Below are 143,042 nucleotides of genomic sequence, written 5' to 3'. Positions count from 1 at the left end.
ACTAAATTTCGCGATAAAAAAGAAGTTATGATCAGAATTTAGCGATTAAATTGCATCGAATCTGAAGCAAAGTCCTTCACTGCAGGAAAATCTTTCCCGTTGCAGCGCCCCAAAATTCTGCTCACCATAGGATAGCAAATCCGGAAAGCAATATATTATAATTCAAAGACGTCGAGTTGTGCTTCCTTGATTCTTTTTCGTAAGACAAAGATCATCATCATCAGCCTGATTACGCCCACTGCAGGGCAAAGGCCTCTCCCATACTTCTCCAACTACCCCGGTCATGTACCAAAAAAAAATACTGAAAGAAAAATAGTTGACAAGAAATCAAAATTTCGGGCTGAATTCATCTAGGATGACTGTCCAATCATGCGAATAGTGGAAACTCGTCACGCATGAGGCGTGCACTGAAGCTGGGCTCCCTTCTCCCGCTTCCGTCTATAGACACGCTGCGCCTTCTGGCGGCGCCGCTTGGAAGTCCGCGCATGCCCAGTTGCACGTACCCAATGGCGCACATACCCGAGTTGGCGTCGAAGAGGTTCATTGAATAGTGGCGCATACACGGTGACGCATACCTAGTGGCACACACACGCGCAAACAGCCCACATTCTACTGTCCTACCTGCGTGGCCGGCCCATAATTTCGGTGGGATAGCTGGATCGCCAGATAGCCGGAAATAAAGCTGGATAGAATAAAGAATGACATTCGCAGTCTAAGAAAAAATTCTTTATGGTCACATCACAACTATGTCTTTGCAATACGCGTAACCCCGTTTCGTCCGTTGCAGTATATCCTTTGTGGTGGCCTCCGAAATACATGCGCAGACGCCCCCACTCTTCACTCTTACAACTTGCGTGGCTTCCAAGCGCGAAATCCGCGCGATCAGCTCTCTTTATATATATACACACACTTATAAAGCCAACGCATTAGTCAGCGAAACACTGTCACCTAATAAGCAGACAGACGAACACATGCATCCAACAAACGCTTTGCGAAATGTATTGTTATACATACTATAAAACAGTTTATCCTCCGCAATACCTTTTGCAGCAAAATCATTACGTGCGTGCCCGTCGAATCAGCAAGAAGCCCAAAAACCCCCACCACGCGACTCACGTGATCCACGCGAACGCGGGTGGCACTGTCTCCGGGATCGGCCCACTTTTCCTCCACTTACCTCCGGGATCAGCCCACTATATCACTGCACTATCTCCAGGACCGACCCTCCTTGCTCGGCAAGAAGCCGACCAAGCTAATGAGCCAAACCGCGAGCGGAAGCAGGCATATACACCTTCGCTCGAAAATTACGAGGACACCTAAGCACTTACGTGTTGTGACTGAGAAACCGTTAATGTCCAATTGAACGCCGCTGAGCGGTCCTTCGAGTTGTGGGCTCCTCGCGGGCAAGCGAGCATGTTTTGATTTAGTTTTACTGAGGCGTTGTTACAACGCAGGCGAGAGCTTGCGCAATGAAATGAAAGCGCGGATAACACAGGCCTGCGACAGCGAGAGTGACGTGGCGTCGCGGCAATACCCTCTCCCCTCACGCAACACATTGTGCGCTACTGCAGCAGCAGGTGTGCTCTTTCCCCCGTCCTGTTCCGTCGAGGCGCGCTCGTCACGGTGGCGTCGCAGCCAGTGGGAATTTGCCTGCCGTTTCGCTGCTGCAGAGCACAGACACCGGCTTTTTTACTCAATGGGCCATTTGACGCTCACTCGCGAATAAAAAATCTTTCACTCCCGAAGGCGTATATTTGCTGCACTGAGGATGTTTATACTTTATGTCAGAAGTCATTTGCAGCACTACGTACGCTGCAGTACTATTTAGTCAGTAGGAAATCCGTATGCCCCTCGCGATGTGTTCATCCGCGCCGCGTCGTCTGCCCACCGCGACCAGTGATTCGCGGTACACGACGTGCTTGCGCAAACATCATAACATGTCACATACCGCTGTAACGTACCATGTACTAAGCAAAAAAAGTAGCTCGCTAGTCCCACCACTTATCAGACATTTATACCCGGAACTATATCCCCGCTGCGCAAGGATATCACCTGCGTACGCCTGCGGTAGCACTGCAAACGACTTGCGAGATGGAGTATAGTTACCGGATGTTGTTTCACTGCGGTATTTCCGTATAGATAAGAGCGCCGGCCACCGCCACATCTGTAGGTGTAGCACTGATGAGGTTACGTATAGGCCGAATCATTATGAGTGCTCTCCCGTGCATGAGCCATCCGTTAACGCAGCAGCAGCAGAAGGCAAGCCACGGTCGGCGAATTCCATCTGGGTTAGCCTGGCAAGCTTCGCTTTTTTTTTTTTTTAAGACAGTTGCAATGGTTGGAGCGGTTGGCTCCCTTCTGCACGTTGCATGCTGATCATTCATGTTCAGTCCCCAGTGGCTGTTGGCAGAGTTTCATTTTTTTTTTCTTCGCCAGATTGCGAGGGGAAAGTTGCGCGCGAGGAGGTGCGGCCTGACAAAGAGAATCACGTATCGACTAGGACAGACGGACACGGTGAACCATGCTTGCAACTGCTGCCTCAATAACACCCTCCGAATAGAAGCAATGATACGAAATATATACAGTAAAAAATTTTCTTGCCTTTGGGTAGAGTACAAGTTAAGGAGTGGCGTTAGGAAGAAAATTACCTTCGTATTATATGGGAAGCGATAAACAATAGCCATAACTATTATTCAGCATCTATTTCAATGCGGCTATACAAACTGCGGAAGGGTTTAATTACCCCGTGCTTTGTAAGATGTTTTGTTTGTCTGTAGTTCCATCGCTCCCTCGTTTTGTGTCTATAGAAGCAGTTATTTGCTTGAAGCGCGCGCGGTATAACTATTCTTTCCTGAAATTGGCGTACATTTCACTGGAATCGTCCTTCCTGTTACTGTATACTTAGAGCGAGTCCTTTAAGTATACGTGGCGAGATATAGTGTCCCTAACCTGAACGCACTTAACCGTGGAAACTGCTGGAATTCTCGTTGAAGGAATATCTGTGCATATGGAGGGCTTAATCATCGGCATTCGTTATTTCTTTTTTCTTTCTTTAAGGGCCCCTGTCAGGACGTATACACGCAAGGGGTAGCAATTATTATACAGGATAAAACTGAAGAAAAAGAACTTATACTGTTTCCTAACACAGGCAAAATATCTGAGAAGCAAAGAAGATGAAGCAAGGTATTATATGGCTATTACGATGTTAATCACGCTTCTTACCTTTATTTAGGGGCTGGTAAGAAAAGCGTTTTTTGCGACAGCTGAAACGCAGGAGCCGGTATCAAAGTATCAGGAGTAGTTTTGCCGTAAAAAGAGGCTAATATGAACTGATTTTCTTTTTTTAAGGAAAATACCACTTCCGCGAAAGAACGTTTATTTTCGCTAAACGCCATAGGAAACCAGCTAAACTTGTCGGAATAACCGCTAAGCTTGCATCACTGTCTAAGTTCATCTATGGAAGTTCAGGGCTGGATCGGTATTTGCAAAAACTTACGTCGCCTGTGCTCGCAGTTCCGCATGCAGCTGGATATTTCGCGAACATTCAAGGTTACCACACCCGCATAACGAGGGAACCGAATTACATATAAGCACGCAGGCCGGTTTCGCGCGGTTACTGCAACGACGGCGAATTATGAACTCTGTTGTCCCTGAGCCATCGCTCATATATATAGTCTTCGGCTTGGTCAGTACTCAACTTCGTATCGCCGATCGTATTTTCGCGGGCCGTCCTTGTCCAAGGGCCCGTTCAAAGTTAGACGGCGGGCATTAGTTGCACACGCAGGGGGTGTAGAACTCGGGGCACTGGACAATGTATTCACGAGGTTGACCCCAGGTACAAGTGATGGCTGCTGTACGGGACACCCCACAACCGAAATCTGTGGAGAGAGAGAGAGAGACTTTTTCCTTCCGAGAAAGAATGGGAGGAAAATGAGCACGCACGCGGGTGTATGAGCGCAGGCGTGTCAAGCTGGAGAGAGAGAGAGAAGAGAGGGAGGTTAACGAGACACATGTCCGGTTTGCTACCCTGCAATGGGGAAGGGGTATATGTGTGAAAAGAGAGAGAGAGAGGAAATAGGGAGAGCAGTGTAGATTTTCGGACGATGGGGGCGATTTTCTCCCTTTCCTTCTTTCTTCCTTTCTTTCTTTCTTTGAAAGCGTCTTTATTACACTATTTTGCGGATATTTGCGCTCTCCGCCCAAAGTCTACGAGCCATGCAGTTCCCGAACGAAGCTGGAGGCTTTTAGCTATCACTTTGATGTGCCGAGGGGAAAACCCCTCGAACTCTTCCAACAGAAAGGAACACGTTTTCTTTATGTCTTATATGGCAATATATATATATATATATATATATATATATATATATATATATATATATATATATATATATATATTTCATGGAAAAATTCTGTAGGTCCGGTGCATAGGTAGTTGAATAAACGAAGGAGCACACTTACGAAAATTCCATTTTTAATGTTGTAACGTTTCGGCCGTGGCACGGCCTTTGTCAGAATACACCTTATATATATATATATATATATATATATATATATATATATATATATATATATATATATATATATATATATATATATATATATATATATATATGTTGTTATTACTCGTAAAATTCATGGGGAAAGCTTCTTTTTTTTGTTTCGCAAGCCCTGCGTTGCACCTACCTCCCAACACATATTACATTCGGCTTCGTATTATATGCGCAGTCTTACGGAACCCGCAAGCTATACGCGGATGGAAAAAAAGAATTAATAGAGGACGTGTCCGCGTGTGAATTCGACCGTATGCTGCAACTGGCCAAGTTTGCGTCTTCTTCTTTTTTTTTTTTTCCTCGGCATCGCGCAAGGACTTTACACAGAGTGGGGGCACCCTACAAGAACAGCGTCTAGTATAGACTAAGAAAACAGTTCTAAAGCGGCCTTTTATAATAAGTTTTTTTTTAACCTTAAAGCGGCGCCCTGTGAGTTAACATAATACGCGCTATTTCTGGAGGTGAACAAGCGGTATCCATGCATATTTAATTAATACATGCCACCACACGTGTGGGCCCTGGGGGCAAACTTTGGTCCAACACGAGGGAGCAATTGTGAGACGGCCTTCAGCAATGTTCTTGTGTAGCTCCTTCCCAGACGACAGATTTTTTTATGTAAGTTATGAACATAGTAGTGCACCGTGAAACTAGTTGAAGTTTCGCTTTTGCTTATGTTTGCGGCTTGTTCCATACCATCTAAATCTGGCGCGTTGAAAATTAATGTTTAGTAAATGTAACACTGTTAAATAAGTTATAAAAAAAACAAGTGCAACTTCATTGTTTTATCCAGCATAGAGGACTGATTGCTGAGTAGACCGTAAATATGATCGCTTTGGCGCGAACAAGGAAGGACGGAAGGGAACAAAGGGAGCGCCAATGTACTTCTGGACAGAGGACTGAGCAGCGTGAACTTTATTACAGTGTTAATTATGTTGTACTACACATTACATACATTATGTTACATTATATACGTTTGTATACAGCATGGTGTTTCAAAAATGCTATGCCGATCCCACCCACTGTGCGGAATCGGTAGGTGCAATGCTTTTCGACGGCTTCCACCACCCTCCCAATGCCGACATACTGTTGGCGTTGCGATACACATAACATCGCACGTACGTCTGTATGTGCTGAGAGAAGTAGGTAAATCTAATGCTTGACGTTCAATGCGTCTTCACCTCTTGCAAAGACAGCGTTGAATGCTCCTTCCACTTGATACACATCCATAAAGGTCCTTTATGTTTCGCGTTGACCTATACAGACACCATCTGTGACTTACGTAAACCAAGCGCCACTACGCAAGTGCTTCCTCTCCGAACTCCTTGGGGCTGACTTCAGAGCTGTCCTTCGTGCTTTCCCTCTTGGCGTCGGAGCTTTGCGAGAGAGCCTCCGCTACGTCCGCTCGGTGAGAAACCGACACCAAACCCGGAAATAAACGTAAGGAAGGTATTTCCGAACGCCATGCAATTTGGGCGAACTTTACTGCGATAGCATTATCGTATTCGGCTAATCCACGTCTCTGATGGCGCTGGGTCTAGTGTCGCCTCGAGTTGTTTAATCGCGTTGAAACCCTTTCGGGGAGACACATCGTATATGATATCACTATGGGCGTACAAAGTCGCCACCTTTGTCCATACAGTCTTCAGGATCGGCCCAGTTTTCGTTACACATGTTATCTCTCAACCGACGCCATGGAGTTGGCTTGGTCCAAAGAAAAAAGTGGACTAAAGAACAAAAATTAAGCTGTTTCAGTAAGTTAATCCTTCCACGATACCGAAAAAGCCATTGTTACCGCGATAAGATGTTTGATTACCAAGGAAAGATGCGAGAACGAAAGACAGGTTGCGGCGCCGCCTCTAAATTCCCGCACCAGATAGCCGTGACGTCACAGATTTCGACTGCGTCTGCCTCCTCGGGCTTAGTCAAATTTTTATCGGTATAAATTCTTTCCATGCCTTTCTAAATGAACAAAAGACTAAGCTTAGAAAGTAGCAGGAAGTTTTACGGAATCACAACCAGCCGAAAGGCGAAAAAGTTACCTCGTCGTCCGTGACGTCACACTGACGTACTGACCCTGGGGATTCGGCGCGAAACTTGAAAAATGAAACTATGACCACCGTGTTTTCTTCCAATAATCAGCCTATTACCGCGAAATCAATGAAACTAGAGTTCTTCGAGAATACTTTATCAATTTATATCTGATTGATGGTTTATATTGAGTGTCCATTTAACAAAGGTTATCTGAAGCAAAAGCTGCAAGGCATACGGTAACTCGCTCAAACCTCCAGCACACTACGCATTGCTGCAGAGTGCGATAGCACTCGACCGCGCTCCTGGTTGACTGACGCTAGCCATGGCTTTCACTACAGCGCGACGTTATATTGAAATGGGTCGTAGGGGTGGCACATCTATATGGTGACAAGTCCAGCCTGATAACGTGTTCTGCTTGCAGGCAACCACAGCCGTGTTTCGTTATGGCTCTCGTTATTGCCAACCGCTCGAATGGGCAGCACCTTTTTGGGTGATCAACGTTTCATCGTTGTACTTGCAGCTTGTTGATATGGAAGGCCACTTGTCGTATACAACAGACAGATCGAAAATTAGCAAAGTCCTTGTTCACACATTTTCGTGTAGTGCTCGTGTATATTAGCCAGACAAGGAGGGCTCAGAGGAAGATCGACATGTGAAGTGATCGACGGTGGCTAAACAAGAAAATCATCAGCGTTGAGCTAACATTTCCACACGGTGACTTATCTACGATAGGGAAAGCACGGGGAAGGCGGGAGATGTAAATTCAAGACGGCGAGCAAAACGAGTACAAGGTAAACGCGGGAGCCAACGTTTCGACAAGAACGGTTTACCGTTTCAAGAACCGAACAATAACGAGCACTTACCGGGACACTGGCATTCATAGCGCATATAACCACTGCGCGGCCATCGATGCGACAGACGGTCTCAGTTGTAGAAATCGAATGTCAACGCCCGAAGCGGTGCGCTTCGTCTAACGACCACACAGGCATCGATAGCTGCACGATCCGTTTAGCGTACTTAGTACATTAAAACATCGAAACGTCACTTTCAGCCATCAGACTTCAATAGACAGCGTTGGCTTCACTGTCAGGCATTGCCGTGTTCGCTTTCCGTTGCGTTTTGCGGGAGCCTGTGTGAGCCGAGATAAGGGTTGGGAAAATACGCCGGAAACGCATGAGCGCCTACTTTCTTTCTCTTTAAAGTCTTGTGAATACCTCAATGGGTGCCCGGCCTCTGTACTCCTCATAATGTCGCACTTCGGGAGAAAAGTGATATTTAATACAAATCGTGTGTGTGTGGGGGGGCGGGGGGGGGGTTAAATTGATTTAGATTACGGAAAGAGGTCCGCTTAAACTTCGATCACGTAGCGTTCCTTGTAACGTTCTCGCATTGAGCAACTCGGAGTAATACCGTGGCCGAACACTCGAGCCCGCGACCTGGTGTTCAACACCAGACGACTTAACAGCCGCCGAACCACCACGGCGAGTGGGGTAGTTTCCCCACGAAAAAAAAAAAAAATCCTTCAGTGGCACACAAGCTGCGTGATTATGCTTTTCCCTTTCTTCTTCAGCCATTCCTTAAAACTGGCCCTACTAGTGCACCTGGCGGTCCACAGTGCACGAGCTCCTCTTGCTCGCACACTGTGGTTCCTTCCGCTGTTCCTCGACAACGATGACATCATCCGCAAGCGACCGACGATGGCAGGCCGGGTCGCTGGCTTCGTACTTTGCTTTAGTACTTCGTACTAATGCGAAGTCATATCGAAAGGAAGTTGCTCACGAGCACGAAGTGAACTAAGTTGCTAATAACGCCACAATATCCAGGGAAAAAAAGAAAAAAAAAATCAGAACTCTTCTCAGCTATAATTACAGGGTATATACGTTTATCGTATATCGTCGCAGCGGTTTGCTGAGCACGCAACGGCAGGCTACGTAAACCTGAAATGAGAATACCAATATAACGCGAGTCTCGTATACACGTCTTATAAGCAGTGCCTCGTGAACGCGTGGGCGTTAAAGAGCCCCGTGTCGGAGAACATCCAGTGTCGGTGTCGGCGGCGTTGTCCGTGAGCGAAAATGTCAGTATATATATTTAGACATTTGTATATGCCGCGCCTTGCTGTATGACGTGCGGTATATGCGGGTTATATTGCCACACCGTTCTGTCACTACAGTTGCTCGTACCTTAATTGTCTTACGTTCTTGACAAAGTTATTCCTCGGAAAATTGAGAATCACAGCCCACGAACAAATGTCATGGAACAAAGCACCAACAGCGCATGCCTTTTATGTTAAATCTTCTCGGAGTTGGATATTAAAACTGCGAAACAATAGGAGAAGCCTGAAAATTATGTAATTTTCCTGGCGCGGCTGCGCACGACCTCCGGGATCGGCACAGCCGGCACGCAAGAGGCCGCGTTTCTACCAGAAAGCTCGCCTTCGTGCATAGCGTTCGCCGCCAGCGTTTCGGTAAAGATTACGGTTACATAAGCCGCAGTTACCGGGAAGCTTGACAAGCAGTCAAGGATCTTCGAATGTTATTGCGTCCCACCTTTAAAGGCGAAGCTTAAGCGTTCTTTTTTCTTATGTTAGCGTTCGTTGATTTAATGTTCCGAACATGCCGTGTCACCGCCGGGAATTCAAGCACTTTTTTTTTTCACATGCAGAATCGTACTTCTGGAACAGGGCACGCAGTATCGAAGCGCGAAACAGATTTGAAGTATTGCACTTTTCTTTTTGTTATACAGTATTACCGCGAAAAAAAATGGGTGTGTTAAGATTCACGTTAACACGTCTCGTGCTGTTTACTGCGCATATAAATCATCACCGCCAAAATTCATGTTCGTGCTGCATCTCGAAGGGGCGGAATGGCACATACAGAAAACAAAGCAAAAAAGATAGTGATGTGTGCTGGGTGGATACGTGAATGCTTTAAAATGGTGTCCTTCATAGCTTGACTGTAGGACATGTGATTGGGATGTGAAACCCCGTCAGTCATCGTGACAGTTTTATAGCCCAGAAAGGCTCGTGAATTACAAAATTTAGGTATTACATATCAACATAATTATTAGTAAAGAGGAAAAAGCATGTGATCAAGAAAACTGGGACTGCCAAGCGAAGTGCGAACGCCGCAGACAAACGTAACTGCGTACATATTTCGTTCGCAGCCTTAATTGCTAACCCAGAATACAATTCCGATTTATGTTCTTTTCGCTGTTCACATATTCTGTAAACCTTTCTGCGGCGAAGTTACGCGCAGTGATCAGTGCTCTGCGAGATCGAGTTCTTGCTCGCTGTAATTTCTCAACAACGTTGTAATTGTGCTTGAGTACGCGCGCACTTGTAGCACGTTGAGTGTCGATCCGTACGCCGGAAACGAAATACGGAAGTATCGGCTCACCTCGAGACAGGAAGGGTAAAGTAGCCCTCAGGTGACGTCACTCACTGTCCTCTCTGGACACAGTTCGCGGGCACAGTCCAACCTGAGGACGTTTAGAGCGCTGCCACCGATTCCATCGACGACACACGACAAAGTCTGGCGCGCTTTTGCCGCTAGCAGACGATTTCCACCACGGCGACACAATCGCGACGCCCTCCCCCACAGCCCAACTTCAAGCTCCGAGCATGTGTCGCCATCTGCCGTCCAGGCGCTCGTCAGATCTACCCCCCCAAACACGGGCTCTGAGATTTTAGCGGTAGCAATCTCAGAGGCAGTGCTTTGTTGCATTAGCGTGAATGTTTTGGGGGTTCGTCACGGCAGTTTTCTTCTCGCTGACAGAGGATTTACATACATACGAGGCGCAAGGGGGGGAAGTTTTAGGACCTGTAGATTTGCTGCCGGAAAAGTCAGGTGTCCAGGTTCGTAATATTGAAGATAGCGCAGTTACAGTACTGGGTTCCGATTGATTGATTGATTGATTGATTGACTGATTGATTGATTGATTGGTTGATTGATTGATTGATTGATTGATTGATTGATATGTGTAGAGTCCAAGAGCATAGATTCAAGGAGAAAGCAAATGCAAGCGCAGTTGTGCTGAATGAAGCACAGCTCTTCGACGTCAGTTAGAGCCAACAAACTTGACCGTCGTCCGTGAAACGTACGTTATACCGGAGCATTTGCTATAAGGGTGCAGTGCAAAAGTGCAAAGAATGCGACATGAAAACTGATGCCGAAAAAGAAAAGCAACTAGTCGGCAACAAACAACTACCCATATTTAACACGTACGCGTATCCGCGAGCTTCGTATCAGATTTGCATTCTCTTCGCTGCCGTCATTTTACGGTTTTCAGTGGCGTCACTGGGAGGGAAGGGGGACCACCACGGATGCAGCGCTAAGGGAAGGTGCAGCTGGACAGTGAAAAGAGGTGGGGTGGGGAGGGGTGGTGCAACGGCAAATAATTATTCGTCAAGAAAGCGAAAAGGCGTCCGGCCATGGCACTGTGCGCTGACTACAGAAAACAAAAAAAAGAATAGAAATGACTAGGAGGGTGCCCTCAGCAAAGCTTATTGACTTAGGATACTTCAGAACGTGGAGTTGAAATATACATTAGAGACGTCGCCCCTGAGAGGTACATAAAATATTGTTTCGCACATACACATGCGTGACGCTAGTTGTAAGTGCTGTAGAAATACTTCCCCACCGGGACCGACTGCGCTAGTGGATAGTGCGAGATTAGCCTAAATTTGGGCTTCGATTTTTCTTACGAAAGCTCGTTTAAAATACCACTCGTTCTACTGAGACTGTATTCTCTTCGCCGAGCCGCCGAGCATTTCTGGCTCGTCTCCATGCACCTCTCCTTTCAAGTTTCCGCCTTCCGAAGCGCTTCTTACAATTGCCTTAACTTTAAAATGCGCATAATCTATTCTTGCATAAAGCTACGCGGCTACGCATGCAATGTACACCCCGCGTAGCTATGCATACACATATCGCTACAGGTCTTTCTACGTGCTCAAATATTGCGTTTCTTGTGCTTTATGGGCACGTTTATGTTTATATTAATCTTGACATTCACCTGACAAAAATTATATGCTTTGTTCATTCTTTTAGAGTTTTTTTTTCAAGTAAGAAAATGCACACTCCTGTTTTTTCTGCCTGTTAATACAAAATAAACACGTAAATACGCACTTTTGATCTAATGTCGTGCTGAATAGGGAGTTGTGTGGTCACTCGTTACGTTCGACATTTCAAAAAGAAATCAAGGTGGTCAGTCGTTAGCTACAGGACCGACTCCACGCTGAAGCAAGTCATGAGGACAACATTGTGTTTCGTCGCTTGAAACAAGAAAGCGGGAAGGTGGGAGGGGGGAGAGGGTGAGCGTGCGGCTAGCCCCGGCAGTCACTGCCCCGGCTGCCACTGACCCTATGACGCAAGCGCCACTGACGGTTCATGTCCGATTTCGTTTCGAATTATTCGCATGGACCTTACACTTCAAAGTAGACAAGGTTTCCCTTCGATTCGGCGCCGCCTCTATTCGATTCTGTGCCGCTAGCGTTTTTGAATTATCCGTAAACCATACAGTTCAGCGTTTAGGCAAGTGGTCATCCGTCCGCGCGCCTTTGTCCAGGCCAAAATTAATTGAGGTAATCTGCGAGAAGTCTGCGCCTGTCGGGCATTCTTTGGAATTGTTCGTGTAGAGCACGGTACGTATGCAATCATACAATAGCACAGCAGCCTGCGATACTTTCTAATGAAGAACGACTGTCGCCGATCCCTTCTATCTGTGTGCGCTTAATTATGCACAAAGGTAATCAGTCGGACTTGCGCTTCTTGACGCCTGGCACACGTTTCTCTGTGAACGCATGTACGTTTTTATTCTTACCATATTGGTGGGGAAGGCGTAAAGCTAAGGGTTACTTCATATAGCTCTAGTAATTAAAGGTTTGTGCAGAGGGGCGCTGAAATGGAAAGCCTTAGCAGTAGTGGCTGGCCCGACAAACGATAGCTGACCGTTGTATAATAATAATCAATCAATCAATCAATCAATCAATCAATCAATCAATCAATCAAATGTCTATTTAGTGCCCAGGAATAGCTACGGAGTCTTCGTACTAGTGCACTTTCATTTCATTGAACTCGCAAAGTTCTCACAACGTATTTTTATTTTTTATTTTTTTAAAGCTGTCGAATTAGTCGAAGATTCAGCTTCTTATATAAAACAAGCCCCTTGAATTTTCTGTAAAGACAGCAATTGATCACTAAAGCACATGAACGTGTCCGTGTTTATAGATCGAGACATGGAGATTTACAACCGAATAAAATTCCTTTGGTGCTGCGTTTTCATGTGACCGCGTAACATGAATTGCCTGTCTGCGCACTCCTCACATATTTTAGGTATCGGCCTGTACACAGCTTTTTATGAAACCTTTTCAAATTCTGCTCTTCCGATCCTGCTCCTTTGTTTGTTTGTTTGTTTGTTTGTTTGTTTGTTTGTTTGTTTGTTTGTTTGTTTGTTTGTTTGTTTGTTTGTTTTGCAGGTACCGTGTTTCCCACCTCATGGCGCATTGCCGGAGTGAAAGGAAAGAAATGGTTCTCTGCGGTTATTCCTGGAATGATATATACGAATCGAGGCTAAAAAGGAGTAAGGTTATGCCGTTATCTGATTCCACGGAATGGAATGGGAACCAGCCCCGACTCCGCGACACTAACGCAGAGGGCAGAGCAAGCGTCGGGCAACTGAAAGAAACACTGGCTCAACAGGAAGAACTAAAATAAGAACGACTGCGCGGTGAAGCTGAAACCAAGTGACTGCTACTCCAAAACGAGACTCCATAGAAAAAAGAATGTCTATAGGACCGTTGAATGATTCCACAATCGCCAACTAGAACGCTGAAGGCTTCGATAAGTGTCTTTAACGATAACGTAAATGTATGCGCTTTTTGACGTCACCCATTTTTCATTTTTCTTATTTCTGTTTTCTATATTAGTGTCTGCATCTGCTTGTTCATTTGTTGACGACCGGCCGCGATATCCCAGTGGCTATGGCGCTGCTCTGCTGAGCTTGAGGTTGCGGGTTCGATCCCGGACGCGTCGGCTCCATTCCGATGGGGCCGGAACAAAAAAAAATGGAGAAAGAAGAAAACGAACGTGTACCGGGTATTGGGTGCACATGTGAACCCCCAATTGGTCAAAGTTAGGGTGCCTCGACGTCCTCCTCGCCCGCCGCTGCGTACAGAACGGGAACAACCGCCGCGTCTACTACTGCGTTGGGCGCGCGAATGGCGGACGCCGTTGGGACGCGCTGCCAGCGCTCGTGTGCATCCGCCATTCGTGTGCCCAACGTGATAGTAGACGCCGCGGTTGTCTACACTCTGTACGAAGCGGCGGCCGAGGAGGACATCGAGGCACTCTAGTGAAAATTATTCCGGTGTCCCCCACCATATACGGCATGTCTCGTAATCAGATCGCGGTTTTGTTGCGTAAAAACCCAGAGTTAGTTTGTTCGTATGTTGTATTCCCAGTACGCATTTTTTTTGTAAAATTTATGAGTTCTCATGTGTTGGTAGTTTCTGTGCTCGTCGTGTAAGTGCCACACTCAACGCTGAATGTGCGTGCGTCTACGTGCTTGTTTCTTTATTTTGTTATTTCCTTATGTCGTTAAATTTATATACTTCATGGTCAGTGAAATGACGTTGCCAACATTTCCATTATCATCAAGTAAACCAATGGAACATTAATGCTGTAACTCTTCTGTATACCGTGGCGGAACAAAATGAACTTTCCTTCCTCTATACGCTGCTTTCCTTGGCTATATGCTGGACGCGGTCAAATTCTTCCATGGTTATTAAATTCACCATCTTTGTCGGTTCTGATTGGCTGGCAGGGTGACTGCACGTCTGCTCGGATCGGCCCGAATCGCCAACATGGCATCCAGGATAGTGCCAGGGAGGCTTTAAAAAAATTATTTTTTTTTAAACCTCATTGGATGCACCGACAAGTGTGCGATTACAAGACGAAACAGAAGAACATCGAGTTCACGACAACTAGAAATACTAGTAACTGGTGTATAGCGCACACAGAGAGGACACAACAAGGCACATGAAACACACGGACACGGTGCAGCGTGTCTTATTTCTGACCTCGTCTGTACGCGCTGCATTAGTAATCTAAGATGCCATACCAACAAGCCCGCATTGCAGCACGGTCGTACGACAAGTTGCCGTGAAACGCTGTCGACTGCGAAGTGCAACCGTTGGCGTACGTCGGCTGTCGCCATCGCATCTCGTTTCACGCCGCGCGCGCGCTATGAGGAGTTGCGTATTTTTCTCTTGTTTTATTGATTTATTTATTCTGTCCTCTGCAGCGTTGAAGGCGCACCAAATGTGAGTATTACGTTGTGTCAGTAGGTCACGCTTCCGAGATAGCAAAATGAGTGGAAGAAACACAAAAACGTAGACTAAGTGGAGGGGGGAGGAGCAGCCAACGCTGTAGTTCCCCCTCCATCTCGCAGTGACGTCATAAATTTCTGCCAGCGTCCGCTGGGGCCTTGTTAATTGCTTACCGGTAAAGAATAAGGATCACATTCCATTATAAAAGAACGAGAGAGTCAACCTATAAATACAGTACGTTTCGAGAACTTATTCTGCTCCAGAAACTCCTCGAATTCCTCGAATTCCTCGAAATCGGTGACTTCATCCTGACGCACAGGCTCGGCGGTTACAGCGCGAAATTCGAAAGTTGAACGTTGGTCCTTTTTCACTGCGATAGTAATATCAGCCCTTTCCCGCCGAATAATAGAGTCTCAAAGCAAGGCTTCAGTAATCCAAGCTATAACTTAGGGGTATAACAACGACTATATGTAGTTTGCAACTGCAATGATTTTCTTTCCGCCAGCTTCGAAATAAGCATAATCTCCACCATGACATTACAATTGCAACATAGTTTTTTTTTTTTCGGTGAAACTCCCTCACAGTTAAGTTTGATCGATATATTAATTGTAGTATAATGTGTTATCGCTTCAGATAATCTTCGAGAAACCGCCAGGCGCGCCGTTTGAATGACGCTAAATGTTTTCAAACAAGAAAATAGTGGAGAACAGGGGAGTACGCGGGGCGAGGAGAGACGGGACATCGTGAATTACATCTGCTGAGGACCACGCCAGTGCATTAAAATAAGAGTTGTTGCACACAAAAACCTTTAGATCTGCGTGTTTCTAGTTTTAAGCCCGCTGCACTGCGACCTTGATTTTCTAATAAAATTCGCTGCGTCGGTTGACGCAATAATGATCAATTGTCTCATTATGAAACTGGTTCTTAATTTAATTTTTACATGTCAGTAAAGTAATTATTTCCAACACTTAGTGTCCATGACATGTTTTCGGCTCTAGCAATCGCCAACGCCACATGCAGCAATCAAAAGCATGGCCTTTGAGATTTGTATTTATTAGCCAGAGGGGGCCGTCGCTGGGACGTGTATTTTGACATGCAAGGCCATCGAATTAGGACTTGAGGCCATCAAGCGCAACACAATTGTACTTGTGGGACATGTTCTTGGCTCCCGCAATCGCTTCTGTGTCATGCAACAAACAAAAGCATAGCCTTTGAGATCTACATTTATTATCCAGAGGACGCCACCACCGAGGAGTAGATTTGCACATTTCGACGCAACCTATTATCATCATCATTGAACTAAGAACGACGTCTACCGTTTAAATAAAATTACAGTTATTTGCACGTCTGAATGGCATTGCGTTGCTATTTTCTTTGTTTTCGCTGGTTTTCGCTCACTGCGTGAGCTGGGAAGGCAGGTAGTAGGCAAGCGAGGTTGCACCCGTTGCACTTGATCCATTTAGGAGTCAGTTGCGCGGAACTGTTTCGCTGGAACTAAATTGGCTGTTGGGGGCCTGGACATTGACATGAGTGGTTTTGTGGAAAGTGGAAACGGTGCGCAAACGCTAAGGATGTTCAAGGAGCGGCGCAATTTCAGTGAGTATGGCAGCCTTTCCATCAGATGAGCGCTTGACAACAAAGCTGGCACACCACAGTCCATGCGGAGCTGAGCTCGCGTTGCTGAGCAGCCGTTTTTCAGACGCTTTGCAGCATGGCTTCGCCGCTGTTCTCGGCCTGCTGACACATGCGTTTGGTGTAACTTATGGAACGCGCTGTCACCGCGGCAACGCACTGACTCATCGCGCACGAAACTGTGCTTTCCGATAAAGAGTTGTGATGGTTTCATTCTGGAACTACAACGCAGTTCGTCTGCCTCCATCGAGCATTTGTGTTGCAATCTTGACTTGTTTTTCGCCTTACTTTTTGGCCTGCTTCGCTGCACCTGACTTTGAGGTCGCTGTCATATTGTGAAGCACGTTCACCGCCTCGTTTACATGACCGTTGGTTTAGTTCTGCTAAATGAACAACTTTTTGGACGCAGTTCAACGCAAGAGGGATGTCGATGCAATACGCGGGGAGCACCCGTCCAAAGTTCCCGTAAGTTGTGCGAAACGCTGTTCATTTCCATTAAATCGCGACTCGGTGGCCTCGCGTACAGACTGCGTTGCGCAACCAATGCTTCTGTTGCTGTCTTTGCCCGCAGGTAATCATAGAGCGCTACCCGGGTGAAAAGCTGCTCCCCATTCTCGACAAAACAAAGTTTTTGGTGCCTGACCACATCACGATGGCCGAACTGGTGAAGATAATCAGGTAGGCGTTGTCACGGCTTGCGCCTGTTAATATCGTTGGCGGGAGTGACGGCTGCGGACAAAATGCGATAACACTGGTAAACAATGCCTATACGTTTGGCGCTCATGTCAGTAACTCGCCTGAAAACATGAGTTCAATGCTAGTTCCTGGAGGGTTGAAATGAGGTCATAGTATGATGTATAGATTTGTGAACCATCATGACTCCGTGTATATTTAGAGATAATTCATTTTAGAGTAAATGTATAAAGTGTATATAGTTGACTTGTGAATGTACTGCATGCCTTTGTGCCTCTTGTCATGTTTCATGCCCTTGTTTCTCAATTCCTTTGTGCATTGCACAGGTGAGGGTATGCGAAATAAACATCTGAATAATATATGTTCATGAAGGCGTGTTGGTGTGTTCTTTGGTATGAATTACTGGAGGCAATGCACATGGCCGCCGTCTTTTCAAGTGCACTTTTATTTATATAAATGTACAGTATATGTGTGCACACAGAGAAGACGAAAATTGAACGGCAACAGCATGCAGTCACACAATATTGCCAACCCTGTTTGCCTGTTTGCCAGAGTACCACAACCCTACCTTTATGACGTGACTGACTTTCATTCTGCGAGAGAGAAAAGGAGGAAAATATCTCGTTTCCTTTCTGATTTTTCTTGGTGTGATGTATGTGCATGTCTTTATGTAAGCAAAGGAACAGCTCAACTAGTGCTGCATAAATTAAGGTGTATGGCTATAGTGTGCTTTCATAAAACAATATGCAGACAGTCCTGGTATTTTGTCGGTGGTCAGTTTTGCATACATCAAGGACTACTGCATGCATAGACTATTTCATCGGTGCAATGTTTGCATTGAGAACAACATACTCTTAAGGGCACAGATCTGTATTATAAGGCACTCGGTGCTGCCTTGGAAGGTGCATTTAGTCTCCCAGACATCGCGAGGATGTTTTCATTGGCACTTCAATGTCCCACGAATGTCAGTTTTCGTCTGTGATATATTCTAAAGGTGCCCACTAGACCAGGCAGGAGACAGACATTTGGACATTTCTAAAAAAAAAAGAATGCTCATGAGCTGGTTGAAGAAGACTGATGCCAGTCAATTCAGCAATTCCTAGAACCATTTCAACTGTCTACAACATTGCCTCAGTCATATCTGCATGTGCTGAATTGCCAGATAGTTTTATGTACATTGTTTCCATTAACTCCAGCAGCGAGTATTACATTTGGTGCATAGTGTGCAGTGGGATGTTCTCGTTTTACAACATCCTCCACCTTGTGTAGATGGCATATTCAACTATCTTAATGGAGGTTTTCAATGTTGATGCTGTCTGAAACACAGGTAGAGTATGGGCACGGCACTTGAAGAATTAAAAGGGCCTTGCTAAACTTCTTTAATGCCATCATTTTTTTCCTCTAAACCTATCCTGAGCGTGTCATAGAAGTAAGAGCAAAAGTAATTATGATAATTAATACACATAGTACCTTGTTATTAGCCGCATACATTTCAAAAATACAAGTAAAATGAGAGCTCACTCAAATTTTTATGACTGGATGTCACGTTTTACTCTTGTAGCATTGAGCTGTGGCGCCCTATAGCGGCAGGGCAGGAGTGGGCATCCAAGATCGAGCAGTGGGCAGTCTTTTCTCAAAGGCCATGCCGTCACTTCTATGGCTACAACAGCTTCTGCAAGGTGCACATTGACGCGCCCTATGCTCAGCAGGTCGATCTTATCATTTTAGTTATTGCAATACCTTGCGCAAAGCTATACAATAATTAAAATGGCTCCGAAAAGTAGTGCTACAATTTTTATTGCATCGCCCGCAATACTGTGCGAACCTAAATTGCACATTTACATGGTTCCACAGATCAATGTCATGTCCATTTCACAAGGTGCACAAATTTGCTGCGTTCTCATGATGTTATTGGTGCTGCTCGACAGGATTTCTAAGGAGAGTTGCTTTGCCCTTCCAAGGACATAATGTGAAGAGAATTAGTCTTTTGCTACACTTGCCCCTTGATAGAGCCACTGCTGCATTGCAGGCGACGCATGGAGCTGCATCCAAGCCAAGCGTTCTTCCTGCTCGTCAACCAGAGCATCATGGCCCCAGTGTCGGCCACCCTTGGCGACCTCTATTCCCAAGAGCGAGACGAGGACGGCTTCCTTTACCTGACATATGCCTCGCAAGAAGTCTTCGGCTGACAGCGCACAGTTAACTACTCCCTTTCCCCCAGCCCCCACAGAGCTTTTAGTAAAGAGGTTTTTCGTTTGCTTGTGCAAATTTTACCAGCTGTGGTGTGTGTGCATCCTTGAGTGCCGCATAGTGCAGGGACCTAAAACAGCAGGCCACGTGCATTGTGCCAAGTCCTTGTGCATGACCCAGTTGATGGGACACTAAAGGCAAGTTAACGGAACAATTGTATTCGAGAAAATGGCATCGAATTCGGGCAGCAGTGGTGCTGCCACTCCAAGTGCCCCCTTGACATAGCACATCCCATTAAAGGGTGGTACATTGTGGTTAGCCACCACAAAAAAAAAAGTTTAATAAAGTGCAATAAAGCTTGCTACACGAGTTGGCTCAAAATGCTTAAGAAAAAGATACTACGCCAAAGGCAGACATGCATGAGAGTGTGTCAATACAGACAAGGACAAACATTCAGCTAAACTTTATTTACATCAGCTGTCAGTATAAGGGTATTGGCACACATGAACGATAAAGCAGCACTTTTTTTCAGCACTTGTTTACTTTTTGAAAGACTGAAATATCAACCAGCAAAATATGAGCATAATAGACAGTTTTAGTTTAGCGTACGCAACTTATAGCATATGCTATACGACGCATAGTGTAGGCATAGTGTAGCTATATGCTATAGCGTAGCGTACGCTAAGCAGCGCACACTTTCTGCAATTTTAGTTGGCCGGTGATATCTTTGGATCTTGGAGGCCATATGCCATCGTTGCGGCTATTTTGCGCCTGTAGCGATAGGTGGCGCTGACATCTCTGTTTCTTTCGTTAGGCTTTGACTCGTTTGAAACGGGAAGCAATCTCGAAAACACCATGAGGTTATCCATAATACTCTGTCGTCGAAGCGGCCTGAGACTAAGCAAAAGCTGTTTACAAGATCATTTGCTACGAACGGAGTGCATTTTACAAAAGCAACACCAAATTAAATTCGAAGCGGGCAGCTGGGACCGCTGCCATGTTTCACGCAAACTCCGCAAACCACGCTAACGCTAACTCGTTTGCATTGCGTACGCCCACTGTACCCGCTATTTCATTTAGCGTTCAGCGCATGCGCAGTGACGATCCGCTATTTTTTAGCGTACGCTATACTAAAACTGTCTAATAATTACGTAACCACTATTTGCTGCGCATGAAGCTTTCCTGGCTACTAAAAAAAATGAAGTTTTGCTTATGCACATGTTCCATTTGGAGGCAGTATAAAATGCCCCGGTCAGCTCTGTGGCAGAGTAATTGGGCAAACTGGTTGCTGCATTAATGATTGTGCAAAAGAGTGCAAGTTTTTGATAAGCTACAACGGTATTGCATATTTGCCTGCACATTGTCAAGTATGCATGTCTGCACCACGAGTTTGGGAGATCAGGATTACGCACAGGAGCAACGTTTCTACTGCCAGAGAGCTGATGGAAGTAGTAGTAGTAGTAGTAGTAGTAGTAGTAGTAGTAGTAGTAGTAGTAGTAGTAGTAAACAACCTTATTTAGGTCCTGAGGAGCTAGGCAGGGGGCCTGCTAGGTAGGTCCCTACCCAGCTGTCGGCTGGTCCCATGTCGGAATAGAGAGGCCATGCCTCTCCGCTCGTTCACGGGCCCTCTGGACAGCCAGGGGCAGCTCATGAAACTGTTCTTTTTCTTTTCTTACCTCCAAAGGGAAGACGTGTTTAAGTGAAATATCCATTTCTCTGTTTAGTAGCGATGAAAGGCTCTTGTGTGGCATGTTGAGGTGAAGTAATCATTATGCTCATTTCAACGTTGTTGACTTGTGTGTGTCTGTGTTCTTTTTCTTTTAAGTAAATGTATGTTGCTTCATTGTGAGTGTGTGGCAACATTCCTATATTGATGACTCTGACGGATATGAAATTTTGTTCAATGTTTGTGCTTATACATGTCAGTACCCTCTCATGCTTGTCTGTTTTTGGCACGTTAGCTTTTTCTTAAACAAAAAGTTATTTCATGTGTGGCAGAGTTACCCTAGTTATTTCATGTGCGTCGATTCATTCCATGATATAATGTACTATCTTTAAGATGCCAGTATCTGTAATTGATTAACTTTTGTAATTATGATTACTGGCCTAGTGCTACTTAAATATTTGTGCTACAGCTCCAAAAGTTTTTCCACATAGATGTCGAATTGAATATGTCAACCTGCTCTCAATAAGCACTCTGAAATGTCAAACTACCAAACTGAAGTCATTCGCACATTCGTTTGTTTTCTATTTGTTGATAGCACAGAGGGATCTTGCCATCAGTCTCAGAAAGATATATATGTGGATGTCATTTGAACACTCGGTCACAATTCATGTTTGATGAGATTAACTTCTTTTTCTGTGTTACTTTTCATGACACATTCTCTATTGCCAGAAGAAAAATTCTTAAAATTGCATTTGCAACTGCTTGTATGTGGAAGTGCCCAAGAATATTTCCTGGCTATTTGTTAGGGGCCTCAAGGTGTATTTTGTGGGTTTGCTATGGAAAAGAAACAATGAGACACCTGAAGTGCAAGGTGCTTTTACACCCTCAGCCTACCTCATTACCTACCAACTTTGAAAGCTTGTGTATTATAAGATTGTACAAAATTTGTATTGCAAATATGAGTAATACACTTCTCAGATATGCAAATTTACTGTCAATTTGAGTCAGTGCACTTCGCTGTTTGTGTCATTCGCAGTCTGTCAGGCTGAAATGTGTAGTGGCACTTGAAGGCAACTGCATTTTCCAAGCTCTCTTCACTGCGTCCGATTGAGTAGCATCAATACCAGCACTTCAAAAATAGGTAAAATAGTAAGGAATGTGGGGTTGGCACTAATTCTAAAGAACCTTCTTTTTCTTTCTTCCCCCTCCCCCCCTTATTCTCTCTGTCAATGGAAGCTTGTCTTTTTCTAAATGCGGACCCTTTCCCTTTCTCCGCACTGCAAGATATGCAGCAGACCACTTGGGTGTCGGATGCAATGCCTTCTTGTCCTCGCTCGCCGTGATTGATCATGTTATTTTTGAGACACTGCCTAAAGTAACAAACGTAAGATCTGCTGGCTGATTTACCGATGGACATTGCCACCGATTTCAAATGCCGTTCCCGTCGAGCAGCACGCTGTCCGAGTGACATGTGCTGTAATGAGTGTCGCTAAATCTACCTGTCCGACTGGGGTATGCATTACACTTTGTGCAACTGAGTGGGCAGATAATACGGGGATCCAAAGGGCTCAATTTTCTGTTAGTCACAATCATTACAAAGTAATGGACAATGAAGGCAGTGATGCAGTTAACTTTGCTCGAGGAGATGCTGTCAAAATTGATGTTGCAGTGGGCCGGCATGAATCCAAAGTCCAGAAGCTAGCTTGTAAAATTTATTGGTGGGAAAGCTACGAGACTCTCAGCTGTACTGTTTTATCATGTGTGGCCAAAGTATCAACACATACGCACGCCTAAAAAATTGCCGGTGCTGCCTGCATTTAAGGTGCCACGCCACGCACCTCAGAACGGGCATCTTCAAGATTACCAGTTGTATATATACGATGTTGATGTAGACAAAGCATTGCAACAGATGTTTCTTTTCCCTCTCTCAAAAGCATGAGCTATTTAATGTCTTTCCCTCCTCTTGTTCTTGTACAGCTCGTGTAGCACAGGTGTTGAAAATGACAACTTAATGCAACAGAACATTATAAATTGAACGTGTAAGTGTGCGATGTGCGTCATTGTGAACCTCGCGGGCATGTCCTTTTGCTGCATGCTGCAACGATTTCCTATCGGGAATACCAAGACATCTGGATGCACGTGGCATCTTTGATGGGAAAGCGTAAGGTGTTCAGAGTTAAAAAAGAGTACACCAAGAAGTCGAAATAATTTGCTGCATGCTCCGGTAGTTTCCTATCAGGAACTCCGAGAAACTTCTATAGGCATGGCATTCTCCTTGGGAAAAGTACCAAGCATGCAGTGTTGAAGGAAGCAAATGCATACAATTGATCATGATAGTTACTAAAAAGAACATGCACATTAAAAGGTATACAATTAGCAGAGCTGATTAGTAATCGTGATGTGAACATACCTACAGCCTAAAAAACCTTTTATAATTCGCGTCGCATACATTATCTTACTGCACATTTTATACTTACCCAACACAAATGCCGTCATGCTGATACGCACATGCTGTTTGCGACCCGAGAGTAGCGCAAGCATTGCGCTAAGGAAAAGAATTGCATGTAAGATAGATACAAGCCCCAAATAGTGCAAATTTTTTTTTAAGAGTGTGTTGACCAAGTTACTCCTGCTATTGGAGTCTCCTAGAATATTTTGGACCTTGGACTGGCTTTTGCAAAGTGCCAAGAAGCCACGAAGTCCTTTTTCTCCACATGTGCACATGACACGATAAAGTGAACACAGATAAGAGATGCAGGTGGCATCAACGAATGTATGCATTCCTTCAGGTACATGCGTGTAAAGCTTATAACGTCTAATAAAAGCACAGATGTGCACTTGTAGGAGGTGGTCACATTTGCTTGACTGTAGTGCATCCCACACCTACCAACACCTTCTAGATAACGAAAAGCTGCCATGATACGATATCATGTCAGAAGGCGAGAACTTGTACCTTTTTGCCACAGGCACAAGCAATGCTTAGCACAAACATCTTTTCTTTTTTTCCAATTCATGATTCAGCTGCTTCCGTGCCTTTTTATGACACATGAGCCTTTCATTATCTTGGAGGTGTTGCTTCCACATTCATACTGTAACAAGTATGAATCACAAATACATGCAGTGGCTACACTGGATGGATAGATGAGTGGATGGATGTCATGAGCAAGCTTGATTCTTTCACATTTATATTGCAAGGCACATAGCCCTTTATTGGCAGGGCAATCAAACACCACGTCTTCAAGGCAAGTGAGGATCTTGGCATTGAATAGTGCATCAGAATGCTTTTTGTTGGAAACTGTCATCGTTAGAAAGTTGGTTTTTGGCAATAACCAGGTGCATATGGGTTGTGCTGTAGCCAATAGTATATGTAACATTAAGTTGGCCAACACACCTCCACCTTTTCAGATGGCGCAACAGTAGCAACCATAGAAGTCGCAAGAACCAGAAGGTACAGTTCCATCACACATGGTAAAGTGGGCATTGCAAAATAATGGGCTGCAAATTAATGACAAAAGAATGCAGAAGGACCAAGAAACTGGTATGCTGCAGTCTGCTTGTGGCAGCAGGCTAGCCAGCTTTCCAACATGTCTGAATAAGCAGTGCAGCTTGTCAAAAGAGCCCAAGACTATTCCTCATGACCTTTTTGGAGATGACCCAATTAGTAGTTAAAAAAGCATTCAGGGTGAAATGTCAAAAACTGGCCACCACAATTCATTTCAACACCGTCTTGTGCGCAAAGTTCCCTTTCTCTTCTCTGACCTACGAGAATTGCATGCCTTTGAGTGCACCAGCCCAGACGACCTGCAAATGTGCATTTGCGACACAGCTCATGAAGTCAAGACTACACACCAAATCGGAGCTTTGTGGAACAAGCAAGCCCACAGAAGCATAATTAGCAACAGTGAAGTTTTGCAGGACACCGTCTGGGGACAATAAGCTAAAGGTAGTTTACATTCATCGCAATCCATCACCCTGGCAGCGAGAACTGTGTAGAGAAAAAGTGAGAAAAGTTTCTTCCAGTTTGAGTGCACTTTTCGATGCACTTCTTGGTAGTGCCGCCAACAGTGCAGTACCTGCGTGCTTCATGATCCATGATAGCCAAGGATAAAAGTGCAGGAACAAGCAAGCCTACAGCACTCGAAGACTTTTCTCAACCAATGCATGCATAAGAACACGTAGTTATTCACATTATAATGCTATAACTGAAATAATAGTGTTGCTACGTGGTGGCAACAAATGGTAATCATTGATGCAACTTCATTGAAAAACAAATCCCACGAGCGAGAGAACCATTTTAAAGTAATGATGGCAGAGAAATTGTGCAAACCGGCTCCTGTACGACATTGAATCGAAGATTGCAGTGAAAAGATCTGCGTCCACTGAACTAAAGTGGACCTCAAACTGCACAGACACAAAGAGACCTAAAATTGTGCAGGTTCTGGCCCAGCAGCACATTGCACAAATGTGCTCAGGCACACTGCCGTAGCTGGGAACGACTGTAGTACTTGAAGACAGGTTTGGTCAAGACTGGTACTATACGAGCTGAGGTTTCTCGGATATACTGTGGCAACCAGACATGGTTAAGCAACAAGCTGCTGCTACAGCTATTTCGCAAACGATTGAAATTAAACGTCTCTCTATGAATTTTTACCTTGAATATTCTCGCAGTTGTATGACCAGTCTTGAAGTTCCATCAGAACATCTAGTGGCTCTTTGCATGACCAATGACAATGTTCTTTGTTACCGAATCCAGTGATCAAATCATGTTCAGCCACACTGAATGCATGGCATTTTAGAGATGCATACTGGAAAACAAAGCTGCAAGAAATGCAAAGATGGCCAGCAGTACAGACCTGTGTTGTTGGCCTCTTCTACTTGCCTCTGAGCATTCTTTTACAGCATGTCTTTTACAGCATGTCTTACGAAAGCATCATTGTTGTTTGCTGCTTTTTTATATATAAAGGAGGTTGAAAATTTTTTTCAAACGCATACAAAGAAACGTGCTGTACCATTGAACAGACATGAAGATGCAGTGTACTTGACTATACGCATGACTTGACTGCGAGCACTTAAATAGTTCGACTGTATGTACAGTGGTGTACAGTATTAGAAATGAAAATGCTTTTGCATAAAATCAACAGGCTTTAAGGATCCTTTTTGTTGACATAGTAGTCGGACACCTTTCCGGGAGAAATTATTTACAAGAGGCAGGGTCAGACTTGAACTAATACACACTGACTGACAACTGACTACTAGAACAGCGCCTGGAGAGCAGCAGCTGTAGTCACATTGTTTCTTCAAGTGCACCACTTCAGGAGACACTGAAATAGCCCCTTTGTCTGCACAAGAATACTACGATGGGTGTGCACCAATCTAAAGTCACTCCATCGCGAAGTTCACGTGGTGCGAGGTCCAGCAACACCTCCAACTTGTGCTCCGAGCTTGACAACAAGATTGAATGCTGCCATAGTCGTGCAATGTCACTTTTTCATCCCGCTGACCGCAGTTGAGCCACTTGAAGCCTTCTTTTCACTGTCAGCAGTTGGCGGAATGAAAGACTCCAAGGCTTGTTTGCGGTTTCTCGCAACCAGCCTGTCACACAGGAGGTTAACGCATCCCTCCACCCAAGACTTGCTTCCGTATCCCGGAATATGCATCCAGTTAGAAGTGTTGTGTTGCCTGTAAATGTGGTCAGTGAGTGTCATGGCAAACATCTCCTTGCTGAGGTGGCACGCCTTAGCAGGAGTGATCTTGGTGCCCGAATGCTCCACTGTATCAATGACCCATTGGGCCATTGTTGTGGCAGTGTCGTCATCCACAGGTAGGACTTTGACATCAGGCTTAAACAAGGGCCGCCACATTCCTTTCTGAATCCTGTCTAAGCGCCACGGGTAAGGGCGTTCAACCTTCCTCTGCTGCTTCTTTGCAGCGTTTCCGGCACTGGAGTTCCTGGAGAGATTCAAACAGGGAACAAAACTGTGACCAACCGAACAGGGCAGAAAAAGAAAACGTATTCGTGGCACATATACTCTCATATGATGTTTCAAAATTAGTTAATACAGAATTTTTAATTATTACCTATAGTAGAAAGCACAATTCTAATCCTCAAGCTGGATTCCTCGAATAGACGGACATTTGTACAGCCGACCGCCTCTACAACAAGCACCACTACAATTACGTTCCCTGTGATGGATCCCATAATAATTGACTGGGTTGGTATTAGCCGGCTAATCAAGAATCTGCAGATTTCGTCTGCCAGTGGGCCTGATAGTATTAATTCAAAAATATTGAAATGCACTGAGGTGTTTTCATCTGTTATTCTTTCTAAAATTTTTGCTCAGTCGTTGCAGTATTCTTTGCTCCCGCGTGACTGGAAGAAAGGAAAGGTGGTTCCAGTCCCAAAGTCAGGCAATCGCATGCTCCCGAGAACTACCGCCCCATTTCATTGACAAGCATCCCATGCAAACTTTTGGAACACATCATTTACTCTCACCTTGTTGAATTTTTGGAAACCAATCCATTCTTTCATTGCTGTCAACACGGCTTCAGAAAAATGTACTCGTGCGAAACCCAACTAGCTTGCTTTACTAATGATCTTTTTGCTGCATCTGGCAATAACTTTGACGTTGACTATTTTCTTGGACTATGCTAAGGCCTTTGATACCGTAACGCACGATCTACTAAACCTTAAACTCTATCAGCTTAACACTGATTCTTTAGTATTAGCCTGGATTAAGGACTTCGTTTCCAAACGAACTCAGTACGTAACTGCCAATAACGCTTCCTCGGCTTTTTCATCGGTTACATCAGGGGTCCCACAGGGATCCGTCCTCGGGCCTCTGCTCTTTCTAATTTATATTAACAATCTCCCTGAGTGCGTGAAATCTTCTTCAATTAACCTATTTGCTGATGACTGCGTAATATATCATAAGGTTAGTGACCCCGCCGATTCCACTAAACTACAAGAAGACCTTAACAATTTATATATATGGTGCAATGCGTGGAACATGAAACTAAACGTAAATAAATGTAAATATATGTGCATATCACGCCGCTCTAACAATACTGACACACGCATGTATTTTCTGAATAGTGCTCCTCTCTGTCAAGTTAATTTTTCAAGTATCTCGGCCTTTACATCACTCACAATCTATCATGGCACAAGCATGTTGAATTTATAACTTCTAACGCTAATCGCACGCTAGGCTATCTATGCAGAAACTTTTACGCCGTTCCTGCATCTTTAAAACTGACGCTCTACAAAACACTTGTTCAATCAAAATTAGAATATGCCTCGGCCATCTGGGATCCCCCTCAAGTACCACTAACCCTCTCCCTCAAAGCCATACAGAACCGCACGTCCCGCTTTATTCTATCTAATTACTCTCGTCTTGCTAGCGTAACACTCGTGAAGCAAACCCTTAACATACCGGAACTTTCAGTACGTCGTGCATACAGGCGCCTTTGCCTTTTCCACAAGATTTACCACAACCCGGTATTAAAGGAAAAACTTCTTACTCCTCCTTCCTACTTTTCATCCCGCAGTGATCACCTTCATAAAGTTTTCGTGCTATCTTGTCGCACGAACGTGTACTATTACTCTTTTTTACCTCGCACCTGCAATGACGAACCACCTCCCTGCATCGGTCGCTACTATTATAGACTCATAGAGGTTCAAGACTGCTGTTTTCCATGCCATCTAACAAATATTTTATTCATTGATCTGCATTTTTTTTCTGTGTATATGTACCACTCCTTTCTGTAGCGCCTACGGGCCTTGAAATTATTTAAAATAAATAAATAAATAAATAAATAATGAAGAATTCCGTGTCCCGGCCAAATTTTTATCTTTCATGTGTATTGTGAACACCTCTACAACGAAGAAATTTAGGCATCCCCTACAGCTTCACAATGAATGCTCACGGAGATGATGCCACCACAGTACTCCACATTGTCTACGTGGCAGCCCGCAATCACTGAGGCAAGAAGCCCAACAGGCTGAATGGTCGAGTACATTGGCGAGGGTACCAGTGTGTGTCGAAATGGTATAATGAAAACAGTATAATAGTAATAATGTTTGCTGGCAAGAAACAATGTTAAAGCAACAAAAATCTTAGTGGTCCCACTTGTTTACAGTGCTAAGTTACCGAGCTGTAGGGGCTGGCTGTGGAAACCAACACCGGGGAAACGTGAAGAACAAGCGCAAGTACTACATCGATTATACCTGTCCCTGCAGAGAGACATGTGGACCAATTCTAATGGGAGTCGACGAAATGAGTAGACTTCGAGTGCCTTCCAGCGCTTCTCATTGGCTGGAGTCACGCATATGGTCAGCCAAAGTGTGCCAATAGATTGCTATCGACTACTTTAACCATCTAGATCAACTACCGCGTTTACTCGCATAGTGATCGCACCCCTGAATTGCCGTCAAAATTCGATTTCTTTTCTTTCCCGTGTAATAATCGCACCCCGAACTTGTCGCAGCGATATGTAGTGTGCCAAGTCTAGCTAATGATAATCGCGCTTACCATCTGTCGACTCTTGAAGACATACCAAGCGGTCTGCACGCACCAAACATTCTTAAGCCGATGCCCTATTTCATTCCTTTCGTCCACTTTCCGCACTTCCATGAAAAAAAAAAAAAAGCTACAACCAAACTTGCCTTGGCTGTATTACTTGTAGGCTTCATAATGGTTTTGGCCAACAACAACAGCAACATAAAGGGCGCCTTTCGATTCTTCTCGTCTGCACTCGTGGGCATGCAACAAATCGCGAGCAGCAACTATGGCGGCCACGTTTACACTGATACGTTAGAAATGTACCCTATTAATACGCCGACGCTTGTAACACAGCTAAGATATTCGCCCACCCTTAGCTGAAACGCGCCGTATTAGGATAGTAGTGAAGACAAATGCCGCAGTTTCCGCAGCATGCCAGCCATGGCAGCAACGCGCGCCAATCTCTTTCTGTGCCCTCAAGATGGGCATGGCTACGTTATTTGCGCAAACTTGACGATACTAATGATATCATTCATTACTTATACGGAAGAAACTGTTTCAATGCGTGTAATGTACTCACGAGAAGGACAAACATCGCTTTCGGCGCGTTCTGGCTTCGCCGGGCGCCATATTTGCTTTGGTGTCCCGCACTTTACAGCGGCAGCCGAATTATTGTATGAAACTCTATTAAAAAATTAAATTGTGGGGTTTTTACGTGCCAATACCACTTTCTGATTATGAGGCACGCCGTAGTGGAGGACTCCGGAAATTTCGACCACCTGGGGTTCTTTAACGTGCACCTAAACCTAAGTACACGGGTGTTTTCGCATTTCGCCCCCATCGAAATGCGGCCGCGGTGGCCGGGATTCGATCCCGCGACCTCGTGCTCAGCAGCCCAACACCATAGCCACTGAGCAACCACGGCGCGGGTATGAAACTCTATGCCGCCTGCTTGCTGACCTGTTATCATCCCACAGCAAACGCGGGAGAGAGAGAAGAAACTTTATTAGTGAATGGTCCGGCAGTATCGTTGTGGTGGCCTCAGGTGGCGGCTCGAAGTCCTTGGACTCGGGCGGCATCTTAGGCTTGCCGGACGGCCCAGAGCTGGTCTGCCAACTCTAACTTTTGAGAGCCGCCTCCCAGCGGCGGTGACGCCGATGGAGAAGGTCCCCGGCGGCCCCCGCAGCCGGGGCGGCGTCGGGAAGAAGCGAGCTCGAGGCTTCCCGTACTGTGGTAACGGCCGCGATTACGGACGCGCCGCGAATAAAAAAAAAGAAGTATTTTCGCGGGAAATTTAACCCGCGTAATGATCGCACCGCTGAATTTGCGTCAATTTTTTTTGACAAAAAAGTGCGATCATTATGCGAGTAAAAACGGTACTCACAGAGGAACCTTATCATGAGAAGTAAATTTACAGAATAGAATTGGTTGGAGCGCATACAGTGTAGACAGCGACAGTAGACAGTGTTCACGGCATAGTGCCGATGCAGTTTGTTAGTTTAACCAGAGTCCTTCCATGTGGAAGGACTCTGGTTTGGCCTCTGTTCCATTCAATTAGCTCCATGACTACAAACACGAGCTAGATGCTCCTAAACACCTAGAAAATGGAAGGACTCTGGTTTAACTCAGAAGTCACCTGCAACCAAGTTTTCAAGGAATTAGAGGAATGCATTTATTTTCAGAGAGTTTCAAGTATATCTTTTTCCAAATTCAACGGTCTTTAAGGATTTCAAGAAGGTGTACGAACCCACCCCAATTCAGGCAGTTGATCGTTTTCAACCTCTTAATATTACATCTATTACTTTTACATTCCATTGCTCAGTTCTCCTTAGCTTCTTTTCTTTCACCAATTACTTGTCCTATTCATCATACAACCCGGTCTGCCATTACCTATTGCATCACAAAAGAAAAGAGAATACACTTACCTAATGGCAATTTTCTTTCGAGAAGTGATGAAATCCCTCGAAGCCTTGCCAGCATCATACTGACAATACCGTGGGTCTGCACTGTTGCCGGCTGGATGCTTCGAGCGATGGCCCAGCCTTTCAAAGACACAGGAAAAAAGTAACTTATTCTTGTAAAGGGCGATAGTACTAGACTTAATTTCAACCACAGCGATTCTTATCAAAGTTAAGTGGTTTGTGTTGCCAGTAAGGCTCAACTGTGTCTCCACCACGTGAGCAACAACAGCACTCTGAAGAGTGCAGAACACAAAGACTCACATGTTTCTATGCACCTGCAACCAAATTATTTTCTATCAAGGGAAAATCCTTGATTGTTAGACACTGACAGCATGTGACAAAGAGAAACATGATACTTTTGCATTGTCACTGGTGGTCTTTTTCTACAGTCTCCAAGCAGAGTCCTTTGTCAAGATAAGAGGGGGTGCCAATGGTGCTACACCTTGAACACAGGTCACTCTAGTCATGGGACCCAAAGATTCCCACATCCCTCCCTTCTTAATTCTTCCCCTACGGCAGTGAAATTGCTGGGAGGATGGTGGCGATGAAATGTCCGCGCAGATGTGAAGGTAAACTCCGGCAGGTAATATTGGAATCCACATCGATAGGCAGCACAGTCCTGTATGGCGGCCATCCAGATACGGCAGCTGTCAAAGTGGTTGACAATGACGGGGACTGAAGACGTCTTGCCCTCAAGGTCCGCGCCGCGATGTCCACCCAGGAATAGCAGGTCCGTCCAGGGGAGACTACTTACATGTGTATTCTGACGAACTGTCTAGCTTTTTCTACTGCAGTGTTGCACAAGAATGTAAAAGAACCAGTGCATCATTGCTAAAAACACTGTAAATGCATATGCATTATTAACTGCATTATTACATTATAACTGTTGCACCAGTGCTGTACTAGGGAATTCGTCACTGTTCACAATAGCTGCCTCTATTAAAGCACCAGTCACTGTGCACACGTTTAGTCACTGTTATTAGTAATGAGACTGAAATTTCTTAATTTAGTGCACTTCTAGCAGTTACTAATTTAAAGGAATGTGCAGTTAGTAGTATTTACTTGAATTCACCACCTTTTTTGAATTCTCCTGCAATGCAGCAGTCGGAATGGTTACACAGCTCGCTGTAACATGCATACAAGTAAGCCTACCTCAGCTGAGAGCTGAGTTTCCTCTAAACAAGTAAGCGTCACGTAGTGACTACTTCGGTCAGCATACCAACGTATCCCATAAAAGTTCTGCAACCAGGAAGAAAGGTATTAAGGAACTCTGGAAAAAGTGATGCTGCGGACATTTTGAAATGCTAATCTGACACTCCAGCTCAAGGGTCACTAAGCAGACGCTAATGAGCAACACTAAATTAGTTTAATTACCTGGCTGACATGTCATTTTAGAACTGCTGTTTATATGGTAGGAAAATGTTGATTACTAGTATAGAAACTGATGGCCAAGCTTCCCCTTGTGAATATTGTGCGGAAACTTCCACACCAGCGTGTCAGTCTGACGTCACAAACTTTAATGCATTTTCTCGTATTTGGGCTGTGTTGGGGTTATTTTGGTTGAGTCCATGGTCTCTTTAGAATGCAGCATAGTTATTCTTTAGGATTAAACAACCAACCAGACTCAAACAGATGCTGCCGAAATCACAGTCATGATGGGGAGCTGGTGCAAGAACTCTGAGATGGCATCATCACCTGTCTTCCATGTTCGTGTCTGTTCTGCTCTCACTGTACACGTAGCCAGTTTGTTACTAGACAGATGTAATTTAGTGACACAGCTGAACTATTTGTTTAGTTTCACTTTGCTGTTCACTTCTGCTGTACCTCTGACATTAATAGAACTCTATTATTTCTGTAATTGACCATACAAGTTACCCTGAAGGCCACCACCAATCTGGACACTCATATGGTACCTAAGGTCATTGCAACTTGATTGCAATAATTTTACAACTTGGGGCAGTTAAACATCCTCTGGCTCAAGTGGCTTTTTGATTCTATTAGCTCGATGACTACAAATACGAGCTAGATGCTCCTAAACACCCAACACGCCCACATGATCTTGAGTTCCCCTCCACCAGTTTCTGGAAAACTTCTATGCCACCTGGGCTGCTATGGAAAAATCTGGAAAACATAATGAGGCTCCCCTGCAATCAAAAGAACCATGTAGCTAGCACACAGCAGGCGCACTTTGCCACTGCAGTTCATTTTGTGTACTTGCTTCACAAACACACAAATCTCACAGACAGCACACACAAGAACAATGTGCACCAACATCACAGGCAGTGTTTCCTGATCAACGCTGGTGCCTGAGATGAGCCCAACAGCAAACAAATTCGTGTTTGTGACCGTCCAATACAAGTATATATTGTCTGTTCACTTTTGCGAATCAGTTGTGGCATAGCGGATAAGACATTAGACTTGAAGCCACAAGATTGCTGGTTCAACCTCAAGCATACTTGCTCAAATTAATTTTTTTCTTTACGTCTTGCCACGCCTGAGCAAAGCGTGATGAACAAACAAGCATGATGAGCCCCCCATTCTTAGCTTATACTCGCAATTTGCAGCAAGAAAAATGCGCCCTGTATAGTTCTTTTTTTTTTTTTCACGACAGCTATGCGCACAACAGCAACACATTGGTCCTATCTGCATCATATTGTGTGCTGCTCACTGTGCATTCATTCTAATGTGCACAGTTCAGCATCGTTGTGCAATTTTATGCCTACTGCAGTGCAATATTGGATGTATAGCATACCTTCTATGGGCATCTTGCACGGGCATCTTCGTAATGAGCTTGCTTGCAGTCTGAACAGGCTTCTTTGCAACCAGCTTGGTTGTAGTCTTCTCAGATTTCTTTGCTATAAGCTTGCTTGCACTTCGGATAGGCTTCTTTGTAGCCACCTTGGTTGTAGTCTGCTCAGATTCCTTTGCAGCCACCTTGCTTGCTGCTGGTACAGGTTTCTTTGTAACTAGCTTGCTTGCTGTTGGAGAAGGTTTCTCTGCAACCGGCTTGGTTGCAGTCCGCACAGTTTTCTTTGCAACTGGCTTACTTGCACTTTGCACTGTTTTGTTTGCAACAACTCTGCTTGCAGTTTGAATAGTTTTCTTTTTAACAATCACCTTGGTCTGTTCTTCGGGGTTAGCTTCACTGGATGTAGCCCCTTCCACATGCCTTTGCTTAGGTACCATCTTGGCTTTGAGGTTTAGTTCATTCTGTTCCAGCTTCAAGTTGGACTTCTTTGTTGTTATTTTCTCCATCTGCTTTTGTAGAGACTCAATTGTGGTCTCAACTTTGGGTTCAGGCAGTTCTTGTTTTGGATTAGACATTTTGGGCGTTACTTTTTGCTTGTAGTTCTTGTCTTGCTTGGACGCATCTTTTGCTTTACTTCTCGGCTCATTCTTTTGTTGCCCCACGATAACCTTGTTGGACATCACTTCTTCCATCTGCTTTTGTTTAGACACCTTCTTGGTTTTAACCTCTGGGCCAGTTTGTTCTTGTTCTCGGGTAGACATTTTAGGTGTTACTCCTTCCTTCTGGTTTTTCAACTCCTTCTTAGTTTGAGCGTTCAGAGCAGCCTTTTCTTGCTTTGGACTGGCCTTGCCAGACGTCAACTTTTGCTTAGGCTTTTCGTTAGCCTCCGTCTTGATGTGAGCCTTCACTTTACTTTGTTCTTGTTCCGGATTGGGTTCTTTAGGTGTCAACCCTCCTGTTTGGTTTTGCTTAGCATTTTTCTTGGTCTCCTCTTCTGGCACTTCATTTTGCTCTGGTTCGTGTTTGAGTTTCTTGGTTACGATTCCTTCTTCCTGCTGTCGGTTAGACTCCTTTCTTGTTTTAGCTTTAACATCTGGCTGGGCACACTTTTGTTCCTCTTCGGCTGTGCAACTATCCTTTCTTTCCCTTTCCTCCTGCTTTCGCTTTGACTTCCTGGGTGCACAATCTTCCAGGAGCGCCTCGGCATTGGCAGCCAACGCAGTGGCCGTAGCAGTTCCTCTGTTCACGCGTTGCACTTTATCTTGTTGCCCTTTTTGCTCATCTACTTCATCAGTCGGATCATGATTCAGCTCCCTCTTCAACTTCCCAGACTGCTTCAACACTTTTTCGGATTGCCTGGTAGCCAAAGAGAAAGCTTCATCCAAACGTATATTTGCTGCTGTTGTACCCTCTACAGATTCTGTATGGATCTTTAGTCTGCTCTTTTCATTTGTTACTTCAGGTGCTTCCTGTTTAGGTTCTTTTGTAGCTTGCTTTGGCATCTCCTCCTCAAAGCAGGTCTGCAAAGGCAGCATTGGAACTTCTTTTTTTGCAGCTCTGTCTCCAGGGCTTGCGACTGCTGCTTTCTTGCTGCTACTTTCTCTATCGTCTTCTTCAACTGTATCATGGGCAGGCCGGTGCTTCGACTTCTTCTTCATCTGCTGCTGATGCTTTTCTGAGGAGAACTCTTTGGGCGACACCACTGAAGTCAACATTTGTGAACTGCCATTTGCAGTGTCATCCGTACTTAGGCATGGCTGGCATTTCAGCTTCTTTGTTCGCTTAGGCGCAGCCTCCTCTACGGTGTGCTTTGTGGATGGTGTAGGTGCCTCAACCAAGGCCTGACTTGATCGGTTCCCGTCACCCCGCTGCTCATTGTTAGTCTCAAACCTCATAGTGTCGTGATCTGGCTCGTGCTTTGACTTTTTCTTGACTCGTGACACACTGTCCTCTGTGCAAAACTCTATCTGTAATGATGTAGTTTTAGGCAATGCCTGCTCGCTGTTTTCAATGCTGTTCTCAACTGTTTGCTTCGATTTTTTCAGTCTCTTAGGGACGCCTTCTTTTAAGGAGCATTCTACAGGTGATATGATGGTCTCAGACCACTGACTTTCGGTGCCATCACAAGACTTATGCTTCGACTTTTTCTTGACTGGGACAGGTACACTGTCGTTTGAGTAAAACTCCATCTGTGACACGGTAGCTTCGTGTAAGGTCTGCTCACTGTCATCAGCGTGTTTCAGTTTTCTTTGTCTCTTAGGGACACCCTCTTCTAAGGAGCATTCCTCAGGTACTAACTCTCCACCAAGCCTGTCTTCTCTTTGCTCGGTGATAGACTCAGACCACTGGCTGTTGCTACCATCATTAGACTTGTGCTTCGACTTTTTCTTCTTCTTCTTGGCTTGAACGTTCGCATCGTACAATGAGTAGGTATCTTCAGTATCAGCTATGTTTAGCGCTAGTCCTGCTCCGACACCCTCTTCATCCACGTGTGAAGTCCATTCATCCTGTGCATGCTCGTTTTTCTCATACCTCTTGTGCTTCCTTCTTGATGTCATCTCGCTATCTTCATCTCTAGTTTCCTCCATCTGCTGATAAGATTGCAGGTCTCCATTTTCATTAAGTCCTAAGAAAGCAAAAAGAGTGGTGCATTTTGCTATGACTGGTCAGCATATGTAAATGGAAGCCCTACAGTTAAACTGCTTCAAATATGGCTAGCACACACACAAATGTTGACACACAATAACCCCAATTCAGTAATGTTAAACAAATCTTCAAATTTTGTAGAAACCTCTTTGTGTAGGCCAGTTGGTTCATCCTTAAGCTTTTCAACTGAAGCAGCACAAAAGATAGGAGCTCCTTTGGTTTATTTCTCTTCTGAGGCCAGACGCTAGAAAATTTGTGCAATATATAATCTGGGATGTTACCATGGCAACTTCTTTGAGCACAAAGAGCCATAGCTGCACTTCCATATAGTGTGCAATGCAGAAGTCGCACTAGCTTCCACTTCACCAGAAGCTCTCAACATAGCAGGACTTAGCGCAGGCATATTATGACGCTGGTCAGGAAAGTGAAATAACTTATGCATATTTCTTATGCATTTTAACAAACATTAAAGCCTTTTTAAGCCTTTGTTAGCATTCCAACAAACAAAAAGGACAAGAAGATGTAGCACTATGAAGCTGTACACAGGCAAAAGAGGTCATAAGGAGACCTTGCTTGCCTGTATGTAAAACATTTTAGGACCCTGGTAGCGACACACAAGATACGATGGGCAGTGAAATACACAACATGGTTACTTGCTCGCAATTAAATTTTATTGGGAAAGCATGAAGCATATACTATATACGGGAACATTGTAAACAAGAGCTAACCATGGTTGTCTAGCAAAATTGCGCTACTAACTAGGCTAACTAAATTAAACCATGTTAACAACTTCCAAGGAACAGACCCTGACTGTCATGTGAAATGATTGATTTCTTCTCGTTCTCGTGTTTCTGCTCGTGTCTGGATTGTTCTTACGAAAAGCCTGAGTGGCAAGTTGAACATACATAAATTCTCTTGCATTGCTTTTTCACACTGCTTGATGCGTGCGTGCGTGCGTGTGTGTGTGTTCTAAAATCCGACACTGGTTTTATCATGTTTCGGCATGCCCATTACACAAATTAAATGTCTTACAACAATTGCTAACACATATTGCACTCCAAGCCTCGATAGCTTATGTTGTACCAGGCTCATATTTAATTAACAATTCTTCTCATTTTGCAATCTTTTCACCCTTCATCATTGGCTGGGATAAGGTCAAGAGTTCTTCAGCACAAGTGATGGATGATTAAAGATGAATATAATCAAAGTAAAAGAACTGTTCCTTAAATGCAACTTCAACAGCCTTTTCAGTTGCCAAAGTCACATCACAGTGATTTCCTGAAGAGCAGTCCAACCTTTATGATGTCTTGATGCCTTCATGCGTTGAGCAAAGTACTCTTGGTAGCTCAAGCTACTAGTGTGTGTTTTCAGTCCCGACAGGTCTTCCTGGCTCGTCGTGTCTGCCTCTTGCACGCTTTCCTGCAACACAATGTGTGGCACAGTTACGACTAACGAAATTGCGCAAACGATTTGGTCAGATTTTATCAGTGTGCACATCATTAAGAATTTTTGACCAGCACAAGGCACACTAGCATATAGGATAGCCACATATTGGAATCAGTATTGCCGTATTAGGTCAAGCCCTATGCACGTGTTTAGGGCTGCCTCAGTGCACGTCAACAGCAACAACAATTGCCATCGCTGGGGACCATATGATCCAGACACACGTAGCTGTCGACTCTCTCAGAGCGCACATTCGCCATCTGTCAAGGATCCCCGACCATCATTTGGCCTCCCTACCAGCCGAGAGACCTCAAGCGACCTTTTCAAAAGTGATCAAGAGTGCATACCATCATATTTTACACCGGCGACAAAGCCTTCATCTCCCCTGTGGTGCCTACGACAGCCTCAAATGAATTTTGCTATTCCTGGAATTACAAAAAAGTCCAATCATCCATCGCCGGCTCTGAAGCAACTTACGCTCCTATTACTGCACCAGACGTATCATGACCGCATACATATATATACTGATGGTTCGACCTCACGTACCAGCTCAACTGCCACATTCGTCGTTCCAGCCAAGAAGTTTACAGTTAAATTCGAATTGTCGCACATGACTACATCTACATAGACAGAACTTGCTGCTCTCCATGCCGCTATGATGTACGTCACCGAAGAGCCAACAGAGAAATGGGTCATATTTTGTGATTCTAAGGCAGCCCTTCACAGTATGAAATCTACGTTACATCACAGAACTTACGAGCAGATGACATCTGACATCAGGGAAGTGCATCACCATGCTCTAGAAAGAGGGCACACAATCATATTTCAATGGATTCCTGCTACCTGTGGCATCGTCGGCAACAACCTAGCTGACAAGGCTGCCCGGTCTGCCCACGAAGATACCCAGACGCGTTCAATACCTTTGGCGAGGTCGGACGCTGCCAGGGAACTTCGCCTACATGCATGCAAAAAGTCGCAAGATCTCTGGAGTTCAAGTGCCTTCAATTGCCACTTATATAAACTGGACCCCACGCTACGGCTACAACTGCCATCTAGCCTTTCCCGCAGCGAAGCAACCTTACTGTACCGCTTGTGGCTGGGAGTAGCGTTCGCGAACTCATACTCCTATCATTTGGGGATGCCCGAGAGCCCAATGTGCGATTCCTGTGGGTGTGAGGAGACCATCGAGCATCTATTGTGTACCTGCCCCCGTTACGATGTACGACGCCCCTCTCTGCGGGAAACTTTACTCCGACTGGACTTAAGACCGTTCACCGAGTCATCGGACCATGGCCACACCCGTCACTGGCACGAAAGCGAATCGTGCATTAGTGCAATACTTGAAGTGCACCGGCTTAAGAGACCGTTTATACTGTACCTGTGCATAGTGTCCCGCCCACACGCACTCAGTGCTCACTCTCTCCCATTTTCCTCTTTCTATTCCCATTTCCCCCACGCCCAGTGTAGGGTAGCAAACCGGATGCTCTTCTGGTTGACCTCCCTGCCTTTCCTGTCCTTGCTTTCTCTCTCTCTCTTGTATCCAGATTTAGCTACCTTTCAGTCTCTTTAGAGGCAAAGTTTTCTATATAACAACCAGCTACTTTTTAAGCAATATGACAGGACAATTTCACAACTCTTTACCAGTCTTGAACTTGAGAAGTTGCTTCACAAATGGCTGCCTAGAGTGCACTTTAGTATTGAAGAGCTACAAGTAGGAGGCTGAGATTGATTGTATGCCATTATGGTACATGATTACAGTGCTAGGAGAAACGAAAACGAAACATGAGCTACACACAACAGGTGCTGGGCATCAACTGGCTTTATTCCACCAATTTTTACATGCTTGAAAGACGGTCACTTCAGAGACAGAAACTACATGGCATATATTTCAAGTAATCCAATTAGGTACTGTACGATACGTGGGCTTTGTGACCTCGATAAAGCAATGGTGTTCTCTATCAACGTGCAAATGCATACACATAAGGAGCGGCTGGGTTTGTTTGTGCAGTGTACATGCGAATTTGAACACACCGCTTCCTCTCACATGACTTTCAGACAAGCTTTCAGACAAGCCTCTGAACTTGACGTTACAGCAGAAACACCTACACTCTTAGGCAAAGTTACACCCTTTGGCTTGCCCCTTCTGCCACACAACAATAATCGTTATCTGCCTTGATGCGTTTCCTTTCTTTAACGCTGCGAGCCCGGTACTTTCCAGTAACGAACTGCACGCGCGTTATCAGCACAGAACAGTTTACACCCTTTGGAGTGCCCCCTCTGATAACGCACATGCCGTTCGTTACTGGAAAGTTCCAGGCTCGCAGCGTTAAAGAAAGGAAACGCATCAAGGCAGATAACGATTATTGTTGTGTGGCAGAAGGGGCAAGCCAAAGGGTGTAACTTTGCCTAAGAGTGTAAGATGAACCACAAAAAGAAAGACATGACACACACTGGTGCTGACTAACAACTTCGTTTTTTCCCTTCGTCGTCGATGCATATATATACCTAGGCCACACAGCCACGCAGGCGCAGAGAATACATTACTGACATCTGCCAACTTATCGCATACGCAAACGTAGGAATTGAAATTCTGATGGGTGCAGGGACTACGATGTGTCACTAATGCAATTATTGCCTTGTCTTTTTATGTGGTAGGTCTCTAAGGCAATGTTAACTGCAGCGCTGTAACGTGAAGTTCAGAATTATGTACCAACTAGGCCCAAATGGAAGTTTTACTGAAATTTCAGACAAGCTCTCCGAGAAAACAACCTGACACTGGGGGGTGCGTTGAATTCGAAAATGCCAGACAATGAAAATCCACAAAATGGACCAATTTTGCGAGAAGGAAAGAACTGTATATATCCTTAACATAGCACAAAGCTACAAAAAAAAAAGAAAGCCATATGGGCTTCCTAGAAAGAAAGCTTTGTACTTGAAGAAAAATTCTTACAGATCTATGATATGTGGGTGTTACTGAGTTTGATTCATAAAGCGCTATGCCTCTGTCCATTTCCACCTAAAGAACCTTTCAGCTAGTCATTAATGACTCACCACATCCTTCTTCCTCTTGACCACAATGGCATTGAGGTCTTCCTTCTTCTTCTGACTCAAGTCTTTTCCTCTGAGGAACTTTGAGTAGCTACAATGTAGAAAAAAAAAGGAAAAGGGAATAGACAGATTTAGTTCTAGATACCAAACTTCCGAAATGGGCCACAGAAGATAACGTTCCACCTCCTCCTAGCAAGAGCAGCAGTTCACACTGTCGCCTATAGACAATTTTATTTTCTGTTCGTGGGTGCCACCGTATTGGGCTCTTACACAAACAATACCTAAATTTTGTGCACAGTGGCATCAAATTAACACGATTGTGAAACATCAACTGCATCTGTACAACTATTTCCACATATTTGAGCTGACCACTTCTATTTGTACTGCTAGGAAATGGTAGCATTAACAGTCCGAGATAGCAACACTCTAACACTTACATAAAATATTCTACAGACCTCTCGAACAAAAGCTTAGTACTAGTTAATATGTGTTGCCATAATGCCCTCTGGGCTGTTGTAAGCTCATGAGAGACCTTCCCAAGAGCACCAAGATAGGGACACTGAAGCAAGTGCGCTATATACAGACTGGGATCCACAAGTTGGTGCACGGAGGGTGTTCTCATGCCCTGGTGTGAAGGCCCATAGAGACAACAAAGCAAGAAGTACCAAAAGACAGAGGAAGGTATGATGGTTTCAGCCAGGTTAAGACACGAGAAAGCAGAAGTAGGACACAAGACAAATGCTAAGCTTAAAACGAATTTTTAATTCGGAAAAACATCCAACCAATCACTGCATCGCATGCCCATAAAAAGCACAAGCAAAAGGAAAAGAAGAAAATTAAATGACAATGAAATCGATGGGATGTTTTTAACTCACCCAGCAAACCTCCCTACATAACTGAAGAGAGATACCACAACCAAAATTTGCGTACTACAAGGAAATGTAAAAAAGACAACTTATCCACATTCATGCCATTTTAACCTTTACTGACAAGTGTTGCTTACAGGCAACATACCAGATTTTTCAAAATTATTTCTTCCCGAGTTTCAATATTGAGTACGAAGCTCCTGGCTAAATGTCTTCGCCCAACACTGAATGATAGGCACTAAGCGTCATTTATTGGCTTAGAGCAGGAACACTGGACAAAGGAAGAAAACGTTTACATGTGACTCACTGTCTTTCGAAAGCAAGGTCAGAGGAGACTGGCCGGTGCAAGATATTCAGCTGCAGTGGTGTCAAACATGTGATGTAAAGCAAATTAAATGTACACCTATGGCTTAGATATGATGAGAGCTGTCTATACAAATTGAAAACGAAGCCTAAGGTGGCTTGGGGTGAAGCCCACTACCACTTTCCTGGCTAGGGTTCTCCTCCTATAGCTGAAGAAATTTCTGCAAAATATTTTTTGCTTTTTGTTGATTATGCTTATTCTTGACGTGTCCTGCACATTTTGATAGAATATTTTTTTCTTGGTATTTATATGTCTTATCCTTAAAAGTTTAACAGTCATCAAATCAGCAATAATTAATGTCAATAGTTTGAAACTTGCATTAATTCATCATAGGGACCAGGGATGTTTGCTTTAGTTATTGGAATGGCAAATTAACCTAATAATATTAATTCGAATATGGCCCTAAGCTGAATTACGGCTCATTACACAAACATACATACACAGCCGGTGCTTGGACAATAATGCAAGCAGATATGTGTACTACTTTGTTATGTGCAAGGTAAGAATGATTGGCAGCTGCATCACCTTGTAGAGTCACACCCATCAACAAAAACAGTCTTGGCAAGATACTTCTTCCCTACACAGCCACAAAGGTTTGCATATCTGCTTTCCTTGAATGAAACGGCTCCAAAATGCAGGGAAGACATAGAAGACTAATAAAGTCTTGAGACTTCCTTGAAATAACCAGACCTATTTATTCGACGTTGAATTATCATAAATTTAGACTGCTTCATAAGAAAACACGAACAGTGACATAAGCGTGTCACATATTAGAACCAAGACAGTATAAAAACATGTTTAGAGCCAACACAACATCAACTTCAGTTGTTACAGCTGTAATATATGATGTTATCGATATCTTTTTTTATTTATTTATCAATACTGTAGGTCTTCTGCAAACCCATACAGGGAGCGGGCTTACATCATCATAGGCATGTAATCAGATACAACAAGTTTCCAAAAAGACAACAGGAAAACATGAGGTAGGTCGGAACACTTTTCAACAAGTGCATCAATATTATATTACCTACATGGTTACACTTCGCATACACGAGAAGAGAAAGTCTTGCATTATAGATCATATGCTATACATGAGAAAAGACATGCACACGCAAAAACAATACAACACTACAAGATACTTCCTGCAGTTTTACAGCAGGAAAATTTGTTATACAGAGTCCATTAGCTGCTCCACTAGTGAACAAAACTGATCTAAATTTGGATTATTTACAGCTTGCTGCTTTAATGATGATTAAATTACATTGCATAACTAAACTGGTTCACTATAAAGTGAGTGGACTATAGCAGATGTAAATTACTGTGCGCTACTACCACAGCTTCAGTTGGATTACCTGCACAGTATAAAATGGAGTACATAATGCTGATGTTGTGACCATATAGTTTCTCACTATATTTCCTAGAGGTAAATCTGGCACTGCTGCTCTGTAATATACAGTGCAACGCCGGTATATTGTGACTTAGAGTTGGCGTCGTTCTCAGAGAGCCAGAATGCCTTGAAGACGTGCCAGAAAGCACCGTTCCGGAACGTCTGGCATAACAATAATTCATTTTCTACTAAAACAGCATGTAAAAAAGCTATTTTAGCTTTATAACTACACAAAAAGCATGTTTTTTTCACTGGGACTTGTTATTACATGTACAATTATATGAAACGCAAAAAATATCAGCGGGCTGCTAAAGTTGGAGGACAGACTACAATATTCACACTCATTTGGAACTGTTTGTCGACTGTTCTTGCTTTTCTTCGCTTGGTTATGCATTGTAGCTGAGTAAACTTCATTGGAAGATGTAATATGAGGCAATGCAAACCTTTTATCAAGATTTTACTTGGAGGATGCTTTATTTGTGTAGCCATATCTACATTTGAGATGAAACCTCTTAAAACACCAGCGAACACAAGCCTTGCAGACGCATATACTGTCTTTCCGATGACAGCACAGCACCCCATAAGAAACTCCCATAGACGGTGGCACCAGATTTCCCTCTAGGTGTTATAGTGAGAAACTCTATGGTTGTGACAACCAGCCAGCTTCTGAAAGAGTTATCTTGGATCTGCAACCAAAACGCACTACTCGTCGGACAAAGAAAGCCATTGTGGATTATCCAAGAAAGAGCAAACTCAAATGCGTCACTGTATGGACAGCTTCCAGATTTTGTATTCCGTGCAAACTTCTTTGTCATAACTGTTGTGATTTTCATTTTCTTCCTGTCCTTTTGCCCCATCGCCCCTTATATCAATGCTGAGTCGCTAGCTAAAAAACAGTGGTTCGGGCCAACCACCCTGATTTCTCTCTACCTTCCTCCCAGCAACCAACTACAGCGTACCTTTTCGGTCCATTCTGCTTCTATTCAGCTACTGCGCAAAAGAAACTTACTGAACACGACCCCCGAGCTTGAATGCCCGCTCTTCAACCCCAATCAACTTGTCTTCTTTAGCTGCTGGGCTTCCATTATTGAGGTTGCTTAGGAGGCTGTCAAAGGCCTCTTGGTGCTCGATCCAGCGATCGTCCACACCGTTGAAGCCTATGCCTAAAAAAAACAAAGCACAAGTATGAGTTGCTGAAGGTATTTAGAGGTCACAGTTGCATTTCCAAATGTAATAAAATGAGAATTCATTGCACTTTCTAAACCTGAAACATGCATAATTGGCCAGGTAATTCCACCAGCACTGCAGTTCACATTGCTCAATGAACACATACAATGCACAACAAATGCAAATAAGTGATTTTTACTTCATGTTGGGTCTTCGTAAACTATAAAGTGTGTCAAAATAAAATACAGGTGGCAACGTGCAGAAGCACTTCACAGGTCTCCACTCCATGACATAGCAGGTTTTGGTGGCCTTTGCTTGATGATAGGTAATTCTTTGTTCACAGATGAGCATTGCACTGCATTTGATAAGCAAAGTCTCAATGTGGTAAGTTCTTTCCATGTAACTGATGTGCTCTGACACAACTTGAGAAATGTTCAAATAAACATCTTCAATAAGAGCTCGAGCTGGCGAAGTTCGTGGACTTTCTCTCTCTTTGCCGTTTTTTTTTTTAAGTACAAAAGTGAGCCAGCTTATACATTGTGACAAAAGATCGATAAAAGCTCTGTTGTTTAGGTGTGATATTCTGAATGGTGCATTTGGCCTCTGTGTTCTCTGCCAATGGTCAACCTGTCTTTCATCGAATATATCCCAAAAGTGATTTGAAAGTGTTATGTACCAACCTCAAAACAATTTAGTGGTTCTTCTTAAGCATCTGTTTACAATTCTGCCAAGGAAAAAGCCCTTCAAACTCTCGTGCAGAGAACAGCCATACATCTTAAATGCAGTTCTTGATCTTGGTTAAAGATAACTTCACAAGATGCTATCGTCAAGCAATGCAGCTACTGGCTATGTCTCAGTGTGAAAGTAGTGTAGACATAGCAACATGCACTCATCTGGGCATTTCAGATAGGCAACTTGGTACCAGCAACCTTGCTACGCTCCAAGTAAGGTACTACACTACTTTCAGGCTACGTTCAGAAGTACGCCAATTGGCCTTACATAAAACTTCCTTTGCCTAAGCAAGTTATTTTGGAATTGATTTGCATCTTACCTTTGGTATTCACCTTTTTCTTCGGTTTAATGAAATCAGGCATGCCGTCCTCATTTTTTCCCAATCCTTTCCCTTCGGTCCAGCCCATCTGTTTCATCAGCTTCTCGCTGTAGGCATAACCTGCAAGGAGCAAAAAGTGACCCCATGGCCAGAGTGACAAAAAACTAAAGGATAGCCGGGTGGCAACAAAGAGAGAAGAATCTATTTGATGAAAAACAGGAGGTCAGCCTGTGCTAATATGCCTCTATCCCACTGACCTGCTCAGAGGGAAGGTGATAAAAATAGGGGCATGAGATGTGATGATGCAGGTAGCAGGGTGTGAGCATATTCAAATTAGCATACGGAGGGCCTTTTTACAGCCACAAAGGCAAGCTCTTGTGGCTAAAAAATTCACTCACTTCACTCATATAAAAGTACAACCAAGGGGAACTTACTGATCAGAGTAAAAAAAAGTGGATGCATGCAAGCAGGACACACTGAACTGTGTCGTCTGTGCTCATGTACTTTTTTTTTTCTTCTTTTTGCTATAATCAACATGAATCTTTTCAGCTCGCCCACCTGTCAACCCTGCTGCTGACAAAAAAAAGGGGGGGGGAAAGGACGGACGAGTGGAGCTGCCGCATAAAATTTTCGCACTAACGTCCTCGTGTTGAAGAAATAAAACGAAGGACACCGACCAACATAGAAGTGCTAAAAAATGAAAAATCTAAAAGACGTTTCGGCTTCGCTACGGAAGCCTTGTTCACAATGGGATGACGGAAGGTTCATGGAAGCTTATGTAAGCTTTAGAACGTGACGTAAGCAGCGCGTATATGACGGGGGGAGGGTTCTCTCATTTCGATTAAGCGTGTGACGTGTTTTTTGTATCTCCAGTGATTCCAGATACAGACGCGATTTTTGACCCGAAACGTCTTTTAGATTTTTCATTTTTTAGCACTTCTATGTTGGTCGGTGTCCTTCGTTTTATTTCTTCAATGCTTCATCCCGACCAGAGACGGGCTTCCGTCGAACCCTCGATTTCATTAACGTCCTCGTGACATCAATTTTTTTTTATTATGTAACTGTCTACCCATAAAAGAGGCAATTACACTGGATTTGAAAAACAAGGAATACCAATGCATAGCATCATTTGTCACTTTCTTATGCACAAAGATTAACTGAAATAAGCAAAAATAAATATGTAATCTGTGACGTCATGGCGGCTGGGGCATAAAATTCGAAGTGGGGTCTTGGACCCTCACTTCTCTAAGAGCAGTGTTGGTCTACATTCTACCCAGTAAAGATGAATCATTTTTTGCTACCCGATACAAAGATCTGTAACATGTTGATTTGGTCTGGTTAGTACAGATTCATAGTGTTCTAACTGGTCGAGACATGCAACATGTGCAGTCTGGTGTAATACCACTGTTTATTTTTTAAGTAATGTAGAATACTATAGGTCATAGAGGTAGATATATTCACAGTAAAGTGCGCTCGACTGGCACGGACAGCAATTTTTTGCTAACCAGCACGCGACACACCGAGGCGCCTGTGGACTCGTATATTTGTGCATCAACTTTTCTAGGAAGAGATGATATACAAGACAAAGCCCACTTTAATTCAGATCTACATTTACCATATGGGAGTCCCTAAAATCTGAAAGGATGGATGGATGGATAGATGGATGGATGGACAGACGGACGGACGGACAGATGGATAAGGCTGAACCCTTTAAATCGGGCAGTGGCACGAGCCACCTAGCCATGACTTAGTAATATATTTTATACTTAGTGGAGGGTGAAATCTCACTCTTGCCTTGATTTTAGCCACCAATCAGATAACTTCCGTTTGGTTATTTCTACCCGCTTAAAGTCTATTTTTCCTCTACTGTCTGTAAACCCCAATGATCTGAAAAAAGTCCGTCCCATTGCTTTGAACTGTTAGGCTAAGCCCCTCAGAAAAAAGTATCAGGTGTTCAGCCATTTTCTTTTCCTCTCCACACGCACCACATAACATGTCTGTGCCTTGGTAGTTGACTCGGTATGTCTTAGTCCACAATACTCCCATCCTGGCTTCAAACAACAAGGAGCTTGCCCTAGAATTATCGTAGATACATTCATTGGCAATTTCCTGCTTGAAATTTCTGTTTGTTCCCAGTGTTGATTTCGTCTGCATCCCTTGATTTTCCTCCCTGTTGTTGTCCCAATATTCGCTTGACAATTTTCTGGTCTGCTTTTTCCGTTTTCTCTGAACATTCCTCACGTACAAGTAACTGAACTTTCCCACCACTTTCCCTCCATTTCTCGTAATCGCTCCTCAAATTCTATCTTGCTGCTAACTTCCCTCCCCTTGAATGATGTCCATCCCTTGTCACCCTGTCCTCCTGATTTGATGTATTTTTGTCTGCTCCCAAAGCAAGCCTACCTACCCCTTGTTGCTTAATTTCCAACCTTGCTCAAACCTCTTATCTCCTGCACAGGACCGCATTGCCGAAAGTCAGACTAGGGACCATCACCCCATTCCAAATCCCTCTCACTACTTCGTACCTATTGTAAATTCACAATGCCCTATTTTTCATCACAGCTGAATTCCTGCTACCTTGGTTGTTACACATTTTTCATGTTCCAACAGGTACTCAGCCCCATTGTTTATCCACACGTCAAGATATTTGTACTTATCCACTACTTTCAGCGCAACCTCCTATATCCTATGGTCGCCGCCCTGATTATCATTAAATATCATGACTGCCAATTTTTCGTTACTAAACTTTAAACCTAACCTAACTCCCTCTTTACCGCTGATGTCCATAAATCCTTGCAAATCTTCCTTGTTGTCTGCCATATGTCATATGTCATCCGTGTACATCAGTCCTCGTAATGACTGTTCAATCCCTTCTCCTTGCTTGAAGAAATATAGGCTGAAACCAAGTCCACTCCTCTCTTATTTGGTCTATAATCCTTGTCGATACAACATGAACAAAGGTTACAGAAGAGGGCACACTTGCCTAAGCCCTCGCTGTATCTCTATTCTCCAATACCCTTTCTCCATTTTATAAGCACTTTGTTACTCTTAGAGATATCTTTTAAAATATTAGTTAAAAGAAAAGTTAGGAAATCGTGCACCGCCAACGCCTCCTTGGTACCACTCGAATTTACTATCGGCTGCAGTCGGCCCTGAAACCGCAAACGACGCATAACGAAACCAAGTGCGAACTTGGACCGTTCCAGCCTAGCCTAGGTTCCAGCACCGATTCAGCTACATCGCAGCCAACCGCAGATCGCAACACAGACGATTGTTCGTAGGCATGGTTCATACACATTTAATTCGCAATGCAAGGGGAAGCGATCGCCGATGTGACAGCGCTAACAAACGCTGGCAACAGCACGTGTTACAACAGTCAGTTTAGGGCGCAGTACCCGAAGCCGCACGGATGACGTGTTTGCACGATCGTGCTTTCTCATTTGACAGGACATTGATTGTTTCTAATATTGCGCGGATCTGTGCGTTCTGGAAGCACTGAATAATAAAGCTGTGGCTTACTCGGTCTTCCTTTCATCATCGTGCCGCAGTCTCACGCAAGCTCACGATTTAACAAGCACAACACGTCACACTGGCTTGACCCTATGGCACCAGTAAGCGCTGTTTGATGCACATAATTGATCCAATCAGTGGGCCAAAATCAGGCAAATGCTTCGGCGATGCGATGATTCAATCACTGTCGCTGCGCTGCTTGCAAGGTGCGTTCATACGGACCACAAATCATATGTAGAGCGCCATATTTGACTTGTAGCGACTTGTCTCGGCTTCTCAAGTATGACTGAACTTGCGTTCAGGTTTTTGTTGGCCGATACTGGTAGTCAATGTTACTGTTCAATATATGAAACGTTTATTTTATGTTATTGCAGAAAAGATACTTGGTTATCTGTAATTTATCAAATTTTGTTTACAGTACTGCAACTTTCGGACTTATAACCGTTAGCCAATCAGAAATGCCCTTTCTTTTTCTGTCGACGTGGTGGCGACCAATAACATGCTTGCTTTTGACACGTGATACAAAACAGTCCAACGTTCCAACATTCAAAAACCGGCGCTGGCAGAGGTGGTTGCCCAAAACGTTTTTGTAGGCTCGTGGCGGTGGTGGTCGGTTGAGGCAATTTGAATTGGTGCTCGCGGCAGCTCGCGGGGCTCGCGGTTTGAGGTGCGCTGCTGAGCCGGGCCGTTGAACAGTCAAACAGACTGCGCTGTTCTTTCACGATGGCCTCTGCCATCCCTACCAGGACGGTCCCAACCGTTACCAAGGACCTCCCGGAGATCGTGGTCGACAAGAAAGGCAAGAAGGAGTATGTCCGCGGCAAATTCCTTGGGAAGGTAGGCAGTTTACAAAGTGGTGCTGTACCTGTATGGCCTGCGCTGCCTTAGCGTCGCCATAATCGCCGACCGCGTCGATGAGCATTCCGGGGTTGACAGCAAACGCTCCGCAATGTGCGGAAATTGCCGCCACTCATTTTGCGTGCAGGCTCGGCTCCGACCCGTTTGCCATTGTTATCGCTCCGGCAGTTCCTGCGGAACACTTGACGTGCGCTGCCTATAACTAGCACTACTATTTTTTTATTTTTTAATACTGTAGCTTCTTGGAGCAGTGAAACGGAAAGCCGAGAAAAAATTTCAGCATGTCATCGTGGCATGCAGTTTCCTTGTTACCTGCTCCCAATTGTTCGCCCGGCGCATCAACTTTAATCCCAAGCGGCTACCCCAGGGTCTTTTGTCGCTCTTTGATTTGGCGTTAGCGTTGATCCCGTCTTTGTACCACGTAATCACACGTAGTACCGTCATGTGACCGTGTCTTCATTAGGTTCACCATTTTGTTCAGGCCTAGTCCGCCTTCTTCCACCGCCCCCGTTCCCAACGTTTGCCAAGCTATTTCAGCGACACCGTTTGCCTTTCATTCAGTTTTCACTGCTGTAAGGGAGGGTTGTGACTCGGCGTCGTGCCGAAAAATTGAAATGTCCAAACCGAGAGCATGCCATGACAAGTTTGACGCCGGACCATGCGCAGCGTGAATCCAACCAACCATTATCGTTTAGATTTGCGCCAGTGGTGCTCACCTGTAACATCGTCTTCCCAATGGACCACCATTAGCCAACGGACATCCGGGTTAAATCTGAACGTGCAAGTCCGGCGTGGAACGTTAACGGATATCTCTTAGATGTGCGATTAAGGTCCGAACATCCCAAGTTCAATATAGAAAGCTCTGTGGACCAACAAGGAACATTGCATTTTTATGAATATTAACCGAAGAATTTCATATCGTGGATATCTTACTGACGTCATTATTATATATAGCGCCACTTGTCCCTTCACAATGGCTAACTGTGCAGCAACTGTTGAGTATTCAGCTTGCAAGCCCCCAGGGGACGCAGTCCCATTGGTGTGCTACAGATATCCATGCATCCCACATCTAAATGAAGATGCCCGCACATCTCACAACCTAGACATCAAGGTCCTTAAAAAGTGTCATCACAGACGTGATCAGAATGTGAAATCGGCATACAAAATATATTCTCCAAAGCTGTATTAGACGGTCGTGTGTCTGCTTCTCAGACAGCGCTCCCTCCAAATTCACGTAAAATTTTAGGTTATGGTTCTATGAACATCCAAAGAAACCACACCGAGATGTTTTGCCCCTCGCATAGAAATAAGCCTCCAGAGGTTGTCTTCTCTTTCTCTACAAAGAAAAACACGTTTTCTGATAACTTCAAATTGTAACACAAAGCTTCAGCTCATAAATACGCTATGCTTGGTGTATATCCTGATAGCATTGACCATGAAACTTTTTATTAGTTGACTGTCTCACTTTTGCCACTTTTTGTCTGCACGCTTCACCTCTTTTTTGCATAATGAATCCTTGCCAACTAGCTCAGCTTTCGTTAGTTCTAAGCTCATGACGTATAACATATCTTCATATAACATATCTTCATATAAAGCACTTGGCAGGGTAAAACATTTCCTACTACTATGTGCCATGCAGCAGAGCTCATGTGTGACATTTTGAATATTGGAGGCGATAACTGCTCCAGCCAAACGTAAATTGTCCCGACTTTTTAAGAGCGTTTCAGTCCCTTCTTCAAGGGATGACTGAAGCGGACAAAAAAAACTGCATTCTTTGGACGGAGCAGATTTCTGCTGAATATCTCTGAAACATTTTGAATGTGCTGTTTGCTTTTGGAAGAGCAGCCTGGTAATTTATTGCAGTTCTTCTAACATGCCTTCAAGTTCTTGCGCCCTGAAACTTTTTTTAAGATGTCACTGTAGTTCCATATGGACACCTGCAATGTTGAGAAATAACTGGTCACAACTGACTTTTTTTGCAGGGTGGCTTTGCCAAATGCTACGAACTCACCGACAAGGCAACCAACACCATTTATGCAGGCAAAGTGGTCTCCAAGGCACTACTTGTCAAGTCCCACCAGAAAGAAAAGGTGACTGTCCAGGAGCATTGGCTGTTTTTCAGTCTTGGAAATTAATATTCGCCCTCGCACACTGAAATTATATTCGAAGGCAAAGTGGAGGCAATGATATCAATGTGACGTTGTAGCCATGTGAAGCCAGAAACAATGCATGGGAAATTTTTTCATTGAAACAAAGAAATCGAAAGAAATGTAAGTGAAAGTGGATAAAAAATTAACTAGCCGTAACTGGGAGCCAAACGTGAATCCACTGTGTTTTGTGAGCATCGTCCTGTCAACTTCTTTCTGTATTTAAGTATCTGTGCAAGATTAGCCACGAGTTTGTCAGCCAGCAGTACTCAAAAGAGTAAATGCAAGTTCTTTTTTTTTTTTTTTTTTCAACACTTCAGTCAATTTCCCCTATGATTTATCTGGCCTCATTGTCTGCTTTATAAGGTTGAAATTAACTAAGAATCAAGCTCCTCAATTCCCATTATTGATCTCCCATTTTTGGGCCATTGTGGTGCAGTAAGGTTCTCTAAACTTGCTAAGTATCTGGCTCTTTTAGAATACTATTTTGTCGATCTTTACCATAAAACATCCGTGCCCAAGCAGACACTTTCAAGATTCATGCCATCTCAGCAAGCTGGCGTCGTAATTTGGCACTTCAAGGCATCGTAATCATCACCTATTATGGCAACAGTGCCCTCGCCCCCCCTCTTTTTTTTAATTGTAGATTAATTTACTAATTTAACTCGGCTTGCTTTTCTAGTATCCCTTTAATTGTAGTCAAGCACATTGCTCAAGTGTTCTGGTTTCTTCAAACAGGTAAGAGGGTTAAAAACCTGACTGCAGCTAAGAAGCGTTGTTACCACTGTGTGGTTTTTTTTTTTTTTTTTTTTTTTTTTTTTCCCAAGGCATCTAATGCTAAGGAACACCATTTAGAATATTCTGTACTTTGCCATCACAACCCTGTTTCTTAATGTCCATGTTTGTCAGTCGTCCTGCAATAAGGTAGATTGGTATTAATCAGGTTCTACATTTATAAGCACTTTTTAAACAATGAACTTGTTAAAGTTCAATGACAACACCTATACATACATGAAAAAGCTATTTTCCATTTAAATTTGCATAACACATTGCGAATAAGCGAAGTCAACTAAAATATTTTGCGGAAACATTTTCAGCAACTGGGAGGAAACACCAGTCAGAAAACTGGAAGTGGCCTTCGTGGTGTGCATTCGCGGTGTGCAATCATCGGTGTGCATCTCATTTGCTCTAAATCACCTGTTTGACACCACCGCTGCTGGAGACCTTGCCTCTGACCATGCTTTCAAAAGGAAGCGAGTCACATGCTTTACTTCTTCCTTGTCCTGTGTTCCTGCTCTAAACTAACAAATGATGCTTGCTGCATGTCATCCAGTGATATGAAGGTTGTGGGATAGTTCCCCCACCTTCAGCAAGTTTTTTCATCCACTTTCATTTCCATTAATTCATCGTTTCCTTATTCCATTTATTAAGCACAAGTGATTTCCCCTATGTTGTCCTTGTCAGTGCTTGTTAGCTTATGATATAGTGTTGACCAAAAACATTTAGCCAGAAAATTTGTGCTCGGTGCATAAACTCCGCAAGATTTTTTTTTTTTCTTTTGTCTTAATGCAACACTCGCCAGTGAAGGGTTAAAGGGGTGCCTGCAAATATTATCAAATTATACCTTATATGGCATCTGCTATTCTTATAGCACAAATATGTGAAACAAAAACGGCTAAAGTAAAAGGAGGTACAGTTGTGGCGAAAATGTTATGCACAAGATAACTTTTGTTTCATACCAGCACCATTTTTCATATCAAACATTAGTTTGTACACAGCATAGGTACTATCACAAGTTGTTAATAGCTTATAGCATCAACTTCATGTATGTATGCAATGTTCAGCATAGTTTCGTTATTATCAAAGCGATTCCAAACATAGATATGCAAGATGCGTAAAGTGCATTTTTATACCCCACAATTGTGTGTTGTGGCAGTTCTTAAGCATTGCCATTTTCTCCCTCACATCTTTTGTATCTGCGGGATTTTTATAAGTTCTAGTTTCCTGGTATGGCACTCGATTCCATGCTGTCGTTCCCAACTTTTGTCTGTTATTTGCAGATGGCCCAGGAAATCCAAATCCACAGGAGCCTGAATCACAAACACATTGTGGGCTTTCATAGCTACTTTGAAGATGATAAGAATGTGTACATAGTCCTGGAACTTTGCAGCAGGCGGGTATGTCTCCCCTTTTGCAGCCATGTGTCTACATGCAGCACTAACTGCCATGTTCCAGGTTGTCCTTCCACATGATACAAAAGTGCACCCTGCATCTTAAGCAAAGCTGCTGCATTTCTTGAAAAAGAACAGAAAAAACGGAAGACAAAGAAAAATTCCCGAGTAATGACATGCTCTCAGTGTCTACTGGCATGCACTGTAATAAAGCTGTGCTTCCCAAGCAGCTCTTTGTCATAGGAATTCCCAAGGGTCATTTGTGACCTGCAGTGTTTTTGTCAGCCAGGGTTAACAAATGTGGGCAAACCTGCAATGCAAGCTATGTGTCTGTATAGAGATCTGCAAATCTGTTAATACTTCAAGGATGGGACCTAGGAATGCCCGAAGGAAATGCTCATCTTTAATTGAAATGTGAAATATCCACTGAGAATTAATCTAATAGTGAATTTAGCAAACAAGAATTTCATGTTTAGCCCTGTAACCCTGAAAATTCCAGAAAAACATAACTGAATTCCCCATATTTTTTCATAGCCATGAAGTTATCTGCAATTATGATTCTGGAAATATATTACTTGATTCTTAATATTTCATTACACGTTTTCCCCACACTTCTGCCGTGCTCTAGTGTTGAAAATTGAATCCAAATCCAATCGCTGACCTAACTAGTCTTTGGCGGTAATTGGCAGGCAACACCAGACAGAATATGAAGCAAGCTTTGCCCCAAGCTACCTATGAGTGTTTGTGTGGAACTTCTACAGGCAGTTCCCGTTAAGATGTGAAATAGAAGTTGAAACTGCATTTCCTCTCCACCACCTTTGACACCACTACAGCCGGGGGTCTTGCACCAGTATTTCTCCTTTGACTGTGCTTTCAAGTGAAGTGTAACGGTGTAATTCTCATGAGCAGAATTATTGGCAGACAAATGCCAACCTCAATTTCCTCTGAGCATCAACATGCAGCGGTGCTGCTCTGCCGGTGCTGCTCTGCCGCACCCATCATTGCATTGAGCTGTGGTATCAGTCTGTCGTTCCACTCCCTCTTGCATTATAGCACCCCTTCATCCATTGTGTTGCAGAAGTTTGAATGCCATTTGTTAGCCAGTGTGAATAATCAGGTCTTCATGCACTGCTCTGCCCTTGTGTGTTGTAGAAACTGTCGCTTCTATTTTTTCGTCTTGCAAGTTCTGCACTATCCGTTCTACTAGGATTACTGAGGGTCAACCTTGCACTAGTGTCTACATGTGGGCAGAAAGGTGTCAAACATGCAATTGGTGTAGTGTAATAGTCGTGCCATATCTTTCTGCCTAATCAATGAAAATAGTTTCGAATGCTTTGCATCTCTCTACTGATTTACTGTTGCTTGTTATTGTTCCGTTAAAAGGAAAAATATGCCGTAAATAACTTACTATAATGCTTGTTCATACAAACTCTCTCAGTTCTGCAATTGCTGAGGCTGTCCCATGCCAAGCTTATCGGCCGTCCTTGCTCTGCATCCTGGCATAACAATACTGTTTGCTGCTACGCTTACTAAGTGTCCTTCTTTTAGGTACTAGAAGCATGTCATGGCTTTTGCAATATTGACTGCCCAAATGCATTTCCATACCATAGGTGTGATTAAAGAATCTTTTTTTTCTCTCCTAGTCCCTCATGGAAATGCACAGGCGTCGCAAGATGTTGACCGAGGCAGAGGCACGCTACTTCCTTCACCAGATTCTCCTTGCCTGCCGCTACCTCGTACAGCAGAAAGTCATCCACAGAGACCTCAAGCTTGGAAACCTGTTGCTCAATGACTGCATGGAGCTAAAGGTCGGTGACTTTGGGCTTGCCACCCGTGTGGACTTTGATGGCGAGAGGAAGAAGACCCTCTGCGGCACACCAAACTACATAGCGCCGGAAATACTAGCAAAGAAAGGGCACAGCTTTGAAGTTGACATCTGGTCCATCGGATGTATCTTGTGAGTATCTTATGTGCATCTCCAATTACCCCTATCTTTCACTAGTTTACTACTGTGGTGCACCCCACTTCTGTACAGTAGAGCAAGGGCTAAGAATCTTCTTGGCAGTGCTTGCCCTTTTGCACTACGAATTCACTCGTGTACAAAGCTTGTTTGAGTGAAAAGTGAAGTCTCCATTGAGATCTCGTCTGGAGTTACAGTGGTGATGATGGACATGGAGAATACCCCATGTTGCAGTGACCAAGTAAGCAGCACCAGACAATGCAATAAGCTTGGTTGTGCACTGCTCTTTGTTAACGGCGTGCTTGCACTTTACTCACATTATGCCGTAGGAATGCTAACCTGGTGGGCCACTTACCGTAAAAACCCCCATATATACGAACCCGCTTATAGTACGAGGCGGTTTTTGGGACGCGAAGGGTGCAGGGTAGACGCGTAGGCTACAGCTAAGGTTAATCATTCGCGCCACAATTTGTGTGAAACGGCTCATATTAAGGGGCGACGCGGGTCTTGAAATCGCAAGAAAAATGCAAAAAGTGCCAATTTTCAAAAATCGCGACTTTGAAGTCTTCATTGTCCAAAGTATTGCCCCACAAAGTATTATTGCTCAATTCCTTCTCGAAGTATTAAAAGAACGGCAATTTGTAAGCGTCGGTGGGCTGGAATTGAAGGCCCAGCTCGAAAATTTGCCCTAATTTCGAACCGCCGAAGCTCCGGACGATGCAGGGCGATCGCCGCCATCTGGTCTCGTTTAAAAGCTGATTTCCCGTACTTCATTTTGGCGCCTTTCAACGCGACGAAGGCATTCTGTCTGCGACGGCATCGGCAACGTTTTCGAAGGGTGAAATTCGGAAAGAGCGACGCTGATTGGGCAAAGCGCGCACTTCTCTGAGGCGCAGCCCTCCGATTGGCCCTGGCGCGCCTCCTCTCCTCGAGCCGGCGCGGCCGCGTGTTGACGGCGTGTTGCCTTCGCGTCGTCTGCGTGCGCCCGAGGCTTCTTTGTTGTGCAGTGTTTCGCTCACCACAGCTTCTTTTCGCATAGTTCTTGTAAGTGTTTTCATCCTTAATTCGCTCCCTTTTAGCTCGCACTTTCCTTACTACGTTCAGTGGCCAGGCTGCCGTGCGTGCGTGTATTTGTGCCGTTATTCTGATGGGGCGGGACTCGCGTCTGAAATCAAGCACGCGGAAAGTGGTCGGCGAAAGGAGACGTGCTTGGAACAAGATAACTGCATCGTCGAAAACAATTACGGCAGCTTCGGTGTTATTGCAAGCCACAGTACTACCTATCGACGCCGCTGCGCGAGGCTCACCGGGAACGGCCGCTTCGGTGTTATCGCAGCACCGCGGTCCCCCGGGGCTACTGCGCCTAACTCATCCAGATCGTCAAGTTTGGTGTTACCGCAAGCTATCGTACCACGGATCGACGCCAGTGTTCCAAGCTCCTGGAGAACTTTCGGTGTTGCCGCAAGCCACGGCACTGCGGGTCGAGACCGTCAACTTCGGCACCGTCGGCGGGCGCAGCTGGACAAAGCCCGCGTGCGCATCGCATCGACACGTCGTTTTACACGGAGTGTCCGAAAAATCGGACGAGAGGTTGCAAGGTGTCCGTACTTTCGGCAGTTGTTATACATTGTGGTCTATGGGGAGGATGGCTGTGCCGCGAAGCAGACCGAATAATCACGCATGTCCGAATTTTTGGAGTCCGAGAAATCAGTCGGCGACTGTAGTTCTACAAATCTGAAGGTTGTTTCCCATCCTAGACAAGTTTTGAAAGCTTCCCAAGATGCTGCATGTTTGTTTTGTGGTCTATCTTTGTTTGTTTACAAACCTGCGTGATCCTCATGGTCATATAATAGTGCAGCAGATTCGCCATGATGTAGTCTTTGTGGTCCTTGCACGAGAAGGGTAATGCATGCTTTTCTAGCATAGCCTCTACCGTCAGCTCATACGCATTCCTGCGGGTTGCATATTGCTTAAACTCTTTTTCAGCCACCTGCCACAATGAAAAAATGCTTATCTTTGGGTGCAGTAGCCCACCTCTCGTTTTACAATCCACAAGTGTGCTCACAGGCTGAGCATGAACCTCTCTTCTACGAGGCTCTGCCGGCCCACTGAGTGCATTGAGTACTTGAGCAATTTTCTGCACATAAACCCAGCAAGATAATACACAATGCAATCAACTGCTTCTGGCTCTGTGCAGATCTCAACAACCGCCTCATCACACTCAATCTCAGCGGCAGCCAAACCATCCATTTTGGCTTTCAACTCCTGAAGACGAGTCTCTTGTTTTTCACCTGCCTGAAAGGCAAGCTTCAAATTGGCCAAAGTGAGCACATGTGCTTCTCGAGCTAGCTCTACCTCGCAATTTCCAAACTTTGGTGGCTTAATTAAACTGTACGCTGACAACATATTTTACAGCTGAAGAAAAGTAGGCAAGGAGGGATGGTTATTCTGACCTGCTTGGCGGATTGTCCCAAAAAAACGCTCCAGTACATCTTGGTTAAATTTTCCACTCAAGACGTACTTAAAGCCAGTCTTTGAGCAAATCTCTTGTCAGCTCCAAAGCCGACAAAACTGACTCGCAGACCTACTATAGTCTGCTATGTGAGAAAATGTGTGCAGGATATCCTTCCGGCCACCACTTCTCCCTCCCACTTGTTTAACCAGTACAAGAAAGAGGCAAGAACCCTCAAGTCCTTGCTCCCCGCTGTGATGCCTTCTTTAGGATTGTGGCGATTCAGTGCATCGAACAAAACGTTAAATTTCAATGTAAATTCCCTGTCCCTGTAAATTCACTGTCCCTTTAACATTCCAGTTGCTTTTCTCTGTAAGTAAAATTCCAACCCATTGGCAACACTTCGACTGAAGAGCTGGGTAGCGAGATTTACTCGCATTTTCTCAGTGTTCGTAGGATTCAGATGAGCATATGCGAGCTTGTGGCAAATGCGCAAGTGTCCAGGCTGCTTCTTGTCCTCAACAAACAGCCTATTATAGTGTGCCTACTGGACAAAACCACCGTCCGTGGAAGTTCAAAACTTTCTGGGCATGCAAACGGTTCCGTACACACTTCATAAGATGCGGAGCATCTGAAGAAACAAATATGCTGCACTTCTCATCAGCAGAGGTGCGTGAAGGAGCTCTTGGTGCAGTTTAGACTGCCACTTACACGACTCTTTCCACATATACCGGTTTGTGGCTGCTCCATCACACACCACTGCATCAACTAAAGCCCCAGCCTCCTGCAGCATAAAGACAGCTTTCAAAACAAGCTGTGCAAGCACTGTTCCTTTTGTTGGTCCTTTGCTGGCGAACACTGCAATGGGCTGAGAATACCGGTCTCCAAATGCACGGAAGGCAAACGTGAGTCCGTGGTCAGCAAGGTTATCACTTGTCCCTGCACCGTCACCAAGGTCACTGAACCCTACATATGTCACTTTTTGTGCGCAAACAGGGACGAAGAATAGGAGCAACACAAGAATAGGACAACACAAGCGCTCGTCCTTGTGTTGCTCTTATTCTTCGTCCCTGTTTGTTTGCGCACAAAAAGTTATAAGATGAATCTATTCCAACGAGGCCGACTCGCAGTTATCCTACATAAGTCATTGATTTCGAGTGCACACATATTTCCTTCCTGACACGCATTTCGTCGAAAACCAAGATACCGATACTGATCATGCTTAGGTATTTCCACACTGTCGTCACACATGAAAGAGGGAGCGCATTGTTCTCTCGTAAGAATGTGTATGCTGATGGGCTTCTTATATGCAACAAGAGGCACATAAGCAGCCATTCTTCAGTGTGGCGATGATTTTTCTTGTTGGTGAGCCTTGCTGCAGCTAAGCATTCCTTGATTGTAGTTAGCTGTACGTTTGGAATTTCAAGCTTGCAAAGTTTGGTCTCGCGCTCTCCCTCGGAAACCTTTTGCAAACATTCACGGGCTACCTTTAGCCCTGAAGAAAGATCCTTAAAACGATTAAAGAGGCAATTTTTTTCTCTTCAGGGCGTAATTTGCTCGCCGCTGAGCAGCAGGTCTTTAACTGCTTTGTTGGGAATTATTCATTTTTGGCAAACTGACACGTCCGCACTCGGGAAGAATTCACATTTCTTGTGGCGCCACTTGCTGATAATGTCGATGAAGGCACTCTTGGTTTCTGCTTGAGGGCATTCAGCAGTGCTTAGTCCACCAGCGCAAAGTTTGATATCGTGCGCGGGCTGTAGAAAAGACTTCACGTCCTCAACTTAACTGTTTGAATGTTGCAGCTCTTCTTTAGGAACAGACTTGCCCATCAACACTGTGCGGTCCTCCATTCTCTCATCGATCTCAACAAGCCGTGGAGCGGCGAACAAACTGCCGGCACCGATATGCCCGGGAGGGCATGCTTTCGCTGTGCTCAACGCTGCAACCGCGACGGCTGACTTGGAAGAGTGGTTCTTGTTCGCGTCAGCTCTAGGAGAACGATGCTCTTTGTGTCGCCCGTTTCAATGCGATGATATCCCCACGATTTGGAGGGCAGGCATACGAGCGACAGGTTGTGAAACAGCATATCAAAAGTTGAAGGTGCCACTGGCGCTACCACTGTCGCAGCAGGCCCGGCTTCCTCTTGAACTTCACTTGCGTCCACACATTCATCCCTACGCACTGGTGCTGACGGCATGCAAGAATCCTTGATCTCATCGGAACTGGAGCTGTCGCACGATGAGTTGTTTTTCTTTTTCGATGGGGCGAGAAGCTGTCTCGGCCGGCCACTTCCTGGTTTTCGTCGTTTTAGACAAATAAGCAGGACCATCGGGGAAACCTCGTGGGCACAGCGTCTTTTGCTAATAACACAATGCAACTAGTGCTTGCCAGGACGTGTATTTTGCTCTGCTGTCAGTCTTTGAAATCAGATGAGGCTCGAAATGCTGCTCGCACACGAAGTCCATATCGTGCAGAAGATGGTCCTTTTTTGGGATGGCGCATCGCCACACGTTTAGTCGCTCTTCATCCTTTGGTGCTGAGAAGAGTGAGAACTTCTCACGGCAGGACTTGTATCCCTTAAAGCAGCGGGGAACAAAACGGCTTTTGCCCATCACTACAGTTCATACGAGTGCACGACAAGAAATACTATTGGCAAAAGAAAAGGCCTGGCATACAACAAGCACAACGGCCAACTGCGGTCGCCCACGCCACCCGCACTCCTGTGCGCTGCCTGCTAACCTTCTAAACTGCCTGCGCCATTTCACGGCACTCCTTGAAGACACGAATCAGTAGTCATCAACGTCGCCCGCTGGAGAGGCGGCGCCATTCAGATGCCTAGTTTATTCTTCCACCGTGCATGTCGGCGTTAAAGAATGGCACTGTTATAACTGCAAAGAGCTGTCACTGGTGCCACCAAATCATTGGTGTCACTGGGCGGCACTCTCATATCGCGTGCCAAATATGAGAGTGCCGCCGAGGCATCGCTTTGGTGGCCCCAAAAGGAGCCTTTTAAAAATTGCAAGAAGGCTGCCACGGCAGCCGGTCAGCTTGAGAAATCCAGAAGAAACGCTGAGGAGATATCGCCACAAGCATCTTGCCACATACTTTTCATTGGCTTGCACGAGAAAAGCCTATGTTCATCAGCCTTGCATGCGTTATGTGAAGCTTGCCGACCTCCTTCTCCAAGGCATCCAATTGCTCCACGTAATGTAGCGGAATCTTCCTTGCGAAAACGAAGCTCCAGAGGGATTGAATCATCTGCCGGACCTCCTGCGAGGACAACATTGAGGTAGACTGCCCTATCGCGGCATGGCTGCTGTCTCTATATGATGCAGCCACGTTTGGGATGATCGTCTCATCAGTTAGCACTTAGTTACCAAATCTATAGCCACGCGCTTTCTTTTCACCGGCAACGCCGTACGTTGCCGATGACCAGCGAGCAGATCGGCCATCTTCGATTTCGGCCACGAGCCAAGCGAGGCCGTGAAACTGCGCGGTCAGGAATGACTTCGACACAGCCAAGAAAGACGAACCCATGCGAATACGCTGTTTGCAGAACGCTGAATGAGGAGCCAGTGAGCAACATGTGAGCAATCTGCTTGGGGCGCAATTGACGCGGTCCATTCGTGCTTTGGAGAGTGGGGCAGCGTAGAGCTATGGGAACAGCCCGTTTGTGTTCCGGGGGTTGAAGGGCAACTGGAGGGAGCCGCGCAGAGATGGTTGGAAAATGAGCACGCGGCGGCTGTTGAAGCAGCGGACTATCATGCAGTGGCTCGAATTTCTTTTGCAGGATTTCGCATTTCACGACCTTTCAGCTTGGACACCCAGCAGCCAGACATCGTTATAACCGATGATGCGGCATCAGGGAATTGTAGTAATTGGGGTTATTTCATCATGGAAAACCTACAAAAGTTCACAGTGCAGCAGCTTCCCATTGTTATAACAGATATATTGTTAAAACCAGTATCGTTATAAGTGGGTTCGACTGTATTGGCCCTCCTTAGCATAATTACTAGTTGATATTGGTACTCCTTTAAAAACGTTTCCACTGCTCCTATTGTATGCAGGTTTACCCTTATTGTGGGGCATCCACCATTTGAGACCCCTACACTCAAGGAGACATACATCCGCATCAAGAAAAATGAGTATCATGTGCCTTCAACTGTGAGCTCTCCCGCCCGTAACCTCATCCGGCGCATGCTGCAGCAAGAGCCAGAGAGAAGGCCCAACATCGAAGCCATCATGCAAGACGAGTTCATGACGTGTGGTGAGTTTCTCTGCACAACTATGGTACAATGCACAGAAACTTCCCAATGCTTTAGGCACTACTCAGTGAGCTCAAGTTCTGAGCATAGAAAATATTGAGGATCTTTGCTATACCTAGGGAAGGGTGTGCAGTGACAAATTGAAGGGGCATTAAATTGTAAAATGCAGTTTACTTGTCTGAAGTCACAAATACCTTATTTATGTGACTTCATGCAAATGTGTCTGACATTTTCATTGAGAACAGGGACCAGCAATTCTTTCTGAAAAATTTAGGCTCCATAACTTGCACAACCTGAAACTTCACTGGTAGTATGTTTCTTTGCCATGGACTGGGACACATCACTCTGTAGACGTGCAGTGACGCTGCTAGCTTTTTTTTTTTTTTTTTTTCTTGGGAATTCTTTAGGCTTTCCTTGTTGCCCGAAGTGCATGTTAAATCTAACTCCCTTAGCATGGCAGCGATCACTCGAAAGGTATGTAGGGGTTCACTAAGCATTCATCACTTGTTGCAGGGCCCCTGCCATCGCGCCTCCCAACATCTTGCCTAACCACGGAGCCTCGCTTTGACACGCTCAATGCCACCCTGAGCGTGAATGGCCGCAGACCTCTGCTGGAACGAAATGAAGGCCGTGGTAAGTTGGTTTGTCTTCTTAATTGATCCATTATCCAATTTATCAGAGGTGCGAGAGCAATGGGGCAGGATTAGGCCTAATTTAAATCTATCTTGCATACCCGTGAAGTGTCTGCTACAGTTGATCCCGTATATATCCAATTCGAAGGGTAATGCAAAATAGCTCAATATATTGATACTTCTGAATACTACAAAATGTGCATCTGAAGCTATGTACAAGTGCTGTGCATATAGGCTGTGTCGAGACTGTTGAGTGCACAAGTTGAATTTCTGCTCACAAATGTCACAACTTGCGTGCATTGCTGAATAGTGGTTGATTTACTGATTGCAACGCGAAGCCCAAAGTCCTACTTTATTGGGCTGCGAGATCACGGCATGCATCAAAGTACTACGTTCGCACCTCATAACGAAGTTGAAGATGGAGCCGCACTGACTTCGTTATATCCGTTGCTTAGTTATATCTATTATAGCCATTCAATCCAATATACGCCTAATGCAGTGCACAGTTGTAAACATGCAAATAAGACTGCTTTGTGGCCCACAGTATCGCTACACCGCCGCACATGCCATGAAATTTGAACACTACATTCATCAAAGGAATCTTCAGCATATGCAACACGCAACTTCGCACAGACAGCCTTTTGATAGCTGCCTTCTGTTTCATTGTGATCGTGTTTCTCGGCTGCTTTCTACTTGGGGGCCCGTTGCAGTCAAGCAGCATGTGGCGCGCAAGTTTAATTTCTGCTCAGAAATGTCACAACTTGCTTGCATTGCTGAATAGTGGTTGATTTACTGATTGCAACGTGAAGCCTAAAGTCCTACTTTACTGGGCTGCGAGATCACGGCGTGCGTCAAGGTACTACACTCGCACCTCATTATAACGAAGTTGAAGATGGAGCCGCACTGACTTCGTTATATTAGTTACTTAGTTATATCTATTATAGCCATTTAATGCAATATACGCCTAATGCACTTTCAATATATTGAATGTGGTGAACGAGAGTTTGATACGCACACAGACAGGGCTATACTTTTGCATGGCATTTCCAAGTGAATGTTAAGACTGTCCTGTATAGACAGTAATTCAAAATGTCAAATTCCTTTTGAAAATGACATGACACAACTGACTGAATAATTCATAAAGTTGGCGGCAACTGTTGCAGAGTGCTTATCAATATATAAAAAGTTGTTCGTCTGATATGCTTTGGTTTTCTTGCAGAACTGGAGGCAAAGGTCACTCCTATCAGAAACCATCCTGACAAGGAAGCCAAGCCAGTAAAGTGCCTGAAGCCACAGCTACGTAAGTGATTTTTTTCTATCTCGGTTAAAACCTCAAGTGTGGGATTATGGGGATTCAAGACGGACAAACATTCAGGCACTAAAAGCACAGCAGCATTTGATGCAGCGTTTCAAACAGAGCAACAGGGTTCATACAGCTACTTGAACACCCTTAAATTGAGACCTTCAAACACCTTCAAAGTAAATGTAGTGCTTTAAAACTGCTTGAGGGGGAAACATTTCAACAATTTTTTTTTTTTTTTTTCCATTAACATGCTTGCTAGAGTGACAGCATGGGGTGACATGGTGTCAGCCCATCTTGACATAGAACAGTTCTTTGTCACTCACGAAATTTTGCAACGGCACTCGGGGAAAACCTGGAAAACTGGGAATTGAGAAATGTGAACTTGGTAGGCACCCCGATGGTGGCGGGCTATTGATAGCACTTCAAAATGCACAATTTGAATGCAGTTGTACTATCAGTCGGTCAAGCTGATGTAGGACAAAACCAGTTCGCACCACGTAGCACGGCCAGACTGGAACACATGGGCGCAAGTGTGCACTCCAGCATGCTCGGAGTGGTATCTGGGTGACACACGGTGCATGGCAAGCTGGTACGAGTGCCAGCATCCAACTGGAACAGGTCATCTGCTTCCCAAGTTACACACCTAAAAGTGTGTCGCCATCATGGTCGAAACTTGTTACATTAGGAATCTTTTCAATGCAAGTCTGCAACTACCAGTAAAGGTCTAATTTATTTTATTTTTTCGGGGCACAATTTCATATGCTCGCACAAAGTCGCCACGCATGCGCAAATTATTACCTCCCAAGAAAACAAAGTTCTCTATTTATCTCCTGTGACCTTGTCGTGCATGAAGCATACAGTGGTGCATGTGCTGAACAATGGTTCACGTCCACAGGATTTATGAGTAGTGAGCCACCCATCACATGCATCTTTGACATTATTGTTTGACCTTGTCATCAAGACATTGGACTTCCCACACAGGTTAGTCATCCAGCAGCTGAGCTTCTCTGATCGGTAAATTTAGCAATGACAAGAACGTCCGAAGTACTAGACTAAAATTGGATACATTCGCAAATTGGAATAGAATTCAAAGAACTCAATCTCACCTGCTCCCGCACAGTCAGCAACAAGTTTGATTTGTTTCGATTATTCGTAATCGTAGATATAAGACATAAAAAGAAATGTGCATTCGATTGGCATTAGAAAATTTTTAATATTCGTTCACGCCCTACCTGACAGTAATACCTGACAGTAATACTTGACAGTAATAACTGAATTTATTTTCCTTTAGTCTTTCCTTTTCCTTCTAGTCACCCGCCGTGGTTGCTCAGTGGCTATAGTGTTAGGCTGCTGAGCACAAGGTCACGGGATCGAATCCCGGCCACGGCGGCCGCATTTCGATGGGGGTGAAATGCGAAAACACCCGTGTACTTAGATTTAGGTGCACATTAAAGAACCCTAGGTGGTCGAAATTTCCGGAGTCCTCCACTACAGCGTGCCTCATAATCAGAAAGTGGTTTTGGCACATAAAACCCCATAATTTAACTTTAACTTTTTTCTTTCTAGTCCTGTGTTCTTGTTGCTACAATCGTTACTGAACAACATGTACAAACCAGCCCAGCAGCAAGTACTAGTACTACAGAATATTCTGTTAATGAGGCCTAATGCTTTGTGCAGCAGCTGCACCGGCAGGTGCTCAGAAGGCGGCAGCCGACAGCCCGGCACGCAAGGGTGCTCCCCAAGAGGCACATCTCACCGAGCTTCAGTGCCTCCTACGTCGTCTGTGCAATGCTCGGCCACCCGAGCTGCGCTTCGAGCGCCCCGATGAGGCAGAGGACCCAGCCTCAGTGCCTGTGTTCTGGGTGAGCAAGTGGGTGGATTACACCGACAAGTATGGACTAGGCTATCAGCTCTGTGACAACAGCATCGGTGTGGTCTTCAATGACAACACCAGGATCATCCTACTAAACAACAACTTGTGAGTTTCTCCTATCTTCGTGCAAAGTGAGGCGCAATGCAAACCGGCATTGGAAAACTTGCCTCCTTGCAGTGTGTACTCATTCGCGCCTGTCCTAGCGCTGCCCTCGTATCGCAGGTTCCCATGCTGACACAATACTACCGTTAATTCAGCTGTGGTCATGTTTTTGAATTAGTTTCGAACTGCAGGTCTCGGTCAGCACGCTTGCATTTCTGTGGGTTTTCTACCCTGAAATTTGGTCCTTGCTAGCGAATTTAAACTAGACTAGTTGGCGCACATGCGCATGACCCCATTGTGTGCCTTGGCGGCTCTTGAACAAGAGTGAATGTGGTGATGATGTGAAATTTGATATGAAAAGTCCACCAAGTACCTTTGGCAGACTTCGCAAATAGCATTGCAATATGAGTAATTATCATATTTACTTGATTCTAATGTGTGCTTTTCTTCCAAGACATAGTCACCTTAAGATTACAATCGGATACAAAAGGGAAACGGCTAGTAGTTAATTAGATGGTTAGTCTATGCGAGGGGCCAGTGGGGGGCTATCAATTGCATACACCTGCAATTGATAGCACTGCAGCATGTTGCTCAAGTAATGGTTCATTTGATTCGGTCTTGTAATCATATTGTTGTTAATCTAAACATGATACTTTATTAATAGCTTTCAAATAGCCTAACTCGTCCAGTGTGTGTGATCAGGCAGAAAATTATTGCCAAAGTGTGATAAATTTGATCTCCGCTGCCGTAATAGACACAACGGAAGTTGCATTTGGTACTCTGCGTAGTGTTACGGTATTAATGATACAACCCCTAGCAGCTGATGTTTGCATTTTTAATCTAATTGTAACCGAATACAATTATGCGGGTTGTAATCTAATACAACCCGCATCGTGTTGTGGTTGTACAAGCTGCATTAAGCTTGTGCATTATGTGCAACTTCATGAGGCTGTATTCCAGACACTATAGTCAGACTGGCATAGTCCACAAGGACATCAAGGATTGGAGGTTCTTAAGTTTTATGAGCAACAGAGACTCCACTGCTTGGCAGTTTAATAAGGCCTTCAACAAAGCTTTCCCGAGTGAGAACAAATTACTATTGCTCTCTGGCTATGAAAAACTGGTAACTGAACAAGCAATGCATCAAGCTGTAAATACGTCAACTCTTTCGTTACCATGCTATACAAATCAATCACTGGTATTCGATGCTTTAGATCAGATTTCGAAATGCTGGAGCCGTATCTTATCCACTCAAGGCCATTCAGTAGTTAGCACAGGCGCTGAACTTTCAGAATCTGTTTAAATTTTTGTGCTCCGGTGATGTTGCGATATTCAACGGACCTTTTTGTGAACAAATGTGCGTATGTTCTAGCAAAAAGAGGCGTGGCTGTCACCTTCTGTCGCACTCGAGAAAAAAGCATGTCGCTCATGATTATGCTGCACTAGCATCAAAATTTTGTAATGCAATGGCTTATCTGCCGATCTATTCGCACGACCTAAGATCTTCAGCGTGCATACTTTGCTTGGTTATGATGTGCTGCTGTTGGCAGCATAGAAACTTGCGTTCACGCCAAGAGGGCCGCCTGTAGCACATCTAGGCCAAACACTACGGATCAGCGCAAGATGGTTGTAGTTGCCCAGCTATGCTGAGTGATTGGCCCTGGAAGAGGTGCACGACTCTGTGAAGTACGTTCCATCCTCGGAAGATGCTGAAAAGGTGGAACCGCAAAATATCGTATGAGGGCCGCAAAGTTGAACAAAAACCAGATGTTTTCTGGGAAAATAGCGGACTGCACCTATGCTTCAAACTCCAGGAACTGCTTCACCGCATGGCATGAGCAATAAACTGGTCTTCATTTTTTTCGGACACTATTGCTGGGTTATTTATCTTTGAAAGGTATATTCTGAATTTCCTTTGATGTTAATGTTTTTTTAGATATCATGTCTTTTTTTGTTGTGTTTATCAGCTTCTAGCAAAGCTGGTGCTTCCTAAAATTTTTGTTTTACCTATTAAATTTTTTTGTTTGGCAACGTATGTTCTTGGAAAAAGCATTTCATTATGCACAATGTGCCATGCTCCCATGTGTACTGGAATATTATTTTTAGGGGTGAATAATTTTTTTTCTGAGACTTAAAAAAAACTACCATTTTTCTCGCGGTGATGAAAGAGTTAAGCTGGGTCCATGTGCTGTAGCATCTGGTGAAGGTATTGCACATCTCTCGTACATAGTTCGTTTGTGGCATCAAGATATTACGCCCCATTAGTAAAGCCGCTTCTGCCTCCCGTTTCAACAGGAGCGTGACGTATGTCGACGAGAACAGCATTGAGCATTACCACACTGTGGAGGAGTTCCCGCCGTCACTGGAAAAAAAAATGACCCTTTTGAAGTACTTCTGTACCTACATGAAGCAGTACCTGCTCATGACGGGTGAGGATGTGAGCCCCCGGGAATGTGACAACCTTGTCAGGCTACCCTGCCTTGGGACATGGTTGCGCACCCGTTCAGCAATATCGTTCTACCTCACCAATGGAACAGTTCAGGTGAGTCTTAATTGGAAAGTGTACTTTGCAAATCTGTTCTGTGGAAACCTGCAAGGTGGAGGATGATTCGGGAAAGGCGACAACTATCATACTCTCGACTGTAGCGCTGAGCTCCAAAAGAAACCCGTGCAAGTTTTCTTTGTCACTTTGTGCTACAGTTAGTAAATCAAATTTTCCCTTTTGCAAAAGCTGTTCCTTATTTCCTATGTACTGCTGTAGCTGCTAGTGTTACATAATTTGGTTTGTCTGTGTAGCAAAATACGGCAGATGGTTCACCTTGTACCCCTTTTCCGTGTGAAGCTTCATCTGGACTGCTAGACTTGGGAGATGAAAGGCCGTTAGAATGGACAGCCTTCAATCTCGTTGTTAAATATTAAATGGTTCTTGACATGCTGTGGTGGCGTAGGGGCTTTGGTGTTACGCTGCTATACACATCACAGGATCAAATCCCAGCCGCTGTGGCCGCATTTTGTTAGAGGTGAAATCCAGAGTCCCCCCACTACGGCATGCTTCATGATCAGATCAGTTTTGGCTCGTAAAACTTCAGAATTCAATTAAATGGCCCCTCACCAGGCTTAAGCACTGGTGAGGGGCTTAAGTACAGAACACTGCCTGCAACCTCGTTAAATGGGGCATGTGTGCTGTGCAGGAACACAAATCTTCACCGACAATTACGATGCTCCCAAATATGAAATTTGAGCGCAGCTCTATACATGTTTTCATTTCGAGAGTCAATATTTTGTATTGGCAAAAGAATGCCGTGAGTAACGTAGCTGGCGCAGACAATCTCTCGTCGGCACATTGCAAATGGAGCAAAGTGCAGCACGACTGCCTCTCTAATCGCAAGAGGCAACGCATGGGTGACACGTGAGCATGATTCACAGCAGCCGCCACAGACACACCTCCGCTCATGCAGCACTCTGCTTCCATAAAGACAACAGGTGCTACTATTGCGCCATATCGTAGCCATTGTCATATCTTTTCCAACATTTAGGGAATTTCAACCTTCACGAAAAACAGTGTGCGCATAAAGTGTCGCTCGTGCCGGTACTTCTTCAATGAGGCAGTATTGACATTTTCAGCTTTTATTTTGTGTTACAGAGAAAATACTTGCATTCCTTGGAACATCCTCAGTAGTTTTGTAACACAGTATATTAGCTTCTTTATAGCCAGTTCTGTTTCCCAAGATGTGTGACATCCTAGGATGCACCTTCGGAGAAGGACAGTGGCGTTTTGGTACGTGCTCCCGCTCACTTGGTCAACTCTATACGTCTTGTGTTCAGGTGACTGAGCAAGCCGGAGCAATTGGCAAAATATTATTGACATGTCCCACGTGACATTACGATAGTCCTGGAAAAATAAACAAACTGGCTGTACAAAAGCTATGGTTTAATGTACGCTTGCTGTTCCAGAATCCTGTTTGAGCATGCTTGTTGTCCATAGCATCAAAACGCCCTTACAACCAACACTTCATTTCTTTCCAGATCAACTTTTTCCAGGACCATACCAAGTTGATCCTGTGCCCGCTCATGTCAGCAGTGTCGTACATTGACAATAACAGGGTTTTCCACACATACCGGCTAGAGACACTCCATAAAGGATGCCCACCAGATCTGTTCTCCCGTCTCAAGTATGCACGGACCATCCTAGACAGACTGGCCAGTACACCATCCTAGTCCAACCACTGCCCACCTGCTACCCCTTCGGCATGTTCCTGCCACGTCGCGATCTCTTCAGAGCTTCAGGGGTTACCTTTCTGTGTCAATGAAAAAAAAAAAACTTGTACATAGTTTTTTTTTCTCTTCATTTTTACAGCACATAGTTTTTATTATTTAGCATATCACTCTTTTACCATTGGCTGTTTCCCACATGTTCCATTATTTTAGTTGCTGATGACAATAAGCTGCAAATTTTCAGCTGCACGTTGTGTGCACCTCTCTTCCCCCATTCCCTTTCTTTTTTTTCTCCATGCTTTCTATGTGCAAGGCTTGATGTGTGCTATTGCAATAGCAATCACGCATGTCTGGCTTTTTTTTTTATGCCAGTAAATTCAGGTTTATTAGTGGTCTCTGCAGACTGATCCATATTTGACCTTTGTCCTTGTATTGTTACAGTAGTGTTTTCAGTGTTGCTAAAGTCTCCTATAGCTGTCTGCATACATCTTTGCTAGAGACCATGGTCTCTTATTGTTGCCTTGAAGTCTATGCAGCACAGATTTAGCAATGATTTATTTATTGTCCAGCATTGTGTCCGCTGACACAATGCTGGGGCTTTTATCAAGAGGTTAGTCTCCAGTGGTGAATTATTTGTGCAATGTAACAGTGTGTCCCGTCTATTTCATGCTGTGTATCTTCCATGTTACATTGTGCTGTACGTTCAAACTTGACTGGCCATATGGAGACTTATATACATTTTGCTACTGACAATGTCTTCTTTCTGCAGAAATTTTATTTTTGCAGTCCACAAATTGCTCGAGATGCTGTGGTACATGTAGGGTTCTATTTTGCCTTGCTGAATGAAGGACTAAAAATTGGAGCTGAAATAAAAGTGATCACTATTCTTTTCAGCTGATACCCTAATTTTGCACTTGCGTACTGCTCTCTACTTCATGCTGCAATCTTTACACGTCTGCCCCAAATCGGTATTTTAATAGAAGGGTTAACTTCAGGTCTTTTTTCTTTCCTTAAGCACAGTTACTTTGCTTTTAGACTTAGCCTTTTTGAAGGTCTAGCCTGCTACAACTGTAGGCAGAAGAATGAAAAGGTCCATGCAGACCAAACTTCTACTTGCGGTAGTGTTATTTTTGCACTGGTTCACGAAGCCTCAATGTGTCATATGCACCTGTGTGGTGCCATCTATGCACGCGACTCATGCCAACACGTTTACCTGTTCACGATTGAGAAATGGCTCGGTGAAGATGTCCCACGCGGCGAAGATCTCGGTGAAAACACTTCGCCATCAGGGCATCCGCGTGTCCAAATTTCCATACACCCTTTTGTAGACATCCGCCAGGCATCCAGATTTGGATACAGTTCCTCTATATAACAAACTTCAATACAACTTACAACAATACAATACAACAATACAATTAACTTTTCATTATCTCTTGTTCGTACAACATTGTGTATTTAGAGCCCCAATATAGCAGTGTTTGTGTGTGATTTTAATGAAACGAAATTTAACTTCCGCCGGAATGGAATGTCGAGGCAATAAAAGGAAACTACCGTGGACACCGAAGTAGAGCCGCTTTATGTTCCGTATAAAGCACGGCTGTGCGCTTATAGGTGCGAGTTAGTGTGAGCTCGCGGTAACACAATCAAGCGCGTGTGAGGGGCACTGTTGGTGCGGTCCTCGGCCATGGCTGTAAGTGCGGCTGAGCGCACACACAGCCGCGCACCCTGCTTTAGAGGTAATCTGCCACATGTACAATATCTTTCTCATTCAACCTTGTTTTTCTCGATTCCCCGATAATTCGAAAAACTCTGCGGCCACTTGTAAGAATATATAGGTGACTGTACTTAATTGCATAAAAGGTAGAATTTCAATATAACAAAAGTTTGATATAGCAAAGCAAATTGCCGATTTTACATGCTTCGTTATGTTGAGGTTTAACAGGACTACCATGGATGTCCCAAGGGTATCCTCCAATTGGGGCTTTGTCAGAGTTTCCTCGTAACAGAATTATGTGTTGCCACAAGTTCTAATTACAATTCGTAGTTATGTCTGCAGCCCGCGTGTATTTTGTACTTTACAAGTTTCGGATTCGGTCACACAGCTTGCGCTGCAACCTTATAGATAAGATAACGTTCATTGTACAAGAGGCACTGGCGCATGTACGCAGCATGTTCCCACAATGTCCATGGCATGTCTGCAAGGGATGTCGTGTTTGCAGGACACAAAGTGTGCCCAAACGATCATGCGAAGGACGCCCACAAAACGTGCTCGACACATTCCTAGGATATCCATCGGACGTCAGCGTCACTAGGAGATGAGGGATAATAGCGTTTTACTTGAGTGTCTTTACGGCACACTCCGCTCAGAGTCGCCTCGCTAAGCCAAGGCAGGCAATTTTAACGCTTTCGTTATAAGTTTCGCGTAGCGGAGCAAGTGGATGGATGTTATGAGCGTCCGCCTTTTGTAGTTGCAGCGCCCTCTGGCTAAATTCAGGGTAATGAAAGAAAGTAAAAACACATCGATCACTTTTATAAAGTAAAACTTATATATATCTTATTTGTCCATGAAGTATCTAGACGTGCGCTTGAAATGCGTTACCGGTCCATTTTATCCAGTGGAAAATGAAGCGCTGTCCTGGAAAATGGCACGTGATAGCCAGCAAGCTTGCTTTCTAAATCAAATTCTTTGACACCAACGTGCTGCGCAGCCTGCTTAAAGCTAAGCGGAGGGTGCATTTGCACTTCCACTCTGCTTAGCCGCTGAGCGGAGCGTAAAAACGCCAAACTAAAACACTCTTGTAGCAGTAAATCTTTTATTGCATGCTGTTATAGCATGCTCCCTGCTTCTCCGCCCCAGCTATCCCCCATCCCGAACTTGGGCACTTCGGACCATTTGGTGTAGGGCGAGGCAGGTGGCACTTCGCGGTGGCATGGCAGAGGGCAACAGCTACACAGGGACTCTCATCCCATGCCATTTACATATAATTATAGTCGTTTATGATTATATACTTATCGGCTGACTGCAGCTGATTATTGCTAAGTATTCTCTGCATGGAGGGGTATCATTTGATACTATTTTCTTAGGACATCTACAAGATAACGATGTCCCAGATACGCCAACCCCGTGTGATGTCAGCTAAGACACTGAAAAAAAAAGTCGCATTGTTCCATTCTTAACGAAAACCTAAGTTTTTCATTGCACGTACTGCCCATTAGTTGATCATTCATATGCAAATAATCAAAGTGCCACCGTTTCTGATGACAAAATGTTGTCCATCCATCCTTACTGCTTTGTCGCCAACTTCAATAACTAGGTATGTGGCGGCGCCTGGCGGAATCGAATCCACATCAGAAGGGTTCCTCAAGCTTCAGGAACCCAACGCTTTAGCACGTTGCACCACAGACACTGGGTAGCTGCCGCTTCTCGATGAACGTTTTTCATGCCAAGGCTTTAGCGGGCTGCGCCAAGAATGCACGCCATGAGTGCCGCTCTTCAATGAACCTCTCGCGAGCTTGGGTCACTGAGTGTGCGGCAAGCGAGGGGAGCAATTCTCGGCGTTCATACTCACCTGTGCGCCACTCGTCTCGGAGACTATGCGCGGACTTATCGGCAGCGCCACAAGATGTCGCAGCGTGTCGAGAAGTGCGAGGGAGGAGCGTGCGCGGTTGTCACATGCCGCGCTTCTCGGCGTTCGAATGCACCGGCGCGCCATGCATTTCGGAAGCCACGCGCAGGTTTCGTGGTTGCATTGCTAGATGGCGCCGAGTGTACTTAAAGGGACACTAAAGGCGAATACCAAGTCGGCATGGACTGTTTAAATAACAATCCAGAAAACTCTTAACGCTGCTTTCGTGCCAATGAAAGACAGTTACGAGAAAATTGCTTCTGAAGGGTCCGAGCACCCTTTCAGAAATTGAAATCGCCCGCCATTCAACGGGGATGGGGGTGGGGGGAGTAGTGACGTTGCAAACGCCATCACCGCCCTTTGCTGCCTTCGGTGAGTAAAGCGGTGTCCGACACACGGTGGTACCGAGCCAAGACAGCGGTAGATTCGCCGCTGCAGCTACTTTTTGGTCGAGCGACGTGGACCGTTCGGCATTTCGCGACTTCACATGGAAGTTGTATTCTCTACTACTGGCAGTTTGTGCGAGTTTCGCGAGCCTACAAAACCAGCGCATCACTACGCGATAACGAAACTACTGAAACGCAAAAGTGTGGATGGCCCAGAGTCGAGCGAAAACGAAACCTTTCGACCGCCCGCGTTGTCAAGGGTGAGTTCAATGAGTTCTGTTTTCTAAAAATAAGATAGAAATGGACAAGTAGCATTTTATTTCATCTTACAATACAAAGATATTTTTTTTTTTTTTGCGACGAGTGGTGGAGTAGTAACAATTTAACTGAGGAGTGCTTTCGTTATCGGGCAACTACTTGAATGTCCCGGGGAAGTCTCTAACCATGTCCTGCATTTACCTCAATTTCTCGATTATTAAGCTTTTGTTCGCGATAATATTGACGCCTTAGAGATTCTCGAGCCCTAATCTATCACTTTAGCTTAACTTAATATTTGCCTTTAGTGTCCCTTTAAAAGCGGGGGAAAGGGAGTTCCGCTGCAGTACATGCGTCATGACTCGCTTCGACGATGACAATACGTTGTGTCGCTTTATTGATTCAATGCTAAACACATCCTAGAAGAGCTGATTGTTGGGCTAGTTGGGGGTTTTCCATAACTGAAGTAGCAACTTAGCGCGATAAAAACCGCAGAGACAAGAAAGGTGGACAAAGACAAGCTTTCTTTGTCTTTGTCCACCTTTCTTGTATCTGCGGTTTTTATCGCGCCAAGTTACTACTTCAATTACGCTACACACATCACCGTCGACAGTCACTGAGAGATAGGTTCTGCCTATGTTTTTCCCCCTTGCTTCAGGAAGTGCTGTTGCGGCGCATCCATACTGGTTGCTCTGTTCGAGCGCTTCTTCACTACCTGAAGGCAACCGACTTGAGTGCCTGACTATAGACATTCTGCACCTAACTTAGTGCATGTGGAAGTGCGGTATAGACTCATGTTTTCTCTCTCTTTCTCACTCCCCATTCCCGTCTCCACGTGTAGGGTAGCAAACTGGACTCAGTCTGGTTAACCTCCCTGCCTTTCCTTATTCATCTCTCTCTCTCTCTATCTATCTATCTATCTATCTCTCATTCGCTTGCTTGCTCGCTCTCTGTCACTACAGTGGTATGCATATCCAGAAGAGGTGACCTAAGCCAACCAAGCATGCCCCCTCTACTCGGTCGCGGATGGCGAGGTCGGTGTCCGCGCCGCCTCATCTGGATCTGTATGGAACGCGGGCGGGTAGCTGACCAATCCTGTTTTTTTAAAGCGAACCTTTCTTTCCCTAACCCCCTGGTTTTTCGCGTCGCTGCTATAGACTTCTCGCAGAGTAGTTCACCGCAGATAACGCAGAAACGATGCAGCTCGAGCTAGGTGAGTCGGAAAAACTCTTCCAGATGTTTCCGAGCGCTTGCATACGCGACGGCGTCTGCGTCAGCTGCCATCTGATTGTGTAAAACGGACATTATTTCTGGACATCCACTGGGATGGCCTCATGCGTAATGCGTAGGCATCCATAGTATGCGTCTACAAAGACTGGATATCAAAAGAGGATGCATGAGGTGCCTTATACAGGTTGACCCTAAACGGAAACTCGCAAGACAGTCCATTTTATTCACAACGTGATGCATTGTACACTGAAAGACCTGTATGGGACCTTCAATGTGACTGCGTTAGCCTTGAAGAAGACACTGACATAGTCATTGCTTTCAATGCTCTCAGTCATCGAAACAAAGCTCCGCTTCACTGAATAATTGCATTGGATCTTCATAATTTCCTTTAATTTGAAAAGTGTGCCGCAAGGCACATGAGAAAAAAAATCGAAGAAAAGCGCATTGCCTTTAGACTTCTTTGTGGCACCTGACCTATCCTTCGTTATGGGACATGCCAGTAGTAGGGCACCATCTTACGCTTGTCGTGCTACTCTCCCTCGCAGCGTCAGCACTAGGTCTCTGCGACAGGAACGTTTACGATGTCATATATTTTAATTAAAATACTACGATGCTAACAAAGTTGACGTCCCTTGTTGCTGCATTCATTTGCATCCTGGTTCATTCGTACCGAAGACAGCCAAAGAGCGGGATCACCTGCCCACCTCCGTCGTCATCATCGTCTCCGCATTTACATCTGCCGTTGAAGGTCACTGTACGCACTAACCGCTTATGACGCTTTTTCACCCGCTCCCATCTGTAACGCCTTCGGTCATTGAAGGTATTGAAATAAATACATTTTCTTATTTGTCTTCTCATCATAAATGATCAACGCTATTGCTAGCACCTCTTCTTTAATACATGCCTTAATATTCATAATGACAGAGGCAAATGAATTAAGCTCATTTACTACGATTATTCATTAATATATCTCCTTTAATATATTCTCTTGAGTAAATTTCATTGCAGTTGCCACTACACTTTTACGTGCCGATTCATGGCCTATTGGCCGCAGTGGGTTCAGTCACATCACCTAGAATCAACCAGCCATTATCATTACGCGCCATGAAGAGACGTGAGGAAGAGGAGGCGTTCCGGCCTCTGGTCGGGGCATGGCAAGCGGCGGGCCCGGCTCGTCCAAGGACCAGCCGCCCGCAAAGCGCTCGGCCCTCAAGAGGACCGACTCCACTACCAGCGGCAAGAGCATCCTTCGGGCCCACAAGGGCAGCGCGAAGTCGTGAGTCGATGCAGCCAAGCCCTTGATTGCTACACTCTAAAGAAAGTTTACACCCTTTGGGTTGTATATCTGCCACACAACAATAATCGTCATCTGCATTGCTTGCGTTTCCTTTCTTGAAAACGCCGCGCCCGCTACTTTTCTGTCAGCAATGCTATGCCATGCTGATAACGCGCATGCCGTTCGTTACTGGGAAGTACCGGACTTAATTCTGACATGCATAATCCGGACAACCCTGTGATACGGCCAGGCAGCCCTGGTTTTGGGCTGCTGCTTGGAGGGGTAAACTTGGGTATGCTCTTTAGCTGCTTGCCTGCTACGCCGCACGCTTTTCGAGAGAGAAAGAGAGAGACAAACCGGTGACTAATATCTGGTTAACCTCCCTACCTTTCCTCTTAATTCATATCTCTCTCCCTTTAACAGGCGAACCCTCCCAGGTTTACCCCTCACACCAGCAGCCTTTATGCTTTCATGTTTACTTGTAACGCGCGTTCAGAGTCAGTTAATTCGTGATCACATTTCAATTTCCAAGACATTTCAAGTCCAAGACACTCGTCTAGAACGCGGGAGCCGCGTTCTCCGGACGGCACTCGGCGGATAAGACGTGGTGCGAAACCACGTGTTAATCATTTGGAAGTGACCGTGCGCGGCTATATATTTACGCGATGTCTCTACTTCTTTCGCCCTGCTGGTCGCCTCATGCTATTATGGCAGCTGCTTAATTTGGCCGTCAGCAGTGCGTTCCATAGACAAGCGTTTTGTCCTCTGTGCATGCCATGTATAGCCGCGCGCATGCAACGGAGTGGTGTTCAAAAGAGGGGGAAAAGATGGGAGGAAAGGCACATGCCTCCGGATCGCCTTAGCCTGACCCACTACACCATAGAAGTCATACGCGCGTCCGAACGTTCACCGGACGAAGGATGGGCAGTGTTGTTAACTTTTATTGCGACAGCAATTATATGGACACTCAGACACATTTTGCCGTCGGCATCGGCGTGATGTTCCGTATAAAGCCCAAGGGCGGTAACACATGCGCTAATGTATGCTGCATAAACGAGTGAAGGCTTGCGAGGGCGAGCCGGCGATGGTGGCTTCTCGAGCGCGCAAGGGAAGGAAGCGGGGAGGAAGCGCGCCGTCTTCCGTCGCGCGTTAGGCACCGGGGGGGGGGGGGGGGGGGCGTTCTCCGGCAGCGGCTGTGTATGACGCGGCCGCGCGGGCCTTATCTTGAAAGTGATCTGCGATGTGGAGAGAGTGAGCCGAGTGCTGATAGCTTTGTGTGCGCTGTGTTCTTGCCGCTTAGTTCGCGTTGAAACGAGAGGCAGCCCGAAGGTCAATTCGCTCGCTGCTATATACGGCCGCGCTTCCTCATTCCAGTGTTTTGACAGCGAGTGTGCGTGGTCATAGAGTGAGATGTGTTCATGTTTGCTTAATTGTGCGCACGTGACACCTTGCTTGTAAGTTACTTAGCGAATGTTTACAAGTTTACGCGGCCGATATAACTACTATCCTTACTTCTTATAGGTGTCTGCTAATTCGCTATCGCAATCTATGACGATTGCCTTTAAGGCGAAACTGCGACATTTTTATAGGGGCGCACGGCAAAGAACCCCGGGTGGCCAAAATTAATCCGGAGTCTCCCACTACGGCGTGCCTCACAAACAGTCGGTTTGGCACGTTGAACCTCATAATTTAATTTGGGCGACCCGTGCTATGTTTTCGTGGCAGCGTATAAGCCGCGTTCGCCGCGGCCAATGCATGACCGCGGTTCAGAGGATATAGGTTCAGATGTGCGGCATGTAGTAAATGCGTCATATTTTGCGAGATAATAGTATGAGACGTAATGTTACGCCGACGCAATGTTGCCGCCGAGGTAATGTTGCATGACGCATGCACGTATGTGTTTTTTTGGCATGCCACGCAGTATCCTTTGGTCGTAAGCGGTGAGATCTCTAGAGCCCAACGCAGCATCTATATTCCAACGCTTATCTGTAACCTTTGGGAGAGAAAGAAGGGGCGTTTACTTCCCTCTCCCGAGCTGTGCCGACGTGCCCTCTGTAATCGGGACGTCGATGCTGTACTTCAGCCGTGCTCGGGACCAAACTTTTCAGGGTCCTTCAGGCGTCTCCGGACGCGGCTGTCAAGTGGAACGAGGAAAACGTCAAGAAGACGTTCCACCCAAAAGACAAGGACTACGGTATGATGAAGGTGGCCGAACCCAAGACGCCCTACAGCTACGACATGACCAAAGAACAAAGTTCCGTCGACGCCCACGTATTGGCGCAAAGGTACGCATGCATGCAGCCATTGCTTCGCGGATGTAACAGTACGTGCGGGGAGCGATGAATAAGGTTTGCTTTATTTATTTTTAATTGATTGATTCATTCATCTATCCATCCATTCAATGAAAGTCTTGGTCCACGCTCAGGTTATGGCGCAAACGTTCGCATGCAGCCATTGCTTTGCAGGTGTAACAGTCCGTGCGGGGAGCGATGAATCAAGATTGCTTTATTTATTTGCTGATTTATTTTTATTGATTGATTGATTCATTCATTCATCCATCCGTCCATCCATCCATCCATCCATCCATTTATTGAAAGTCTCGTCAACGTTCATGTTATGGCGCAAATGTATGCATGCAGTCATTGCTTCACGGATGTAACATTCCCTGCGTGAAGCGATTAATCAAGTTTTATTTATTTATTTATTTATTTGTTTGTTTGTTTGTTTGTTTGTTTGTTTGTTTGTTTGTTTGTTTGTTTGTTTGTTTGTTTGTTTGTTTGTTTGTTTGGGTATTTGCTTAAGTACCTGCCGTGGTTGTTTAGCGTCTTTGGTGTTGCGCTGCATGGTAAGCACGAGGTCGCGGGATCAAATCCCGGCCACGGCGGCCGCATTTCGATGGGAGCCAAATGCAAAAACACCGGTGTACTAAGATTTAGATGCACTTTAAAGAACCCAGGCGGTCAAAATCAATCCGTAATCTCAGATTGATTGATTTCTTGGCTGGCCGGCTGGCTCGTGGCCTGACATGGTACTCGAGATGTAGAGTGAGAAATTGTGTATTATAAGAAGTGACCACACGAACGTCGCATGCATACACGAACACGCACAAACATTGATGCTCAATTCGACGTAGTTTTCCCAAAATGTGCATGTATGTTCAAGTTTTGGCGGAATAAGTGACGTGTGACTGGAAAGTATAGCCACTACAGCTGGGGCGTTTCCTAGTTTTTGTTTCGTTAACCATATTTTGCGAAAGGCTAACACGCCAATGACGTTAATATCATCGAGTGTTACAAGGTTGTTTACAGTATAGCAACTCCCACGTGTGAGCAGTCAGTATTATACCTTTCGTAAGAGTGAAGTTCCTGGTAGCGTAAGTGAATGTGACAACCCTTCGGAATTTCATTTACAGCGCTGTCTCACTGTGACTGCTTCTGCTCTCACGCAGAATAGAAAGCTGCCGTAACGAGACGCTGAAAGCGATCCGCATCAAGCGTGAGGACGAGGAGAATATGACGGAGGCTCAGAAAGGTATGTATTGGTTTTTCAACGGATAATTTATTATTAAATTTTGCACCTTGATTCCGTACGCAAGCCGCTTTTCGCATCTAGCGGTCGCGTTCCGACCTCGAAACTCTAGAAAAGTTACTGGCAAGCCTCAGCGCGCCGTAAATTCATTCGACTCTCGTTAATTCGAGCTCGGTTAATTCGACCTCGGTTAATTCGACTCTTTGCTTAATTCGAGCGCACCGGAAAGTACCGGTGGGAAACCGTACATAGGCTATGAAGAAAAAACGTGCGGATCCCATGCAGTGTGAGAAACGATGAAGCTTTCTGTGCTGTTTGCTTTGCTGGGCAATAATTAGCGGTGATGATAATAGCGAATGTTTAATTTCGTCAGCGTTTATATTCCAATACGAGAGTGGTGAGTTGACGTTAAACGCTACCTTGCGTGCGCCACTGCTGTTTGCGTAGTACACATAACACACAGGGAGACGTGTTGGCTTGAGACGTTCTTATGCGCCGTTGTTCATAATCTCTTAGAGGGTCGAGCATTATCATTGCCTCACATGGCACATCGCATCGTGGCAGAAGTGGTAAACTTTAATTGAATTATGGGGCTGTACGTGCCAAGATCACAATCGGATTATGATTCACGCCGTGGTGGCGGATTCCGGATTAATTTTGTCACCCTAGTGTTCTTCAATGTGCACCTAAATCCAAGTGCACTAGCGTTTTCGTATTTCACTCCCGTCGAAATGCGGCTGCCGCGGTTGGGACCAAACCCGTGACCTCGAGCGATGCCATAGCCGCAAAGCTACCGCGGCGGGCACAGAAGTGTTGATTTGACGTGCGACGTGTTGATTTTACGTGCGCGGAGTGTCGCCTAGACCCTACGGTGCTTTAATAGAGAGCTTTAGTTTAGGGGACGCAAGCCAGTACCGTCGCCCCTAGGTCTTGCGTGCGCAAGCCGCTTGCGTCCCCTAAACTAAAGCTTTCCAATGTGGCTTTGCGTCTGCGCGCCCTACGTCAGTTGTCCACTTGACAAATTCACATCGTGTTTATTTTTCAGAAATAGCAGAAACGTACCGTACCATACGTTTAGTTTACCCGCAACCGCTGTCTTTTCACATCATCTCCCCCGTCCCCTCTGAATGGAACTGCGAGCGAAGAGTGGCAAGGCGCTCTGTCACTGTTCACGCGACTGCGTCGGCTCTACCTATTCGATGGCTCCTCCCCCTACCTCCTCTCTACGATTCTATCTAGCTTCCCTCTGTACTTGCACGCAAGTAGAAAGAGCGCTGCAGTTTCCGCAATGCTATTACGGGTGTTCACGGATTATTACAGCTGTCAAGAGGCTAATCGGGCGACAACCAGGGCGCTCCACAGGGCGTTATGCACTTTCAACGCGGCGCAAAGGTCCAAACGAGTTTCTCGCGTTGCCTTTGCTCTCTGCCACGCTCCTTCCATGTATGCGCACGCTCTGAACAACCCCCCGACGCGGCGTGCAAGGCAGCAGTAGTGGAAAAGTCGAAGGAAGAGGCAAGGAAAGCTTCGCTTTAAAAGACGTTTAGTCCGAATGCGGAAGAATGCCGCATCGGGTAATCCCAAACAGTAAACAGCGCTAAACAACAGGACAAGGAGAGGTGTACAGACAACAGCGCTGTTGTCTGTGTCCCTCCTTGTCCTGCTGTTTAGCTCTGTTTACTGCTCGCAATCATGAACCAACCAGCCCAAATGCGTATACTCTTCGGGTAATTCGACCACCGCCGCCCCATCGTGATCGTAGCGGCCAGTAAAAACTTCTAAACACAAAAGAATTCAGCAGACGGCGCTGCTGCTTTCCTAGGCGGCATGAGTTTCAGTGTTGATGACAACTCGTGCTGTGCCCTGAGCGACCTATCTTTTCTTTTTTAGAATTTTGTCAGTGCCGACGACAGTGTTGAGGTCTGTGGGTTACTGATCGACGTTGACAAGTACGCTGTATAGTTATTGTAATACTGTCCTGAAGTTGTCTGTCAAAGATGAAGTACTACTTAAAGCAATAAAAGAATGATTTCAAACATTAAACAAATTAATTATGGGGTTTTACGTGCCAAAACCACGATCTGATTATGAAGCACGCCGTAGTGGGGGACTCTGGAAATTTGGATCACCTGGGGTTCTTTAACGTGCACCTAAATCTAAATACACGGGTGTTCTCGCGTTTCTCCCTTATCGAAATGCGGCCGCCGGGGCCGGGATACGATCCCGCAAAAGAAAGATTAAAATTCGTTCATTTTTGCGACGTTTGTTGATTCGACTTTTCGTATAATTCGAACAAACCTTGCGGTCCTCCGCAAGGCTCCAATTAACGAGAGTCGATTGTAATTAACTATAGTAGCTTTTCTACGAACAAAATTCGGTTACGTTTACCAGAAGGTGTATGTGTCGTTACGAAGAACTGCGTCCCGTGGATGACATTGTGAAAAAATAATTACCAATATTGAACAAAAAGGGAAGATCAATACTGTTGTGCATCCGCCAACATGTATGCGAACTGCATACGAGCGTCAAACCTGAATTGTGCTAAAAAAAACAAAGGCAAACATATGTCGATGTGCAACGGCGACGCCGAGCATCGACTTCCGCGTCGTGAATATTGCGTCTTTTCGCAGAGCGCCAGCACGACTTCGAGAAGAAGCGCAAGATGCACTACAACGAGTTCCAGGCCGCCAGGGAAGCGCGGGAGCGAATGAAGAAGGAGGAGGAAGAGGAAGAGGACGAGGACGAGGAGACCCAAACCAAACCAGGCGGTGACGAAGGCTGCGGAGCAAGCCAAAAAGAAGTGACTGGCCCCGAGCGATCAGAGGTGCCGGACATTAGAGGAATCAGGGAGTTTTCGCTAGTCCGTAAACGCGTTGGCTTTTGCGGAATACTGTGTTACTGGAAACGTAAACGTGAGTGGTCTGGTAAACTCTGCGCCACGAGGACACAGAGCTATTATTGCAGTCACCAAGTACATAGTCTACTTGGCTGCTGGTATAACATTTCCGCAGCGACGTAATCAATAACATGCAGCCTTTTTTTAAATATTACTCTAAGTCGGCAAGCACACCAGTGTCACAAGAAAACTAGGTCAACTTGTGGTTGGACAAGGTAGGACGTAGTGGGTGGACAAGAGTTTTAGGACTTTCCTCTGTGAGTTTTAGCATGTCGTGAACGTATTAGCGTTTGCGAAAAACCGGGTTGCCTGAATGGTGTACGACAGTAACAGCGCTGGTAGAGACATCTTGAGACGCGGAGTTTAACCAGAGAGCACACAAAGCTAATAGTGAAGTGAGCTACCATGTTCTACTTATAACTATTGGCGCAAAGCCTTCGCGTTTTCTTTCGACGAGGACACTTACGTAGCACAACAATTTTTCAAGCGCGTTCATGTATACTTGGACAAAGCGTCAGAAGATGTTGCTACCAGCTTTGCTACTGTATAGCATATGCAGTAACTCTTTGCTTAGCTGCCATTCACGACTCCTAAACCGATGGCCCCTAAACGCATTGCATGGTCCTTGCAGAATACGGCGTGTTACAAGAGGCCTATGTAAACGTATGGATGGATGGATGTTATGAGCGTCCTCTTTGGAACGGGGCGGTGGGTTGCGCCACCAAGCTCTTGCTGCTATGCTGCCTAATATCCTACCTAGGTTAAACAATGAAAAAAGAAGAAAAAAGAACACTATGAACTACCACGTCCAAATTTTCTGATCCCCTACTGCGAACTGTGCTTTTGTACGTCTCCGTCTTCTGTCGTTTCCCTACTTTTCTTCCACCAATCCTCCAATCGTCTCTTACTAATGTCTATTGCGGACCTGTTTGCTTTACCACTGCTCCCGCTGAACCCAAGGGCTTCAACGTAAGCGGCCGGTTTGGACGACACCTGGTGGCAGAGTTACCGAAACGTCCCCGATTCCTATTTCTCCCACATTTTCGGAGAGAGAGTGACTGCGAAGAGGAAAAGGCGCTATTTTCTGCAACCCTTTAGGGAGCACGGCTCAGCGCCTTTGGGAAGGGGGACATATTGTCTACCTCTTTGTACTTTCTTTGTACTCCCCCACCCTGCTGGCGCTGAGCCGTGCTCCCTCATGGGTCGCAGAAGATAGGGCCAGCCTTTCCTCCTTTCCCACAAGAACCACTTCTATACTCTCTTTAGATCTATTCCTTCTCTCCTTATCTTTTTTTTTTTTTTTTACAGGTCGGCACTTCCTGTGACGGAACGAAAATTCTGCTTCCCCTGATGATCGTCGCCATGCCCACCGGCCTGAGCCGAAATTGCCGTCCATATTGCCTTCACACGTCGTTCCCTCCAGCCGTTTCCCAGGGTGCACCGCTCGACGGACGCGCCTCCGACGTCACCTGAATCGACAAAAGACGGCGCCGACTACGGCGACGACCGAGTCATGGTTGATAGACTAGACAGTTCGTGACCCTTCCGGTTTTCCGCTAAATTCGTCTGTACTCTCGAGCCGCACGATACACGTCTGCCCCAGATGTCGTAGTGGTCGCGCCCCAACCTGCGTCTTCTTCTTCGGGGACGATGAACCCCTCGTGCAACACGTCAAACGTGCGCGGCGCTCGAGTTTGGAGGCTTGAACAGCCGTTCGCCATGCGCTCCACCTTGCTCAACCACCGTGTCGTTCTTTTAACAGCAACACGCGAGGGGTCAACGTGCCGATTGTCTATATATAGGGACGCACTATCAGATTGTCTATATAGGGGACGCACTATCAGATTGTCTATATATAGGGACGCACTATCAGAAACGCAATCAAGATTGTGCGCTACAGAATGTAACGATCCTCGTCATGAGTCTAACTATTACGGGGCGAGAGTACTATCTTTCCTCCGTGCACCAAACCCCGTTACACCGCCTACTAAGTGGCGCTACCCTTATTTCGGCACCCGTTTTAATATTGCTCGATTGTTAGTTATAGTTAGCGTTGTTAGTTGCTGTCTGCAATAGTTACTGACCAACTCGACTTCTGCTGTATCTCAAGCGCAGTGTCATATAGTTCTTTTGCTTCCTAATTGGTGCTGCTGACTGCCTCAACATTACACGCATACAATTTACGGCAGTGAACATTTCCATTGTTCAATGCTCAGCGCACAGCTCTCGCAGTGTTGCAAGTCGCAACGTAGAACCGTTTCATAAACGGCACACAAGTTCGCTTTCGCGTGCTGCCTGCATGCCAGAAAGTTTGTCGGACATGTTGTGTCTTAACGCGCAGAACTCGTAAATGTAGGCTTCGCGAAATCTCGCGACAGAATCGGCTCACGACGTGCTTCAGGACCCTTCGCAAAGTTTGTTGCGAACCTGCACCTGTCGACAAACACATGTATACCGGCTAAGTTGATGCCGCGGAGAAAAGCGACATGTCTTTGCATCGTGGTGGTGGTGGTGGTTCCTTCGTATAGCAAGGGAGCAACCCGCTCCCTTGCTATACGCAACCGGCCAAGGACCGGCCAAGGACAGGGCCGCTGGAAGAGTCAAGAGTACGAATCTGTGCACCTTGTATAGCGATTTTATCTCCGCCTTCGTCCTATACCCTGTTTCATCTACTGGTCAAATTTCGTTATAAAGAATATATGGGATAACGAGATAATTAATATAACGAAGTAAGTAAAATTACCCTTGAAATCCTTGGGGAGATTCATAGTCCAGTGCATGCAACAGTGGACATAAAAAAATTAATGGATATAGCGAAATCGTTCTGCCTCCCCCGTCAACTTCGTTGTAACGAGGTTTTGCCGCTTTCCTCACAGGGCAGTAGCGGGCTAAAAGCGCGGTACTCAGGCGGTCATCATTGCCTTTCCTGCGTTGAAGTTGCGTTGAAGTATTTCTATCTCTCCCCTGTAGACCGCGCAAACTAAAGTTAAGGAAACACTTGTTTGCAAACACAAATGAAAAATAAAAGGAATGCTTACCGAAGAGGTTCATCAAAGCTAGATGTTCTTAACTACAAGGTAGAAACAGCACAAGGATTGCTCTTTGTGGTTCTTACAAAAGATGCATGTGTATACAGGCGCACTTTAGATACTGCTATGTGACATATCATACAGCTATCTCTATCAGAACCCACAATTCCACACTCACCAGACCTGTCAGTTGTTATTCTGTCAACGCATGGTGAGTGGGTTACAGATACGAGCGAGTGCCGCAAATAGACTTCAACGGGATTATTAATGAAAATAAATCATGAACTAAATAATCAAACTACAAGAGCATTATAAGCAACTAAAAAAATATCGTGTGATGTACATTGTAACGAAAGTACAACAGTTGTAAAGTCAAAACACACTACTGTATTTACATAGAAGACTGTAAATTAATACGTAAATTAATACGAAATATCTAAAGGTAAAATAACTAGAAATGTAAACTTGTTAATTATACTGGTGGTAACGCTTCAGCTCAAGTTCAAAGGCACATAAAACGACCCCCAATTTCAGGGACTACAGCAAACCATTCCGCAGTTTGCCAGCCGCGGAGGAAGATTTCAAATTTCCAAATTTAGGAGTAAGCTTTCGGCAGTAGAAAATAGGAATTGCACGAAAACCTAGCGCATCGATATATACGTGCTCACGTAACTGCAAACCGCAGCTATATAGCTATTTTTTTTCTTTTTTTACAGATCTTCGACAACGCGAGCGTAGCTAGCGGTGGCTGCAGTGTCAAGGTCATTCTTATCACAACCACATGCTCACAGCGCAATGTGGTGGGGATCATTATTGCGCAATGCAACGCGCCCTTCCGTTGATCGCCCGCGCAAATGCCACATCGCTCCTCCTGTCAATTGCCTCTCTGCGTCGCACCACTCCCCTGCTCCTCATTTTCCCTTCCGTGTCAAGTGTTGATCTGTTGTGTTGTTTTCGCCATGCGTAGCTTGCTGCCACACGAAAACCCTTGCGACGATACACACCGTGAACGGGTATCGGGGTCGGCCCTGCGGACGTGCTTTAAGAGTATATGCGCTACTGCCCCGGTATTGGCTCACCCACTCCGGCCCACATTACAAACCGGGGAACAACGCGGACGGCCCAGTACCTACCTGCATAATGCTACTGCATTAAAATTTCTTCCGCGTATTGGGGGCACGATAAAAAAAAAAAAAGTGTTCTCAGTTAATCCTTAGTTCCCAACTGCGGCGTGTCTCATAATCATATCGTGGTTTTTGGCACGTAAAACTCCAGAATTTAATTAATTAAGATTGCGCTCACGCGGAGAAGGAACGTTTATTTGAGCGAGACGTTTCGGGAATACAAGTCTCGCAATATTGTTACGGGGATGTTGGGACCGGATATCATGCGCAGCAGGATCAGGAGGTTCCGCGGGGTGACGAGAGAGGCGGTCAGCGTCCTTGTGGAGGCGTCCAGACCTGTAATTGACAACAACTGAAAATTCCTGGAGCCGCGAAGCCCAGCGACCAAGCCGTCCTGTCGGGTCCCGGAGGGAAGACAGCCAGCAGAGTGCGCGGTGGTCTGTGACGACCGAAAACGTGCGGCCGTACAAATATGGCCGGAACTTGGCGACAGCCCAAACTAAAGCCAAGCACTCCCGCTCGGTGATGGAGTAATTTCTGTCGGCAGGTGACAGCAGGCGGCTGGCGTAAGCTATCATGCACTCGGTACCATTCTGTTGTGTGGGCGAGAACAGCGTCGATGCCGTGGCCGCTTCCGTCAGAGTGGGCTTCGGTCGGTGCAGAAAGTGGGCAAGTATGGGAGTGATCGTCCGAGAATACGGCCCTATATGTGTTGTGTTCATTTGAATGAGTTCCATCCTAATTGATCTTCGGCAGTGGCGTATCAACTATTTCTCGAATGGGGGGGAGGGTGCAAACCGAAAACGATCTGTCAGCTCTCTCTCTCTCCACACACACACACACAAACACACACACACACACACGCGCGCGCGCACGCACGCACGCACATATATGTTACAAATACTATTACAATAAGTGAAATAGCCTGTAAGTGCGCCTGTCAGTTATACTTACTTTTTAACAGACATAGACCTATTTACCAATCACACGTGATGAACCATGGGGGCCCGAAAAATTATTTGAATTTGCATTTATTTCTTGCAACTATATAAAATCTCAAGATTATACATGGACAAAAGGCAGTGAGAGGGCCTCCACGGAGGTACCGGATCCCGCCCAATAGCAGCAGTACAGCGCTCATAAAATATGGGAATTTGCTGCAATTTTAATAATTAAACAAAGAATTGTACTTCATGTTTAAGTCTACAGTATAAATGTATCGCTAGTTTACGTAATAGCATTGTCGAGGTTATAGGCAACGAAGTACGGTCAACATAAATTACTTTCCATATTCACAAGAAAAAAAGGCAGCAGATGTGTCCGACCTTGGGAGAACTACAACCAGATATCCAGCGAAGCTGTTTGTTTAGAGCAGTTGCAATAAATGTGTAGGTTTCTTATGACTATATCGCATACTTTAAAATGTTGCCCCGTAGATATGTGACTGTTCCGTTTGAAAACTTGCGCACATATGTATTGCTTTGGAGCACTTCTTGTTGGAAATGTTTAAAAAGCCAGTAATTCATCAGCACACATACTACTTCGCCGTAACTTTCATTATATGGTGTCCATGACCTACAGTAGGTCGTGATGGTGTCCTACTTTCCTCCTTGCTTCCCCCCCCCCCCAGGCCCCATCTCGATTTCCGCTAGATTTGATATCGGTTGAGTTCACAGTTATCCCAGGACAGCGGGATAAATTCTCCGTTCGGAAAACACATTCATAAAACTGCGGGTCGCTTGCATGCGTAATTTACTGCAAATGTCTTGAAGTTTACCTGCATATCTTGTTTACCACATGTATTGTTTAATTCACCGAGAACATCGCTGAAACCCAGTCGGAACATATTATGACGCCTGAAAATAATGAAACCAATTTCCTATTTTTTTCCTATCAGTAATTTGCGATCAGTAATTATTTGCAACGTTTCTAACTGCACCAGAAACGCAAAAATTTTTGTCACACATTGATCCAGCCATACTTCGCACAGAGAGTTTCCATATAGCGTACCACCATTTTTTGCTAAATTTGGTCTTGACGGTGTAGGGGTTGGAGGACGGACTTCGGGATGAAAACAAAACTTGGGGGAATTTATTTTACATTATATACAGAGAGGTGAGAGACAAGTAACAGTTGTACAGTCATCACGGGCCGGCAGCAACTCGGACGCTGCGGCCCGCGGCAAGAAGTTCGAGAGAGGTGAATCAGGGAATGATCTGGTCTCTCTGGAATGCTCCTTTTAAACCCTTCGAGGACTGGAAGTCGCGTCATGTTCGGCCAATGGGAGAGTCCGCTCCGATGACGCCACCTTCGGCCAATGGTAGGCACCCGTGCGGTGATGTCACACCCGGCGGCTCCCCGCGGTCTTGCCTTGCTGTGGTGCAATGCTCTCTTCAAAGGCGGCGAAGCGGGGACGATCGGGCTCCATTGTCCGAGGGCCCCCTGCTCCCGGTGGTACGGCCCCGCTGTGGTGGCAAATGCCTTCTTCAAAGGCGAAGAAGGGGGACGCTTGGGCCTTCCCGGTACATCGCAGCCGTCTTGTTTCGGGACCCACTTTCCTTGCAACAATGCCGGGCTACCCCTTCGTTTTCTGGAAAACTCAAGCATTGAATAGCTACCGGCGGCGTACGAACTTGTTGGCACGTGAACTTGTTGGCTCGAGCGATCCTCTGGAATGTGTCATCCGTGTTTCTGCATCCCTTACTTAGAAGTGGCGCGATTCGAAGTGGTCTGGGGAATTTGAAGTAGGCTCAGGAAACAGCCCCATATCTAACAACGGCTTTTATAGTTCTCCCAGGGCAGCGAGCTCCATTCTCTCCAGCTCGTTAGACACGCTCATAACACTCTAGAGTGCTTGCATACGTAATTTATTGCGAAAGCCCATGTATTAACCTGTCCCCTTTGACTGTACCCATTAACCTGTACCTATTAACTTGTACCCATTAAATTGTCCTTGCACTCACCAAACAAAATGAATATGTCTCTTATTTCAGTGAGGGTACCAGGTGAAACATATATCACGCATGAAAAAAAAAAGATGAAGGTTCAATAATTATTCTTAACGCTTCTAAATAAGCCAGAAACGCTAACACTTAAAATGCTCCCTATTCCTTCAAAGTATATACAATATGGGAAACGCAGAGTTCTCTTGGGACATTGGGAAACCAAGCTAATAGCAGCAGCGTAATAATTTCGAACACTTGCTTACAATTTTTAACGCTGTATTTGATCAACACACACTAGTGTGTTGATCACTAGTACTAGTAATACACATAGACTAGTAAACGCCGTGTATAACGCATAAGAATTTGGAGAAAGTGACTATCACTAACTGTTTTCAGAGCACGTAAGCAACCTACACAGTTCGAATTTTCGGTACACGTCAAAACAAAGTGGCCCTCGTTTTTCAAGATACGGGATATCTGCTGTTTTTTTCTTTCTCCTGTCGGGAAACCAGTAATAGTGCAGCTCTTATTTAAAAACAGCCTGAGAACGAACTCGTCCGACTCAGAAGTGACATTCCTTTAGAAAAAATTCAAGTCAGTGTTCTGTTGGTACTGAAATGGCTCGGCACATTCGACCAAGGTCATATTCATTAGCATATATATCTACGATAAGTCGTGATTACAAGATGAAATGAGACAGTTATACCTGCAAGAGGTTCGACTAGTTTGTTGATGTACACAGCCATGCGCCCAGCGCATTCACGCCATAGCGGCGTGCACCGCTCGTGTCGCGATTGCGGACCTTCTATGCGCCATCGTGGACGAGACGTTGTCAACGTCGACCGCCTCAAAATCTACTATGACCCACTCATAGTGGCAAGCTGCTAGGTGGCCGAGTGGTTCCCTTAGAAGGATTGAAAGGTCGTCCTCTCCAGCGTTTTCACTCCTGAGTGCCTCTCGCGTTCGGAGTCCGTGCCCTGCCTAGACTGTCGCCGCTGCGCCGCTCCTAGTGCGATCAACTAAACAGCGTATCAACTAAACAGCAACTGCAACGCTACGTAGGCTATCTCTAGATTGAGATTAAATAGTTCCAGCATTTCATAAACCAACGATTTCACGCCGCAATGGCACGGCAGTCGTTGGCTGCGGCTGATTGCAATTCTTTATCCGGACCTCCCCCTCGCCCGCAGATTAAATGTACCAAGCTGATTGTGTTTTCGAATATGGAAATAGCTGTCCCAAAAGAACCTGGGCATGATGCAAGTTGCGCAAGCTGGCATTTGTTAGGGCGGTAACTGCCCAGCGTCATATGCTTTCACCGCAACGCGAGTGTGTGTATGACCACGGCCGCTCGATGCAAAGCAAGGTGCTTGTGCTTTTGGATCGAGCGGCCGTGGTATGGCCAATCCCGTGCGATAGGGCGTCCCGCGGAGGCACAAAAGGCTGTAGTTTTGTTCCACTTTCCAGAGTGCAGCCGAAAGAGCCCGCTTTCAAAAGTGTGTGGGTGGGTGTGAGGGGGGGGGAAGGGAAGGCAAGTCCCCCCCCCCCCCTTCCGGTTTATACGCCTATGATCTTCGGGAACGTTGCCAGTTTGCTGAGAGAATCGTCCTTCAGTATCGAAGGAAACGAGCACCGCGTACCCGTCTGCTAGAGTATGCGATGCAGCAACGGCTTTAGCTATTTGCTGTCCACTCACCACGGAGACCTCGCGAGATTCCTTTATCAGACGAAAGCAAGTATAGGGAAGGCAACGATACGAAGGCGTATACATGCATGTATCGTTTAGTGTGTCCGGATGTGAGACATTCCACAGCTGGATAAAACTTGCGGACCGTCGTTATCTGTTTTCCAAACGAGGCACTCGTAAGTATAGGCACTCGATGGACCTGGGTGAGCAGGCCCCGTATTTACAAAATTGTTCTCGCGCCAGAAACGTTTGTGAGAGCAGATCGAAGCCAGCTATACTCCAGCCAATCGTTATGCCGGACATATCCAGACTTGAAAAAAAAAAAAAAAAAAAAAAAAATATATATATATATATATATATATATATATATATATATATATATATATATATATATATATATATATATATATATATATATATATATATAAAATACCGCAGTGGTGTTAAATTGACCGAGCGGTTGGTCGGCTGTATTTGTCTTCTGTTAAAGTCAGTTTTGCCTTAAACTTGAACCAAATAATAGAAAGATCGCAAAATCACTGGTGTCATAACGGCACTCGTAAACAAGCTCTTAAAATCAGGGATTTCACAATATAATCCTAAAGTTTGCAGGTATGTATAATATTAGCGAAAGCGGTCGGTTAATGGCAAATAGCTAGCTTATGCGTGGGTGAACAGAAAGTTTTTAAAGCAATTAATTTGCAGCAAATTCTTTATCGCAGTTCTCGCCAACATATGGCAAGTCCACTTATTGCGAACCCTCGGTATAACGATGCCAGCGTGATTGCCTTTGCGGTCTTAAATATCGCAGTTTAAACTGCTTGATTCTGTTATTTTCATCCAGTTTTATAAAACGTTTAAGACCTAAATCGAAATCATGTGATTCCAACTAGTAAAAAAAAATCATTGAGTCCAGTTGGATATTTTAATGGGACTCAACTGGTTCCAATTGGACATCATAGGAGGGCCAGATTCCAGTTGAGCATCATAAGTTCAACTGGTTCCAGTTGGACATTATTGGAGCTTGGTATGCCAGTTGGTCCCAAATGGACCCAATTGGAGGTCACTTGACTAATCTCGTGAAAGAACAGAATAGTTGATAATAATAATAATAATAGCAGAATTATAATGTTAGTTTTCTAGTAAAACAGCTTTGTACTTTGGTGTGATCAATGGAGAGAAGCATTTAGCTTTCAGTCAAGTTAAAAATCTCTTTTGAAATTTTGCCAATTTCTCATGAACCACTGGCATCACTTGGTCAACCAAATATTGCTTACATATAAGCACCTTACATCTATTGCTCATATATAGTGAAGTGGTGAATGTTGGTTATGTGAGTGAAAAGGATTGCCGTAGTGACTTCATCTATGAGCATGGTTCTCGAAAGGGTCTTCAAGTGTATCTGTGCCATATCAAAGTAAGGGCACAAGGTTTCTTCTTTTTCTCCTTTGCTTTGTTTTTCAAGCTGGTCCCGTGTAACGAGTCTAATTCAGAGACCGATTGGGTCCAATTGTGTTCAAAAACCAATTGGTCCAATTGGACCTGTTGGATTTTTCCAATGGCTGTCCCAAAACACAATAGGAAATTTCCAATTGAGTTCAGTTTTTTTTTTTTACTGGGTTTGGTCACGGTAGTACGACAGTCTGTTAGCGCAACGAACTTAATTCAATCATATTAGTTCAGCGGTAAAGCGATGAGACCATTATAATCTTTTGTTTCCTTGGGTTTTAAAAGCCGGTGGTTTTTTTTTTTTTTTGCTGATAAGCGAAATAAAGACCCGCTGCCCTGACACTCATACACTGATCATTTCACGCAGTAATAGAGAACTGCAGCGCGAGATCCTCGTAAAATCCGGTTGCGCGCGTGGATATATAATGCACAACTGAGCACCACCAAAGCTGCTTCCCTGCGCAGAAGATGCGTCATTCACGGATATACACGGTAAAAGTGACAAATGAGTTGACGGCTCTAGGTACAATTCCTATCTTCACCCTCGCCAACGGCGCCCGCCAAAAACCTAGCGCGGGACCCATTTGGCCCGCAAGCGGCGCGTTTGAGCCTTCTAGCTGCCAAGGCTAAACATACGGCAGCCTTCACCCCGAACCCTCAGCACACTCCGCGTTTCTTTCTTTGTCTTAACTTCCCTCTTGTTGCTAGCGCTGTTTTAAATCGCCATAACAGTGAAGAATAACCTTGGCGCCGCGCCTGCAAAGCAACGCCACGTCGGCCTAGTGTGCCGCCCGCGAAATACAGGACGAGAGAATTTCCTGTTCGAACAGAACAATGGGACAATCGTTCTCCCGTGCGTTCCCCGCCCAAGCGGCGACGTATACAGCGCTTTAACTCCGATCCTTCACTGACGCCAGAAATGTATCCATCGCGTGGCGAGAAACGACGCGGCCGCCTCGGATGCAGCTAAAGCAAAAGTAGCTCGCTGCTATCATCATCATCATCATCGCTTGTTGACTGAAAAGTGGAAATATGCCTTCGGAACGATCCTGTTTAAATCTATCGTCAACGTAATGCTTAACCATCTGCTTAACTAACTAATGCTAAACTTGAGATGTGGGCACAAGGTCATCAAAGGGATTCATTTGATTGGCAGCGCTTCTTTACTTGCTCTCTCACTCGCGCGACGCGCGAGGCGGCAACAACGCCTCCTCTCCACCCCTCTCCATCCTCACTTTTTCTTTCGGTTTATTGCGTTGGTTAGAGTGCGAATCAAACATGGCGGAGCAACTGGCGAAGAGGCCTGCTAAAGGAATATTAAAGCCATCCAGCAGCTTCGAGTACACCGAAGCGCGACGGCAGTAAGTCACGCTTGTGCTTAACGGCGGGAACGTGGACGCCCGTGCGTTGTTTGCTCATGTCAGGCACGTTTTGACTTACTGCGTCTCCCGTGTCGAGTGTGGTTGCTGCAGTCTCGAGTTGCACTGGAATCCCGACTGACTAGCGCGATGCTCGCGTAGCTGTGGTAGCAGCCCCTGTTATTCCCGTCTGGACGGTGCGTTGCGAACGGTCTTTCGCAGCGAAACACTGTCCCTCAATTGCGCTGGACAGTTCGCGCGTGACCGTCAGAAATTCACGTCCTCCCGTGCGAATGGCTTGCGCGCCGTGCTCCTCGGGTTACAGCACCTGACTAGTATAAAGTAAGGGGGAAAATTGAGTTGACGCGCACCTCGTAGCCGCTGTCAAGCGGCACCGTGTCTCATTTTTCTTCACTTCAAGCGTGTCTCAGCGACTATTATGCATATTTGGAGCCGGAAACGACGACGAAGAAGCGGCGCGGCATGTCAAGCTTACGGCGACGCCGGCCCTTCGGTGTCGGTGGGCTTGGAGGCGATGCTTGAAAGACATGTCGCGGTACACGCCGGGCGGCCGTACGTACCGGGGTTACTCGCCTCAGGAGTACCTCGACCAGGCCTACCTGCAGCCGGGCTACCGTTACGCCCCGCAGCAAGCAGATTACTTTCAGCAAGGCCCGTCAAACTACAGCCGCCAAGTCAACGCCGCGCCTGGACCTTCGCAGCAGAAAAAGGCCATCCTGAAGCCGTCGGGCAGCTTTGAGAGCAGGGTGTGAGTCATTGTTAAACGGTTCGTCGTTGGCGGGTTTCGCGACGATGGATCAACCCGCGTAAATGTTTACCGTCGAACGGGCGTGCCCGCGATCCACTCGGGTTCAGGGTCGGTAGATTGGCCTGTGCAACCTTCTCAGTCGTGTCTCGTGGAACTGACCTGACGGGCCAGACGAAGTGAAGCTTCTGTTTTATGTTCCACCATTTGTGCGAAGGAAGTTGTGCGAGGTTTCCGTGTATTCTGCAGACGTGTGTCGTAGTAGGCAGTGCTTAAAAAAAAAAAAAAAAAAACGTGGCAGTACTTGCCAAGTTGTGACGGTGACACTGGCCCATGCACTGACTGTGTGCCGTCGTTGCAGGAGCGCACAAGACCTCAAGTGGGACGAACAAAACATCAAAGAGACCTTTCACCCAAAGAACAAGGACTATGGCTTCATGATTGTCGATGAGCCCAAGACACCTTACAACTACGACACGGCCACTGACCCGGGGGGTGTCAACCCTCAAGCAGTAGCTCAAAAGTAAGCACTGTTTTGTCATTGCCATTAATCGGAACACTAAACAGTTTTAGCTGAGCATCGCTTACGCTTTGCTCCGCTCAGAGCATTTTTGATAAGTACATCCCAGAGGCACGCAATGGCATGGCTGCAAAATGACATAGAAACCAAGTAGATGAAACATTGTGCTCCACTTAGTAGGCTCTGTGGCATAGCGTGGGTAGCATTCTATGTTCCACTGCTGACATCAGTGTTGTACACATGTGCACTAGCAGTCCTTGTGAACAGGTGTGTGCAAATTGTTAGGATACTTGAGTCTGAGCAGAGTCAACTAAAGATGCTTAGCTAAGACACTCTATTAAGTGGCCACTAGGTAATAGTAATGATGTAGAGGCATCATCATCATCCTTAATGCTGTGGACACCACTGTGTGAAAATGCACCGACGACACAGCTCGAGGCTAACAAGTGACAGGTAGGATGGCCATCTGCCTGATTCTTTCGATCAGTGCCCTCTTTTTTTTTTGTTCATTTCCCACCTGTCTGTTACTCTGTTACCTTTAGTGTCAGCTGGATGATTTATCAGTGCTTTGCTTCATGGTAAGTCCAGGAGCCAATTTTTTTCACACACATTACTTCCCTTAAATGTGTAGTCTTTCAGAGCTTGTCTAAATTTCCACCAACCAGAATGCACCTTTGGAATACCAGGCCAACAGACATTCTCTGTGTCTTCATTTTTTGGCATGGTGATCATAATCTAAAGTTGCCCACCCTTCCATCTTACAGTAAACAGGTGTCTAACGTAGGCTTGTTAGAACACCTTCTTTATTTTTAGTTCTGCAGCGGTTGAAAACAAATACAAGGAACTGAACACAAATATGGACTAGAGCAGTTCCAACATTTGACTTCATTCGGAAGAAGAATGACGCTAAATATAAAGGATTCAGGAAAGTGAGAAATAATGAACTGAGACATGCATGATGAAAACACTCATAGCAATATGACTGAAATAATCTTGCACATTGCATGCTGAAAGTCGCACAAATGAGACCTTAATTAACCACACCTTTTCCTCAGTGGTCCCTAGTTATGTTAAGCTGACATACTGATCATGTTTTCCTGAAACCTTAAAAAAAGAATTGCTTCAAGCAGTTCCTTTTTTTTGTTAATGATCTCAGCAAGTACACAGACCGAAGAAAGTGTTGCAAAAACGCAAGGCCAGCATGGTTGTTCTCAATCACCTGAGAAATTGAAGGCCCTTAGCTATTGTGTGAACAAAGACCAACTAAACATCAGTGCACCATCAAATAGGCAAATGAGTTTGCGTATTGTGAAACAGAAGTGATATGCTGAATGCTGTTGTAATCGCTGCAGTTCTTTTGTGCTGGCATTAGGGAGGTTCAGCAGTGCTCTGTTGCTGCAAAATAAGTGTAGCATACGGTATAATATTACTGTTCCATATCAACGTACCATGATGATTGAAAACGCTTTAGCTGCGTGTGTTGCTCAATATGTAAGGCAACATGGTAATTAAGATAGTGGCTAATAGTCAGGCATTGCAGAATAAAATAACACGTGCCCAGCCCAAAAGATTCATTGTGGCAAATATTAGAAAGTGTTACAGGGTTTGTCTGTAAAGTAATGAGACTGGGTCTGGTAAAAATAATTTATTGGTCTAAATAACAAGCTACAATTTATAAAACCAGTTCTAGGTGAATGGAAGTCATGCGTGCACCAGAAGCATTTCAAGGAAGTCATTATCTGCCGTCTCCGTATAGGTCACACCCACATTACACACAACTTTCTGCTGAAGAAAGAAGACAAACCAATTTGCACTTGCGGAGATGAACTTACAGTCAATCACATTTTAATTTCATGCTGTAAACTGGAAAAGCTACGGAAAAAGTGCTTTTCCCCGTTTTATAACCAATGCATCCCTTTTCACCCCGCACTGCTCTTGAGTGATAATGCAATTGTAGATATGTCTAGCGTTTTTAGATTTTTAACAGAAGCTGGTATTCTTAAAAATATGTAAATCATCCCGCAGTACTTCACCTCATGCACCACAGCCACTTCTCATTTCTGAGAAAAAGGCTGAGGACTTTATTTGATTGGTTAGGAGCCTCGAGATCCTTGCCCTGGCAAGGATGGCCGCTGAGGTTACCCGACCCCCTTTAAAAGTTTTTATCAGTACCCATTGTTACAATCTTTTTCTTACTCCATCATGAGGTAACTCTAACTATTTCAGCACACAACACCACCGACGACTATTTACATTTTTATAAAACTACACGGAAAATTTTCCTATACCTCGAGCTTGGCGCATAATGGCCTTAGTTGCCTATGTGCCATAAAACACCACACAACCATATCCTTCAAAATAGTCTCCTTGGGCATCGATACACTGCTGCCAATGCAATTCCCATGCAGCAAAGGCTCCCTGGAAGTCAGCTGCCATAACCCCTTTCAGCTAATCTCTGACAACCCGTTGGATGGTGGGTACATCATTGAAACGGTGACCTTTCAAGCTTCTCTTGAGCTTTGGGAACAGGAAAAAGTCTGCTGGGCTCACATTGGGGCTGTGCAGTGGCTGCGGCAAGGTTGCAACCCCCTATCCAAGCCAGGTAGGCGGTCACAACGAAGGCGGTGTGGGCTGGAGCGCTGTCGTGGTGGAGCTTCCAGCATTCGCCGATCTCCGGTCATTTCCATTTGACAGCTCCGTGAAGCCTCTCAAGGATTTCTTTGTAGTACAGGGCATTGACGGTTCATCCTGGAGGCACAAATTCTTTGTAGACCACCTGACGCTTGTCAAAAAAGACAGTAAACATTGTCTTTACCTTGTGACATTCTCACTTTCCTGGGGCGCGGGAAGTTCGCGGTGTGCTACTCCGAACTTTGGTGCTTTGTTTCAGGGTCATACTGAAACACCCACGATTCATCGCCTGTTATTATGCCATCTAAAAAGTCGCATTCATGTTCTAACTGCATCAACATCTAGCAGGAAATGTCAGCTCGTTGTTGTGTTTGTTCATTACTCAACACTTTTGGCACCAATATTGAACAAACCTTCCGCATGTTCATATTATCATAAATAATTTTTTCAACTGTCCTTTGCACATGTTGAGGTCTTCGGTGATTAATCTGATACTGAAATGACGGTTGGAGCCTCAGAGGGTTTTACTTTGGCCACACTTTCATCCAAACCACTCATTTAAGAGCATCCAGATAACTCCATGTCTTAAGGGTCTCTCAACCATTCTTGAACTCACTGAACCACCGGAAAACTTGGGCCCTTGACAGGGCATCATCTTTGTAAGCTTCTTTATCCTAGGCAAGCGTCTCGGAAGCAGTTTTGCCCAGGTGAAAGCAAAATTTAATCGCACCCCGGTGCTTCAGCGAACGCTCCATTTTTGACGTTTTCTGCCGTGACAAAAACTCAAACACAGCTTTTGCGCCACTTCAGATCCTCACTGCATCAGAGCTCGGATGCTTCTGCCACCTGGTGCGTTACTTAGAATACCCACCATAAATCCTGCCTCCGGGAAGCGTGCTATTGGTGACTGCAGCGCCGTGCGGTAGGCAGTCTCATTACGTTAAAGACAACCCCTTAGCTTGTCCATACATGTATTACTCCTTACGGAAGTGCCATGCTATGGTAATTTAAATGTCTATGGCAGTAACAACGCTGGTTGCAGCATTTTGTGACACTTCACTTAACTACATATGCAACGTGTTTTTGTCCCATGGGTGCTCTCGTCAAAGCAGTAAAAAAAAAGAAATGAAATTCTTGTCGTCAGTTGCATAGCTGGCGACACTTTACATGAGTAGATAAGCAGAATATTGTTAATTACTGCAGTAACTCTGCGTCCTGTCCAGTTGAACTCTCTGCCACAAGATGGCACCACCAGTCCAGCTGCTCAGGTTTATTTTCCAGTCACAAGTGGTCTCCTTGATGCCACTTCGTCATGTTGCTGAAGGTGAATTAAAATTGACTCGTTCCTTGGGGAAAAAGAAAGGTGCACCGACGATTGCAATACTCCCTGATGCAAAATTTGAGCGCAGCTCTGTAGATGTTTTCATTTCACAATATATTGAGGCATTGCACCGATCACCACACCAATTGGCAGAGCCACGTCAGTGAGGCAACTCAGGCCACACAGTTTCCGCATCCTGGCAACTGCAGCTTATGCAACTGTAATCTTTACTGGGAAATGCTTGCAGCGAAGGCTATGCGCAAAAGTGAGCTTTCTGGTTCTTTCTTTTTTTTTTTTCCCCGGATGGCTGGCACTACTGCTACTGCGGATACGTGGACGTGAACGCCATCTGATGGTGCTTCAAGGTGGCTTCCTCACGCTGTCTTCGCTATCACAGTCTTCTGCTTTTCTTCTCACCCTCTTCTCATATCCTCCTCCTCGGCTTTCCACCTCATTCTTCCACTATAGCCTCCTCCACTTTCCTCCTCACACTTTTCTCTATCGCCGTCTCATTCCCCACTGTGTTTCGTGTTCGCTCGGTTACGCCAATGGTGGACTAGGCATGTCACTGTTGAACGCAGGAACAGGCGCCTCAGAGCTGCGCTGTAATATACGCTGGCACGCGCGGCGTAAACTCTGTAGCCAATGCCATTTCTCTTGCTGTGTCTTGGCTTGATCCAGCTCGGCTCACAAAACTGTGTGAGCCCGTTACCATATGCACTATAGATGCCGTACCACACGGAATGCCTTGCCATATTTACGGTAAAGTGCATGCATGTGCACTCAGCCAGTACAGTATTACCATATGGTAACATGGCAGTGCTGAAGCTCTCTGCTAGCTCATTGCCACCGCTAAAAGAGTTCTTGCACATGACGTATTGGGCCTGCTTATTGCCTCGCTCTTCCTACAGGTCAGCCAATCACAATGGCACTACAAAGATGTGTGGCAGTCCCTGTTGAAACTGCAAATAGGGCGGCAGAAATCTGGAGTTAGAAGAGGCAACTGTCTTTCTTTTGGAGGAATTGGGGTCTAGATGCTGATGGCCTTTGATGGCCCATTGGTGGCTTGCTATGCTGATGTGTGGCACGTGAACAATGCTAAATCATGAAGTTATGCTTTGCACCGTCATGAATGTATAACTATGTTATTGGTGTGATCACATGAGATGCCAGCCAAGCTACTGGGTAAAACAGCAACTGTGCACAGAGCATGTCGCTTCAGGTTGCACTTGTCGACTATTCAACGGCTTTGCCACCAGAACAAGTGTTCTGAGCTGCTGAGTGCTTCACTGTAACTGATGTCTTGGATCTTGCAGTTTCAATTTCGTCGTTGCAGTGGAATGCTGATTGAAATAAAGCATAGCCAACCTGATGTTAGAATTACTTTGTTATATCCTACATTTTGTTATATCCATTATATTCATTTCTTGCTGTGCATGCAGAATCCAGTCAGCTACATCAATGCAGCCCAGTGCACTCACCCCTGCAGTTATTGTGTCGGAAGATCAAAAGAAGGCGGAGGAAGAGGCAAGAGGTATGTTGACTTAGCGTTGTAGGCATGCTTACTCTGTGCTTTATTCTTGATTCCATACTTCGTGTCGCACGGGCACAAAATATGACATTAACTGATTAAAGGGACACTAAAGGCAAATATTAAGTCAAGCTTAAGTGATAGACTAGTGCACAAGAATCTCTAAGGTGCCAATATTATTGTGAACAGAAACTTGTTGCAAAAAGCATCTTTGTATTATCAGATGAAATAAAATTCTGCTTGTCCAGTTCTTTTTCATTTTTAGAAAAAATAACTCGTTGGAATTACCCTTGACAACGATGCGGGCGATCGAAAGGTTTCGTTTTGCTCGACTCCGTGCCGCCCACACTTTCGTATTTCAGTAGTTTCATTATTATATAGTGCCGTGGTGGTTTTGCTGGCTCGCGAAACTCGCACAAACTGTAAGTAGCAGAGAATTCAACTTCCATGTGATGTCGAGGGATGTACCAATGGTCTGCGCCACCTGACCAAAAAGCAGCTTTAGTGGTGAATCCACTGCTCTGTCTTGGCGCGGTACCACCTTCTGTCGGGTGCCATTTTACTCACAGACTGTAGAAAAAGGTGGTGATGGCATATGCAACGTCACCACTCCCCCAATTTTGTGGCGGGAGATTTGAATTTCGAAAAAGGTGCGCGGACCCTTCAGATGCACTTTTCTCGAAAACTAACTCTCTTCTTGGCACAAAACAAGCGTTGCGATGTTTCTGGAATAGTATTTAATCAGTTCCCGTTGACTTAGTATTTGCCATTAGTGTCCCTTTAATGCCTTAAGGTTTAGTAATGCCATTTGCGTGGTGTCACACAGACATACGTAGTGTCACTTCAGGTGCAGTGCCCAATAATGTGTTTAGTGTTATTCCTTGAACTTTGGCCCACTAAATGTCTTGCTTGTTTGTATGTGATACTAGGATTGCGAAAACTTACTGCACTCACTGCTGCTATCTTCATCTTAACAACTAATGTCATTAAAAAAAGTGTGTGTGTACAACTTCATATATAATGGTATTAACCTCAGACACATGGTGCAGGTGCAAGTTTTCTGTTTTCTTGTGCACGCCTGCTTTTTGCAGCGGAGAGACACAGGCTGTTCGAGGAGAGGCGCAAGAAACATTACCACATGGAACGATTTATACCTCCGGAGAACACTGGGGACAACGACGACGATGAAACAGGCGATGATAGCGAAGACTGACGTTGCTTGTGGCATAAGCCATGCAGGTAGGAGAAATTTGTTTGCCTGAGGTCTATTCGAGCTGCCTGCATGTCCGGAATTGCACATCCGCACATTGCTGTTTGTTTGAATGGTGCAGCATGGTGCCATCTGTTAGTTTCACCCAGTGCAGGGCTCATGCGAAATATGCCCGAGTTCTGCACAGGCACCAGGCAGAACTGGCACTGAACTGCAGTGAATTAGTTCAAAAAGTGCAGGGTGAATTGAATGGAACTTTTCTTTTGAGCTTGTTCTCGCACTTGTGCTCCCCTCGCTTAGCCAGCCGTGCCAGGAATTAGTGACACACACTTGACACACACACACACACACCTTTTTCTTGCGGAAGAACAACCAGTCTGCAAAGATTGTGGAGCAGGTTTAATCATGAGCCATTTGTTAATACCCTGTCTGATTTAGGAAACAGCACAAGAAACTTTCTTTAAAATATTTTATAGATAGCGCATTACATATCATCCTGATCATCTTTTAGAATAATCACCACCAGTCAAATTGGAAATTGTAATTCATGCACAAACTAGCATTTCTTTGTGCATTTTCTGCGCATTTTCTTTGAGGTTGGATGAAAACAAGGCCAGAAGTCAGAAGATATTAAGGTGTGCATCATTTCAAGCGTAACTGCATTTGCACTGGGACTTTATCATTGCCTGGTTGTGAGATTTTCTGCAGTGGGACTGGGGCTTAGTTATAATGAAGCTGCAACGGACACCAAAATATTTTGTTAGGTATGTTTAATATTCACTATAAGCGTAAAATGCTATGAAAAAAATTCACCATTGGGTCGATATGAAAGCAACATAAGTATGATGGCCTGGCGGCAGTGTGGCTTACCAGTAAATGGCACAGGAAAAAAAAAATTACGAGCTTGTACTTTGCATCATTGATGATATGCGACCTTGTGATCAGTTTGATTACATGGGAATGCCACCATGGCTTGCTGGCTGTGGGCCAGCCAGATCAAGCCATTGGCCAAAACAGGCATGTGTATGCAGCATGTGCTGTTTCAACTTTCTCATCATGAGTAGTAGACGTTTTTGCTTCCAGAAAGCACATTATGAGCTGTGAGTGCAACCAGTGCAGAATCGGATCTTGCATTTTTGGCTTCGTTATAGCTGCACAAAATACTCAAGTAAAGCAGGACCAGCCTAGTTTTAGATTAACTTGATTATACCTGTGTTTGTTATGTCCATCTTTGAATGCATGTGGACAATTTCACTGTCTACCATCCACACATTAGTTTCTGTACATGAGTACACCATATGCTGAAGATTTTTTTTCTCTCTTTCTCTCTTATTGCTCACAGAACTTGCTTGTTGGCTGGTGCCACACACACCAGCACAGCTGACGGATCGCTGCCAATTCGTCTGGCCACACCATGGTGTTCCGTGCTCGAACTGCTCGGCGTCAAATTTTTCTCGTTTGCCATTGGTGGCACATTGTCTTTAGTGACAGCTGTGTCGTAAGCCCACAAAAATTCCCTTTGAGCCCTCGGCGTGTCGAACATGCCTGCTGCTTTTAGGGAAAAGGTGGAACTGTGCTAAGTTATTATATTTTTTTGCGGATCCTCGCCGCACCTGCTAGTTAATGTACAATCGTAGATCAATTTTTTTTTTTCCTCGGACGCAGCGCTTGTATAGTGCTTTCTGTATGCTTCCATCCCTCATTCCCCCTTTTTTTTTTCTCCTGCCCATCTCCGATACTGGACTCCTCTGGCAAGCTTGGGACACACATAGACAGCACGGAAAATGTGCAGTTCTGCATTGTGTGCACTACGAGGAAGTTAGTCAAGTGTCGCCCCCTGGTGTTGTGTGGGTGAGACGGTGTGCTGCCACCAAGTGAGAGCCACTGCAACTGCATCTGGTCAGCGGCCAGTCAAAGTCGTCCTAAACGGCGGCCAGTATGTTCTGCTTTGGGTGATGAACTCTCTCGTGTGCGACGGCACCGGCATGTGGGGGAGGCTTTGCGTGCTCGTAGGAGTCCCTGTGATTGTGATCCCCGGTCATTAAACGATGCTGCAGAATTTTCCCAGTGAGACGAGTGTTTTCAAAGCTGACGTATACGACAAGGCACATGCCTGAACCATGGTGGAAATGCTTGTGGTACACTTAAATTCAGTGCACCTTAGCCCTTTCTGGGCCAATGATTCCTGCTGGAATCGTAATTCTGTAGGAAATACCGGAAATTGAGAAAAGCAGACAACAAAAACTATTCTCAGAAATGCGTGTGAGGAATACTAATTACATAATGTTTCGGCATTGTACTGCAGATATGTATAAGTGGTTTATCCTGGTATTTCGCAAATGCCCATGTGTGTCATGATGCCGAGCTGAGGTCTTTTACGAGTGCTCCTTCTTTGGCGAGTTGGAATTGCATACTGTGGCGGGGTGCCTTACTCTGTCCCTGTCTTAAAAGCGCAACCCACCACAGCAGCCTTCATGCTGTATTTTTCGAGCCTGCGGCCTAATGCGCATCATCTGCCTTGCATAGCACAAAAATGGTCTTCAAATAACCAATCCATTATAATTGTGAATTGAGACGTGTGAAGAACAATTTGTTGCTTACAATGCCTGAAGTTGTATGCATTGCATGAAAAGTATCTTCAATTCAGTGCGAAAAACAACATTGAAAATTTTTTATTTTTCACTGACTTTTGTCATTCAGTTGCACATAACATACAAAGAGAAATCACATCATAAAAAAAAAATTCGACCAGGAAGGGTACTCGTAACTAATTTAGTCAGCGAAATCTTGTTGCAGTTGACCAACTCAGACCTCTTCCCATGACATCTGTTATTACTGGAGAAACATCTGTCCGTCCAATCCATTATGACTGAAGCAAGCAGTCATCTTCATCTGCCCTTCCAATCATAATGGATTGGATGGACAGATGAAGATTACTGCTTGCTCATCTGTTGTGCTTCTCTGTAACGTCATGTTTATTGGGGGCATTATGCCCACTGAATCAATCGATCGTGCCAAAAGATTCAGCCATGGGGAAGGGTTAGCCTTGTTTCAGCCAAGAACTTTGGGTCGTGACAGGCACATACAATATAACATTGGTTATGGCCAACCTTCTTTGACTGGTCTAAGAGTGTTGGTTGCGGTTACTTGGGGTCGAAAACACAAGCTGCTAAAGCTGCCACAAGCTGCTAAACTGCCAAGACAGGTGGATGACCAACCAGTCATTTGATACCAAAAGCACTGCCGTGTTGCTAAGGGAATCTAAAATTGCACTAGAGTCGGTGGAAGCAGCAATGTGTACAATTTAAATCTTGCTGTCAGCTTCTACAGCTATAACAGCTAAGTGAACTGATTGTTTCGTATTGTTGACATGTGGCTGTTCTAGAAAAAGAATGGCAGTTCCACACTATAGCAAAGCATTGAAAGCAATAGCAATATTTATCATCACGCAGAGCGATAGACAGGGGCGACACATTCGTGCAACACGGCATGCTAGGCAACTTCGTCTGAGCAGCATAAGCAGCTCTCTGGCAGCTACCAGGCATCTCGTAACTCTGGCATGACGAATAGTGCCGCCCCTGTCATTGCAGGCATCGTGCTCTGGTGGTGCATGAGATGAGTCTGAAGGAAAACCGTTGGCTTTTATAGCCAGAACTTTTACTGTCAGTTTTGCTCGGACCACTGTATGCACACAGCTGCATAGCAGGAGCGTTAGTGCACGCAATGCTCAGGCCAGCACCGGAAAGCGGAACACTGTCCTGCATCCGCTGCGAAGCCGGTTGAGCAGAGCGTGATCAAGCGAACACTTGGCTTTGTTGTTTATGCAGCCAAATGCACCGCGTGTCTGCTGGATCTCTGGAGACATGAGGCTCCACAGATGAGCTGCGCATTGACCTTGACAGTGCGGCGGCGATATTCCTATGAGATTGAAAACATTATTTGTTTTTGGCCACTGCCGAAGGGTGAGAGTGGTGGTTGAGCCATTGGGTGTATCTAAATACACCTCGGGGGACACAGGAAACTTGTATCTAGTGTGGGCCTTTCTTACAACAGATAACTGTTGAAGGCCAACTGCAAGAGAATTTTGGATCGCTTAAGAAATCTTGTTTTTTCAGGTAGTGTAGATATAAAGAAGCCGCTATGCAAAACTTTACATTGAAAATACAAGTGGAAAATACCGTTGCTGGTGGAGCTTGACCCCCGAGAGTGCTGTTGACGAGGGGGGGGTCAGACGGTTCGGTGTTGGTGACCTCGAGAGGGGATCTACCTGGCTGGGCATTCTTTTGGTCATGTCGCCAAGGCCATGGATATACACAGAGGGTGGGTTGCCCTTCATGCGGTTTATGTTACCTCCCGTATTCTGAATGTGCCATGACTCCAGTAGCAGTCTCTTTTTCGAGTTTGTCTCTGTTTGAAAGATTTGGGTTTCCTGGAAATCCGTATTGTGGTTGGCATCTTCAAAATGTTCAGCGTTGGCGCTGTGTATGCTGTTTAATGTTTTGACGTCGTTCTGGTGTTGTTCGATTCTTCCTTTTAGATTTTTGGTTTTCCAGATGTACGATGCAGGACAGTCGCCACAGATGATTTTGTAGACGATGCCTTGAGCTTTCTTTTTTTTTTTTTTTTTTGTAGGCAATCTTTCAGTTTAGGTAGGAAGATATTGAAAGTGTTTATCGGTTTGTGCGCAACGTTGAGGCCTTTTTTCAATATTCGGCTGAGAGCATCGCTGGTACCTTTGACATAGGGGATGGACGATCGTTTCCGGGGGTAGGGGAGATGTCAATGGTTCAAGGTGCTGTAGTTTGTTTCTTCTATGTTGTCGAGTTGTTTTGTGAATAAAGTCCTCTTTGTAGCCATTCCTCGTAAATTCGTTGAAAACTGTTCTCTTTCTTTTGATATGATTCCGATGAGGAATGAGTTTTGGCTCTTTTGAATAAAGAATTTGCAACAACAACCTTCAACCATTGACTTCTCCCCTACGCCAGAAACGAGTGTGCATCTGATCCGTCAAGGTTACCAGCAAAGCTCTTAGCAAAATACTGAAAAAAGACCTCAAGATGCTCACAACTTTAAATATCCTCCTCCCTAAACCAAAAAATCGTCCACTGAAAGAAAAAGCTCAAGGCGTCGTCTACAATATCCGCTGTGCCAACTGTCCGGCGTCGTACATCGGGGAAACCAAAAATCTAAAGGAAAGAATCTGACAACACCAGAATGACATCGGAACATTCAACCGAACCCTTGGTGTATATCCATGGCCTTGGCGACATCAACACAAAAACGACTGCGCTGCCTCATGAACCCTCCCCCCGCCTCCTGTCAACGGCACTCTCGTGGGTCAAGCTTCCCAAGCATCGGTCATCCCAGTCAACCAGCATTGCTGCAGCTATCCGCCCCCCTTCCACCTCCCCCCTTCCACTTTGTCAAGTGACTCCCTGCCTTCCGTACTCTTCCCTCCTGTTTACAAAAGACCCTGGGCCCCTCACCAGGCCCCATAGCAAATTTTGGTTATAAGCTGGAAGTTGTTACATGTCCTCTAGGGAGCAATCTGCCGCAAAAATTGTTCAAATTGGCTCCTTAGTAGCCAGGACAAAAATATCTCAGTGCCGCGAACCCATGATTTCAGCAGGCAGGCTCCACTGCCAAGCAAGACGCTCTCTCCACTCGCCCTGTCTAGCCTACGCGACCAAAATTCTTTCCATGCATTCTCCCACACTGGACCTTGAGGATCGCGTGATGCATACGTCACAGGTCCCGCCTTTTTTTCGTTTTTTTTTTTTTTTTTTTTTCGGTGCTACACACTTCCACCGATGTTCGCACAGTGCACGATTTTGCGCGCTGTGCACTAGGAAACATGACTAGCGGTACAATTCAGTGCTGCACGAATACTCGGGCAGAACAAGCGGATCGTAGAGCATGATCACACGCTGGAACACGGTAGAAAACTGCATAGTTTTGGCACGTGACCGCACGACCGTAGGAGCAAGCAGACTAAGCAGAAGCACATCTCTCTTGCTTTGGCGCGAAGTAAAACAAAAAACACACAGCCATTCTGTTTGTGTGTTTTGTTATTTCTGTAAACTTCAATTCGTCCATTTAAGCAACAGATTGCACAGATAACAGGTGTTGTCTTGAATAATTCTTGAAGTTGCATGTCACCATGAGCAACGTCATACTGCGGACACAACTACCTTGGGCGCAGGAGCACGACTACGTCACCGTCCAGCTTGCAGCGCGGCGGCCACGAGTAAAGATGGAAACGGCATTCGGATTGAAATGTCAGATCTTTCCACTGCGCGTAGTGATGTAATACTTTGCGGAAACGATCATTATCGTGCAATGTATGCACTGCGCTTGTCGGCTCAAAATGGCCAGACCTGTTGAGGGGCCCTTTAAAAGCTGCACACCGCCACCTCAAAGAATGCCCCCTGAAGAAGGAGCCGAATAGCCTCCGAAATGTCGGGCTAATAAAATTCGCTTATTTGGTTGCAGTCAGTCTGAAAGTCCTAATCAATTTCCGAACCAGACAGGTAATTCTGCCGAAATGTTTGGCTTCAAAAACACCTTTGCTCTTTTTACGATATTTGCCTTTTCGATACAGTGCATAGAGTTCTACGTGGCACTTCAGTTACAGGCATTCTTCATGTATGATGTCATTTGTTGTCCAAGGGGTGCATTGGCTTGCCTGCACCAAATCATTAGGTGCGCCTGTGCATGCAACCTTGTTTCTTGCATTGCGCAAGCTTGTGCAGCCAAGTAAATTGAATGCGCCACATCTTATGGGGCACAGCCAGCAAAACTACCTGGCAAAATGAATTTTTAGTTTTGAGTACAGTGTCCATATTTCACCCCTGAAAATTTTGCGTGCCTTTAATTTTTGTGACATTCTCTCATAGTGAAGTTTGCACAAATTAAGGGCATGCGATAAAGGGTTTTTCTAGTATTGACAAAATACTTTACTGAAACACATAAGTAGGTAAAATAGCAATGGTGACTTTATATTGCAGCGTACTAGAGCACTGCACTTCAACCTCCTTGTACGATTGCACTGGATTGGGTGAGAAGTTAGTGAAACAGTGTATTCACTTTGTATGATTCTGTAATCACCAACATTTACACAGATCTGTTGGTTGACTTTTATTATTCATTCTGATGATACTAAGTATTCTACATTTTGCCCTGTACATTACCACCAGTGCAATAACAAAATATTGAGACATCAAAACCAGCGCAGTACTGCAATAGTATGTAGGAACGATAGCCACATGTGTCGGGTTGAGAAAAACAAAATGCAAAGTTTGTACCAGATGTAGGGCTGCTGACACTTATCGTAACTGTACGTTCTGAACCTGACATGAAGTAAGGTTGTAAATGAATTACTACATGTTGCGACAATGTCTTCAGGCTAACAGATGTGCAACATTATACCATGTTTGCTTACTTCGACCACCATCTCCCGAACCTTCACCAGGCTTCCCAAACAGTGACTATGGATTATTTGATCAAACACAAAAAAAAATATAGCTCGCGTAACTAACCCTGAGCTCTTATATTTACCTCAGCATATGATGAACGCTTTTCAATGTCTCATTCCTTCACAGGTGTGTGCTGTACAGGACGCCAAATGTCGGGTAATTTAGTCCCCCCCCCCCCTTGTTGGCAAACGAAATTAGGGGAGTAGAGAGGGTGCATAGGCACCCCCCTCCCCTCTCCAATGCATTTTACACATATTTGAATATGGAAAGTGGACTCCAGCCTAAATATTTTCTCCCAATACATCAAGATGATGCTTGCCAGTCCCATCTTTGCTCCATTCGTGACTTCGATGACATCACAGCCCACTATCGCAGCAGATTTTCTGTCTTGCCTGTCGTACGGTAAATACTAAATTGTCAAGAGAAGTTGCACTGGGTTGTGTTGAAAGCAGCTTCGATTTGCTTCTTTGTCATCTCTAGCTCCTGGGGAGAGATGTAGTGTGTTCCTGGTGTCAGTCCGGCAGCAATTTGCTGGCATACTTGTCGGCAGTCCACGCCCGTGTATTCGAGAGCAACAGCTGATCCTGCGAGATTCAGGTGTCCACAGGTGAAAATATCACTTCTCAGCATTGTAGTCAAGCTCTGTAATCATGCACAATGCAAGCTGTTAGTTGTTCTTTGTTCTGTTCCTGAAGCTATATCATTAGGACCCCTTTACTGGCATTTGTTGCACTATTCCGCGTACATGCTATAAACAACATTATTTTCAATTCATGGAAACTGTCCTGTTGGGCTGTGCTATGAAGAAAATTATTAAGGCGAAAGCCTTTAATGGCTCGTTGCAATGGCTCATATCCGAAAAAAAGTGGCATCTAGTCCGGTGATGTAAAAGATGTGATGAAAAGATGTCATCAGGAATGGGTCATACTCCGTAAGCAAGCAAATATGCAATGGCAGAATATTAATCAAGAAATTAAAGAAAAAACGAAAGAACCTTTAGGTAGTGCATTAGGTGCTTCCATATGTCGTTGAGGAGATTGACGTACAGCGCCATACGTTTATTTCACACTGTGGCTCTTCATGTCTCGCTATAAGTCTTGCTCCTCCGACCGTATAATTTAATTTATTACCATGTGTAAAGCAGGCTTTTGCCTTCACGTGTTACAGGAGTGTGACATGCTGCTGAATTTTTAAATTTATTTAGTAGTGGCATCAATTTAACATCGTTTTGAAACACTGAAGCATCTTGCAACTGTTTTTATGCACTGAAATTGATGGCAGTTCTGTGCATTGGTTGTTGTGGGTCAAAAAAGGACTTTGTTAACAACTCATGATGACATCACCTCGACACTTCAGGAAACTGGGCTTAGTCCCATGTAGACTACAAAGAATAAAAATAAAAGAACTCTTAGTTGCAACATGTATTGGTTGCAAAATTGAATGGGAAACTATAAGAAATCCTGCTGCAACTGTTAATAATCTGGGCTATGGTGTTGCTGGAGAGAGGGGGACAAATGCTCATTTAGTTTTGCCAGAAGAGCAAATATCCGACCGCTGAAAGTGTCCCTTGAATGGCCTTGGTGCTGTATTTTAAGATGCCCTACTGGATTTTGGAATGTGCTGGGCATGAACAGGCATTGGTAGGCATATTTATCTTTACCAGCATTAATTATGAACTCTTGGTTAAATCTTCCACATGCAGCTATGCCCCTCTTGCTCCTCCATCTGACCGACTTTCTCACTAACAGCTGTGGACCACGGTCATGTGCAGTGATGTACCAACTATTTTTCAAGTGTGGGGGGGGGCAAGTCACCTCTCTCTCTCTCTCCCTCTATCTCTCTCTCTCGCTATATATATATATATATATATATATATATATATATATATATTGAGGGCGGGGGGCAAGTGCCCCCTTGCCTCCTTGATAGATACGCCTATGGTCATGTGACATACCCCTGCCATTCCTTTTGATAGACTTGTGCCCCAGTCACACAAGGCACCTTCAACCTAGTTCAGTTGGGAGCAAATTTCTTGATCAGGCTCAATCGCGATCGGAAGTGCCCATGTGATACCAGAAATACTCACAGCTGCATGTTAACATTGGTTGGCACTCTATGGCACCTCGTCTTGATCAGGTCCCCTACGAATAGCTGCATGTAAATGCTGCATGTTGCTGTCTAGCGTCACATGACACATTATGCCATTGGCTTTCTGTAGCATTACCAAGCTGTTAGTGTACAGCTGCATGGCATTCCAGCACCCAAGTTACTGGCTACAATAACCATGGTTTAACTGAACTAACTGCTCGGCTTCTGGGAAAAGCTAACATCATTTATAGATTCGCTTAACAGAAGATGGCTATGCTTTTTGAGTAACATGGTGCAAATGAACTAAATAACAGGCCTAGCATAATCGTGGTTACTATGCCCATGTAACTAGCAAATAACAAGCACAGAAGCATTGACGAATTCCTTGCCCTTTGCAACTTTTCCATGTTGTCCATTCTGGAATATGGAATGTGCCAAGCCATCTTCCAGGCATGCTTCGAGTGTCTGTACAAGGTCTGCCTGCAATGTAAATGTGACATGTTTCAATACTTCAAACTCCCAACTACAGTATCATGCCAAAAAAAGACACATTTGCCTAAAAGGGTAAGCATCAATTGCGATAGCAAATTAGTAGACAGCTATGCAAAGTAAGAATAGTAGTTTTTTTAGCCGTATAAGCTTGTAAACATTCGCTTACTAACTACTAAATTAACAAGCATGGTGTCACATGCGTAAGGCAAACAGAAATGCATGTTATTCGATGAGCTCATGCACTTGACGTCAAAGTGCTGGCATTAGGAAGAGCAGCAGCAGCCGGAAGCGAATTGAGTTTCGTGCTGCCTCTCGGCTTCAATGTGGACTAAGCAGCGAGAACACTGTGCACATGAAGATGTGAGCCTTCGGCATACCTAGATTCTGTGCTCGTTGCAGATTGCTTTCAAGATAGGGTCTGCACGGCCGTGCCATACCCATGAGCAAAAGTATACAGACTGCAGGCTTGTTGAAGAAACTGAATTAATTAAGACCAACTTAAAGGGGCCCTGAACCACCCCTCGGGCTAGGTTAAATAATGTAGCCTGCAGGTAGCATGTGCTGTTGTGAACATCTCAGCCAAGTTCTGCTGTCGTACGCGGTCCGTGGAGCTCGCAAGCGGAGTGCAAAGGCACCTTTTTCTCAAACGCTCTCATTTCAAAAACTCCATGATCCTCGCTCTTTTCTGTGTGCTCTATTTCGTCATAAAGCACACTCCAATACGCGGCTGCTATTAGTCGCTGCGCTCGGCTAACCGCGGCCGCCGTGAGGTGCCGCCACAAGTCCAGTGGCTAAGCGCACTGCGGCTCTCTGAGGACAGCCGCATTTGGCTTATGTTTAGCGCGGCATAGGCACCAAATCGGAAATTTGAATTGCACACCAAATACCTTGCACTGTGAAGGCTACATCTCCGCCGTAGCCTTCGCAGTGCAAGGCATTGGAGGAGGAAGGGGAGCACAGCTGACATGGCGCCATGTTTGATTGCTGATAACTCCACTTCTGAATGCATTGAAGTATTTTTTGCCGCAAAGTGGTTCTGAAATAGCCTATCTTCATTTCAAATGTCTTTCTCCACTTCGACAAAAAGTGGTTCAGGGCCCCTTTAATGGGTTCATTGCAAAGACTCATACCCGAAAAAAGCGGCGTCTAGTCCAGTGAAGCAAAAGATATCAATCAGGAATGGCTCATACCCCCGTAAGCAAGCAAAGATACAATTGCTGAAGAAAGCTGAATGAAGAAATGAAAGAAAGAATGAACGAATGAAAGAACCTTTCGGTAGTGCATTAGGTGCTCGCTTGTGTCATTGAGGTCAATCTACAGTGCCATACGTTAGCTTCACACTGCGCCTTGTTTTGTCTTGCAAGAAGTCTGACCCCTCCGATTGTAAATTTTAACCTTTTCAGACGCCACTTTATCCTGTTCGTTGAAAACTTGCTTTCACCACATCTCTTGCATATTCAGAATCATAGAAAAAGTGTACAGCTGCTGAAAAGATTAAGAACTTTCAATTGTTTAGCGAGTTTTGTCAAGTTTACAAAATTTTGACTCCATGTGAAAACTCACTACAGGAACATCAAATATGAGAACATATACTATTTCGTGTTTTGAAAAGCTTGAAAAGCACTTGTCCGGCCACTTGAAAATTATGCCTGGTGCATGACATTGTGAAAAACACTGAACGTGAGCCCGCTACATACAACATACTGACACAGAGTAAAAACACCCAGCCGTCTACTTTCCCACTCATTTTGCTAAAACATTCCGCACGTTATTCAAAATTGCAGCACAGTTCCAATAATAAGTGTTTCAAGATGTATAAAACACATTATAAATACCATTACTTTCGTCAGTGCTTTTGCTATTGATGCACTCTCCTGCTGTAGACAGCGCCTCAAAGGGTTAATGCAATACCATGCGTGCAGCAGGCTTTCGCCTTCACATGTTACAGGAGTGTAACATACTGCTGAACTTTCATATTTTTCAGATGCACCAACTTAAACTGACGACGGCACTGGAAAGTTCACAATGCTGTATATGGGCTCAGTGCTGGGCAGTATTGAAGATACGTGTACCTTAGATACTATCTTAGGTACTATTTTAGATACTCTTGGGGTATCTTGTATCTGTATCATGATACGTCTGACAAGACATGTAGCAGTATCTGTACTGTTTACGATACATGAAAGAATGTATCTTGTATCTTAACATGCAAGATACCGGCTATCGCAATATTGACGCACGTTGACTGAACTCTGCTTCTAAAGCTGGTGCTGCCTTGTTTTTATCTGCGAGGGCAGGCGATGAGGTCTGCACGTAAACAATAGTATGTTTGAGGACAAGGTAAAGCTACACAGCGGTATTTGCGTCATTGTGCAGAGGCTTCTTATTGACATTCTGGTAATTAGATGGCGACCTGCTAGCTAGTCTGCAAGCAGAGCAACAACTCCGATCAATTACAAAAGCAACAAGCAAAAACCGCTGACAACGCAGCATATCAAGAGCTTTTATGTTTAGCAGCTAAAGCAACCCCAATAAATTGTTTCAGAATGGAAACATTATAATTTGAACGAGAAAGACGAAAGCTTTGAGATGCTAACAGATATTTCATTCAAATGAACCACGGTTAGTCGGAGTTAAGAAATTTATAAGCAAATATTTCTGTGCTTACACATTTGCTGCTACGTTAAATACGCAGATCTTTAATAAGTGATTTGTGAATGTATCGAAGTATTTTACGATACCAATGGAAAGTATCGTATTGGAAACAACAATTGTGGTAGTATCTTATATCTGTATCTTAAATACTTGTTGCCCGAGTATCCTATATCATATCATGATACAATTGCAACGTATCTTTGCCGAGCCCTGGGCTGAAGTCCACAATTTCAAGGTACATTCTAGGCAGAGAAGAAAATCGGCTTTATAGCGGCATCTCTAGGCCATGTACTTTTTCTCAAGAGAATGCATGGTGTTCTCCCTACATTGTTGGAAGGGATGTCGCATTGAGACACGATGCAAAATGAAGTAATGTCTGCCACCTGTCTCAGTATCACTCATGAATTCATTCAAATTTCTTGTGTTGCACGACTTAAAACACAGAATTGAAAGGAACTGCTTAACAGCCAGGTGAAGCAGATATGACATTTTGAAAGAGTGACTATAATTTAAAGGTTGCAGAAAAATAAAGTTACCCAAACAGGTGCAAGCACCAATAATGAGAAATGGTCATGGGAATGTTTTGCTAGTAACTACAGTTTTAGCTCCAAAGGGAATGAAGATACTTTTGGAGGCGACTGATAATCGGGGGTTTGATTTGAGTTAGTAGGCTTTTAACTCGTAAGAACCGGTGACATCGTTATCTTGCTTAAGATCAGAATTGCCTTCAGCATTTCTATAAACTGTTCCTTAGTATAAGTGGCTTTGCAAGCCCAGGCCTCACAATATATCATTAGCATGAATTATTAGGTCACATTAAAGGTAGTTAGTTGTTCCTTTTTTTTTAATCTTGCTTGCTTTTGTTGGTTATTAGGCCAGTACAAGACTGACCATAAGCTATGTTTCGAATATAAAATGTATTGGAAACGTGCAATGTTAAAAGCAGGGATTTAGTGCTTTTGGGAGAACATACATTGTGAACATTTCTAACACTGCTGGTTTAGGCAGTGATTCCTAAGTGCATATTTCCATTATGATGTGCAGACAAAGAACAAACTGCAAATTTCAGGTCATCGGAGCTGTACCATAACCTGCATAAGATTATTTCGGCCGTGTGTGGCATTTCGACAGATGCTGATATCTTGGTGTGAAGGTTTTTTTTTTTTGCGCTTTTACCAGAATGCTGCCACTGCTATTGGGTATGAAACCAGTACCCTTGTGCTCAGTCACAGCAGGAATGTACAGAAATGTGACACGCAGGATGAGGATACCAAATATGTGTGCTAATACTGATGTTCTATTTCATGTATCGTTTTTCTACACATCATCAGCGATGAAAGTGATGCGCCAGTTGTGCCAAATTGCGCCGTACAGGAAATACTGCTAAATGCAGCACCAAGTTTTCGTTTATCGCAGGTGTTGCGCCAGGCCTGTGCTGACATACACCTGCTCCGAATTGGGAATATTTGGCATGCGCGAGAAGGCGCCGCGCAGCAAGCAACCGTCTATCGCGATTCACCCTTCCGTGCTTTCTATCACAGCTACAACATATATGGCGCGCAGACACCACCTTATCGCACTTGGACATTATACGGAACCTCACGGTGACACTGATGCCGACCGCAGAAATTCACCTGCAGTGTCCATATAATTGCTATCGCAACAATAATTAAGTAATTATAATGACAAACAAATGTGAGGGCACAGCCCATTGACGTGCCTTTCTCGCATGTTGAGCAGCTTAATTAGGATTAAGTTTGTGCTTATCTTCATCTTATATAATAATAAATGGAAAAGCAAGTTGAAGAAAAATATGTGCACCTTAGCATAATACATATTGAATGCAATGTTTCAGCAAGTATGAACTTATGCAGACCTTCCTTTTTGTACCAGAGCAGTAAGTTACTGCTCCAAAACATTGTTTTCTTGCTTCAAACAGCAAATTTTTCTGCTACAAACTGCTATTTTTTCTGCTCCCAAAGCTGTTACAAAAGACCAAGTACTGCCTCTATCACTGCATCATGTTTGTGCACATTGATTTCGTTACCCAGTATCAGCAATTTGTTAAGATTTCTATAGACCATTTTGCTGTTTAGAAACGGACCCTGCAAGCTTCCGGTCTTCTTCAGAGCGGGTAAGAAAGACAGCAGCGAACCGCGGTAAAGCTGAAGCTTGCATATTTGCAAGTATTTTTTTTCCATAGCTAATAAGATTTGACAAATCAATTTCATTATATGTTACTCTGAAAATTATACAGTGGGATCTCACTCATTCCAACCTGGTTAATTCGAACTTCCGGTTTATTCGAACTGACGCTAGTGGTCCTGTCAAAGTCGTGTCTCTAAATGTGTGAATATGCCCGGTAATCCAAACGAGTAAGCATTTGCGACGTGAATTCGAACATACCGCGCCGTCGAATATGAACACCAGCCCACGATCTCAAGCGGCGCTTCCGGCCCAACAGTGTGGCCGCACGCCAGCTACTGATCCTGTTGCAAATACCATATTTCTGCGCGTACAACCCGCACCAACAAATTTGTTCACATTCTGCGGATATGTGAGCAACTGAAGGTGAATGTGCGAACAAGGCCAAGCCACAGAGCAAGCCCTCTGAGAAATATAGCCACAGTGAAATATCAGAATGAAACACGATGCACGCGAGGGCCTTCAGTGATGAGCAACCTGAATTCATGGTGGCGTCGGATTAAAGCGTACAATGCCGCATGGCGTGTAATCCGATGCAATCAGCGCCCAACACTGTCTCCCTCTCTCTCGCTAGTTTGACTGGGGCTCCCGCGATGCTACATAGTTCGCAAAGAAAGCTTCAGCTTAAAAAATTTACAACGCTAAAGTAGAGGTGTTGTTATATGCGAATTTAGCATTGAGGTGCGGCTTCACGGCAGCACAGCTTCGCTGCTGTGAGGTCACATTTTCGGAACTCGTGTGATAGCTCAGTACATGCGCTGCCTAACGCAGTGCTGCATGTAAGTCCCCACTCAACGAGCTTCATTTAGTTTGAACTCCGTTTAATTCAAACAACTTTTCGGGCCCCTTCAAGTTCGAATTATCGTGATCAGACTATGTCTTCGCTTGAGACATAGGACATACATTTATTTGAAAACATAGACCATATGGTGTCGCTGAAGTTGCGGCAACTTGGAAACACTTCTTGTTTTCGGCCTAGTATGCTGATAGGACATGGGACTGGAAGTTTCTTGGGGTCGCGGGCTCACCACTGCCAAGGCACACGTAAAACCGTCTCTATAGCCACCCGTTCAAAACAGAGAGCGCCCCGACAAATGCAGTGTCGTGCAAGTGTTACCTGGGCTTCTTTCATACCCCGCACAAAAGCCATGCTATTTTCCTGTAGATTGTCGTTCCAGAAGAGCACCACCAGGCATCTCTGCGACAAGCAAACAGAAAGAGAGAAAAAGTTGTATTTTTCGCCCAAAATGCAAAAACGTTGTTGGCAATAGCTTCTGCACTATCATGCACTATAAGGCCCAGTGTTTGAGTGTGTACATCTCGCACAAAGCATCTGCAGCAGCATGCGGACAACCTGATCAGAAGAAAAGCATGATGATGCAGTGGCATTGTACACCTACCCATTCTGGGAGAATGGCCAAGAGTCTAGTTGATTTCATAAATGAATTAGAGGAATTAATATAAGAATAATGTTATATATACATAAATGAGGGCAAGTAGAATATAGATATATATATATACTTCTTCATCAGTCAGCCTGAATGTACAACAATAAAAGATGTATAGAAGGAAAAAGGAGCTATGAAATAAGAATGATGGTATTTGCTTCGTCTTTTCTATAGCACATTCTACTTTGTACTGTGAGCTTCAATTATCCCTATAACTCTCAAGTTCTTTCTGGGAAAATTTCATGACATTTGCCAAGTTTCACTACTTCGTCAAGTTGCCATAATTTTCTCCTTCAAAAAAATTTTTATGTATGGTTTATCCCTTGCATCCAGTGGAAATGCTGAGTAAGATGTAAGCAGAGAGTTGTTCTCGAAGTACATAAAAATATGCTGTAATATTCTCTATACTTCTGACAGCAAGACAAATGTAAATGACGAAATAATGATGAAAAATATGCCCAAAGCTATCCAATAACGGTAGAACGAGCTGACCTGCATGGCTCCTTACCACAGAGCAAAGCAATGCGCACCATGAATTAGTATGATCTCGTCCTTGGCAATATCGGTACAAACTGGTGGGACAAGTACGTACGGCATGGGCTTGACTGTTAAAGGGTTAAAAGCATCTGAACACAAATACATTACTCTGCACAGTACAAGAGAGAACGGACAATATATAAGAACAGGAATTAATTCTGTCCGTTTTCACCTGTATCACATAGTGCAATGTGTTTCTGTTCAATAACCAACTAGCCCGAATTTCAGCTCTGCTGAGCAGGTTTCCGACTCGTGCTCCTGAGCACGTACTGCAGCGGACCATTTCTTGTTCTTTCCATTCACCCTTCAGCAGTGCCCTGATTGCACACACTTGACTGGAGTGTCAGTCACAGGTTTGAAATGTGCTGAACAGTTTACTTCAAAACATGTATATATGTATTTTATTTTGTAGTTGTTATGGTGACACGTGATGATCATTAACTTCCAGAGCTCCTCGAACATGTTATTGCATGTTGCTCTCACTGCTTTTCAAGCTTAACCAGAAATGACTGCGTAAAATATTTGTCCCGAATATGAAGTCGGACAACTGCCTTTATGTATGGAAGCAGTTTAGTCAAATTCGTGCCATTGGCGCTGATATGGCAGAAATTGGCACAGACTGCTGTGTCATCACAGGTGATGAAAACCACTGAAGTCCATCTTGAATATTACGAGATGACATAAAAGTACAAAGTGCAGCATCAACACAGCAACCCTGCACACTATTGCATCTTAATCCCCCTGTTTTTACCATAACAAATTTCAAGAGATGGTTACTCTGTACATGTCATGGAGATCATGCTTTCAGCAACTAACTGTGGTATGTAACTAAAAAATGGGTTTTTCATGTTTGTAACATACCAGTCGATAGTAAGAACCGTCCTGAGAGGTGATTATATGCCCTTGAGCTGCCCTTCAGGCTTCCAGAGGTTAATGGTGAGCCTCTACGCCAATAAGATACAAGGATGATGCAAGTGCAAGCAAAACGAGGGCAAAGGTGAGAATGAGACAGGACGCAGTGCTGGTCTCGCTTGAGTCCTCATCTGCTCATACCGCACGTATGTGCAATATGCGTATGTCCTGCTGGCCGAAATAACGTTTCAAGGTACAAGGACGACCTACGATGGCGCCACAAATGTTGCTGGAATATACTGAAGAACTGAAGTTTGGGCTAATTGGTACAGATTTAGTCTTCCAGTACTCACGTACGGGGCAGAAACCTGGAGGCTTACGAAAAGAGTTCTACTTAAATTGAGGACGACGCAACGAGCTATGGAAAGAAGAATGATAGGTGTAACATTAAGGGATAAGAAAAGAGCAGATTGGGTGAGGGAACAAACGCGAGTTAATGATATCTTAGTTGAAATCAAGAAAAAGAAATGGGCATGGGCAGGACACGTAATGAGGAGGGAAGATAACCGATGGTCATTAAGAGTTACGGAATTGATTCCAAGGGAAGGAAAGCGTAGCAGAGGGCGGCAGAAAGTTAGGTGGGCGGATGAGATTAAGAAGTTTGCAGGGACAACATGGCCACAATTAGTACATGACCGGGGTTGTTGGAGAAGTATGGGAGAGGCCTTTGCCCTGCAGTGGGCGTAACCAGGCTGCTGCTGCTGATGATGATGATCTTGGGCACCAAGCAAAACACAAAACGAGGAGGATGCCGCAATAGTGCCATTGTCCATCTATTGTCCATCCATTGTCCTTCTGTGTTCTGCTGGGCACCCGAGATACCACAATGCCCTTATAACAGCTGTTGCTGAGAAAAAAAGTTGTAGTTTCGCCCGAAAGGTGAAGCACCAATTGCGATAGCCAATTAGTAGATAGCTATACGAAGCAAGTAAGCATAGTAGTTTTATCGGCTGTATAAACTTTTAAACATTCGCTTACTAACTACATTAACAAGCACGATGTCATGCGTGCACAGGTAAGCATGAACACATCTCGCTGTCAAAATGCTGGAGTGAGCGAATTGACCCTCGTGCATCTCTCGCTTCCACGTGAACGAAAGGTCGAAAGCACAGTGCATATGAAGCTACCACTACTACGCGCACTCTGCAAACATCTCAGATTGCTTTCAAGATACAGCACACGCCCGGTTGCGTCGTAAGCAGCAGCCACCAGAGAACGCCCCCTTTTCCTCGCCGCGCCTTGGTGCCTTGCGCACGACAGGAGAGGGTGCACTTCCGCTCGGCCTTCCTCGCTCACGCATGCGAGATTGACCCATATTTGCCCGCTCACGCTGGCATGCTTTCACTTTCACGTGCAGCAGACTGTGCGCGGCGACAGTTTTATCTCTCACTGCGACGGCAGAAATGCACCTGGAGTGTCCACATAATTGCTATCGCAATAAAAAGAAAAATGCAAGCAGCATCATTCACTGAACCGTGAAACTTGCCTCGACATTGCGCTTGCAGCTGGGTCCAAGTGTGAGCGGCACGTGACTTGTCTTGGGATCCAGGCTCATGGGCACAGGGCACGCCTCAACCAAAGTCTGTGGCATTGCCTATTCAGCCAACAAGCAGACACTAGTGATTGATTAATTGATTGATCGATCAATCAATTAATTTGTTTGTCAATCAATTAAGTTGTTTGTTTGTCTGTTACCATTGAGGCCCGAAGCAAGCGTTACAGAGGGGAATGGTACAAACATAATTGCAAGTAGCAACTCAACATATAGGCAGCAGATTATAAGACTTCTAGGAATATTGTTTCCTTTATACATTAAACAAAGAAAAAAAGAAACCAAATGCAAAATTCGTGGCACGAAACCACAGGTTTGAGGTATGTTTATGTTACGCTCCCAAAATGACCAGTTAGGCTTGATCTAGTAAACGGGTTGTTATGAGGAACGCTAACCAGCAACTATGGAAGGTGGTTCCACTTGTTTATTGTTTATGGCAATAGAGAGAGATGGAATGAATTTGTGTTGCAGAAAATTGACTTTATCTTATGACTATAGTCTATGCAGGTTGGTGCATTTTTGCTGAGCTATCCATATTTTAACTTAACAGGCTTGCAAAATGTGAATGTGAAGCTGATTGTTCAAATAGCTAGTTTGTGAGAAAACATTCCCTTATAATTGTATCTTGTCAGGGGTCATCATTTTCATAAAGTTAGTAATAATACACTGAAACTGCTCTAATGGGGTATGCAAATGCAGGACACGCTTACTTAGGTGGCACTTTCTTTTTATCCCAAAGGCTGGTGTGTTTTGCGACTTCACTTTGGTTTCCAAGCATAGAACACATGTTGCATAGAAAAGTCACTTTAAAGCTGAACATCTAAGGGGAGTTGTACCTTTTTTTCTGGACTGTATATACAGTCAAGCCTTGTTATACTACAGTTGCATCAGACATGACAAAAATTTCGTTATATCTAATATATTCAATACACACCAGTATCGGCTAGAAAAACATTACATTTGCTTCATTATATCTGATAATGCACAAATAACATAGACTGGACTAACAATTCCCTCAAGCCACCAAGTAATGGCTTTTCTCATTGGCCCCTAGCATGATATGTAATTGTTGTGAAGAACAAATAAAAGGAATGAATTAATATCTGTTGGTTATATTGAAGTTTGACTGTACAAAGATATTTACATAGTTTCATGCATGGGTAAAGCCATGCTAATATTAATGAGACAATCAAGTTGCTCTGGATAAGTCCCAACTTCACTAATTTCACATTCGCTGTGTCTGTCATTCTTTTTGAATGAGTGAGAAAAAAATACCCAATAATAAAGTTGCTGGGAACAGTGCAGGCTCCTGACAAGTTTGTTGCATGCTCAAATTTAGTGCTTCATGCAAAAAATATGACTGCAATTTTCTGAGCACTTTTAATACCACAAATTATCATGTTGGGTCAACATGTCCCATTGCTGGCATGTTGGAAAGTGTTGGCATTAGATGCAGATATCCGTCATGTTCATATGTTTTTGCAAAACCTATAAACTCCATGAGGTAGTGCATTTACCCTTGGCATAAATTGAAATTGCAAATAGGAAAGAACTAATAAGAACAGTTGTCATGCGTAATTATGTGAGTGCGCTACACGCAATCACTGTGTAAGCTGTTCATGAGCTTGGCATAGTGCTATATGTATGTTTTTAAGCCTGAACATAGCCACTGTTACAAATTCAGCTATAAATCTGAATATGCAACAATGCGTTCTAGTTGTTTTTTACTTGTTAGTGTTTGAATATATGCTGATAGTGCATTAGAGATCTTCAACTGCACTGCATATCAGAGACCAACGATTCAACCTTCAAGTCTCTACAGCATACTTAATTCTTGTGGTTTCAAAAGCTCTCAACAAGTTGCCAACGTTTCACATAGACCACACTCACAAATGATTTGAGAAATAAAATAACTATTACTGAAACGCATTTATGTCAACTTGTCAAGGTTACTATAATGACAATTTCACTTTATGTGCCATGCATGCAGACTTCCAAGAACTCCTGGGGGGGGGGGGTATTCTGTAAGAGTCCACCTTGTAGACTGTCCTTTTCGGCCGTTGCTGATTGGATGCAGCTGTACAAGAGGAGGAGACGAGCAGCCCTAGCCAATCAGCAGCGGCCGAAATGGACAGTCCACTAGGTGGACTCTTACAGAATACCTCCCCCCCCCCTTGGGAATTGCATGTGCACTAAATTCCTGCCAAGAGAATGCTACAGTCATCACTTGCCTCTGGGGGTAGGAGTGACCAGTTTGGCTCTGGTATGGTCGGAGTAAAGTCATACACTTCACTCCAGTGGTTGTTGAATGGACTGAGCTGGGCCTTTTTTAGCTGCTCTGGAGGAGCAAATCATTATGTTATATCATGTCATTTTGTCTCACGTATTACAGATTGCAAACATTGCAGAAGACTTCAATGTAACACATTTCGATTCCTAGGCGGAGGTTAGTTGAGGCCGATTTACTTTACACACCAAAATTGCAATACAGTAGTATACAAATTGCATTGATTATGTACAAATTGAGAACGGGTTCTATTGGGCTGTCTATAAGAAAACTGCGGAGCAGTGCTGTGCGGTAGCTTTCTTTTTTCCCAATACCAGTGAAAGTTAGGATTGTACTTCGCTTCACACAGATGATGCCAAAGTGCACAGGACAATGCTGGCAGGACCAGCATCGTCCTGTGCACTTCTTGTCTCCGTGTGTGCATCTAGTTCACTGGTTTGATTCCTTGTTCATAATGTGCATGCATGCCACTATGATTTATTTAGTGATCAGCAGACTTGCCTGGGAACTGTTCATATGCCAGCGTCAGACAACCAAATCGCATCTCGGAGCAGGACTCTATGGATGGTTGAGTGGAGCAACAGAGCCAAGAATCGATGGCAAAGCAGTCGCGGGCCCGCAGCTGTTGACACGCAGACGCAAGTCGCACATTGTTACAGTTGCGCAGGAACACACTGCAGATACAGCAAACACACGTCAGCAAATTATGTACCGACTAGCATAAGAGATTGCAGGTCTTGTGGGCCTTACCTTCCCTGCGTCGGGCCAAGGACAATGTTGCAGTTAGTGCAGTCATCAATAGTCACAGAGTTGATGTGATCCAGTACATAGAGGCTTGCGTTCTGCGTGAAAGTTTATTTTAGGATATCATAAAACAGTATTTATTACTCCGGTTATAGTATATGTTGTTGGAACTGTCAGTAGGCCACATATGGCAATGTTTCTCTCCAGGAGTGCTCTGGAATATGTGAACAGTGCGAAAAAACAAGCTGTGCAAAAGGACACATTTGACCACCATGCGCAAGACAAGCATGCATGGAAGTCAGTTGGCCCAAAAGGACATGATGGTTCTTCTATATAGTTGACTACCCTGACTTTACCCTGACTAAGCTGATTTGATTTTTTTTAGAACTCTACAAAACAAGAATTATTGCCTTCTTTTTCTTTTATGTCTTTTAAGTACACACACCTTTAATATTCACACATCCCTTAACATATGCAAGGCTTCATATTCAGATATACTGCATTGCACCATATTACTATGCTGCACTATTCAAGCATGGTGTCTAATGGAAAGAGCAGAATAATGCGTACGCTTTTAAAATACACATTTTATGAGACTCACACTAACGAATTTTTCAATTTAACGAATCACCTATATAGCGCGCACTTGCTAGGTGGCAGTTTCAAGGATTCTAAGTTGACGACCTTATTCTAAGCTGTCGACGGCGGACATTATAGGCGACACGTGGATGCGATTGTGATGATATGTGTTTGAACCAGGTTTATACCGAAAAGTGCAACAAAGTTGCATGTGTTATGAATTGAATTACTGGGATGACGCATCGTGCGACATATCACGTGCCGGGGCACGTGGAACTGCAGAGCAATAACTAAACAAACGGAAAAATACAACCCGATGAACCCCGTGAAATAATCGCGGCCTCGTACTCTCCCTTTACATGCTGCTGTTGTTTTCTGCAGACGACTAGCTTTTCGCTAGCACCTGTACACAGTCGAGCACGCCTATTTGTAGTAATTAACGTGCGAACCGGGAACGTAAACGAGCATACGTGGCAATTTCGTATGACGAACTGCTGTCCGTTGACGTTTCCTGGACATTTTGTGACAGTTGTGTCAATTGCATTTTCCACCGTGTAGTTCGCGGCATCCACTCTCGATTTGGTATCCCTGAAAAAAAAAAAAAAATGCGAGCGTTTTTCTTGATACAGGCTATAACGAAAACTGAAACAGCCTTTACTCACCACGAATACGTTTTTGACTGATCGGGTTCTCTCGGATGCGCACTTCCTGCTGAAAATAGCATCAGCTTGCGTTGGACTGCACCCATGATATATGATTTGCATATGTAATGACGTGAGTGGCATAAGCTAGCTGCTGGATTTAGTTACGCGCGTGCAAAAGCCCTCGCGTGTTTTCGGCGATGTTGTCCATTCAAAGCACGCCGTTGCTAAGCGACGTTACAGCCGTGCGGGAGCAGAACCGCATTAAAGAAATAGTGCTTGTTTCAGAACGAATTCGACGTCAACACGCTATTTCGTACGTTGATTACGTCCCAGTGAGCGAGCAAGGTTGCTACAAAATTTGGTGATAATGTTTTAGGGGTCCTCTGATGAATCGCTAGCGATTGAGGGAGTAAGTCCCAATTCAAATTTCGCGGCATTTTGCTTAATATCATATTAAAAGCGTTGCATCGTTTTTGAACACTTCTTTAACGCATTTTGACGTGCTATGAATGTTGTTGGAAAAACTGAAATCTATTACAAAGTCTTCCTCAAAACTACAATTTTCTCTGTATTTTCGAAACTAAACGCTGCCGACGCTGACTCGCTTGCATTATTTGCCTGTGCGGTTTGTATGGTCGCGTGCGACTGCACGTAAACGATCGTATTTGCGTGTTATTTCTACCGGAATTCTCGCTGTAATGTGATCCCACAAGGTAATACCACGCACTTACTTATTCCCGTCTCGCGCTGTGTTGAATGTCTGTGTCGCAACCTCATACCCCGAAATCATTGTTCCACTTTTAGCGCCTGAGCGGGTCACACGTCGATGGGTGCGCTGCGGGTCTGTTTGTAATAGCTAGTTTAGTGCGTCACTCTTACTAAATCATGTTTACCGTTGACTCGTGACTGCCGAAGAAGGAGCACTCGCGGGCTGTCACGCTGACATGCTGCACAAAACGCGGCATGACCGTTATTAACAGCGTGATCTTTGCGCTTTCGCATTCGTAGCATTACACCGTGGTTTCGCTCTGCGTGGAGCGATCTGTTGACGGCGGTCATGGAGCTGGAACGTCGGGTGTCCGCGACGGGCGATACACCCTTGAAGCCGAGTATGGACATGAGACAGCTCTTCGTCGACAACATCGCTGTAGAAGGTGACATGTTATGGTAAGCGTGCGTATTCGTCGACAAAAAGTTACCGTAGTTGAGTGCAATGGGTTTCATTTTGGCAATATGTTTGAAGCAACTGACTTGACAGGGCGCATGTGGCGGTGTGCGCTTCTCGTGTTTCTCTTCACAATTTGCTTTTGCTTCAGGAAACTGAGGCTTCAACCATTGCAACTTAACGCAGCCAATTTTTAATCAATGGGAGGTTACTGCCCTTTCTTTACGTAAAATGTGTGTCAGCACTTTTGATGCACTGACACACAAATGAATGGACCTTTTATGTTTCAAAAGTTCAACTTAAAATGTTGCTAAATGTTCACCTGCGGGGTATTGTGTGCACTCAGTGTGCAAACTTTCAAACAGGCAGTGGTAGTCAGACTGCGTTGGTTTTGTGCCAAGTTGGGTTCAACACTGCAGAAAGTAGCAACATGATAACTACGCACTACAGAGCAAAAAGGGACATTACAGAGAGAGTTCTGTCTTGTTTTTTGTTCAGCATGGTTGTAAAGCTGTACTATACTGAGTAATGTGACACCAATCACTCAGCAGGGAGCTTTATTTTTATCGAAAATAACTTGGAAGCTTGTGTGCTTTTCACTGGCCTTGTAGACATGCCTTGTACAATGGTTCATTGCATCTTTTAGTTTTCTTATCACAATTGCCATTTGCGGCGTCAGCGTACATGCATGTGTATCGTCATGATTTACGGACGCTAAAATCGATGAGACACAGAGACACACACAAGATTTTCGCTTGTCTTTTGTAAAGAAACGTGATCAAAGCATATGCAGCCCAACTTTCTAGTCCAATAGAATGATTTCACCACTTTCAAAGAAAACGCACAATGGCCCTGCGACGCCATGACACTACTTGTCGCCATTTCCTTTCTGTACTCTGGCTTGAAACTACGTTAAGGGGAATGCCATGGAGAATGTCATTATAGATTTTTTAGAGAATCTGGGAGTGGAGGGTGCTTCTTCAATCCCACTCCTATTGTGGGATCTTTTTATTCTCACCTCCCTGCCTTCTGCTCTCGAAGGCAAAGCAGGGTTGTCATAGTACAAACACAACTATGCTATCTTACCATAATTGTCCTTCAGCCATCTTAAGACCAATCGGCATACTTTGCAGCAGTGGTTATGTAGTGAAACGCATGCTGAAATCAGTTTACTCTACGTGCATTTGTTTTTGCAGTTATGATGCCGGGTCTGAGGGCCACCCCGGTTTGTACGTTGGCGTGGAACCAGCAAGCCCATCACGAGCCTACTTTGAGGTGGAGCTTCTTGGCATGGGAATGGCCGACTTGGTGTTTGGCTTCCTCTGTCCCTCTGGTGCTGGAATTCACCAGTGGGACTCCGCACTGTCGCTTGCTTGCCGAGTCAGCGAGGGCAGGTGATTAATAGTTTTCTAATCAGTCAATCAACTTCCCTGTACACACTCATCATTGTAGTGTTAATTTTATGGTGGCTAAGAGCATGCAGTGTTTGCTGCAGTGATGGTTGAACATCTCAGCGCTATACAAAAGTTATATTGTATTCAAAGCAGAATTATAGATGGCACAATGCTACTACTATAATGAGAAGGTAGCACTGTGTTTATTTTTTTTCTACCTGCGCTGTACGTGTTACATGTTCAAAATGCATCCTAACCAATTTGTCCACCTCACCACCTTGCTTCAGCTAGAATTATTGGTCCTAGCAAGAGCCTTCGCATAATTTAGATAGGAACATGTGATTCCAGGTGTTTAAGTTGACACAACTTGACTCTAATAATTATAACATCGTATTAATAATAAGTGTCTTGTGTCCCAAAGCCACAGCTTTGGTATGAGTGAATCTGTAGTATGGGGCATAGGATTAGTTATGACCACCTGCAGCTTCTTTATCACACCTTGAAGTGTCAGTCACTTATTTGAATAAAAGGTTGAATTTCAATGCAACGAAATTTCGATATAACGAAGCAAATTGCTGATTTTACCTACTTCGTTATATTGAGCAGGATGCGTTGTTGGGCAGGTTGGTTCATTGTAATAGGAAACATTGATTGCGCTTTCTAGACAATCACATGTAAGAAGACAGGACAGGCGCAAACTAACAACTGAGGTTTATTCCAGAAAAAACACTTATATATCAGACCATACCAGCTCAGGCGCATCAGGGTATCAGCAGCATAACAGAAGAACAACCCAAAATCAGAAAAAACCAAAGGCGTGGCTCACCTGAACATACTATCAAGAAAACGTGCCTCCCTATTGTAAAGTATGACTGATGTGTCACTGATCCATGCTTGTCCCTTCTTTTTTATATAATATGACTCAAGAAGTTCACGTGCTTTTTCATTATTGCACTTGCGTAGGATCTTAACTTGGTTGAGCAGAGGCCTGCATTTATGTTCTAAGCAGTGCATGGGTAAATGACGTTGCTCCTGGTTTATAATTGATCTTTCATGTTCTCGGATCCGCACGTTCAAACATCGGCTCGTCTGGCCTATGTAGGTTTTGCCCCATGTCAGGGGAATCTGATAAACGACGCCAACTTGGCAATCTAAATAGGGGTTCTTGTGTTTCACGTCGCAGCCACCTTGCTTCTTTCTGGCGTGAAGTCTCCTGAAGTTGACTCAATCGGATTTGGGTTCTCAGTTGATGTAGAAGATTTATTCTACTCCATACCTCACCAGCCACTTTTTGAATCAGTGCGTAGCTGCATTGAAGCTAACGATGTCATTGGTTTCCAAAACTCAGCAGGCATTTCGGTAGACAGTTTCCTGGCTCTTTTAGAGTTCTATCTCAGTGCCACTTTTATCACCTTTGACAACCAAACCTTTTTGCAGCGACAGGGAGTGTGCATTGGATCGTGCGTAGCACCAGTTTTATGCAATATCTTTTTATCGAGTATTGACTGCACCGTGTATGGTGTACTTGACAAAGACAAAGTAGCACACGTTTTTAGGTATGTTGACGATTTTCTTGTGCTGCTGAAAGCACGAAATGATTGTATGTATGACGATACCATTGCAGACATTTTAAATCTCTTTGAGAATAATGCCTTAGGTCTAACCTTTACACATGAGCTCCCTATCAATAACACTCTGCAGTTCCTTGACCTCAAACTTACCTTTGGAAAAGAGCACGTTTGTAGCTGTTTCTGCCCTCGCACAAAAAAACAACTATTACCATATGATTCAGCTCACTCTAAAATCACCAAAAGGGCCATTGCTAAACAGATTATTGAGCAATCTTTGAAGAAGTCATGTACGCATGCCATGCAGGCTAGCTTCGACATGCAAATTTCCAGGCTGAAAGAGGCTGGCTTCCCTGATGTGGTTGTGCTGGCAGTGGTTGAAACGCTCGAAAAGAGGCAAAAAACACCCCAAAAAGTAAACTCTGATGTTGCCAACAAAGCGTCAAAGCCAGTTGTAATTCCATATGTTCACAGAACTGCACATAATCTGAAGAAGATAGCAACCAAGCATGGTGTTCCACTCGTTTTCTCGGCTCCCTGCAAGCTGAGTCGCCTTTGCGCCCGCATTGGGAGACTTCACGCCAGAAAGAAGCAAGGTGGCTGCGGCGTGAAACACAAGAACCCCTATTTAGATTGTTGTTTATCAGATTCCCCTGACATGGGGCAAAACCTACATAGGCCAGACGGGCCGATGTTTGAATGTGCGGATCCGAGAACATGAAAGATCAATTATAAACCAGGAGCAACGTCATTTACCCATGCACTGCTTAGAACATAAATGCAGGCCTCTGCTCAAGGAAGTTAAGATCCTGCGCAAGTGCAATAATGAAAAAGCACGTGAACTTCTTGAGTCATATTATATAAAAAAGAAGGGACAAGCATGCATCAGTGACACATCAGTCATACTTTACAATAGGGAGGCACGTTTTCTTGATAGTATGTTTAGGTGAGCCACGCCTTTGGTTTTTTCTGATTTTGGGTTGTTCTTCTGTTATGCTGCTGATACCCTGATGCGCCTGCGCTGGTATGGTCTAATATATAAGTGTTTTTTCTGGAATAAACCTCAGTTGTTAGTTTGCGCCTGTCCTGTCTTCTTACATGTGATTGTCTAGAAAGCTCAATCAATGTTTCCTATTATATTGAGGTTTAACTGTAGTTCTCCAAGCTTGCCAAGTTCAGTCTTTGACTCACTTAGAATACGATGTAGTCCATCTTAATTGATAAAAAGTTAACTAGGCCCAACAGACTCAGACAAAATCCACGTCTCGGTGAGTGGGTGCTGTAACTTCTAAGCGGCGTTGTCAGCCCTCTCTCATAATTGCATTTTTTCTAGCTTTCCAAGTGTCTTCTAACTGTAAGAGTGTTTTTTTTGCCATCGAACAAGGGTAGCTTACTGATGCAACTCAAATAATTTTTCTAGTGTCCCTTTAAATATCCCCAGGGGGTCAGAATTAATCCGGAGTCCTTCCCCTACGGTGCCAATCATAGCCCCATTGTTGCTTTGGGATGTTGAGTCCAAATAATCACTCGTACTGCATTCCCCTTCTTCCCATTCCACTCCCTTTGGTAGGACATTGTGGAACTTCTCTCCGGGAAGTTGACTCATGTTTGGTCTGTTGGTTGTTTGATGTTTTACCTAAATGAGTGTGACTACATTTTTTGCAGGCTATCAGAATGTGAAAACTACATGCCTGGAGTGCCATGCGAACCTGGCGACAGAGTTGGCTGCGGCCTTTCTTTTGACCCTAAGGTTCGGTTCCGCAACTGGGGCACCGTCGTCACTTTCTTTGTCACTCATAACGGCAAAGAGGTAAGTCGCATTGCTGTGAAAATATTAACTCTTTCTGGTCCAATAATTCCTGTGGGAATTGTAATGTCCTGCAGGAAGTATTCGAGATTGAGAAAAACAAATGTGAGTGTCGTCAATGGTAGTTGGTAATTACATAATTTGTCGACGTCATGCTGCACACAAATATGGCGCTCACTGATATTTCACAATTGTCCATGCATCACATCACGCTGCAGTTAGGTCTCTGCATTCTATTTTTGCAGCCTACTGTGTACCCACCAACTGTTCAAAAGTTTTCGTAAACTTTAGGAATTTGAGATGGTTTTATGATTTTATGAATTTTGTGTGTTTACAAACAATAAATTTTCTTAGCAAACAGATTTGCTTGTCAGTCTTCAAAGATTTTGTTGGAAGTCTTCCGATGGTGAAAAGATGCAAGAGGGGTATCCGTTCATTGCAATAAGTAAAAGCAATAAGTAAAACACTTGCAGAGGAAAAGTCCACTGTGTAATAGGTAATAAGCTTGCCTCCTTGTGCGTGTTAGCGGGACAGCGAGGTCGCTCATGGGTTGCGGTAGGTATCCCTCAGGTCATTGGTCAGGTTCGAGGTCGGGGCACCATACAGCGAGGGTGTCTCAACCGGTGACACCCTTTTATACCTTTCCAACATGCGGATGTTACGACATGAGTACACAGAAGGAAATGGGCGTATGTTCTACCCACGCCCAATAAACAAATGTTCAGGAAAGCTATTGTATCTGAAGCTGGTAAATTTTTCAAGTGTCCCAGTGAGTTGTTGTCATGTTCCTTTATTTCGATGCTTTTTCCTTAACAGCTTTGGTGATATTTGCACTTAATGGGGAAGAATGTTTACAGGTGGCAAGGTCCACTTCCCTGGTGTCTGGGCGTCTGCATCCTGCCATAGTGCTGCGTGATCCAGGACATCAAGTTCGGCTACTGGGTGAGGGGCGACCCGCTTTGTCCTCGCTCACCGAGGATGCCCTCATGTGCGTCGACTCAAACGAGGAAGAGTGGCTACGGCTACATGACGTCCATCTCAATGGACCTGTGAGTTAAATGGCTGCGTAACACCTCTGTACTTACTACACGCGTTTGAGTAGTGAAATTTTCGGGTTTACTTACATGTTTACCTGATTCTAATGTGCCTCCGAATCTAATGTGCACTCAGTTTTTGTAGGTTATTAATAGCTCCCAAATTGAACACATGCTTGGTTTATGATGGGAAAATAAGTAACATGCCACTGATATTAACAACCATAAAAAGACGAAACCTACAGAATTTGCCTTCACATGCATTTATTCATACTTAAAAGGACACTAAGACACATACTAAGTCGACGTGGATGTTTAAATACCAATCTAGAAACCTCGCAACGCTTCTTTCGTGCCAAGAAAAGAATTGGATTACGATAAAATTGCATCTGAAGGGTCCGAATACCTTTTTGTAAATTCAAATCTCCTGCCACCAAACCGGGGGAGTGGTGTTGTTGCATACTTTATCACCACCCTTTGCTGTCGTTGGTGAGTAAAACGGCGCCCGCCAGATGGCGGTACCGAGTCAAGACAGAGTGGTGGATTCGCCACTGCAGCTGCTTTTTTGTCAAGTGGCGTAGACCGTTCGGGCATCCCGCGACATCACATGGAAGTTCAATTCTCTGCTACTTCCAGTTTGTGCAAGTTACCCGAGCCAGCAAAACCAGCGCAGCATTACGTGATAATGAATCTACTGAAACGTGAAAGCGTGAGCGTCGCAGAGTCGAGCGAAAACGAAACCTTTCGATCACCTGCGTCGTTGGCAAGGGTAATTTCAATGAGTTATCTTTTCTAAAAATGAAATGGAACCAGACAAGTAGAATTTTACTGCATCTAATACAATGCAAGGATGTTTTTTGCAACGAGTGGTTGAGTACTAGCAACAATTTAACTCAGGAGTGCTTTCATCATAGGGAAAGTATATTCGAATGCCCCGGGGGAGTCTCTAATCATGTCCTACATTTACCTCAATCTCTCAATTATTAAGGCTGTGTTGGCAATAACATTGACGCTTTAGAGATTCTCGAGCCCTGATCTATCGCTTTAGCTTGACTTAATATTTGCCTTTAGTGTCCCTTTAATGATTGTCGCCATTACTTTCTGGTCGCTCTTTATTGCTGTTCAAAGGCTGACATGTCTCCCCGTGATTCATCTTATTTGGTTTTCCACATTTCTTGAATCGCTCGCAGTAGTCATGAATTGAATAGATGGTGGCCTGTGCCTTGACTAACCTTGACTAACCTCTTTGCCAATTCATACTTGCTCAATTATTGAGACAGCGTTTCCATGCTGCCACTTGATGTAGTTTTCTTTCTTTATCTCTACTTTGCTGTCACTTTACCTCCCTCTCCCCTCTCTTCCCAGCGTAGGGTAGCAAACCGGATCTTCCTGTCTGGTTAACCTCCCTGCTTTCCCCCTTTCCTCTGTCTCTCTCTTTCGAGTGGTGCCCACTTGACTCGCGATCTGTGCCAGTGAGGGCTGTGATAAAGTGTAGGAAGCACTGGAGAAACCCGCAATCATTCGCCTATCAAAATGCGGTCAACCAACATCTCAGTTGATAAGAGTAGGCATTCTGTCCAACTGCCAATCATACTTTCATGACAGCGGTCGGAACATGGATGACCAGGTTGCAGGCAAGCGTATGTGCAGGCAACAGCAATGTGTTCAGAGTCTTTTTTGGCTACTTGTGGAATAAAGTCACCTATTTTCTGGCAAATTGAATATTTCGGCCTTTTAGGTGGTATCTGTCATGTTGAATTAATTAGTCAATGACTGTACTTATAAACACATGTGGTCACAGTTGTAACCTCTTGGAATGTGGCATTGTTTGCCTGATTCGAATTGCTGATTAATAAAAATGAATTGGATTTGAAAGTGAACAATAGCCTAACCTACCAACTTTATTGGCTTCTTCATTTGAGAAAGGAAAAGCCCAATGAACAAAACAGACACAAATCTGTGGCGTTGCGTAACCAAATATTATTGGCACCACAATTTGGGGAAGAAATTCAATATGGTCGCTTAGATGTTAATTTTCGTCTCTTATGAGCTAATTTTTGCGCCATCGAAATCGAGAGAGCTTTTCAAGAGAGTAATTTACCACTGTAGTCTGAATTCGTGAGCTCTTTGTTATCCCTATACAGTTAGAAGTATTTGCATACATGTGTACTGCAATTCTGCTAAAATTGCTCTGCAGGTATTGGAGTATTCAGGCCGTGGTACCAGCATGGTGGACGTCGGCCTGGCACAGACACGCTGTCCACTCAGCACCACGAACCACTACTTTGAGCTAGAAATTCTCGACCCTGGCGAAAAGTGCTGCATCGCTATTGGCCTTGCCCACAGGGTACTGGTAAACCTTTCTTTTTTATGTATTATAACTTGCTCAGATTTCACACTTGAACTAAAGTCGCTGACTAATTATTTGGACTTGTGGGGACCACCTAAAAAGTTGTAGAACAGTTGAACCCTGCAATAATTAAAGCAGCGAGGAAATCGAAAAATTTGCTTTTGCTTGAATATTGCTATTGCAAAATGAGACAGCAAAGATGGAGGGAATGTGCTGCAAAATGAAAGTTTCCTGTCAAACTTTCATGTGCCTACTTTGGTTCAGAACTATCCAGAACTGCATTGCTGACAGCGCAAGGTTCACCCCATGGATCAGTCAGCGATAGCGGCATTGCGTCGATCGCAGTTGCATGGAGTGATATTCTTGGTCGATCACCTTAGCAAGATTTCTCATGGCTATCAGTTCCTCACTAACAGTAATGGCCGAACCGTAAACATCAGATGCCACACGCAGACGTGGTAGCAGTGCTCCTGCTTTAGTTATTGTCTTGCTCGTGAGCTGGAGGTTGCAGAGGAGAGGCCCTGGCCCCCCCCTCATTTCCTGTGCACTTTGATGAGCCCTTATCTCTTCCTCTGCCGGATGCTACCTTGGATCCCCCTCTGCTCTCATGTCGCTACCATGTTTAGCTGATGCCCAATTTCTGGGGAAAATTTACGACATGATAGCCAGCAAGACGTCTACGAAGGCAAGTACAGTTATTTTTGCTTTTGAAGCAAACAAACCTAAATCCCACAGCGTGTTTTCGAACTTCAAGTACAACAAAATGCAGCCTCAAATGCATAATAGGTTGCCTGAAGAAGTGGTGTGGAGCCACACGCTTATGGCCTTTTCTAAATGAATCATTAATTCATGCATCTTTTTGTTCTCATTCCTACAAATGTGCTGTGTGTTGATTTAGCCAATTAGTTGATTCATGGCGACACTTATAGCGAGTGTATGTATACGCACGTCGTCGGAAAGAAGAAAAGGGAAGCAGTTTCGCAGCACTCTGGAAAGACTGGTAGGGTTCCCCAAGGCCAGAAAGTTTGATAACCCGTTCACTTTAAAAGGTAGACATTTGTATACACAATCTCTCCTTGTGTTGCAGTCAAGTTTGTGTGCCAAATCCTGATGCTGTTTGTTGAGAGATGAGCAAGGCACAACTTGAGCTGCGTGTCTCTTACAGTGCAATGAGTTGAAATCGTGCTAGTTAAGTCTGAAATCGCATGTTTCTTTGGAACTCCTTTTTACGAGTTTCTTCTTCTTGGAATAAAACATGTACAGCAGGAAGTTTCGAATGGCCTGCTAAATTTGAAATGCTTGCTGATGTGAGGCTTGGTTGACTGCGTACTTGTGCAGGACTATCCCAGGCACAGGCATCCTGGCTGGAATGAAGGGTCCATCGCCTACCATGCAGGTGAGCTGTGTTTGCCTTTGGAAGGACGCAGCACACTTTTCTGTAGTCTGCTTCTGCCCTGTGCTGCTGGCCTGCGTTAATTGAACCTGCCCCGATGACTCGGTTGCTATGGCATTCTACTGCTAAGTAGAGGGTCGCGGGTACGACTGTAAGTCATGGGAATGAATTTAACACAAAATGCAAAAAAATGCTTGGGAGCACAGAACACATAAACACTTGTGTAGTTCAAATAAGGTGCAATTTAAGGGGAGACATGGGTTTGTAAAATATCTTTTTCCCTTTTGGACCAAATTTGATGAAAGCTTGTATCCTAATTTAGTTTCTTCCTCCCATTCTAAAAATGCAATTATTTGTTCTGTACGTTTACTTTTTCATTAGATAATTTTTTTAAATTTCCTTTTGTATTTAGAATAGTGGAAAAATAACCATTACACAAGAATATACAAGTGGCACATGGATAAATACTAGAAAGTATGAGACCATATCACACACTTTTATTATTGGGTCATTATTTCTTATTTTATAGCACACTCAATTTCAATGTTTTATTTATTTATTTATTTATTTACTTATTTAAGATATATACTGCAGTCCAAAGACCAAACAAGTAGGTAGGAAACATGGCCATGCTGTGGTCACACAAAAGGCAAACTTTAAAAACTCTTAAAGCAAAATTTTTTCTCTAGATCTGTTCTTTATATTCTGTGCTCCAAACAATTAGCTTCATGCTGCAAAAAGAATTATCGCTGTTTCTGTGATGGGTACTGATAGTAAAATGCTTGCTGAGTGTGCAAAATTAGTATTTTGAGAAAATAAAGAGAACAAACAAGTGTCATCGAATGAAGAACAGTCGGAAATATGTACAAGTACACCCACACGTCCACACAAAGCTTTTCTAGGCTCCTGGGGCATATTCAGTTCGGGTATTAGCAGACTTGTGTCCAGATGCAGCTGACCGGGGCCACTATTTTCGATTCATACTATTTGCAATAATATTTACATCTTTAGACTCTTAGTAGCACCAGGGATATAACCAGTCTGCCCACAGCTACCTGAATACCATTAAAAAAAAAATCTACCCTATTTTTGCACACATAACCTTTACTAAAAATTTTTAAAATTCAGTAGTAAAGTCGGAGGTACGGGTTATATGCAAATTTTGCCTTAAAGATGTGGCTTCACGGTAGTGCGGTGCACGCTGCCGTGAAGCCATACCTCACGAGGTTCCTCGCCATTCAAAGTTTCCATATTTTTTAGGAAACCCCACCCTCTTCGCACCCCTGCGTATTGATTATGATTTCATCGTGTGGATTGCATACCACGTAATGTTACGTCAACAGTTCCCGCAGCGCTCCCTTGCTCCAAGTGAAGCACTCTGTGGTACAACCAAATCATTGTTGATATTTTCGGCGCAGTCGCGTTTGCTCCGTCGTCTGCGCCGTCATCCTGTGTTGTGTGAATACTGGCTACAAAGTGATCTGATTCATGTCACATCATCTGACTGACTCATCTGCGATCTCGTTCGTCGTGTGAATCCTGCTTTATCAGCATAGCCGAAGATTGGGGGGTACAGAGTCGCTGGCTGAAGATACAACGTGGACGAGTCATCCATCCGTGAATGAAGACTGTTTTTGCAGAGATATGAGAGTTCTGTATGCAGTTATTTCCATAAGCCATACGCACTTTTTTTTTTCTTGGCTGTCGTAATTTGGGGTGCGAGCTATATGTGGTGGCAAGTTGCACATAAAAGAAATACGGTATTTTCTCCCAATTTCTAAGCGCGGCCATGCCACAGAATTGATGCTCTGCTCTGAATTTTACCGTAACACTGCATTACAGCATATAATTGCCCTAATGTTGCTTCGAAACGTTAAATTCAAGCAATCAATCAATTTATCAAGGTAGCCTAATCAATCAATCAATCAATCAGTTGGCTAAGATTTGCGACAACGTCAAGCTTGACACAGAAGCTTGGTCAGCGTTGTCTTCGCCACTGAGTAGCTGTTAAGCCAGTCTTCAAGTCCTGCTTCCATTTCATTTGTAAGCCCAGCTCTTGCCCGTCCGCGATTGTACAGATGCTGCTGTTGACTTTTGATGTGCAGAAGAGGTTCACTTACAAAGCTGTCAGTTCCCTTTTGTGCATCGCCATTGAATCATGATTCTAACTGCCTGATTTTCCGCATGCCTGCATGCTGTTGTCTGGTCCATCCTCCATCCTGCGCGCCTTTCTCAGGCACAACATATGGGCAGATTGCACCCAAGGAAGGTAGAGTAACAAGGTGAAGGCATTGGTAGTTTGCAGCCACATAATGGCATCCACCCAGAAGGACAACCAGATCAGCAGAGAATGATGGTCGACTTTCTTTTGTGGTGTATCTACTAATTTGTATCTACTAATGCTTTTGTGCAGTTTAAAACAAACTAGTGTATTTCTTCTATTATTTTTTTTTGCTTACCAAGAATCATCATGTGTGAGTGATTAATCAGTTATTCGCATTCTCTCTGTCAAATCTGCCCAACCCTTAGAAAAGTCATTTTATTTCTGACGTTAGTGTCTACTATTTTCAGTGCACTTTGTCTGCCAGCAAGCAGAATTTGATTGGTTCATCTGCACAGTCAGTAGTGTCATCTCTTAGCTGCTGACAGTAGCACTTCTTTCCTTGAAATGTTGTGTAAAGTCAGATATATTTGTTCGTAATGAAACGCTTCTACTGCACTGTGCACGAACTCCTTGGTAGAAGCCAATATCGGATACGTATCTCCTACCAAAAAAGCATCACTAAGCGCTGTTCGTCTTCTGTGCAAATCACAACTGAGGCAGCCATCTTTTTTACTCATTGCAACTGCAGCTGAACGGACGTAGCATGTTCAAATCTGCACAGTCGCAACAAGATAGGGAGGGATGCCATACGAAACACATGTAAGACAGTGTGGCCGACAGAAGGTTCCAGACGTCGGAAGTGCAGATAATTTTGGTAACACCATCATCATCCGGTTTATGTCCATTGCTAAATGAAGGCCTTTCACAGTGTTCTCCAATTATGAATGAATGAATGCTTTATTTCAGCTTATTGCACAGGGCATGTACAAAAACTGGGGTTGACAAGATAAAAGCAGTCTTCAATTACTGCTGTCTTATGCCAGCTGCCCCCATCTTGAGCCTACAAATTTCCTCATTTCATCACTCCACCTAGTTCTCTGGCGTCCTTGACTGTGCTTCGCTTCTGTTGGCAACCATCTGTAACTTTAATAAACTACTGGTTATCCACCCTATGCATTACATGGCCTGCCCAGCGGTATTTCTTAACGCGAAGCTTTCTTTCCCTCTTCCTTCGACTTTCCCACTGCTGCTGTGGCTGCTGCTGTCTGGTAAACGGCGTTGGGGGGTGGGTTAGAGCATGTGTACACGACAGGAGCGAGTCAGAGAGGAAAGGCAACGTGAGAAACTCGTTTGAACCCCATGCGTCGAATGTGCGCAATGCCCTCTGGAGCTCCCTGGGCGTCGCTACGTTAGCCACTTGACAACTGTAATTATCCATGTAATATACCTTCAACAGCATTGCAGAAACTGCAGCGCTTCCCTTTCTACCAACATGTGAGTCCAGAGGAGACATAGATAGAGCAGTAGAGGGGAGGGAGGAGAAGAGGCAGTTCCCATACAAGAGGGGTGGGGGTGAGTAGCTGGCCTTGACAAATATAATCTATGGCTTTCTGCCAATCATAAATTCTCATTCTCTAGCTGGGCATTACCTTTGTCTTATACTTATTAATCTCTTACACTTCATCGTAATTACGGTTTGGATAACTTTTTGCACATCTTCAAGTTGATCATCGTCACCTCTTCTAAATGATACGTTTTCCTCTCGTTTTCAGATGATGGCAAGCTTTTCGTAGGAAGTGGTGTGGGATCGAGGTTTGGACCCAAATGCCAGAAAGGTAATAAAATGACTTTCTTGAAACGAAAACGTATACAGTGAAACCTCGTTAAACCGTAGTTGGCCGGAGCTCAGAAAAAGTATGTACTAAACAGTAGTACTGCTAAACCAAAATAGCATGAGGTCACCCATTTACCTGTCAAAAACGGAACTCTGAGATAGTGCGATGAAAGGGGAAAAAAACATGCAGTATTTATTCACCTCGCACGATAAAAGTGTTATTTTCGTCTGATGCCGCGGCAGCCTAG

The 143,042-nt window shown here is 44.6% G+C and overlaps 8 protein-coding genes across 9 annotated transcripts in view; 5 read left to right on the top strand and 3 right to left on the bottom strand.

Moving 5' to 3' along the window:
• The window catches only part of LOC126518081 (QRFP-like peptide receptor), an 89,548-nt gene extending 79,399 nt beyond the window's left edge, over nucleotides 1-10,149 (bottom strand). Inside the window, exon 1 of the mRNA XM_050167933.2 lies at nucleotides 9,980-10,149. The gene's annotated coding sequence lies outside the window, so the exon portion shown is untranslated. The remainder of the gene's footprint in view (nucleotides 1-9,979) is intronic.
• Nucleotides 10,150-16,253: 6,104 nt separating this feature from the next.
• LOC126517898 (microtubule-associated protein 1 light chain 3 alpha-like) lies at nucleotides 16,254-19,508 on the top strand. Its single transcript, XM_050167719.3, has 4 exons — nucleotides 16,254-16,503; nucleotides 16,949-17,004; nucleotides 17,111-17,217; nucleotides 19,262-19,508. The coding sequence occupies exons 1-4, from the start codon at nucleotides 16,434-16,436 to the stop codon at nucleotides 19,419-19,421; spliced, it is 393 nt and encodes a 130-aa protein (XP_050023676.1). The 5' UTR covers nucleotides 16,254-16,433; the 3' UTR covers nucleotides 19,422-19,508.
• Nucleotides 19,509-24,251: 4,743 nt separating this feature from the next.
• Nucleotides 24,252-50,039, bottom strand: LOC126517875 (uncharacterized). The gene is made up of 8 exons (XM_050167688.3): nucleotides 49,788-50,039; nucleotides 46,269-46,388; nucleotides 45,060-45,213; nucleotides 41,437-41,524; nucleotides 38,238-38,361; nucleotides 34,300-36,922; nucleotides 31,512-31,628; nucleotides 24,252-27,037 (listed from the first exon to the last, which is right to left on the bottom strand). Exons 1-8 carry the CDS (start codon nucleotides 49,804-49,806, stop codon nucleotides 26,569-26,571), a joined length of 3,714 nt encoding a protein of 1,237 aa, XP_050023645.1. The 5' UTR covers nucleotides 49,807-50,039; the 3' UTR covers nucleotides 24,252-26,568.
• Nucleotides 50,040-50,320: 281 nt separating this feature from the next.
• On the top strand, nucleotides 50,321-72,652 carry polo (Serine/threonine-protein kinase polo). The gene is made up of 10 exons (XM_050167694.3): nucleotides 50,321-50,615; nucleotides 52,619-52,726; nucleotides 54,844-54,960; nucleotides 56,598-56,911; nucleotides 63,437-63,636; nucleotides 64,148-64,267; nucleotides 65,486-65,566; nucleotides 67,247-67,547; nucleotides 69,840-70,086; nucleotides 71,571-72,652. Exons 1-10 carry the CDS (start codon nucleotides 50,502-50,504, stop codon nucleotides 71,760-71,762), a joined length of 1,794 nt encoding a protein of 597 aa, XP_050023651.1. The 5' UTR covers nucleotides 50,321-50,501; the 3' UTR covers nucleotides 71,763-72,652.
• A 5,737-nt stretch (nucleotides 72,653-78,389) lies between these two features.
• On the top strand, nucleotides 78,390-86,778 carry LOC126517890 (uncharacterized). Its single transcript, XM_050167709.3, has 5 exons — nucleotides 78,390-78,532; nucleotides 80,641-80,817; nucleotides 81,981-82,063; nucleotides 84,691-84,884; nucleotides 86,265-86,778. The coding sequence occupies exons 1-5, from the start codon at nucleotides 78,408-78,410 to the stop codon at nucleotides 86,427-86,429; spliced, it is 744 nt and encodes a 247-aa protein (XP_050023666.1). The 5' UTR covers nucleotides 78,390-78,407; the 3' UTR covers nucleotides 86,430-86,778.
• A 9,655-nt stretch (nucleotides 86,779-96,433) lies between these two features.
• On the top strand, nucleotides 96,434-106,589 carry LOC126517893 (protein phosphatase inhibitor 2-like). 2 transcript variants are annotated; one of them, XM_050167713.3, is made up of 5 exons: nucleotides 96,434-96,551; nucleotides 97,676-97,837; nucleotides 103,229-103,320; nucleotides 104,409-104,556; nucleotides 105,870-106,589. In XM_050167713.3, the coding sequence occupies exons 1-4, from the start codon at nucleotides 96,469-96,471 to the stop codon at nucleotides 104,528-104,530; spliced, it is 459 nt and encodes a 152-aa protein (XP_050023670.1). In that variant the 5' UTR covers nucleotides 96,434-96,468; the 3' UTR covers nucleotides 104,531-104,556; nucleotides 105,870-106,589. The 2 variants fall into 2 exon arrangements, with proteins under 2 accessions (XP_050023670.1, XP_050023669.1); XM_050167712.3 differs by lacking the exon at nucleotides 96,434-96,551 and adding an exon at nucleotides 96,597-97,317.
• A 15,731-nt stretch (nucleotides 106,590-122,320) lies between these two features.
• LOC126517892 (protein XRP2-like) lies at nucleotides 122,321-128,416 on the bottom strand. Its single transcript, XM_050167711.3, has 7 exons — nucleotides 128,164-128,416; nucleotides 127,972-128,089; nucleotides 126,929-127,020; nucleotides 126,680-126,852; nucleotides 126,123-126,229; nucleotides 123,826-123,933; nucleotides 122,321-122,371 (listed from the first exon to the last, which is right to left on the bottom strand). Exons 1-7 carry the CDS (start codon nucleotides 128,247-128,249, stop codon nucleotides 122,321-122,323), a joined length of 735 nt encoding a protein of 244 aa, XP_050023668.2. The 5' UTR covers nucleotides 128,250-128,416.
• Nucleotides 128,417-128,748: 332 nt separating this feature from the next.
• Nucleotides 128,749-143,042, top strand: part of LOC126517883 (SPRY domain-containing protein 3-like) — a 30,138-nt gene continuing 15,844 nt past the window's right edge. The window contains exons 1-8 of the mRNA XM_050167698.3: nucleotides 128,749-128,858; nucleotides 129,154-129,312; nucleotides 130,507-130,704; nucleotides 133,938-134,082; nucleotides 134,937-135,128; nucleotides 137,311-137,460; nucleotides 138,802-138,859; nucleotides 142,733-142,795. Coding sequence (XP_050023655.1) covers nucleotides 129,203-129,312; nucleotides 130,507-130,704; nucleotides 133,938-134,082; nucleotides 134,937-135,128; nucleotides 137,311-137,460; nucleotides 138,802-138,859; nucleotides 142,733-142,795 — 916 coding nt within the window. The 5' untranslated portion in view covers nucleotides 128,749-128,858; nucleotides 129,154-129,202. The remainder of the gene's footprint in view (nucleotides 128,859-129,153; nucleotides 129,313-130,506; nucleotides 130,705-133,937; nucleotides 134,083-134,936; nucleotides 135,129-137,310; nucleotides 137,461-138,801; nucleotides 138,860-142,732; nucleotides 142,796-143,042) is intronic.

This window comes from Dermacentor andersoni, chromosome 11 (assembly GCF_023375885.2).
Source record: "Dermacentor andersoni chromosome 11, qqDerAnde1_hic_scaffold, whole genome shotgun sequence".
NCBI classification, from domain to species: Eukaryota; Metazoa; Arthropoda; class Arachnida; order Ixodida; family Ixodidae; genus Dermacentor; species Dermacentor andersoni.
The sequence above is the reverse complement of the archived record's forward strand: the minus strand, read 5'-3'. Positions and strand labels throughout refer to the sequence as shown.

What these genes read in the sequence shown, in the direction of transcription:
- LOC126517892 (XM_050167711.3), bottom strand. Translation starts at nt 128,249, where the DNA reads ATGGGTGCAGTCCAACGCAAGCTGATGCTATTTTCAGCAGGAAGTGCG. An exon ending in CTTGGCCCGACGCAGGGAAG is followed by an intron (nt 126,853 to 126,928) that starts GTAAGGCCCACA and finishes CTGTATCTGCAG; the next exon opens with TGTGTTCCTGCGCAACTGTA. An exon ending in GCTGCAAGCGCAATGTCGAG is followed by an intron (nt 122,372 to 123,825) that starts GCAAGTTTCACG and finishes TTATTGGCGTAG; the next exon opens with AGGCTCACCATTAACCTCTG.
- LOC126517893 (XM_050167712.3), top strand. Translation starts at nt 97,097, where the DNA reads ATGTCGCGGTACACGCCGGGCGGCCGTACGTACCGGGGTTACTCGCCT. An exon ending in GGCAGCTTTGAGAGCAGGGT is followed by an intron (nt 97,318 to 97,675) that starts GTGAGTCATTGT and finishes CCGTCGTTGCAG; the next exon opens with GAGCGCACAAGACCTCAAGT. An exon ending in GGCGGAGGAAGAGGCAAGAG is followed by an intron (nt 103,321 to 104,408) that starts GTATGTTGACTT and finishes TGCTTTTTGCAG; the next exon opens with CGGAGAGACACAGGCTGTTC.
- polo (XM_050167694.3), top strand. Translation starts at nt 50,502, where the DNA reads ATGGCCTCTGCCATCCCTACCAGGACGGTCCCAACCGTTACCAAGGAC. An exon ending in GCGGCAAATTCCTTGGGAAG is followed by an intron (nt 50,616 to 52,618) that starts GTAGGCAGTTTA and finishes CTTTTTTTGCAG; the next exon opens with GGTGGCTTTGCCAAATGCTA. An exon ending in TCACCAATGGAACAGTTCAG is followed by an intron (nt 70,087 to 71,570) that starts GTGAGTCTTAAT and finishes ATTTCTTTCCAG; the next exon opens with ATCAACTTTTTCCAGGACCA.
- LOC126517875 (XM_050167688.3), bottom strand. An exon ending in AAGCTCGGGGGTCGTGTTCA is followed by an intron (nt 41,525 to 45,059) that starts GTAAGTTTCTTT and finishes TCTACATTGTAG; the next exon opens with CTACTCAAAGTTCCTCAGAG. An exon ending in GGCATCAAGACATCATAAAG is followed by an intron (nt 36,923 to 38,237) that starts GTTGGACTGCTC and finishes TTGCTTTCTTAG; the next exon opens with GACTTAATGAAAATGGAGAC.
- LOC126517890 (XM_050167709.3), top strand. Translation starts at nt 78,408, where the DNA reads ATGGCAAGCGGCGGGCCCGGCTCGTCCAAGGACCAGCCGCCCGCAAAG. An exon ending in TATGACGGAGGCTCAGAAAG is followed by an intron (nt 82,064 to 84,690) that starts GTATGTATTGGT and finishes GTCTTTTCGCAG; the next exon opens with AGCGCCAGCACGACTTCGAG. An exon ending in CTGGCCCCGAGCGATCAGAG is followed by an intron (nt 84,885 to 86,264) that starts GTGCCGGACATT and finishes TTTTTTTTACAG; the next exon opens with GTCGGCACTTCCTGTGACGG.
- LOC126517898 (XM_050167719.3), top strand. Translation starts at nt 16,434, where the DNA reads ATGAGTGGTTTTGTGGAAAGTGGAAACGGTGCGCAAACGCTAAGGATG. An exon ending in AGCACCCGTCCAAAGTTCCC is followed by an intron (nt 17,005 to 17,110) that starts GTAAGTTGTGCG and finishes CTTTGCCCGCAG; the next exon opens with GTAATCATAGAGCGCTACCC. An exon ending in GAACTGGTGAAGATAATCAG is followed by an intron (nt 17,218 to 19,261) that starts GTAGGCGTTGTC and finishes GCTGCATTGCAG; the next exon opens with GCGACGCATGGAGCTGCATC.